The sequence below is a fragment of the Loxodonta africana genome, chromosome 3 (assembly GCF_030014295.1).
Source record: "Loxodonta africana isolate mLoxAfr1 chromosome 3, mLoxAfr1.hap2, whole genome shotgun sequence".
Taxonomy (NCBI): domain Eukaryota; kingdom Metazoa; phylum Chordata; class Mammalia; order Proboscidea; family Elephantidae; genus Loxodonta; species Loxodonta africana.
In genome coordinates this window covers 128,909,975-129,054,153 of record NC_087344.1, presented here as the reverse complement: position 1 = coordinate 129,054,153, position 144,179 = coordinate 128,909,975, and the positions used below count along the sequence as shown (strand labels likewise).

General features: G+C 39.6%; 1 protein-coding gene across 7 annotated transcripts; it reads left to right on the top strand.

Annotated features, from left to right (window-relative positions):
- The first annotated feature begins 74,722 nt into the window (after positions 1-74,722).
- On the top strand, positions 74,723-140,708 carry SSX2IP (SSX family member 2 interacting protein). Of its 7 annotated transcripts, none has more exons than XM_064282173.1 (15): positions 74,741-74,809; positions 91,094-91,288; positions 110,249-110,368; positions 110,947-111,116; positions 111,540-111,752; positions 112,867-112,977; positions 116,144-116,279; positions 121,105-121,180; positions 121,266-121,443; positions 124,017-124,167; positions 128,219-128,355; positions 128,764-128,934; positions 132,100-132,214; positions 132,683-132,851; positions 137,540-140,708. In XM_064282173.1, exons 3-15 carry the CDS (start codon positions 110,326-110,328, stop codon positions 137,712-137,714), a joined length of 1,845 nt encoding a protein of 614 aa, XP_064138243.1. In that variant the 5' UTR covers positions 74,741-74,809; positions 91,094-91,288; positions 110,249-110,325; the 3' UTR covers positions 137,715-140,708. The 7 variants fall into 7 exon arrangements, with proteins under 7 accessions (XP_064138241.1, XP_064138243.1, XP_064138244.1 ...); XM_064282174.1 differs by having other exon boundaries at positions 74,742-74,809; positions 132,686-132,851; XM_064282170.1 differs by having other exon boundaries at positions 74,743-74,809; positions 128,761-128,934.
- The last annotated feature ends 3,471 nt before the right edge of the window (positions 140,709-144,179 follow it).

Here is a 144,179-nt window from a genome sequence, read left to right as displayed (position 1 = left end):
TCCAGAGTTTCTACTCTGTCCTATATGCTGCTATGAGTCAGAATCAACTCTACAGCAGAGGGTTAATCCAGAATCTAATTGTGGGTTTTTATCAATTACTCCAACACCTATGGCTTCACGGTTTATTATCAGTTTTCATCTGGCCACATAGCATTAAAATATTTCTAGAATAGGAACACATCAACTGAAGCTCATCTGTGACTTATGTTATCACTCACCGTACATCGATTAACAGTTATTATCATGATAGGAGACCCCGGGTAGCACAAAGTTGTGGTGAAACCCATGTAAGATTGTTCACTACAGATTAGTAAGTAAGCACAAATTAACCCATACTTACCTTGCTTAATGGGTCATCCGCCCATGTCAGGGATTGTAAATTGGAGAAGAGGCTTTGATTCTGTAGGATTCTGTGCTGTGGAGTTGGGAGAGAGACAGGTAAGCACTGTGCTTTCCTTGCCTATTGGACAATCCGCCCCTGCTGCTAACTGAAAGGTTGGAAGTTCGAACCCACGCTGTGGCTCTGTGGGAGAAAGACCTGGCAATCTGTTCCTGTAAAGATTACAACCTAGAAAATCCTATAGGGCTGTTCTACTCTGTCACATGGGGTCACCAAGAGTCTCAGCCTGACTTGACGGCACCTAACAACAATAACATGTCTTTTTTAGGGTGGAGATAATATGATGGTCCCTGACAACTGCCTGTGCCATCAGGAGAAGGTGGCATCGGCCTTCCCTGGAGGAACCCCTAGGGGTGGTCTGGGGATTGCTGGGCATTGTCTGTGGGAAGCCTGGGAAGTGTCCCAGCTGGTTTTGATGTGAGGGGGAGTGGGGTGACTTTTAAATACCCTCTGTTCCTGCCGTTTGCCTAGCGTCACTCCCTGAGTTGTCTTCCTCCCCAGCCAATAAGTAAAATTGGAAAATATAAGACGTAATTTATAAAAACAGGCACTAGATTGAGGTTTGTGTCGGAAATCTCCTCCAAGGAGGCTCTCCTCAGGCCTCAGTAAAGCAATTTTGATGTAGGTTCACTTTGGGAATGAGTATTCTTCAGGTCCCCGAACTTCAGAGTTGGAGCAGGGGTCGGTAAACATTCTCTGTAAAGGGCCAGACAGTAGACATGCTTTGTGGGTCAAGAGACAAAAACTGAACAACTTTTCTTGCTGAAAGGCTAATAGGTGTTTTTACATTTTATAATTTGCATTCAAAAATGTAAAACCTACTCTTAACTTTCAGGCTGTACAAAAACATGCAGCAGTTCATATCTGGCCCACAGCCAGCCCATGGTTGTCAAACTCCTGACTCTGAAGCCACGCTTGACACTCAAAGTCACTGTATAGCATCCTCCCCCCCCCCAAAAAAGTAGTTTCCATTGAGTTGACTCCAACTCATGGTGACCCTGTGTGTGTCAGTGTAGACCTGTGCTCCACAGGGTTTGCAATGGCTGATGTTTTGGAAGTAGATAGCCAGGCATTTCTTCCCAGGTGCCTCTGGGTAGACTCAAACCTCCAGCCTTTTGGTTAGCAGGCAAGGAAGTTAACCATTTTCACCACCCAGGAACTTTACATCATCTCCATAAGTGATAAGTGCTTTAAACATTTTGCTTAAATATCACTAATTAATTGCAGTCGAGTCAATTCTGACTCATAGCAACCCTATAGGACAGAGTAGAACTGCCCTATAGGGTTTCCAAGGAGCAGCTGGTGGATTTGAACTGCTGAAGGGAAAATCACTACCTCTCAGTTGCCAAATCCACTTAGGAACAGCTAGCATTGTAGAAAACACTTCCTTGTAGTGAACTAGAAGTTGCCTCCTACATCTTATCGTGGAAGAATTACTTCAAGAGCTTATTTAAGTCATTTTAAGAACTGAGTTAAAAAAATTTTTTTTTAATTTGATGGATAGCTTTCTATAATATATTACCTATTCCCCTGCCTAGTAGTCATGTTGTAAACTTTTCTTAGTGTTAGAGTCATAATAAAAATAAATTATATACCAAAAAAACCCACAATAATATATACTATTATATTACAAAGAAACCCTCAGGAGCTACTGGTGTTTAGAGAGCTATTTGCTCCTACACTAAATGTTTCCAGACTTCAGTACTCCATGAATTCTTGTTTCAGTTTTTCTGCTAACCCCTTATTATAGGGATATCACCCATGTCTCTTCTCACTGCTGTCTCTGTGTCTACTGAAATGGGTTGCCTCCCTTTGCTAACGAAATGCTTCTAATCTTCTGTGGGAGTTCCTGGGTGGGGCAAATAGTTAACGTACTTGGCTGCTATTTGAAAGATTAGAGGTTTGAGTTCACCCAGAGGCACCTCAGAAAAAAGACCTGGCAATCTACTTCCAAAACACAGCCATCGAAAATGCTATGGAGCACAGTTCTACTCTGACACACATGGGGTCACCATGCGTCAGTGTCAACTCGGTGGCAACTAGCTAGCCAAGATAGAATAGTGCCAGGAGCCCAGGGGCCTTTAGTTACTTGACTCTAGTTCTCACATCAGTGAAGAATTTAAGCCACTTGTATCTCTCTCTCTTTCAATACTCGGTTTCTGAGTAAATTCTGAATGTGTAATTTTGCCAAAAGTCTTTACGAAGTTTGTGGTTTACTGATTATAAATTCCTTAAGGGCGGGGACTCTCTTTCTCAACATTGTAGCTGTAGATCCTGGTCCCCACATACAGTAAGAATTCAACAAATATTTCCGGAAGATGGAAGAATGAGAGATTTGAGGGTAGTACTAGATTGATTTGTTTCAGCATGTTTCAACTTTTGGTAGAAGTCTTTTTGTTTGTTTTACTAATGCTAAGATCAGGACATACATAATATGATTTTAGAAACCAAAAGAAATCAGTGCTCAGGGCTATAGTTTAATATAAATAGAGACAGGTAACTTCCATTGTGCCATTTCCACAGACTCAACAGTGATGCTCATCAAACCTGGATCTATGGGATTTATGTAAACGGGGATAGGCTGCGTTGGGTCTGCCTCTAGGCTAAGTTCAGGGTGGTCAACTGGCTGTGTGGAAGTGGTCTCTGTTTGTAGTTCCGGATGCTGGGAGTAACAGTGAGCTTTAACTAATTATACCTCACATCACCCCCAGGAGGTAGGTAACGATTATAGACGTGCTTGGCTGAAGTAACTCAGAATGTGTTAATAATCACTTAATAGAATCTTATCATGAGAAGCAAATTGCATTAAATGGGCAAATGAAGTTGACTGTGTGAAGCAGAGTTAGGAAATAAAATGCTATGGGGGGTTTTATATGGGAAAAATCCAATTAACACCTTTTAAAAAGAGTCGGCCCCGTGCCTTCTTCATATCCTTCACAGTGCCTATCACAGGGTTATGCCCAGGGAATAAATACTTTCTCAATCGATATGAAAGAAATGGTAGGTAAAAATGAAGCATGAGAAAGGCAACATGGGGGTGGGAAGGTGGATCAAGAAGCCGTCCAATATTATAATTACACTTAGAAGCAAAGAGCAAAATGATTTGATTGTGAATCCACTGTGACAAGCTTTAAAATAATGCCATGTCTCCATTCTTAAGCAAAATAACTGTCATGTAATAAATGCAAAATGCCAACTGGGTAGAGAGTGTGTGACGGGCATGGCCTCCTTTTATTCAAATCTGGGAGACCCTAGTGCTGAAAGAGCCAAGCCCTGGTGTTAAGGCAACAACAAGCTTGGTTAAGAGAACTGAAGGTGGGTGTAGGGTCTGTTGAGATACACAAAGAACCACTGTTGAAATTTTGTGTAAAACCCAAAGATAAGGAGACATCAGGGAAGCTACTGGGGGGGGGGTCTTATGACTCTGAAGGCAGGTGGATGGCGTAAAGGAAAGGGCTGGACTTTACTCAGGTGGGATGAGTCTTGGAACCATGGTGGGCAGCATCAGAGCTGCGCTTTTAGAGGAAACCAGAAGGTGAAAGAAAGAGGTGGGCAAAACCCAGAGAGTGTATCCAGGATACAGGGGGCACAGGAAAATTGGATTCTGGGGACAGGCCAAAGCAGTACCAGAGCAAGGAGGCACCTACCTTAGGCTCAAAATGCACCAAAGTCAAAGTAACAACAAACACTGCACTCTGGAATGAGGCCATGGTGTTGTAAAGTCAAGCTATACAACTAATATGTCTGTGTGTGTCTGTGTGTTATGTGTGTATTAAGTGTATGGAAAACTACACACCAAACTGCTCCAAGAGGACCCCGATGGGGAAGTAAGGAGAAAGGGGAATAAGGTGAGGGAACTTTCCATTTTTCCATATATGCTTCTGCATTTGATTTTTTTTTTTTTCTTTGCAAGGGACACATGAATTCAGATATAACGACTAAAACTTACTTTTTTTTTTTTTTTTCAAGTGGTGTGGAGTCATATACCACTAATAGAAGGAGCACGAGGACTTGGTGTTTGCCGGGAGAAATTGCTTCCTTTTATACTTGAAAGACAAGATGGGCTCTACAGCTTTTTGATAATGTTTGAGAGGGGGCTGGGATCTATTTTTTCCACAATGCAAAAATAATTTTTTTTTTTTTTTGCGGTAGGCTATAAATACGAAGAGCCTCTCTGTCTGTGGCCACCATCTGCCAGCATTTCCTTGACTTACACTTCCGTTTGCCTGCCGCGGTGCTGCCCTGTGCTGCGTGGCATCAGTAACTCGCCCTCACTCCCCTGATCCTGAGACCGAGGCGGGGCCCTGGCCGACGGCTTGTTCTGCTGCTGACTGTATCCTAAGATAGACAGACCTTGTGGGTGCGTTTTAGCATCATTCTGAGTACAGAACGTTCTATTTTCCTTGGGCCCTGACTTCCTGTCTTTTTGGGGTGACTAATGAGAGGAAACAGCAGTTGCGATGTGCAATCAGGGTCACTTTTCTCGCACTATGCACCAGCAGTGGCAGAGACAGGCCCGCTGACGGGCGCAGGGACAGCAGAGACTGAGCAGGCTTTTCCAGCGTTACCCCAAAACTGGAGTTGCCTGATGCAATTTCCAGGCCAATGCTGATCCTGTCCATAGAGGCTCGGTAGTAATAACCTAATGGGTTTTCAAAACCTTGTAAGGGCGCTCAGATGTGAATCACCAGCTCTCCCAGAATGCGGCACGTCTCTCAGCGGCACGTCTCTCAGCGGCACAGGTTCTGCTGGCTCCCTGGGGAATTTTAATAACATGTCATTTAACAAATTAGGAGGTGAAGCAAATTAAATACGGTAAAGCAAAGCAAAGCTTTAAAAACAAACTAGAAGCAAAGCAGTCCTTTTCAAAGCGTGCAGATTTGAAAATATAAGGTTTCCAAATGGTTAGTAAAAAAGGGAAAAGTTACCATAGCAACTCCTAAGGTCTGTCTAGCCAGCCTCCACATGCTTTCAAATGTTCTTCTCTGTGGGGGGAGAGAGGTGGGAGAGGGCATTTTTGAGATTTTTTTTTAAATAAAAGAAGTGAGTAAGAAACCGGCTTAGTGGGTTAAGACTCTCCTTCAAAGAGCCAAACAGCCCTCTGATGCCTGAGATTTCTGGAAAGGAACAGTTGCTGTGGGTAATGGTGACTGACCACTTGGTGGCGCTGTTATTCCACTGCTTGTTCTGCAGAGGCAGTTCGATCGCTGTGAAAGACATCTTCCTCTTCCAGGTAGGTACTTTGTTCTGTGAGCCTCCCTAGCAATCATTCACTCAAAATATATTTATGAAGTGTCCACCATGTGCCAGAAAACATGCGAGGCTCTAGGGATGGGCTAGTGAACCAAACAGTTTGTGGAGCTTATAGTCTAGCAAGACAACTAAGCAAATAAAATAAGTACATGATGTGGTAAGGTCTGTGAAGGAAAAGGGGAGGCTCCAGTGGGAATAATGATGCGCAGCTGACTTCCTACAAGACCTCTCTGATGGGTTATTAAGCTGAGACCTGAAGGATGAGAAGAAGCCAACCTCTTGAAGGCACAGAGGAAGAGTACAAACAGAATGGGGTGTGCATGGCTGGAGCCCCAAAAGAGAAGAGGCTGAGCAGGCAGGGGCCAGCTCATGAGAAGACTTTAGGTCACGGTAAGACCAGTTGAGATTTTATTCTTAGGCCAAAGGGGAAGCTCTGAAGAGTTTAAGCAGGAGACCAAGTTTATTCAATTCAAATAGTTTGCTTTTCACATTGTATGGTAATTCCCACTTTGTCATCTTTAGGTATAGTTAAACACTTTGAAAAAGCATATTCTGTATTATAATAATTCTTACAAAGCTATTGTTTTTATACTGCAAACTATAGGCTACAAAGCTTGACAATATCTTTCCTGGTGGGCAGAGTTTAAATGATGTGAGAGATGCAGATAAATATATGGTAAAAGAGCAGTAGACTGTGATGTGAGTTGGGAAACTAGGTTAGCTGCCTAGTGTTTTCCCATTAGTGGGTCAGGCATCAATGTTAGTTGCTTAGTGCTAAGTTGTCACTATCCCCTAACTTGTCTGACTGCCCCACTAGACTCTGAGATCCAGAGACAGGGACTGTCTTACCCATCTTAGAAACCACAGTGATTAGCATAGGAACACAGTTGTTGTTGTTGGTTACCATCCAGTTGGCTCCAACTTACGGTGGCCCCCATGTATAAATGAAATGTTGCCTGGCCCTGTACCTCCTTAATGATCATTGTTATCTTTGAGTCTATTGTTGTGGCCACTGTGTCAATCCATCTCATTGAGGGTTTCCTTTGCCTTTGCTGGAGAGCCACCATAGTCCAAAAAACTGACAGACAGGTAGTGGAGGAATACAGTAGACTCCGTAAGAGTTGGATGGAAAGATGGGAGGATGGACGGATGGACGTATGGACAGACGGACAGATGGACGGATGAGTGGATGGATAAGCAGGCATAAGGTAAGAGGTGTGGAAATACCTCTGCTGAGTAAGTTGGTCTTACGCAGAATTTCAGTTGTGCCTTCTCAAATGATAAATCATTTTCAACTTCCAGGTATAAGATAAACATTTCTCTGGCCTCTTTATGTATATACCAAGTATTGACGCAGCATCTACCTGTGCAAGGCACTGTGCTAGACACTGGGATACAAAGATGAGTAAGATATTATCCCCAAGCTAATAGTCAATAATGGAGATAAGGCCAAATCATAACTAATCTATAACTTAGAAAGTGCAACATATACAAAACAAGGTGTGGATTAAGTGCTGTAATGGTTGAGGAGAGGGAAAGAGGATGTATAATAGTAAGGGTCAAGAAAAATTTCATGAAGTTGACATTTGCATTTCATCTCACAGGATGGGAGGTTTCCTCGAGTGACAGAACTCTATGGGCTTCCTCTCAAAGCCAGGAGTGGTGACTTGTTCCTGAATATGCCTTGCTAAAGGAGAAGGAATGCAAAGCCCTGTCCTGTAGACCACTGTTGATGACCGTCTTCTGAAGATGGATCTGACCACGACATTCCCAAACCTCCCCAGCAATTTTTGTGGCTTCCTGTTAGTCTTGAGTTTGGGGACACTCTTCATTCTTCTACTGCAGTGTTTTCCCATTAGTGGGTTAGGCAATCAATGTAGAGGATGTGACTAGCATTTTAAAAAATGGAATAGATTAGAATGGAAACTCTAAAAGTACATTGCATATGATAAGGGTAAGTATCATTTTCTGAAACTTTATTTTTGAGTTAAGTATAATATGTAAAAGGTGACAGCCCTACTAGGTGATCCTTTTCTGAGAGGCTCCAGGAGACAAACTTCCTTGCCAGAAGGTATCCACCCCCATGGCAATTACAAACTTGTATAGAATTAAGGGAAGAGCTCCCAATTTGTACTTAGAGCGCCTCTAGGGCCCATAGATATGTAAATTCATGCCATCATTTAGTGGAATTAGAGTACATTTTTGTGCTAAACTTAAACTATTTTTTTAAAAAACTTTTTTTTTTTGGAGTACCACTAAAATATTCTCAATTCTTTATCTCCTGCATGTTTGTGCACACATCCTCCCGTGACTGACCAAAGGAACTATACGTCAACATGCTGGTCTGTGCCGCATCAGGCAAGAAAAGTCAAAGTACCAGGAAATGTTTGTGCCAGTTGTTATTTGGGTTCAATCGGTGCTACACAAACTGCAGAGCCTTTTAAAGAGCCTCCAGGTCATTTTGTTAGAATTGTTTGCAAATACGTGACATCTGCCACTGATAGATTTTTGTCAGATTCAATAAACCACTGCTTTCTACTTCACTAATATCTCATAGCACCTTTTGAATTATTGGTGTAATTTTGGGCATGCCTCAAATTCTCACCTCCAAATGTAGGTTGTGCAACCATGGTAGGATTAAATTTAGATAGAACTAAGTATTGTGTGTAAAACCTGGTGGCGTAGTGGTTAAGCACTACAGCTGCTAACCAAAAGGTCGGCAGTTCGAATCTGCCAGGTGCTCTTTGGAAACTCTACTGGGCAGTTCTACTCTGTCCTATAGGGTCGCTATGAGTCAGAATCGACTCGACGGCAATGTGTCAGTAATGTATGGCTTGTTATTAATTGATTAATTATTTCATTTAATTAATATTTACAAATGTCCAGTAAAAGCAAAGCACTTAGGTAAGATACCTGAGCACAATGATGAACAAAGCTGCTAACTGAAAGATTGAAGGTTTAAGTCCACCTGAAAACACTTTGGAAGAAAGGCCTGGCTATCTACTTTCAAAATTTCAGCAATTGAAAACCCTATGGAACAAGATTCTCTTCTCCTGTGTATGGGGTTGCCTTGAGTCAGAGTTAACTGCACAGCAACTGCTTTTTGGCTCTACCCTCTACAGAGGTCAAATCACACTGAGAATTCAGCAGCCAATGTGACGCTTTTCTCTTTTGAGGTGTAATTATGGAGAATAGTACATTTGGGGTTAAAAATGGACCTCATCCTTTCCTAAACAAATTCAGACATTTTAATTATCGCATGTGAATATCACAAAAAAACTGTATAGATCATATCATGTGGGTACTATAAAGTGGTCACTCCTCCTTTATATAAGATGCAAATTAATCTCAAGAGTTAATAAGCAAAAGTACATTATATGCTGTGTGTCATGGATTGAATTGTGTCCCCCAAAAATGCGTACATGAGTTTAGCTGGGCCATAATTCCTGGTATTGTGCGATTGTCCACCATTTTGTCGTCTGATATGATTTTCCTATGTGTTGTAAATCTTGCCTCTATGATGTTAATGAGAGGAGATGGACAGCAGTTGTGTTGATGAGGCAGGACTCAGTCTATGGGATTTGGATAGTGTATTGAACCAGTCTTTTGGAATATAAAAGAGAGAAGCAAGAAGAGAGATGGGGGACCTTCTACCACCAAGAAAGCAGTGACAGAAGTAGAGTGCGTCCTTTGGACCTTGGTTCCTGCCGGAGAAGCTACTAGTCCAAGGGAAGATTGGTAAGAAGGACCCTCCTCCAGAGCCAATAGAGAAAGAAAGCCTTTCCCTGGAGCTGACGCCCTGAATTTGGACTTTTAGCCTACTTTACTGTGAGGAAATAAATTTCTCTTTGTTAAAGTCATCCACCTGTGGTATTTCTGTTACAACAGCACTAGATAACTAACACACCGTGTGAAACAAAATAGGAGATTTGAGAATGCACGTAAACCTCACGCAAGTATGTGCAGAAATGGCTTCCTATCCCACTTCCCTCTGTAGTTCTTACATTGTTCCCACAATTTGCAGGCAACTTGCAACCTGTAAGATTCTATAGAGAAAGAGAATTTGTTTTTCCCTTATCCATGTTGGCTGGCAAGGAGTAGTAACTAACAAGTTGGTGACGTATAAGCAATTAGTCACTTCTCACACTTTCAGAATTTCTAGAAATATTATTAATCCCAGGTCTTCCAGCAATAATTTTCAGATGGTATAGCTGCAGTGCAGTGAATTACCTTACATTGCCTTTCTAGCCATTCAAGGTCTTGTGACTCCCACAAAATGATTGGATGGGACTATGCAAATAAGGTGCTTGTGGCCCACCAAGGGGATTGGGCAGCCTGAGAGCAATGCAAATAAGGTACATAGAACCCTTGCAGGGGTGGGACTATGCAAATAAGGTGTTTGTGGAACCCTTGTACAGGATTGGTCAGTTTCGCCATCCCTCTAGGCTTAAAAAGCAAATCCCAGAGCAGACAGGAGAATCTTACTACCACCAAGAAGAGCCAAGAGTGGAACATGCCTTTTGAACTCAGGCCCTATGCTGAGAACTCCCCAGAACCAGGAGACAGAGAGCTGTAATACCAGAGAAGGCACGAGACAGCAAGAAGCAGCAGCAAGCATGGCAGACAAACTGCAGCAGTAGACCAGGAGACCGAAGTGAGATGGCTGCTGTGGATTTCCCATGGAACGAGGAAACTTCAGTGCTCATGCCAACCTATGGAGCAAGAGAGTTAAGTGCCTTCAGGGGGGGCAGGCTTACAGGAGGAGTGGGGTGCCTCCAGGCACGAGATAAAAGAGCTTTGTAACAGCTGCCTGAGCAGGGTAGAGGCCAGGCTTAGGGCCTAGGCCTGAGAAAGGAGTCTGTCCTGAGGGGGCCGAGAGGAGCCTGTCCGCTGGAGCTCAAGTGCGAGGGCCCAGGCCCAAGCAGGGCCCGGTGGCAGAGGTCTGCCTGAGGAGATGGCTGGAGAAGAAGCCATCCTGATCAAAGAACTGTATCCTGAGTTGCACCTGTTACTTCACTAATAAACCCCATAACTGTGAATATGGTCTATGAGTTCTGTGTGGCTATTGCAATGATATTGACCCAGCAAAGAAGCAGAGAGTGCTGTGGGAGGGATAGCTGTTGTCAGACTGGTAAAAAGTTGGAGGGTGGAATTTGATCTCTACTTCATACGATTCAGCCTTGGGTTGCCGATCTTGATTCTCTCTCTTCCACCTTGTAAAGTTAGACGAGGAGGTCAGACACTGCCACCATCCCATTTTTATAGTAGCTTTTGCTCAATATCTCTACATGAAGAAAGGGAAGATGTGACCTTGTGTAGCTATAGGTACAGTGAGCCACAAGGTTTGTGTTGTAACTACTCAGTGTGGGTCAGAGTCCAACTAACAGTACGTGTCTAGGGCCAGAGGGCTGGAAAATCTGTAGAAACCAGACCAATCCACCACAGGCCAAGGCCACCTATGGTCCAAGACTCTTGGGTCTTTCTATACCAGAGTCAAAGAACAATTTAGTCCAAACCCATGATCTTGGCAAACTCTGGCACCACTGAGCTCAGTCACAGAGGACCCTCCCCCACCCAACTGCTGTCTGCTCACTATCCCCAGAGTTCTCAAGAGCAGAGTTGACCAAAAGATGACCCACTCTAGTCATTGTCTACAGTCACCATCTGGATTGTTCCAGGTGCATATCCGTGGGGTGTGTTAGAAGCCCACTGGTCTTAGTAGATAAGGTGACCTGACTCACTCATTCTACACCATTTTGCATCTAACCAAGAGCTGGGAAAAGTAAGGGGAAGGGAAAAGTGAGTGTGATATGTGGGGGAAGCCCGTGTTCTCCTGCTTGTCCTTGAATGAGTAGGATCACTTATACAAATTTCCTGAAAATGAAAACACAGATAGCTGAGCAGAGTTAACTTGCTTAACCTTATCTATAACCTTGACAAATTTCCAGGATACTTATGTCAGTAGAGTGCAAACATTTTTGTTACAAAATATAAGCAAGATGAACAAAAACTAGAGAAATAGAAGCTAGGTGGGGGTAAAACTACTGCATGTTTGCAGTGTGTGACAGGAGTTAATGTGTTATTTTCATTTAACTCTTCTTTGAAATTCAGCCTTTAAAAATCTACTATTGAAACTTAAGATGCTAATATGTTAATGTAGGACACAGTGACTATGGAAAGGGATAGGGCCAGGATAGCATTGAAATTTCAAGTTTTGGTGACTAGAGAAATTCATAAAGTTCCGATATTCTTTTATCATCTGGTGGGAAAGGAGGGGGGGTTTCTGTATAAGTGCCATAAGTGTACACTCATACTTTTTATTATCCCCTTCATGTTAGCATTGTAGTAGACAAAGAGTTGTTTGTGAGAAACAGCAGTCTTGTCGCTGCTCATTGTTTCTGCTTCTTAGGACAGTGTCGTGGCTTCTCAGAAATGGGGTAGGCCTGGTGCCTCCAGATGAAAGCCACTGACATTATCTGTGCTCCCCAGAGCAGGCTTCAGGGCCTCCCACCCACCTGTACCAGACTCCTTTAAGTTTCTTGTTAAACTAACAGATTCCCAGGCTCCATTCTAAACCTGCTGAATGAGACCTGAGGGGAGGCCAGTGGGCACCTGCACACTGCAGGAATAACAGGCATCATGGGTGATTCTTATTCCCAATGAAATTTGAAAACCATTGTGTGGTGCAAACCATAATCCTGGCTACAAATTAGACCAGTTGATAACAACTCATGGCAATGAACCAGAGCATCAAAATTTGTTAGAAGCTCTCCAAGTATAACTTGACTTAGTAGACATAGTCAGAACACACCACCCAACAGCAGCGCAGTACACATTCTTCTCCAATTAGCAAATAGCTAAAGCATTATTGAAGAAGAAGAACAAAGTAGGAGGCCTCACACTTCCTGATCTCAGAACTTACTATACAGCCATGGTAGTCAAAATAGTCTGGTACTGGTAACAATGACAGATACATAGATCAATGGAACAGAACTGAGAACCCAGAATTAAATACATCCAGCTATGGACAGCTGATCTTCGATAAACATTCAAAGTCCATTCAATAGGGAAGAGAATCTTTTTAACAAATGATGCTAGCAAAACTGGATATCCATTTGCAGAAAAATGAAACAGGATTCATAACTCACACTATATACAAAAACTAACTCAAAATGGATCAAAGACCTAAAAATTAAACCTAACATTATGAAGTTTTGAGAAGAACCCATAGGGATAATGTTAGGGGACCTAATTTATGGCATAAATACACTATCAAACATAAATAAAAATACACGAACAGAAGATAAACTAGATAACTGGGACCTCCCCAAAATTACATACTTAGGCTCATCAGAAGATTTTAGCAAAAGAATAAAAAGAGAACCTACAGACTGGGAAAAAAATTTTGGCAATGACAAATCTGACCAGGGTCTAATCTCTGAAATATATAGAAAACTTCAACACCTCAACAACAAAAATACTAACAATTCGGTCAAAAAATGGGCAGAGGACATGAACAGACACTTCACCAAAGAAGATATTCAGGTAGCTAAAAAACACATGAAGAGATGCAAATCAAAACTACAATGAGATACCATTTAACCCATGCAAAAATGGCACTGATTGAAAAAAAAAAGGAAAACAACAGATGGCGAGGCTGTGGGGAGACTGGAACTCTTATGCACTGCTGGTAGAACTGTAAAATGGTTCAACCACTATGGAAAATGGTATAGTGCTTCCTCAAAAAGCTAGAAATAGAAATGCCATGTGATCCAGCAATCCCACTCCTAGGTATGCGTCCTAGAGAAATAAGAGCAGTGGCATAAATAGACATAGCAGCATTATTCACAACAGCAAAAAGATGGAAACAACCTAAGTGTCCGTGAACATATAAATGGGTAAACACAATGTGGTACATACATACAATGGAATTCTACGAAGTGATAAAGAGTAATGATGAGTCCACAAAACGTCCTATAACACGAATGAATCTGGACGACAATATGCCGTGTGAAATAAGTCCATAACAAAAGGACAAATATTATATGATACCACTTTTATAAAAAGTCAAGAATAGGTTTACAGAAAGCAACATTCTTTGATAGTTACCAAGGGTGGGAGGGGGAGGGATGGAGAATAACTTACTAATAGTAGACATGTATTAATTCCGGTGAAGGGAAAGGCAATACACAATGGGGGAAGTCAGCGCAACATGACCAAGGTAATTGAAGACATTGAGAGGTACACAAGAATAACAGACAACTACAGTAAATGGTATAACATGTACAATTCTGTAACGACAGTAATAACCAAAAGCTTGTGAATGGTTACATAGGTACATATGCATGCTGTATAGCTAAGGGATGGTGTATGGAGTGTACAGGCGTATAGTTGTGGGCATTTGTGTATACATATTTGTATATGCTGCATATATATACACACAGGGAGCACAGGTATGGAAGCTTCTTAGATATATCCAAACATCTCATGGGACTGAGTTACTCGGCTTGAAGCTTAAGGGCCATAGTCTCGGGGGACATCTAGATCAATTGGCATAATATATTTCATAAAGATAAAGTTCTATATCCTAGTTTGGTGAATAGTGTCTGGAGTCTTAAAAGCTTCCAATCGGCCATCTAAGATACACCTGAGTACAGCCAGACTGCAACTTAGAAGCGAGGATAGCAAGACTTCTTTCCACGTACTCTGGACATGTTATCAGGAGGGACAAGTCCCTGGAGAAGGATGTCATGCTTGGTAAAGCAGAGGGTCAGTAAAAAAAGGAAGATCCTCGATGAGATAGATTGACACAGTGGCTGCAACAATGGGCCCAAACATAGCAATGATTGTGAGGATGGCACAGGACCAGGCAGTGTTTTGTTTTGTTGTATATAGGATTGCTGTGAGTCAGAACCAACTTGATCCCACCTAACAACAACAGCAAGGTATCTCCCACTGACCACAGCCTGGAAATGTTCTTCACTTTTAAGAACTCACGTGATTGCATTGGTCCCACTGGAATACTGCAGGATAATCTCCTCATCTCAAGGTCCGTAACCTCAATCACATCTGCGAAGTCCATTTTGGCATGTAAGGTAACATAGGGTAAGGTAACAGGTTCTAGGGTTCAGGAAGTAGACGTTTGGGCAGGCGGAGCATTATTCTACCCACCACACTATGCATCGTTTATTTGTTCTTCATCCAAAAATGATTCCCTTCTATGTCACAAAAAAAAATGTCACAAGCTATAGCCAAATCATAAAAGGCCCTTATATGTCAGGTTTGGAGCCCTGGTGGTGCAGTGGTTAAGAGCTCAGGCTGCTAACCAAAAGTTCAGCAGTTTAAATCCACCAGCCACTCCTTGGAAACCCTATAGGGCAGTTCTACCCCCTCTTATAGGGTCACTGTGTGTCGGAATCTACTCGAGAGCATGGTTTTTTTGTTTGTTTATATGTCAGGTTAAGGTGTGTTTGAGCTATCTTGTGGGTGACCAGGAGACACTGAAGGTTTTAAGTACTGAAGATTCTAAAAAGGGATTTCCTCTTTAGAAATCTCCTTGGCAGTATGAGCTAATCCTAAGGATCAACACGGGATGTTTGGTACTAAGACGGATACGCAGGCTTAGAGATTCTGACTTAGTTCCTGGGGGATTGTACAGGGACTTGTTTATGATCAGTCAGGTCAGCAATATGCCGCTAGAGAGGTTTGTTGAGAATACAGCAAGACTGGAGTTAGGGAGACCAGTGAGGTGACAGTGCCATTGGACCAGGTGAGGACTAATGAGAGCATAAGGTAAGGTAATGAATGGCCTGGGGAAGGGAGAGAAGTAGGTGGCTTTAGAGACCTTTAGCAGGAAGATTTGGCAGAACCGTTGGTGATCTTTTGGATGTCTCCCTGCATGGTGGAAAACGCATATGCCTTAGAATCAAACAGATGTGGATTCAAATCTGGGCCCCAATTGCCACCTACTAACAGGTGAACCTATTCAGAGAAATAATGTCTCTGAATCTCAGGCTCTTTGACTGTAAAAGGAAGGTAATAATACAAATTTTACAGGATTTGTGAGGGTTCTAAAAAAAAAGAAACCAAACCCGTTGCTGTTGGGTCAATTCCAGCTCCTAGCAACCCTACAGTACGGTGTAGAACTGATCCATAGGGTTTCCAAGGAATGGCTGGTGAATTCAAACTGTTGACCTCTTGGTTAGCAGCTGAGCTCTTAACCACTGCGCCACAAGGGCTCCAGCGTGTGAGGGCTAGCACTGATATCCAACATGCCTGAAACATAATACCCGAACACCCATTGCTGTCAAGTTGATTCCGACTCATAGCCACCCTGTAGGACAGAGTGGAACTGCCCCATAGGGTTTCCAATGAGCAACTGGTGGATTTAAACTGCTGACCTTTTGGTTAGCAGCCAAACCCATAACCACTGTGGCACCAGGACTCGTAGAACATAAAAACAAAAACAAAAAAACCAAGCCTGTTGCCATGGAGTTGATTCCGACACATAGTGACCCTATAGGACAGATTAGAACCACCCCCCTAGGATTTCCAAGGATTGGGTGGTGGATTTGAACTGCCAGCCTTTTGGTTAGCAGCCAAGCTCTTAATCACTACGCTACCAGGGCTTCAGAACATAATAGGCACTCAAAAACTGGTAGCTGCTGCTATTGTTGCTAGAGTCCCTGGGTGGCACAAATAGTTAAGTGCTTTGCTTCTAACCTAGAGGTTGATGGTTCAAGTCTACCCGAAGGTACCTTGCAAGAAAGGCCTGGTGATCTACTTCTGAAAAATTGGCCATTGAAAACCCTTGGGAGCACAGTTCTACTCTGACACACATGGGGACGCCATGAGTCAGGATTGACGGGGTGGCAAGTGGTTTTTACTACTATTGTTATGGTCGTGGTTGAAGTTATTATATGGATGTAAAGGGTGATGATGAGAGACAAGACAGAAGAGGGGATGATTCCCAGATTTGGGGCTTGGATAACTGAGAGGGTGGAAGGGCGTTTACCTAGAATCAGAACTTGAAAGAAGAACAAGCCAGGAATGAAAGGGCATGAGTTTCAATTTTGAGCAAACTGAGATGGGGATGAGAGTGGGACTTTTGAGTGGAGGGTCCAGAAAGCAGTAAGATATACAGGTTTGAAGTCAGGGGGGAAAAATCTGGGGAAGAGCTATAGCAGTTATTCCGTGAATCTGAAGACTTTTTTTAAAGGTGTCTTTGAACATCAGCAACAAAACTGTAGGAATCATAACTACTAATTCATCAAAGCCTTTTTACTGCTTAAATCACTTTGTGTATTGTAGTAACGCACAAGTAGTTACAATGTTCCTGTTGAAGTAATAATACCCTGACATTGAAAGGCGTGCTTAGGGAACCACAAGGTCCTAAACAAACATTCATTATGGGCCTCACAGAGCATTTTGGTTTATGATTTTACTAGTCTCCTGGAAGCAGGGTCATGAGGAGGTTAACAGACTGGGATATATTTACTTCTGGAATCATTGGCAGAAGTCCTAGTCTAGGTCTCTGCTTCCCGCTCCGTCACTTCATTCATTTTCTTGCTTTGTTAACCCTAGACTGGACCCTCCTCATGAAAGCACATCCTGCATCTTCGGTGTGCCCTCGTTGGGGTCTGCTAATGAGATTCTCCTTAGTGCTGAAGCCCTAAAGTGTCCAATTCCTTCTGTCCATGGATTATTACACTTGAGAAGGGGCCTGTGTGGTGTTTCTCACTAACATCTGCTGACCTTTGGACAAAGCACTCGTGCCTTGGGTGCGCTGAGTCTCCCAGACATGTTGATTCGTGGGACTTGTCTTTCATATTCAGGCCCTCCTTTCATCCTCAAAGCTACCATTGTCCATGCTGTATACCTGATCACCTAACAGATGATCTTATTTATTCCTCATTCCAACACCTCCATCCTCCACCAGAAGAGTCCAGGCCTGGGAGTCAGGATTCCTATGGAACAAGCCCCTGCCCTCCCACTTTCCAGCTGAGTGACCTGGAATGAGACACCTCCGTGAGGAGAATTGTGCTGATTCAGTGGGTTTTTTTGTTTTTGTTTTTGATACAAAATCCCCTTTTCAAGTGAAATCTTAAGTGGAAGCCCAAATTACAGAATGAGTAACAAAGTGAGGTGCTCTAGAAGATTGGGGATAGTAGTCCCAGGGCCTGTTCAGTACCCCAGGACCACCCAGTCTCTGAGGCATCCCTGGGCATCTTTACAGACTACAGTTGAAAGTTTCCTTGGAGTTTTCATGGTCTCCACTTCTGAAATTTCTATTCATTACATCACTCCACTCTTGAACATGTCAAGGGCTTTCTATGGGCTAAAGATAGTGTCTAAACTCATTAATCTCCCATTTAAGGCTCCTCACAGTCTGACTCAAATTGACTTTTCTGACTTTAAATTCTATTACATGCCCCCCCCAGCAACCTGCTGACCTAATGATTGTCCCTAAATCATACTTATATTTCTTATCTTTATACTCAACCTCTCTCCTTAACTTACATTTCTTATCTTTATACTCAACCACTCTCCTTAACATACATGCTGTATTAGTATTCTATTGCTGCTGTAACAAATTACCATATGTTTAGTGGCTTAAAATGACACAGAATTACTAATTTACCACTCTGGAGGTCAGAAGCCTGACACAGGTCTCACTAAATCTAAGTGTTGACAGGGTCTCTTTTCCTTCTGGAGGCTCTAGGGGGAAGATCTATTCCCAGGCCTTGTCCAGCTCCTAGAGTCTGCCACCTTCCTCCACTTTCAAAGCTAGCAATGTTGCATCTTCCCAAGTGCTTTTCCCCCATGATCACATCTGCCTCTGACTCTCTCCTTCTGCCTCACTCTTCCATTTTTTAGGATTCTTGTGATTACATTGGTGCAGTGGCGCAGTGGTTAAGAGCTCGGCTGCTAACCAAAAGGTCAGCAGTTTAAATCTAGCGACCATTCCTTGGAAACCCTATGGGGCAGTTCTACTTTGTCCTGTAGGGTTGCTGTGAGTTGAAATGGACTCAATAGCAATGGGTTTTAGTGATTACATTGGGCCAATCCAGGGTAATCTCCCCATCTCAAGATCACCTCTGTAAAATCTCTTTTACATGTAACCTAACATAGTCCCAGACTCTGGGGATTAAGACATGGGCATCTTTGGGGCCATTATTCTGCCTATCACACACTCCAGTACCCACTCATACAAGCCATGTGTATGAGTAGCTGACTTTACTGAAGGTTGCAGAAGATCACAACGGAGGAGGGATGCTTCACTGCCATCATGCAAACTACTTCAAATAGACCCTTAGACAGTATCCTTTGGCCATTTCACCACCAAGTCTCATTCCCTGGTCATTTCACCCCAGAGAGCATGCTAGCCTTGCACCACCCTCTTCTCACTCTTCTTACTCCTCTCTCCTTTGCCTCTCTACTGTCCTCCTCACCTCATCACCCAAGGACTGGAACCAAATCCATTGCTATCTAGTCAATTCCAACTCAAAGTGACCTTACAGGACAGAGTAGAATTGCCCCATAGGGTTTCCAAGGAGCAGCTGGTGGATTCAAACTGCCGGCCTTTTAGTTAACACCATACCTCTTAGTCACTGCACCACCAGGGTCTCACTGTGTTATGTGAAACAAACTTTCTCCAGCGCCTGTGTCCAAAGTAAAAGAACAAAACAGCCTGTTGCCAATGAGTTGACTCCGACTCATGGTGACCCTATGTGCGCCACTGAGTGGGTTTGAACCACCAACCTTTTGGTTAGCATTTGAGTTCAAATTATTTGTTCCACCCAGGGACTGTTCTTCCAAAGTCAGAACCCGTAAATGGATTCACCTGAAAAGTTGACAGCTAATTTAACGAGAGTCAGCTCCCTTAGAACGTGGTTATGGTTGTAAATCTCAATTTTTTTCCTCCATTGTGGTCAAATGATACCTGCTGACTCACCCACCAACATGGCGCCATTACCTATGTCAGTACTGTTCGCATATTTGCTTTTCTTTAAACAAACATGCCTGGAGAAAATGTCTCCATTTTATCACTGGCTGGAACAAAAGGAAGGAAATTTAAGTCGATGTTTTTCTTTCTTGTAATCTAAAAGAAACTGATGCTTATGCGACTGATGAATCTAAGTAAAAATATGGAATTTTTAAAAATTAGTGAGTCTATAAGTCACACCTCCATGGTAGTCAAGTACTAAGCCTCACTGTATGTTAGAACTTTAAGGTCAAAGACTGCATTTTATTCAACACCATGTCCTCAGCACCCTGTCCTTAGCATAGTATCTGCACATAACAGATCCTTAATAAAGTTTTATTGATATAGTTAATGGATACATAGTCAAAATCTTTTATAAATACTGACATATACAATTTTCCCTTCACCACTCCCTTACTAGTCTCCATTTTCTAACTCAAAAGAGAAGCCACCATCTTCTTAAACTTCAACGTATTAGAGGATGGACTCTGTTTCTTGCCTCCAGGTGAGAACTGGTGTTAAGGGAGCTGAGTAATATTACCGACAAAAACTCTCCACAGGGGATTTTGGAATGGAACATGGTGTAATGGAAGAAATGTTTTAAAGCTACAAATGAATATTAACATCTGTGCAAAACAAGCTTTCAGGCTGTGAGCCAATAGGATTTACAGCAGACTATTCATCTGTATTCTGTTCCTGAGCTAGAGAAATGTTTATTCTCGACAGTGAGTCACTCACAGACATGAGCTACAAAAAGCAGCAATCTGTGACACCACAAGAAACACAGGGGAGACAACTGAAAATTAATTCTCACTCTTGTAATTAAGTATAACATTTTGCATTTTGTTTCCTATGATTGGTGAATATAACCCTTTCCTCACCTATAGTTTTAAGCAAAATTTGAGGCTTGTCTTATATACTGGGGACCACCAGGAGAGGCTTTCTGTGGGAATGTGAGGGTGTTACACGCTTTTTATAGTAAAATGGGTAGTGAGCAGGAAGACCCTGCTCATTGTGGATGTGAAAGCAGTAATTTTGTATACGGAGAATGATAAAAAGTTTTCACTTCTAAGACACTGCAGCTTACTCATCATTATTCACGTTGACAGTGAGATGCCAGAGCATAGTTAGATCTCCAAACTTCATAAAGTAAATTTATTTCATACCTTTATAACTTGTGTCCATCTGAAGCAAAATGGACTAATTTTGAGCACCATCTTCAGTCCTTAAATTACTCTTCCATTCAGCAAAGACGGTGTGCGTCTCCAGCATTGCGGTTGGTGCGGTGATAGAGATGTTCTTGGTAAGGTGACCACACAGAGGAGTAGTAGGTAACACAGGGTGGAGGGCAGCATGCGGAGGGCATTAGCTTGGGGTGGTGGTCAGGTAGGGACACCAGCAGGAGGACTATTGAGCTGGGTCTTAAGAGATGAGTAGTGAAGAGGTGGGGGTGGGTGGCAATCTCATACACCAGGATCAGGAGAAGGGTGAGGAGAAGGAGCCAACAGAAAGGAAGAGGTAGACATTGCAAGGGAGAGATTGTTAGATGACAGCTCAGACAAGATTATGGAGAATTTGGGGGTCAAGACTCAGGACTGTTGATTGATAAAAAAATGGAAGAAAAAAAATTTTTTCTTAATCCTCTGAATCTACTCAAGATACCAAAAAGCATTACAATAAACAAAAATTCTCTACAAGAACCTGAGGAGGAGAAACAACCTAAATGCCATCAGCAGATGAATGGATAAACAAAATGTGGTGCCTACCTACAACGCAATATTACTCAGCCGTAAAGGGAAATGAAGTCATGATACATGTTACAACATGGATAAACCTTGAAAACCTCATGTTGAGTAAAATAGGTCAGTCATAAAAGGACAAATACCGTATGATCCCACTTATATGAAATAGGCAAATGTATAAAGACAAGAGTGGTTACCATGGGTGAAAGGGAGAGGGAAAAGGGAAGTTTTTGCTAAGGGGACACTGAGTTTCTATTAATGGTGGTAGAATAATTTGGAAATGGATAGTGGTGATGGTTGTCCAGCCCAATGAATGTAACTAATGTCACGGAATTGTACATGTAGAAAATATTGAATTGACAGATGCTTTGTTATATTTTTTTTTACCAAAATGAAACAATAATTTTTTTTTTTAAGAAGAAGAAGAACCTAGGGAGGGAACTGAGCAGAAGGGAAGGATATAAAAACATCAGGAACTCATGGGCCCCATGAGGAAGCAGTGCCTGGGATGCTTTGTTTACAGTGGGGAATGGCAGCAAAGTTGGAGAAACATTTTGAGAGAACTAGGCACTCAACCTACAAAAAAAGGGAAGGCATAGCTAAAAAACTCAACCTGAGCAAGGGCAAAATACAGGTGTGGTTCTGGAACCACTGGGCCTAGTACTGTCAGCAGCAGCAACTGCAGCTGCAGCAACAGCAATCATCAGGAAGACTCAGCCAGAGATATGGAGCTGGGGAAGCTGGACACATTATCTGGAGCCTCTGCCTCTGCCAATCCTATGTCCCAGGGTCTCAAGTTCCTGTGGGAATTCCCACAGCAGGAAAAGTCCTTGTCTCTATCCACTTCCTGTCCTCGGGGTCCCTAGTGCAAGGACCCCAGCAATAGGGTCTGGTGACCCCAGCTCCAGTCCCAGCCTCTGATTTTTATGTTGTAGACTGTAAATCAGAATCTGACATTTCCCAGGCCCTAGACTCCATCAGTGACTTCAACATTTACCTCCTCCCCATGGTGCCTCGGTTCCAAGGTGGTGCTTACTCCCTAGATGAGAATGTTTTTGTACCAAGATATAACTGAATTTATAGACCAATCTGTCCTCTAAAACAATATGCTGCTTTTGGGGGGAACCACGATGAATCCTTATGACAATTATGTATGTTTGTGAGATTCAACTGTGTTGTTATGTGAAGCTCTAGACTGCTAATATTCATTGTTGTTCAGTGTTCTATAGTGTGAATATACCACAATTCATTCTTTGGATGATGGTACACTGGGTTGTTTCAGTGTGGGACTCTTACACACAATGCAGCTGTGAGTATTTTTACACCTGCCATTTGACTTACTCATGTCAAATATTAGTGGTGTATCTGGGAGTAGAATTGCTGGTTCATAGGGTCTGTGTGTATTAAGCTTTGATAAATACCGTCAGGGTATTTTCTCGAGTGATTTCACCAATTTTACACTATCATGAGCTCCTGTAGCCTCACCAACATTCAGAATTGTGAGACTTGAAGTTTTTACCAATCTGCTGACTTCGTGGTTTACACTGTGGTTTTAATAGTCCCTGATGACTATTGAGGTTGAATACTTTTCATATGCTTATTGGTCATTAGGGTTTCTTTTTATGTGATGTGACTATTCATTTTTTTTTTTTTTGCCCATTTTTTCTAATTAATTTGAATGAATTCTTTATGTATTTTAGCTAGTAGTCCTTTATCTGTTTTGTGTTGCAAATATTTTTTCCCACTCTGTGGCTTGTTTTTCCATTCTTTGTGGTATCTTTTCATGAATAGAATCTCTTCATTTTAATGCAGTCTGTGTCAGCGCTTCTCAAACTATCTGTAGTGGACTCATTTTTGTTTGTTTTGTTTTTTTAATTTCCAATCAGACACAGAATGATATTTTTGGTGAAATATAAAGTAATAATAAATGAATATAAAAATTAAAAAAGCAAAGACATTAAAAATATTGATTTATAAGAGGACTAAACATTCATTTCCAAGAAGAAAAAGAAATAAAGGATGTAAATGTTCCCGAACCAGGTAAGTAGTTTCAAACTCCCTCATAATTACCTTTGTCTATACTCTAACCCCAAGACCCATGATCTGTGGCCTGGCAGCCACAGAGATGTGGCCAGAGGTAAAAACGAAACAAAACAAAACAAAAAACCATTGCTATGGAGTTGATTGCCACTCATAGTGACCCTATAGGACGGAGTAGAACTGCCCCATAGAGTTTCCAAGGCTGAGATTTTTACAGAAACAGACTGCCGTCTCTTTCTCCCGTGGAGTGGCTGGCGGGCTCAAATCACAGACCTTATTATTAGCAGTCAAGCTCTTTAACCACAACCAAAACCAAACCCGTTGCTGTCAAGTTGATTTCGACTCATGTCAGGGCTAAAGCCCGTCTATCATGACTCTTTCCCCCTCCTGCCCTGAGTTAGCCCTTCTGCTGTAGACTCCACATCAACAACAGCTCCTCCTGAGAGAAAGGAAGCAACCAGACAAGGAGGTCTTATCAGAATAGAAGATCCCATGTTTACTCTTTCTCCTCTTCCCTGATGGGCTCCTGGTGAGAAAAAAAAAAAAAGAGAGAGAGAGACAGAGAGAGTACATTTTTCAGGCAGTTGTGAAGGGTGAAATGGGAGTGGAGAGAAAATTACTGTCAAAGTGAAGCTGGTGTTGTCTATTCCCTCCACTCCCAAACAGGATTTAAGCACTGGCCTGGAGAATTGTAATGTATGAAGTCATTTCCCATAACCATGACAAATAACTGCTATAAGATTAACGTTATTTGGGCTGTAAAGTAAAATTCCAGAGTGAGCAAGAAGCTGTTTTTCATGGTTTAGGCAAAGAAGCTAAGGCCTAAGAGGCTATATAGCGTCATTCCAGCAACAGTAATTTTTTATAACTTTTTATTGTAACATAAAACACAAAATAAATAAATAAATAAAGGCAAAACAAATATATAGCTCAGTAAGTTATCATCAGTCAAACACCCTTGTAATCACCACCCAGGTCAAGAAATAGAACTTTGCCAGTCACTCCAGACTCAACACTCGCATGTACCCAGACTCAACCATAGTCGTAGCTTCTTCCCTTTCTCCAAAACTAACCACAATGTTTCCTTTTTACTAATAACTTCCTTCGGGTTAATGGTTTTTCACCCAAGTACACATCCGCAGACACTATAGTTTAATTTTGTCTGCTTTAAAATCTTTGATATGTTTCTTTTAATCTGTAATTCCGTCTTCCATCCCTTTCTTTTTCTTATGATTCTACTGAAGAACCTAAACTTTGACCTATAAAAGCTGTTGCAATCTTCACCCTGAATCAGAATCTCCTAGACCCGTACGTGTCGCCGGCGAGTCCATTCTGTCTCATAGCGACTGTACAGGACACAGTAGAACTGCCCCATAGCATTTCCAAGGAGAGCCTGGTGGATTAGAACTGCCAACCTTTTGGTTAGAAGCCATAGCACTTAACCACTGTGCCACCAGGGTTTCCAGAATCACCTAGAAGACTCATTAAAATACAGATTGCTGGACCTCACTCCTTGAGTTTCCAATGTAGTAAGTCAGGAAGGATGGGGCCTGAATATGTCCATTTCTAGCTAGTTCCCAGGTGGTGCATGTGTGGCTGGTCAGGACCAAACTTTGAGAATCGCTGACCTGTAGAGTTTTCCAGTCAGAAATTTGCTGATTGCATTCTCTTGGTGCATTTAGCATGTTCCACTGTCCTCTGTGTTCCTGTAGATCAGTTGCTGTGGGATCCAAAGGCTTGACCAGGCTCAGGTTCAATTCCTTTGGCAAGACTAGACTATAGGTAGTGTCTTAGTCGTCTAGTGCTGCTGTAACAGAAATACCATAAGTGGATGGCTTTAACAAAGAGAAATTTATTTTCTCGTAGAAGTTCAAATTCAGGGCATCAGCTCCAGGGGCCACACCCTGGGGAAGCTCCCTTTACATTGGATCAAGGATGTGACCTGGTAAGGGTGTTACAATCCCACCCTAATCCTCTTTAACATAAAACTACAATCACAAAATGGAGGACAACCACAGAATACTGGAAATCATGGCCTAACCAAATTGACACACACATTTTTTAGGGGTTATGATTCAATCCATGACAGGTGGTATTGTATTCTTTCACCCAGAGGCACATAAAGTCTGGATGTGGCACCCTTAAAAAAAGAGATGTTAATAGCTATTGATGTTCATTTGCTAGATCCATTAATTCATTAAGGGTTGAAAACATCGGCAATATTCAAATTATAGAACTTTACTGAAATAATTTTGTAGAGAGATGCTTCCTCATCTATTATTTGGTTACACAATGGTATAGTTCATATAATAAAGACAGAATAAATGTTTGATTCATTTATTTACCCGTTTTCAAGACAGTGACAAATTGGTATCCTGTTATCTTTCAAAGGTGACCAATTCTTGTTATATTTTTAAAAAAGCATTATGAACTCACAGAGTCAAATATATATTATGTGTTTCAATCTCTTGTAGTTATTATCATTATTGAAGCGCTAATTGCTCCATCTTTGGCTAGTGGGAGCCTCTTCAAGTTGGTTCTTGAGTCTTCTTGACATGACCCTACAGCCTTTGACAGTTTCCTTGCTATCTGTATTACAAGATATCCCAGGTTTGCTCGTAAATTTCCTGTGCCAGACTTGAAATTGGCCAGTTTGCTAAGAAGCCTTGGTTTCCTTTAGTATAGAATGGTATTTTAAGACCACAATCTGGGCACTGGGGGGTGGGGGGTGGGGTGGGGTGGAGGAGGCTTATGGTCTCTGGATTGGTCATTGGTCATTGTTTCTAAAATATATATATATATTTATATCTTTTAAATATAAAATATTGCATGTGTTCAGACTGACATTTTCCATTCAATTATCAAGACTACAAATTTCAAGACTCCTTCCATACTGAGAATCGGAGAATTCTGATTCTCAAGGACACAGGGGATGATAGGATTAGAATATCCCATAATTACTCATTTATTTTATCTCACCTTGCATGCACAGTAGTTTCAGAATAACAATCCTAACATTATCATTACCAATTATGATTATGGAAAGCAGTTTAATTTTTTTTATATCTTATTCCCATTCTCCTTCCTTTTTTTTTTTTTTTTTTTGGTTATGGCTGCTCTGTGTACATTGTCAGACCATATACCATTACATACAATTCTCTCTCCCTTTTAGCCCTCATTTTGTCTTAATTCTACAGGAAACTACATCTTCAGTGCTCACCACCAGGCATTACGTCTGTGTCACTCGAGTTATTTTGGCTGTCTGATGCATGTTCTCATTCCTCAAGAAGGGCTCAGGGGAATAAAAGTCCCTGGGTTTTTGCTTGTTGATAACAGCTTGTGCTTTTTATACTTGAAAGTCATTTTGCTAGATATAAATTTCTTGGCTCACATTTCCATTCTTTGAGTATCTTAAACATGTTATTTTTCTTACGGCATGAAGTGGTGTTGTCACAAAGTCTAAAGATAATATAATTTTCATTTCTTTATAAGTCACTTGATTTTTTTCCTAGATGTCCAAATAATTTTTTTTTTTTAAGTTCAGTAATTTCACTAGAACATTCCATGTTGTCATCTTGGGTTGATGTTCATAGGTATAACTGTGTGCTCTTTCATTATATAGTTTCAAATAAACTTTCCATTTCAGGGAATGTTTCTTTTCTCACATTCTTTTTTTTATTGTGCTTTAGGTGAAAGTTCACAGAGAAAATTAGCTTCTCATTCAAAAATTAAAACACAAATTGCTTCGTGATATTGCTGCAATCCCCACAATGTGCCAGCACTCTCCCCCTTTCCACCCTGGGCTCCTTACATCCACTTGTCCAGTTTTCTTGACCCTTCCTGCCTTCTTGTCTTTGCTTTTTGGCAGGTGTTGCCCATTCAGTCTCATAAGCTTGACTGATCTACGAAGAATATACCTCACACGTGTTATTATTTATTCTACAGGCCTGTCTAATCTTTAGCTGAAAGGTGGACTTCAGGAGTAGCTTCAGTTATGAGTTAGCAGAATATCTGGGGGCCATAGTCTCGGGGGTTTTCCATTCTCTGTCAGACCAATAAGTTTGGCCTTTTTGTGAATTTGAATTTTGTTCTACATTTTTTCCCTGCTCTGTCCAGGGACATCTATTGTTATCCCTATCAGAGCAGCCAGCAGTGGTAGCTGGGCACCATCTAGTTCTTCTGGGCTCAGGTTGGTGGAGGCTGTGGTTCGTATGGTCCTTTAGTCCTTTGGACTAATATTTTCCTTGTGTCTTTGGTTTTCTTCATTCTCCTTTGCTCCAAATGGGATGGAACTAATAGATGTATCTTACATGGCCATTGTAACAAATCTTTTTTCTTTTCTTCATTATTTCTGCTTTCTTGCCTTCACATTTTTCTCATTCACCTTCTATTTATTTTAAGACATTTTTTATTGTGTTTTTTTGCTCTCGTATTCTTCCAAGGTTAGACATCGTATCTAAATTTTTTCTTTTATTCCTAATTCTTTCTTGAGTTCTGTCATCTAATTTCTGTGTTTTACTAATTCTAATTTATGTTGTATCTCTGTCTTGTATTATTTTCTTAATGTATTTTAGCTTTTTTTGAAATAGTAGGTTGTAGTTTAGATTTACTTCAAAGGCACTGTCTTTCTTATGAGCTTCCTTTGTCTGTAGGCTGTAACACTGTTACTTATTCTCTGTTTACTTGTAACTTTGTATAGGATTTGACCTTGATTCCCTTGTGTTGCTCATTTTTATTTGAAATTAGTTCAAGTTCACTTTTCTAACATCACAGAATTCCATCTTCTGTTTTTTTTTTTGTTTGTTTGCTTGATCCTTTGTTTACTTTTATACGTAGAGTTAAAAAATATTATGGTCTGCTTTCTGGATTTTTAAAAAATTTTTATGGTGCTTTAAGTGAAAGTTTACAGATGAAGTTAATCTGTCATACAAATGTATGTATACACATTGCTGTATTCTCCTAGTTGCTCTCCCTTAATGAGACAGCACACTCCTCTCCACTCTCTATTTTCGTGTTCTTTTGGCCAGCTTCTGAACCCCTCTGCCCTCTCATCTTCCCTCCAATCAGGAGCTGCCCACATAGGCTCATGTGTCTACTTGATCCAAGAAGTTTACTCCTCACCAGTATCATTTTTATCCCATAGTCCAATCCAATCCCCGTCCGAAGAGTTGGCTTTGGGAATGGTTCCTGTCTTGGGCTAACAGAAGGTCTGTGGACTATGACCTCCGGGATCCTTCTAGTCTCAGTCAGACCATTAAGTCTGGTCTTTTTACAAGAAGTTGAGGTCTGTATCCTACTGCTCTCCTGCTCCCTCAAGGGTTTTCTGTTGTGTTCCCTGTCAGGGCAGTCATTGATTGTAGCCGGGCACCATCTAGTTCTTCTGGTCTCAGGCTGATGTAGCCTCTGGTTTATGTGGCCCTTTCTGCCTTTTGGGCTCAAATTACCTCATGTCTTTGGTGTTCTTCATTCTCCTTTGCTCCAGGTGGGTTGAGACCAATTGGTGCATTTTAGATGGCAGCTTGCTAGCATTTTAGACCCCAGATGGCATTCTCCAAAATGGGTTGCAGAATGTTAATAGATTTTATTATGCCAATTGACCTAGATGTCTCCTGAAACCATGGTCCCCAAACCCCCGCCCTGCTACCCTGGCCTTCGAAGCATTCAGTTTATTCAGGAAACTTCTTTGCTCTTGGTTTAGTCCAGTTGTGCTGACCTCTCCTGTATTGTGTGTTGTCTTTCCCTTCACCTAAAATAGTTCTTGTCTACTATCTAATTAGCGAATACCCGTCTGCCTCCCTCCTTACTCTCGTTACCGTCAAAGAATATTTTCTTCTCTGTTTAAGTTATTTCTCAAGTTCTTATAATAGTGGTCTCATACAATATTTGTCCTTTTGCAACTGACTAATTTCACTCAGCATAAAGCCTTCCAGATTCCTCCATGTTACGAAATGCTTCACAGATTCATCATTGTTCTTTATCAATGTGTAGTATTCCATTGTGTGAATATACCATAATTTATTTATCCATTCATCCATCGATGGGCACCTTGGTTGCTTCCATCTTTTTGCAATTGTAAACAGTGCTATATGCATATGGGTGTGCATATATCTGTTCATGCAAAGGCTCTTATTTCTCTAGGATATATTCCAAGGTGTGGGATTGCTGGATTGTATGGTAGTTCTATTTCTAGATTTTTAAGGAAGCGGCAAATCAATTTCCAAAGTAGCTGTACCATTTACATTCCCACCAGCAGTGTAAAAGTGTTCCAGTCTCTCCACAACCTCTCTAACATTTATTATTTTGTGTTTTTTGGATTAATGCCAGCCTTGTTGGAGTAAGATGAAATCTCATTGTAGTTTTGATCTGCATTTCCCTAATGGCTAATGATCATGAGCATTTCCTCATGTATCTGTTAGCTACCTGAATGTCATCTTTAGTGAAGTTCCTGTTCATATCCTTTGCCCATTTTTTAATTGGGTTATTTGTCTTTTTGCAGTTGAGTTTTTGCAGTATCATGTAGATTTTAGAGATCAGGCGCTGATCAGAAATGTCATAGCTAAAAACTTTCTCCCAGTCTGTAGGTAATCTTTTTACTCTTTTGGTGAAGTCTTTGGATGAGCATAGGTGTTTGATTTTTAGGAGCTTCCAGTTATCTAGTTTCTCTTCTGGTGTTTGTGCATTGTTAGTAATACTTTGTATACCATTTATACCATGTATTAGGGCTACTAGCATTGTCCCTATTTTTTCTTCCATGATCTTTATTGTTTTAGATTTTATATTTAAGTCTTTGATCCATTTTGAGTTAGTTCTTTTGCATGGTATGAGGTATGGGTCTTGTTTCATTTTTTTCCAGATGGATATCCAATTATGCCAGCACTATGTCTTCAAGAGACTACCTTTTCCCCATTTAACTGACTTTGGGCCTTTTGTCAAATATCAGCTGCTCATATGTGGATGAATTTATGTCTAGATTCTCAATTCTGTTCCACTGGTTCATGTAACTGTTGTTGTACCAGTACCAGGCTGTTTTGACTACTATGGCGGTATAATAGGTTCTAAAATCAGGTTGAGTGAGGCCTCCCAGTTTATTCTTTTTCAATAATGCTTTATTTATCCTGGCCCTCTTTCCCTTCCATATGAAGTTGGTGATTTGTTTCTCCATCTCATTAAAAAATGTCATTGGAATTTAGATCAGAATTGCATTATATCTATAGATGGCGTTTGGTAGGATAGACATTTTTACAATGTTAAGTCTTCTTATCCATGAGCAAGGTATGTTTTTCAACTTATGCAGGTCTTTTTTGGTTTCTTGCAGTAGTGTCTTGTAGTTTTCTTTGTACAGGTCTTTTACAACTTTGATAAGATTTATTCCTAAGTATTTTATCTTCTTGGGGGCTACTGTAAATGGTATTGATTTGTTGATTTCCTCTTTGATATTCTTTTTGTTGGCACAGAGGAATCCGACTGATTTTTGTATGTTTATCTCGTATCCTGATATTCTGCTGAACTCTTCTATTAGTTTCAGTAGTTTTCTTGAGGATTCTTTAGGGTTTTCTGTGTATAAGATCCTGTCATACGCAAATAGAGATACTTTTATTTCTTCCTTACCAATCTGGATGCCCTTTATTTCTTTATCTAGCCAAATTGCTCTGGCTAGCACCTCCAGCACAACGTTGAATAAGAGTGGTGATAAAGAGCATCCTTGCCTGGTTTCTGATCTCAAGCGGAACGCTTTCAGATTCTCTCCTTTTAGGATAATGTTGACTGTTGGCTTTCTATAAATGCCCTTTATTATGTTGAGGAATTTTCCTTCTATTCCTGTTTTGCTGAGAGTTTTTATCATGAATCGGTGTTGAATTTTGTCAAATGCCTTTTCTGCATCAATTGGTAAGATCGTGTGGTTCTTGTCTTTTGTTTTATTTATATGATGGATTCCATTAATTGTTTTTCTAATGTTGAATCATCCCTGCATACCTGGTATGAATCCCACTTGGTCATGGTGAATTATTTTTTTGATATATTGTTGAATTCTATTGACTAGAATTTTGTAGAGGATTTTTGCATCTAAATCCATGAGGTATATAGGTCTGTAATTTTCTTTTTTTGTGCTGTCCTTACCTGGTTTTGGTTTCAGGGATATGCTGACTCCATAGAATGAGTTTGGGAGTATGCTTTCTGGGATTTTTTGACTCTGTTTTCTTTCTCCACTTTTATCTGTCCCTTTTCTTTCCTTTATCTTCATTGTCCCTGATCTACTGGATTTTGATTCTGCTCCTAAAGCTTCTCCTCAGTATGGGGCCCAGTCCCTCTACTTCAAGTAATCTGAGAAACCACTGAAGAGTTTTGAGCAAAGAAGTGGCACAATGTGACTTATATTTTAACAGGATCATCCTGGCTGCTCTGTTGAACAAAGACTGCAGAACATGGAACATGCAAGAACGTAGAAGAACATGGAAGTAAACGGGCAGACCAGTTAGAAAGCAACTGCAATACTACTATTGACAAGTGTTACACACATGAAAACTGAAGCATAGAGAGTTAAATAACCTTCTCTAGGTCACACAGCTCATAAGTGGTAGAGATGGCATTCAAATCCAGGCATTTTAGACTCTAGGATCTGTGGTAAGCATGAGTCATTTGAGGCTGGTCAACATCTTTCAAACATCCTCTGCACATTTTGGTAGTTTTCCACATTATGAGTCCCAAAGCAACATTTCTCAAACTCTCTTGCTGCTAGAATACAGAGGCATATAACTTAGGCTTCACCAGTCAGATTCACCCAGGAGTAGGGTTGCCAGATGTAGTAAATAAAACAGGACACCCAGTTAGGTTTTTAAGGAAAAAAATCATATACATATATATAAATGAAACCCTGGTGGTATAGTGGTTAAGAGCTAAGGCTGCTAACCAAAAGGTTGGCAGTTCAAATTCACCAGGCACTTCTTGGAAACTCTGTGGGGCAGTTCTACTCTGTCCTATAGGGCCGCTGTGAGTTGAAATCAAGTCAACAGCAACTTTAAAAAAAATATATATATATATATATATATTTGAAATATAAATCACGTACCATAAAATTCACTCTTTTAAATTATACAATGCGGTGGTTTTTAGTATATTCATAAAATCATGTGACCACCAACATTATCTAATTCTAGAATATTTTCATCACCCCAAAAAGAAACTCGACAGCCTTTAACTCTCGCTCCCATTTTCTCCTCTCCATAGCCACTAACAACAATTAATCTGTTCTCTGTTCCTACGGATTTGCCTATTCTAGACATTTCATGTAAATGGAATCACACAACATATGACATTTGTGTCTGACTTTTTCACTTAGCATAATGTTTTCAAGGTTCATACATGTTGTAGTACTAATCAGTATTGCATTCCTTTTTATAGTTGAATACTGTGTCATTGTATGGGTTTACCACATTTAGTTTACCCATTCAACAGTTGATGGATATTTGAGTTGTCTCTATTTTTGGCTACTATGAATAATGCTACTGTGAACCTTCACTTGTAAGTTTTTGGGTGGAAACATGTTTTCAAATCTCCTAAGTTAAATTTAATTTCAGATAAACAATGAATAATTTTTTAGTGTAAATATGTCCCGAATATTCCATGTGACAAACTTACACAAAAATTATTTATTGTTTATCTGTTATTCAAATTTAACTGGGAATGTTATATTTTATCTGGCAAGTCTACCCAGGAGAGGTTTGGATGAGGAAGTGAGAAAGAAAGGTAAGGCAGTGCCCATGGCAAATTTGAACAAGTGTTTAAGGACAAAATAATACTGATTCTACACAACCTCTTCCAGAAAATAGAAGAGAACACTTCCCAACTCATTTTATAAGGTCAGCTCTATCCAAAGACATTACAAGCAAAGGAAAATATGAGTAAAGATCTCTCATAAACATAAAAACAAAAATTCTCAACACAAATGTTAGCAAATTTAATTCTGCAGTATATTAAAAGTAATAAAAAAAATAGATAAGAAAAACTAGATAACTGGGAGCTCCTAAAAATCAAACACCTATGCTCACCCAAAGACTTCACCAAAAGAGTAAAAAGACTACCTACAGACTGGGAAAAAGTTTTTAGCTATGACTTTTCTGATCAGCACCTGATCTCTAAAATCTACATGATACTGCAAAAACTCACCTGCCAAAAGACAAATAACCCATTTAAAAAATGGGCAAAAGATGAATAGACACACCACTAAAGAAGACATTCAGGTAGCTAACAGATATATGAGGAAATGTTCAAGATCATTAGCCATTAGAGAAATGCAGATCAAAACTACAGTGAGATTTCATTTTACTCCAACAAGGCTGGCATTCATCCAAAAAACACAAATAATGAATGTTGGAGAGGCTGTGGAGAGACTGGAACACTTCTAAACTGCTGGTGGGAATGTCAAATGGTACAACCACTTTGGAAATTGATTTGGTGCTTCCTTAAAAATCTAGAAATAGAACTACCATACAATCCAGCAATCCCACACCTTGGAATATATCCTAGAGAAATAAGAGCTTTTACATGAACAGATATATGCATACCTATGATCACTGCAAAAGTGTTTCCAATTGCAAAAAGATGGAAGCAACCAAGGTGCCCATCGATGGATGAATGGATAAATAAATTATGGTATATTCACACAAGGGAATACTATTCATTGATAAAGAACAGTGAGGAATCTGTGAAACATTTCATAACATGGAGGAACCTGAAAGGCATTATGCTGAGTGAAATTGGTCAGTTGCAAAAGGACAAATATTACATAAGACCACTATTAGAAGAACTTGAGAAATAGTTTAAACCGAGAAGAAAACACTCTTTTGTGGTTACGGGAGCGGGGAGGGAGGGAGGGTGGAAGAGGGGCATTCACTAATTAGATAGTAGATAAGAACTACTTTAGGTGAAGGAAAGACAACACACAATACAGGGGAGGTCAGCACAATTGGACTAAACCAAAAGCAATGAAGTTTCCTGAATAAACTGAATGCTTCAAAGACCAGGATAGCAGGGGCAGGTGTCTGGGGACCATGGTTTCAGGGGACATCTAAGTCAACTGGCATAATAAAATCTGTTAAGAAAACATTCTCCATTCCACTTTGAAGAGTTGCGTCTGGGGTCTTAAACACTAGCAAGCGGCCATCTAAGATGCATCAATTGGTCTCAACCCACCTGGATCAAAGGAGAATGAAGAACACCAAGGACACAAGGCGATTAGGAGCCCAGGAAACAGAAAGGGGCACAGGAACCAAAGACTACATCATCCTGAGACAAGAAGAACTAGATGGTGCCCGGCTACAACCAATGACTGCCCTGACAGGGAACACAACAGAGAATCCCTGATGGAGCAGGAGAGTAGTGGGATGCAGACCCCAAATTCTCATAAGACCAGACTTAATGGTCTGACTGAGACTTGAAGGACCCCAGTGGTCATGGCCCCCAGACCTTCTGTTGGCCCGGGACAGGAACCATTCCCAAAACCAACTCTTCAGATGTGGGTTGGACTGGACAATGGGTTGGAGAGGGATGCTGGTGAGGAGTGAGCTTCTTGGATCAGGTGGACACTTGAGACTATGTTGGCATCTCCTGCCTGGAGGGGAGATGAGAGGGTAGAGGGGGTTGGAAGCTGACGAAATGGACACGAAAAGAGAGAGTAGAGGGAGACAGCGGGCTGTCTCATTAGGGGGAGTGTAATTGGGAGTGTGTAGCAAGGGTTATATGGGTTTTTGTGTGAGAGACTGACTTGATTTGTAAACTTTCACTTAGAGCACAATAAAAATTATATTAAAAAAAATGATGTTGTAGACGAACATTTAATGACATGGGGTATATTACGTGAAGGACCAGGTTATAGAACATTATTTATAGTATGATTTCAATTACATAAAACAATGTAGAATTATAGCTACGACAGAAAAAAGTGCTGTTATGGATTTAATTTTGTCCTCCCAAAATATGTGTTGTAAACCCTAACCCCATACTTATGGTTGTAATCCCATTTGAGAATAGGGTTTTCTTTGTTATATTAATTAGGCCATAATCAGTGCAGGGTGTGTTTTAAGCCAATCACCTTTGAGATATAAAACAAGTAGATTAGGCACAGAGAAACAAGCAGAGATGGGGGAAGATAGAAGCCAAACCTCATGAAGATCGCCAGGGAACCAAGGAACAGAAGCTTAAAGAGACGAGGACGTTCTCTCCAGAGCCAACAGAGATAGAAAGCCTTCCCCTAGAGCTGGAGGCCAGAATTTGGACTTCTAGCCTCCTGAGCTGTGAGAAAATAAATTTCTGTTTGTTAAGCGCCCCCGCCCCCAAAAAGTAATAGACAATAACAAGAGCCTGGGTTCCTCAGACTCAGCCCTTCTCCCCCAACCAGGGCAGCCCCTGAGGCATCTCCTTGGAGTTCAACAGTGTCTAGGATGCATGGTTCAAAAAACCATTACTCTGGTGTCCAAATTTTGCCCTTAGGTTAACCTATAGAGAGTAGCATACTAAGACTGTACTATTTTGCTCCCTTGTAGAATGCTTTTTGCAGTTAGCTTACTTTAAGATACTTTATAATAAATAACTGAACGAAAAACCAGACCCATTGGTGTTGAATCCATTCCAACTCATAGCAACCCTATAGGAAAGGGTAGAACTGCTCCATAAGGTTTCTAAGGTTATAAATCTTTACAGAAGCAGATTGCCACATCTTTCTCCCATGAATGGCTGGTGGATTAAACCACCGACCTTTCAGTTAGCATCTGAGCACTTTAACCACTGCACCATCATTTATAATACATAAACCCCCCCCCAAAAAAAAACCAAACCCTGTGCCTTCGAGTTGATTCCGACTCATAGCAACCCTATAGGACAGAGTAGAACTGACCCATAGAGTTTCCAAGGAGTGCCTGGCGAATTCAAACTGCCGACCCTTTGGTTAGCAGCCGTAGCAATTAACTACTATGCCACCAGGGTTTCCAATAAATAAATGGTGGTGTGAAAATCATAAATGTACATATTTCAGTAGAGATATTGCCAAGGGTATTACCCATGAAGAAGTCCCCAGGTGGTGCAAATGGGTAAGCACTCAACTACTAGCTGAAAGGTTTGCAGCTTGAACCCACCCAGAGGTACCTTGGAAGGCAGGCCTGGTGATCTTCTTCCAAAAGGTTACAGCCCTGAAAACCCTATGGAGCAGACCTACTCTGCACACGTGGGGTTGCCATGAGTTGGAATTGACTCAGCGGCAACTAACAACAGCAAAAATTATTGATGACATTTCTTATCTGCGGAAGACTAGAAATTAAGAAACAGTGCTCTTCTCTGGAACATTTTTTTTCCCATTTGCTTTATCATATGGAACATTATGAATCCTGAAACAAATCCATGCAAACTCTTTAGTTACAAGTGAGGAAAATGAAGTACAGTTACAGGGAAGAATAGATCTATTGGTGAGGACGGTGTTGGAAACATCTGTATTTCAAGGTTAGCCATGGCGTAGCTCCTGTCATCTAGCCTCCATCGTTCTTAGCATGAGCTATGGTGTCTTCACTGGAATAGCCCCTACAGTGTGGTTTGAGCCTTGTTCCTGGCTGCATCATCCTCTAATACTGACCTTCTGAGCACCTAATATCCTTTGTTAAAGGGTATTTCTCATTAAACTAGCCAGAATCAGTTCTGTTGTCTGTTTCTAAGAAGCCTGTCTTATTCAGAATAAATAGCTATATGCAGATTACATGTGTAGCTACAAATACACATATAGCTATCTTTTTTTTTTTATAGATAAATAGGTAATAAAACCTCTTGAAGTTACAAGTGTGATTTATGTCTCTGAAAATATGATCCTGTCAGCCTCCAGTTTTATTTTCTTCTCCAAAGAGAAACAATCTCTTGTTCTTAAGATGAATAACTTCTAAAAATATCAAGAAGACTTGACTTATAATTGGGATAAGAAGGTGAAAACACAGGACTTTATAGGTTAAACTAAGAAGTTTATTTCCCTTAAAACCCAAAACCCCCAAGTGTCTTCAGTTTGTCCTACTGTGGGGGCTTGCGTGTTGCTGTGATGCTGGAAGCTATGCCACCAGTATTCAGATACCAGCAGGGTCACCCATGGAGGACAGGTTTCAGCTGAGCTTCCAGACTAAGACAGACTAGGAAGAAGGACCTGGCAGTGAAGAGGACTTGAAGCACTTAGAATGAAGATCAAAGACCACAGCCTTCGGTATGGATTGCACATCAACATAAAGAAAACAAAAATCCTCACAACTGGACCAATGAGCAACATCATGATAAACGGAGAAAAGATTGAAGTTGTCAAGGATTTCATTTTACTTGGATCCACAATCAATAGGCATGGAAGCAGCAGTCAAGAAATCAAAAGACATATTGCATTGGGTAAATCTGCTGCAAAGGACCTCTTTAAAGTGTTGAAGAGCAAAGATTGTCACCCTGAAGACTAAGGTGCGCCTGACCCAAGCCATGGTATTTTCGATTGCATCATATGCATGTGAAAGCTGGACAATGAATAAGGAAGACCGAAGAAGAAATGACGAATTGACGCCTTTGAAATGTGGTGTTGGCGAAGAATATTGAATATACCACAGACTGCCAAAAGAAAGAACAAATCTGTTTTCGAAGAAGTAAACCAGAATGCTCCTTAGAAGCAAGGGTGGTGAGACTGCATCTTACATACTTTGGACATGTTGTCAGGAGGGATCAGTCCCTGGAGAAGGACATCACGCTTGGCAGAGTACAGGGTCAGTGGAAAAGAGGAAGACCCTCAACGAGGTGGATTGACACGATGGCTGCAACAATGAGCTCAAGCATAACAACGGTTGTAAGGACGGCTCAGGACCGGGCAGTGTTTCGTTCTGTGTGCATAGGGTCGCTATGAGTCGGAACCGACTCGACAGCACCTAACAACAACAAAACCAAAAAACCAAACCCACTGCCGTTGAGTCAATTCTGACTCATAGCGACCCTATAGGACAGAGTAGAACTGCCCCGTAGAGTTTCCAAGGAGCACCTGGTGGATTTGAACTGCTGACCTTTTGGTTAGCAGCTGTAGCACTTAACCACTATGCCACCAGAGTTACCTTATTTCCCTTGGTCTAAACTAATTCTATGAAATTTCATAGCTTCTCTCAGCAAACTTTCAGCCTGCTGTTATGGATTGAATTGTGCCTTCCCCCAAAAATATGTTAGAGTCCTAACCCCTGCACCTGTGAATGTGATCTTGCTTGAAACGGTCTTAGAAGATATTATCAGTTAACATGAGGTCATACTAGAGTAGGATGGATGCTAATCTAATCTGAGTGGTGCTCTTATAAAAGAAGAGAAGAGACAGAGGGAGACAGATAGAGGGAAAAAGCCATGTGAAGACAGAGGCAGAAATGAAGTGATGCTGCAGCTGCAAGCCAAGGAACACCTGGGGCTACCAGAAGTTGGCAGAGACAAGAAAGGATCCCTCCCTGGAGCTTTGGGAGAAAACATAGCCCTGACAACACCGCGAATTTAGACTACTATCCTCCAGAACTGTGAGACAGTAAATTTCTGTTCTGATAAGCTGCCCAGTTTGTGGTATTTATTACAGATTACGGCAGCCCTAGGAAACTAATACAGTTGCTAACCACCAGTTGCTATAGAATCAGCTCCAACTCATGTGACCACACGTACGTCAGTGGCTGATCTTTTGGAAGTAGACTGCCAGAACTTTCTTCCAAAATATCCCTGGGTGGACTTGAACTTTCTGCCTTTTTGTTAGCAGCCAAACTTATTATCTATTTGCACCACCTACAGATTCCTATAACTGCTAAAGAATCGTGAAAATTCCATTGACTATAAAGTTTTCTTCTAATGTGGTATAGATAAAAATTTAAAATACAGCAATATCAATAAGGAGCAGAGCCAGGACAGGGCCTGACCCTGGCCTGACATCTTGGTAAAGACCCATCCATCAGGCTTGGGCCAGGCATGCAGGGTCTGCTCCTGACATCCTTGGCTAGGCTTTTTGAACCGTGGGAATAAGCACTGAGATGGTTAACACTACTCCCTAAAGCTAGCAGTTACTCATTGAGAGTCATTTTGGCCCAGGCAGTCATGAGTTCTATAAGTCCACCATGGAAGAAAGGGAGAGAAGAAAAGGGATCTAGTCATTTTCAAGTCACCATAGGCTGGAGAGAGATCTGCCACTTTCCTTACCCACAGGGCCCACTCAAGCCCATCTTGGCAAGGGCAGCTTGGACAACACAACCAAATGTGCCTGCTCCCCTCTTTGAACATTTCCGGCATTTCTAGCTGTCTTAGGGATGAACACTTAGTCCTCACCGCTCATGTGCCCATGGAAGGAAAGGAATTTCTACTTCACTCTCCAGGACCAAAGAATGCAGAAGGAACGCAGTCTACTTCCCTATGTCCTTCACTCCCTTCTGCTCTGGGAAGGAGAAAGACACTTATCTGATCAGTGAATTTGGAACTGAGCAAACCTGGCTTGATATCTTTTTCTTTTTCTTTTCTTCCAATTTTCCAGTCTCCAGAAGCTGTGTCTGTCAGTGTTCCTGTTTCTTATAAATTGCAGGGGCTTGTCCCTGTGGAAACCCTGGTGGTGTAGTGGTTAAGAGCTACAGCTGCCAACCAAAAGATGGGCAGTTCGAATCCACCAGGTGCTCCTTGGAAACCCTATGGGGCAGTTCTACTCTGTTCTATAGGGTTGCTATGAGTCAGAATCAACTTGACTGCAACAGGTTTGGGTTCTTTTTTTTTTTTTTTTTGGTCCCCGTGGCATAAAATTATGGTTGCATACCTATGTCAGTGATTTGTTGGAGAAATCTTAGAAAATGAGAGAGTATTAGTGAACTTGTTTTGCCACAAATCTAAAGCCATTTTTAGAGTCTCATTTGAACTTTGGCAGGACCTAATGCAATGGCAGATGTGGGGATGGAGGGATAGCAATTATCCTGTCCTCAACAGTGGATCAGCTTGACTTAGTATCTCTTAAGGCATGCTGTTTAAACTGGCTAATTAAAACAGGCCAGAGGGCACACTGTGGCATGCCAGAGTGTGTGGAAGGTAGGGGTGTCTGATAAATTCCATATCAGATGATGAGAGCAGAGCCTAGTGTTAACCTTCTGGTGGCCAGGATTTCTAAATTCCAGCCATGAAACTTGACTTCCTGTACATCACCAATGCTAAAGCAGTATTAGAAAACTGCCAACCAACTACACTGAGAAGATCCAGGAACTGTAAGTGATGAGAGAAAACAAGTGATGAGGCCATACCCATTATCAGGTGTGATGTGAATGTGGCTTTTGGTGCTCCCTTGGTTTACAAAGAACTTGAAAGACAAGGAAAGATGTCCATAGTGTGTATGTTGAAAAACTAGAATTCTGTGCTTTTTCTGGCCCTAGGAATAGATTCAAGAGAAAGAAGAAAGGCATAAAGACTAGTCCTCCTCCAATTAAGCCTGGAAATATTAAGAGAGTACTTTCCAATTATGAATTTAAACTGTAAAATCACTCTCATTAGAAGTTCATATTTACTGGTCAAAATGTGAAGAGCATGAAGCTGGACGAAGTTTTTTTTGTTGTTGTTCTTTCAGAGGAAGAACAGCCAAACTCAATAAATCTTGACATTGATTGAGCATTGTGCTCTTTTAAAGAACAGCATATATGGTATCGAATTGACAATAGCAACTTGAAAGGTTAGACAAGAAACTTAGGGGGCAGCAAATTCATGTTAATGGTAGAGAAATAATTTGGAAAAAGAGGGTGAGAATAGTTATGTGACTTGAAGAATGTAATCAGTGTCACTGGATTGTGCATGTATAAATTGTTGAATTGGTGTATGTTTTGCAGTGTATATTTTCAACCACAAAAGTAAAATAAAACACATTGTTTTAAAAAATAAATAAAGCTGGGCATTGGACTAATTAGAAAAATGAAAAACAAAATAATCTATTGCAAGTTAGTCCCTGGATTGGGGGCTATTATTAAAGCAGCTTTTATTATCTATACTTTGTGTGGTGTTACCTAAAAATTACCCAGTCTGACCTATAAATGAAGCCCTGGAACTCTATGGCAGAGTGCCTGAAATGGGAACGAGATGAAGACCCTGAGTCAGCAAACCCTCTCCTCTCTATCAGGCAGTCTGTGGTTGCCCCTGACGCAATCTAGGGCATGGCTCCCCAATCATTTCCAAACACCAAGGGAAATACTTTATTGGTCTTAGATGAAGGTGTTATTTTCCTTTTATCGTTTATTCTTTTTCCTATGTAAATTTGCACAGACACATTTTGTCACAAAAACTTGGTTTGAATAGAAGTGTATTCTGTAAAATAGGGATTATTCTTCTACTGTGACTGAGGTTTAAGTATTTGAGAAAGGGTATTTCTTCTGTTTTATATACTGAATCTTCAAAGTCAACAAACTCCAGAAAATAGTTCATCTGAATAGCCACTTTGTTTAGGCTTCATATGGAAATAGCTTTAGCCCATTAGCTACCCTGCAGATAATAAAGTTATGCTGTAACAAGAAGACCACAAAAAAAAAAAAAAAAAACTCTCAGCAACTTCTATAAGTGCATCTTTTTTAACCAATGACCTGATTCAACTGGCTATGAGCCCTGTAATTATCACTAATTAGTAGGAATTTAGCAAAGAAAGCTCCAACTTTTCATTTTGGTGAAGAAAATATATGATGTGTAAGGGAAAAAATTATAACATTAATTAGTTTCTTTCAAGGAGCGAGAAATTCTGGAAATGTGTGAGACTGTGAAGTACGGTGATTGTATGGCCTTTCAGTCCCTTAACTGTTAGATTACAGTCACTGCTTTTCCTCTTGGTCTTTAACTTGGGTTAAGAACTGCAAGTTCAAAGAGATGTTTGTTTTGAGAAGGGAGTTTCTAATGGGTCCAAAGTGTAATCCAGTCTGTGTGTATGCTGGTTTAGAAAGTGCCTTGGTAGGGGCGACATTTTCAGCTGTGGCAGCAAAATTTCTTTATCTTCGTTGAGCACTGGATTTGCTTTAGAATGATATTTTTAAAATTCATTAGACCAGTAATAATGCAGTGGCATTTAACCTGATACTCAGACGGCGATGTGTATTCTCATCACCGTGGTCCGTTTATATAGTTACACAAGGATAAAGGGCCTTTCATTCTGTTCTCTGCCTGATCAGCTGAAAGCTACTATTAATGTTTTTTTTAGTCACCCATGTCCCAACTGCACATTCCTTAGCCCATAATAACTCATGTTTCCGGCCAGAACCCTGGTCTAATGGTTTTTCACATTAATACCCACAGGCTGGTCAAGTTGGATTGGGGAGCAAAGCCCAAATACAGATTTAAGAAGGACCAAACTGCCTCACTCTCAGTGTGACTATTAGTTCCCAGCTCAGTGTCTGGCACGTGTTGGTGTTGTTAGTTGTCGTAGAGTTGATTCCGACTCATGGCCACCTCACTCCATAGGGTTTTCAAGGCTGTGACCTTTCAGAAGCAGATCGCCAGGCCTTACTTCTGAGGCACCCCCGAATGGGTTTGAACCACCAACCAGTTAGTAGTCTAGCACTTAACCATTTGCATCCCCCAGGGACTATATCTGGCACATAGGGGCTCACTAAATATTTACCGAATGCATCAGTGGATAAATGAGTGAAACTACTAGGGTGGCATGATTTCCAAATGTGCAGTGGGTTGGGATGATCCAGAACTAAAAGCACAAAATAAACTTTTACTAATTTCTATTTCATTTTTTAAAAAGGTTTTCCTGAAAACTTGAACATTTCATGTAAAATAAAAAGTGCAGCAATTGGTGAATACTAGCCAATCACATTTCTCTTAGTTTGAACAGCAAGCTTTTCTTAGTTCTACTGGAAACAATTTCATGTCTTTTTGGCAACTATCTGATCAGGAATCTCCTTTATACCTGTTATCCCTGCTTTTGAGATTACATCTGTTCTTTTGGGGGCTGAGTTGAAGGTGGGCCCTTGATATTATCGTCATTCTGGATGCTCTGAAACTTAAGACAGCCTGGCTTGAGATAGCCCGGCGGTCTTAACTAATTTATGGGAATTTGAATAAGGTTAGGTAACTCAGCTGTGTGCTTTTTTTCATTCGTGCATTGTTGGAATGGCAGACAGAAGAAGGAAATATTTATGGAGATTGTGGTTGATAGGTGCCATCGAGTCAATTTTTGACTCATAGTGACCCCCTGAGACAGAGCAGAGCTGCCCCTTATGGTTTTCTAGGCTGTCATCTTTATGGAAGCAGATCTCCATGACTTTCTTCAGTGGAGCTGCGGGGTAGGTTTAAACCACCAACCTTGAGGTTAGCAGCCAATTGCTTAACTGTTGCACCAGCAGGGCTTCTTTTATGGACATATTCCCCTATCAGTTCCTTTACCTATTTAGTGAGTTACCCTTTCTCTAGTCATTGCCTAGGAGAACAAATGTGATAGGAGAAAGCAGAAAAATAGATTTTCTTCCTAACTTTTGTATTATGAGAGGCACAGTAAAATTATACAGGGGATTATAGAAAACCCTATGGGACAATTCTACTCTGTCACACGGGGTTACTATGAGTCCGAATTGACTTGATAGCATCCAACAACAACAACAGCATAGCTGTATAACAAGAGCTCTGGAAGGTTTGGAGAGAAGGCAGCATCCAGGAAAAATTATATCGTGGGAAATAATTGTAGGCCAATCTTAGAGAAAGTCGCCCTGCACCCTGGGCTCAGCCTAGGCTGGAGAGCAGAGAAGGGAGATGCTAAAGGAGCAAAAACCCCATATAGGTTTATGAAGTTCAAAAGAAGATAAGAGACCTGTGTCTCGTCTCCCAGGTAAAGTCTAGATAAAGTAGGAAAACCCCAGGGAATCAATGGCCTTGGAGAGTCTCACAGATGCCCCACTGTGGTGGGAGCGGTGGTATGCTTCCTAAGAACCAAGCAAATTAGAGACCCACCAACTTGAAGGAGGCTTCAAGGCGAGAAAAAGAGCACAAAGGTGAATGGGTCATATGAGATGATGGATGTCTCAGCACATGGTAGCATGAACAGAAGACGTTGAGGATTAGATAGACTTCCCCATATCCTCCAACCCCAATGCTTTGGATCTACAGAAGCTTCTGCAACTTAGGTACAATTGCAGGTAACGATTTGGGAATATCCTAGAATTGGATGAATTTTTTTTTCTACCACTGTCGTAGAAGGTGAGATTGAAAAAAAGATCGTTTAGTTGTAGAAAAATAAGTCTTTGTTTCTTTATACACACGTAGGCTAAATTTTAGACTCGGGACACTTAATAAAATAGCGATGGTTAATGTCTGTTGGATGCTCATTGTTTACTGTAGTTTTACACAAATAACACACACACTATACTTTTTTGCAAACTGCACAAACCCCACGCGTTATTTTCATAAGCGTGCTATGCCAATATTTTTTACATGTTGCTGACTTCAATTTCATTTTTTTTTTTTCTGTCCAATGAATTTAATGTTACTGGGAAAAGCTAAATTTAGGGTAGGTATTTTCCTAAAAACAAGTGCAACCAATGGTGAACTGGATGGACCTGTGATGGAAACGGGACACCATGTTGAAACCAAAGAGTATGAATGCACGAAGAGCTAGAAATTGGTAAGAAAGAAATGATCCTAGGCCTAAAACTACAAGAACGAGATGTTGTTTACATTTTATTGCTTTCATAAATCTTAAACATAATTGTTGATAATCAATGTCTTTCAAATCAACAAATAAAAGTCAACAGAAAAAATCGTGCTTTCATCTTAAAATAGGCCATTTTAGTTTATTCATTCACTATCATCATCAGTGGTTCTCATTCTCACACAAAGGCCATTACTTTTCACGAATTTAGAAATCCAGGTGAAACTCGCTTTGAAATCTGGGATTCCTCTTTCATTTGCCAGAACCTTCACTTTGATCTGAATTGTGACAGTATAGATTGCTTGATTTTGTTCCCTTTGAGAAATAATCTACTCTTTCAAGTCTTTCACTCAGGCCATTTCACTTTGGGCCCATGATGTATGCGCCTACACAGATTGATTTTCTCCAGCTCTTTTTCTCCTTTCTCCTCTCCAAGGCCATTGCTTCCCTGGGGTTTTCCTACTTTATCTAGACTCTACCTGGGAGACAAGACACAGGTCTCTTCTTTCTCCAACCTCAACTCTCTCACTTGCCGCTCTGTTGCTTGTTTCTTCCACCCTCGAAACAACGTTCAATTTGAAGTCAGTAGTGTGGGACTTGCATTTAATTCCTGCCATGATCCTGAAGAGTTCTAACATTTAGATTTATAAACTGAAAAAATGTGCACAATATACCTGGTAACTGGCTAGTACTAGTAAAGAGATTGCAAAATTTACATGTGAGATGTACAAGGAGCAAGGGTCTTTTTATATGCTTGCAAACATATGACTAAACTGACTTATGATCATTGATCAAAGACATTAGTGCTAGTAAGACATAATTCAAACCAAAACCCATTGCCATCCAGTGGATTCCAACTCATGACACCCTATCGGGCAGGGTAGAACTGCCCCACAGGGTTTCCAAGAAGCTGCCTGGTGAATTGGAACTGCTGACTTTTTTTTGGTTAGCAGCCCAGCTCTTAACCACTGTGACACCAGGGCTCTAAGACATAAGAAGACCCAACACTGTGAGTCAGAACCAACTCTGTGGTAGTGGGTTTTGGTGGCACAGTGGTGAAGAGCTATGGCTGCTAACCAAAAGGTCAGCAGTTGGAATCTACCAGCCACTCCTTAAAAAGCCTATGGGGCAGTTCTACCCTGTCTATGGCGTCACTTTGAGTCAGAATCGACTCAACTGTAATGGATTTTTAATGGTTTCACTTAAGATGATCTGATCTGGTTTTCCCATTCAACTGTTGAGCCAAGAGCAACAGTTTTGCTTTGTTTACTCCTCCAATTAAAAATCAGAGCTGGAAGATGACTGTGATAATTAGGTCAATGCAGATTGAATCAAGATTCCTATTGATAGCTGTTCGATGTCGTTTACCCCAGGGCAGGCTTCAGTTTGTTTATGCTTTCAGTTGATAGCATGTAATTTATGGACAACCAATCAGTAGTTGCAAGGATCCCACTGATGACTCAAAAATGATTATCAACTTAACAGGAACAAATGTACAGTCCCAATTGCTTATTTTCTGATTACCAGGGTACTTTTTTTTTTTACCAAACTTGATCCATGATTTTGTGACCCAGGCCTTTACCTTTATTAACAAATATGATCAAAAGTAACATTTTCAGACTATTGAATGAGGGTGAGGCCGAAATTCACTTCTGGAAATGCCATGAGACATGCGCCATATGTACATGGGCACGCTATGCCAAAACTTTTTACATAATTTTGTCATTTCTACAAGTTATATGTGCATGTGTGCATTATTTACATGGGCACGCTTTTTGCGAAAAATACGGTACTGCACAAGGCATTGTTTTAAGTGTTTTATGTTTATTGACTCATTTAGAGAGGAGCTTCTCTGCTTTTGAACTCTGTTTTGACTTTTACAGTATTCTATTTAAGAACATCTAAAAGTACTATGGTATACTTCTAGTAAGAACAAATTTTATTATTCAGAGCCTGCTAGTTTTTTTTTAAAAAGTAATTATTACGAATAATTTAAAACACATACAAAAGTAGCAAGGGTAGTATAAAGAACCCCAATGTACCCATTTGCCAACCTTAATCGTTATAGACTCATAATCAATCACATTTCATATTTTAAATTAAATTCTAGACATCATATAATTTCATCTAAAAATATTCAGTACAGATTTCTAAAAAAAATAAGGCTTAATTTTGTCAAATATCCAGTGTTCAGATTTCCCTAATTATCTCATACATTTTTTTTTTTTTACCCTCATGTATTCAAGTCAAGATCTAAACTGGGTCCGTACATTGCATTTGATTGATGTGTCTCTTAACTCCATTTTATCCTATAGGTTTCTTCTTTTTTTTTTTTCTTGCATTTTGTTTATTGGAGAATCCAGGTCATTTGTCCTGTAGAGTTTCCCACATTCTGGATTTCGCTGATCTTCGTTGTGTCACTTAACATGTTTCTCTGGCCATTAAAATGCCTGTGTTGTTGTTATCTACCGTGAAGTCACCCTGGACTCATGAGTACTCCAACTCATGGTGACCAAATGAAACCCTGCCCATTTATGATCCATCCCCAGATCCAACCACTGTGATTCACAGGGTTTTCATTGACTGATATTTGTAGGTCACCAGGCCTTTCTTCCTGGTCTTAGTTTGGGAACTCTGCTGAAACTCGTTCAGCATCATAGAAATACAGAAACCTCCACTGACAGATGGGTGGTGGCTGTGCATGAGGCTAGGAATTAAACCTGGGTCTCCTGCATCGAAGGCGAGAATTCTACCACTGAACCACTACCTCACATAATTTCTGTACTTACTGCTAATCTTTATTTTCGTTATTTTTCTGTTTTCTCCATCCTTTCCTCTACACATATGTCTACAATATCATCGAGCCCTGACTAAAAACAAAACAAAACAACTACAAAGCTTTGGTGGTAGGAGAAAATCACATTTATTTTCACTGACAATAACGTTTTCCCCTGCACAATTATTCTGGTGAATGAGCACCCCCCTTCTACCTCCACTCTGCAGTCTAACCAGACATTTATTTACAGACAACTCACCACTTCTTTCAAAAATCTTAAACAAAGATAAACATTAACACACGTAAAGCATTAATTTGTCTTGGCTTCTGAGTCCTTCTCCTGTGCTTCCAATTTCTTTTTGTTTACCAGACAATGACTGGTGCCCTGGGGTCTGCAATATGCTAATCTGTTCCCATTCACCATGGGATTGAGGTCATCCCTCAGGGAATAGGTTTTCATCTGATTAGACATATTGAATGGCTGATTTATTTCCATTCAGACCTTGAAGAAAAGACAGACTAGTGGAGTCTCCCTTGGGAGAAGGTGGGACTAATTCTAGTCAGCATTTGATATACTCACAGCTGAGAACTCTTGACAAAGAGTGGGGGAGGGAAGGTGCTCTGTTGTATTCAAAGCAGGTAGTTGCAGTTTAAAATCAGATAAACCATCCACAGACCAGAATACTGTAGTTCAAGTGCATGAACCCTGAAAAGTTGTTGTTTAGATTTGGCCTTCTGGGTGATAGAAGCATGGACTTATATCCAATTATTTGGCCTCAAAACTTTCTCGTCCTCAATACTCTTTAAAGCCTCTCCAAATTCTGTTACATAAGGTTAGTGTATGTATATACAAGACAGCTGAATATATTTTAAAACTGACTTTGCCATAAATAATTCCCAGTTGCATGTAGCTTCAAATATATTTTATTTTTTTTTTTTTTGAAGAGTAAAGTTATTTTTATTGCATCTGAGTTCCAGTATATAACATACGAATTTGCAAGCAGAAAAAAGACTTAGAGAAATGAAAACCCAGAACCATAATACTGGGAAAAGCATGTACTGTGTTTGAAAGTCAACTTTTGAAGAAGAATATAGATGTACTCAGAAGCAGAAACTGGTGAACATCACTGGATCCAGGGGCTTACTACCCAATAAACAAAGTAAGCACATGCTTAGGGCATCAACGAAACAGAGGCACCAGTTGTCCAAAGCAAAGACATATAGATGCCAAGCAGATAGAACACAAGCAAAAGCAAGTGCCGCAGTGGAAGGGAACTGGCAGGGCACTAAATGAAATTGATACCAGCTCCAGGGTGTGAGAATGTGCCGGCTGGAAATGAAGTTCACACAGGGTCACAAGGGTGCCCACGCACAAGGTTGTTTAAGCTATGAGGCCCCTATCACTTCAACACCTTTGTTGACATCTGTGTCGTACAATCCCATCCAGTGTAATTGAAATGTCTTATCTTGGTGGGTCTCTTAGGAGTATACTATTTCTTTCCAATAATCAAGAGGTAGGAGTGGTCTGTTTAGTTTAACTCTTGTTACATTCACCCACTAAAATTTTTATAATCCAGTTCATCTCTGAATGAATGATTTCTTTTATAAGGATCAGCACAAAGCTGGTTCCTACGAGGCAGAGGTTTAATATGTCCCAAATGTTCAACTTTTCCAAACTGCTGTACAACTCCATTATCTCTAACATCAACTACTCCTCCTCCCTTCGGTACTCTCCCTCCTGGGGTTCTGTAATTCACTACAACGTCTCACAGAACTCACAAACCATCAAGGAAATGGCTCAAGCAGTTATGGAGGCTGGCAAGTCCCAAATCCATTGTTCAGGTGTCAGGCTGGAGGCTTCTTCCGGCTCATGTGGTTGCAGAGGCTGACGAATCCAAATTGACAGGCTGCTGGTTCACAAGGCTGCAGAAGCTAGTGAATCAGGTCAGAAGATAGGCTCCTGGCTCAAGTTCTAAGAACTGGAGGTCAGATGATGACCAACCAGATGCAGCAACCAGAGCCAGAGCGGGAACTTTCCCAGAGCATACAGACCATACCCTCAAGGAAACTCCCCTTACTTGAGCAAGGCAGTGCAAGGGTGTGACTTGAATAAGGATAGTAAGGTTGGTAACTGGGGTAAGGGTGGTGACTTGAGTCACATCCTCTAGTAAGGCAGTGACTCAAGATACATCCCACCCTAATACTACCTCATTAACAATGGATAATTCACTCCCAAATGGGACCATAACCTCAGGCATAGAGGCTAGGATTGATAAAACATCACAAAATGGAGGATAAATACATCAGATCACAAAATGGAGGACAATTACATCAGACCACAAAATGGAGGATGGCTGCATTGTTATGTAACTGCCAAATCACATCATTACATAACTACCAAACCACTGAAAATCATGGTCCAGTCAAGTTGACACATAACCTTAACTATCACAGGTTCCATACATGTTATTTGCATTAGCAGCAAGCTGTCCGATCCCCTTAATGGGGCACAAGCACCTTATTTACATTGTCCCACCAAATCATTGTGTGGAAGTCACAAAGACTATGGCTATAAGGACTATATTAAGTAATTCACTGCACCACAATCTCATTCTGCTAAAATGGCACATGCCACTTTTGTGTTCAATCAGTAATATTATAAATTACATCATGGATAGCTAAGACACACACATACACATATGTATACCTATATATATAACTCACATATCCCACTCGAATGTGTGAGTAAACAGAGGAGGGGTCACCACATGCATTAATCTGGCCCTGACTGGATCCATTATAAAGACAGGGATAACAGAAGGCTGCCGTTCAGTCACAAATCCATGTGGAAAGACGCGATTCGCTCTTTAACTGAAAATAAACAGGTTCTCAGTCTTTAAAGATTTGAGAAGAATGGAAACTAAACTACTGGGGTGTTATGGATTGAATTTCATCTCCCCAAAATATATGTTGTAAATCCTAACCTCCATGCTTGTGGTTATAATCCTGTTTGGGAATGGGTTTTCTTTGTTATGTTAATGAGGCAGGATTAGCATAGTGTGTATATTGAGTCAATCTATTCTGAGACATAAAAGAGAGTAAACACAAGCTAGTAAGCAGGGATGGGGGAAGAGAAATGCCAAGCCACCTGAAGATTCCCCAGGAGCAGAAGCTAAAAGAGACAAGGCAGAGCCGACAGAGAGAAAAAGCCTTCTCCTAGAGCTGGCACCCTGAATTCAGACTTCTAGCCTCCCAAACTGTGAAAAAATTAATTTCTGTTTGTTAAAGCCACATACTTGTGGTATTTCTGTTATAGCAGCACTAGATAACTAAGAATTTGGTACTGAGAAGTGAGAGTGTTTCTCTAACAAATACCTACGATGTGGACGTGGTTTTGGAACTAGGTAATGGGTGAAGGCTGGAAGAGTTTTAAGGTGCCTAGTTTTTTTTTTTTAGTAGTAAAAGCCTAGATTGTCTTGAAGGGACTGTTGGTAGAATTATGGACATCAAAGGCAATTCTATTGAGGGCTCAGAAGGAAGTGAAGAGAGCCACAGAGAATGTCTGTATCACCTCAGAGAATACCATGGCTTTGAACCAGTTTGTTCCAGTTCAAACCTCTGCTGAGAATTTGCATTTCTAACAAGTTTCCAGAAAGTTATGCATAAGAATCACCTGGGGATTTCATTAAAATGTAGATTCTGATTTGGTGTATCTGGGGTGGAAATCAAATTCTCAGCAGAGAACTTGTTAGAAATGCAAATTCTTAGTAGTGGTTTGAACCAGAACGAACCAGTTTGAAGCCCTGAAGTATACATATGGCACCAGCAAAAGAATGTTGCTAAAAATGTGGATGGTATGTGTGCTTCTGGTGAGGCTTTGAAAGAAAATGATGAATGTGTGATTGCACAATAGAAGAAGGGTGATGCTTTTTATGCAGTGGAAAAGAATTTGTCTGAATTATGTTCAACTGCTTGGTGGAAGGTAGAACTTGTAGGTAGTGAACTTGGATATCTGGCTGAGGAGATTTCTAAGCAAGATCTCAAAAGCGCCACGTGATTTTTCCTTGCTGCTTATAGTAAAAAACAAGAGAAAAGAGATAGACTTAAAAATGAACTGTGCGAAACGAAAACAAAACATAAAGATTTGGAAAATTCTGTTGTACAAACTAAGGACATGTGTCCTAGAATTTTCACCAAGGATATGGCTACACAATCTTTTGTTAAGGAGATTAAGTCTGTGACTAATAAAAAAAATGGATCTAACCAATTACTACAGCAGAAAACCCATCGGCTTAGAGTAAAGGGGACAGAGAAAGAACTAAAGCGGAGAATGCTGTCTGCCTTTTCGAATTCTACATCTGTTGTCCTCCAAGAAAAGAAAAGAACCATTCTGGGAGCAGCTCGGAGATCAGCAGAACTATTGGAAGGAGCACAGGAAGCAGAGCTGCCTGGATCTCAAAGGGTGGGGCCGCAGCCTCTGGGGTGTCAAAGGTCAGAGCTACAGGCTCCTAATTTTCAAAGAGTCATATCTTCACCAGCTTCAGTTCAGGAGTGTGGGGCTGCCATTCAGTTTGGCCAAGAGGATGAGGCCACTGCCCAAAGCTGATGGGGTGGGACTGCCATGCCCAAAGGGCAGAAAAATGGGGCCTCCCAGGGCCAAGGGCATGGGGTTACCACGCAGATAAACTAGGAGATGGGGCCACCCAAAACCAAGGGAGGACAATCGCCGTCCCAGTGGGCATGGAAGGTGGAGCTGAAGCCCAGGCCTGAGGGACCCCCACCCAGAATCCAGACAGCATGGCTAACAGCCAGCATCTGGAGGGCAGGGACATTGCCTAGATGGTTTCAGAGAACAGAAGATTATTTTCGAGCCTTAACAGCTAATGTAAACTGTTCTTTCTCTCCATTTTTTCCAGTATGTAATGGAAATATATACCATGTACCTGTCCCACCATTGTACTTTGGAGATAGATAACTTGTAGCTTAGATTTCACAGGTTCTCAGATGAAGGGGGATTCCAGGATGGAATATGCCTAACGTTTCACCCATATTGGATTTAGTTGATTTAGAAGATGAGATTTTGGACTTGGAGTTGATTTAAGACTTTTGGGATGATGTGAGCTGGTGAATGTGTCTTGCCTACGGCAAGGACATGAAATTTTGGGACGTGAAGGGTAGAATGTTATGCACTGAATTTTGTCCTCCTAAAATATGTGTTCTAAGTCCTAACCTCTATGCCTGTGGTTATAATCCCATTGGGGAATGGGTTGCCCTTATGTTAATGGACAAGATTAGTGTAGGATGCACCTTGAGTTAATCTCTTTTGAGATATAAAAGAGATTAAATGCAAGCTAGGAAGCAGAGATGGGGGAATAGAGATGCCAAGCCATATGAAGATCACCCAAGAACAGGAGGTAAAAGAGACAAGGACCCTCCTCCAGAACCAACAGACAGAAAGCCTTCCCCTAGAGCTGGCACCCTGAATTCAGACTTCTAGCCTCCTAAACTGTGAGAAAATAAATTGCGGTTTGTTAAGGCCACCCACTTGGGCTATATCTGTAATAGCAGCATTAGATAACTAAGACATGGGGGCAAGCGAGCATAATAATACTTTTCTTTATAGCCTTTGTAGCTTACAAAATGTTCTACCTTATATTTTCTTGGAGTCCCTGGGTGGTGCAAATGGTTAACAGCTACTAACCGAAAGTTTGGCTGTTCAAGTTCACCCAGAGGTACCTGAGAAGAAAGGCCTGGCAATCTACTTCTGGAAAATCAGCCATTGAAAACTCCATAGAGCCCAGTTCTACTCTGACACACATGGGGTTGCCATGAGTTGGAGTCCACTTAACAGCAACTAGTTTTGGTTATATTTTCTCATTTTAACTTCATGACAACTTTGCGGAGTGTGGTATCTCTATTTTAAAGAGGAAGGAAGTGAGGTAAGGAGACATTAAGTGACTCACCCCAAATCATGTAGTCAGTAAATAACAGGACTTGAAACCAGGTCTTTGGATGCTATATGGATGCTGCCCCCACCTCCTACCCCAACCACATGGTCTTTGTCTGCATGTGTCCAGGATCGCCTCTCCTATACCCTTCCCATTGAGCTCTGAGTTGCCTTGTCTGGTTACTGTAAGGACAGGAAATGGCTTTCTCCTTACTTCTCTTGGAGGCACTGCTTGATATCTACAAGCTGACTTACAGGCTATCCTTGGGCAAGTTGCTTCTCCTCATTAGGCTTCATTTTCTGCATCTTTTAGATTTCTTCTACCTGTTACATCCTCTATTTTTTTTTTATTAGAAACATAACTTAAACTTTAAAGCATAATAAAATAATAGCTACCATTTCTTGAACACAATTAGGAGTTAAGCACTGAACTGGGCCTTTTAAATGGACTGTTGCTAACTTAGTTCATCCCAGCTATACTACTTTTACTTTATGGTAAGACTCCTGAGCCCCAGAGAAGCTAAGCAGCTCTGCCAAGGTCAAGGTTCTCAGCTTCTCTCCCCCAACCACTGCAGTAGCCTCCTCATTGGTCTCCCTGCTTCTACTTTTGTATCACTACTCCACTTTCCACACAACATTTAGACTGACCTTGTGAAAACTTAAATCAGATCAAGTCACTGCCCTGATGTCTTCTCCCCCACAACTTTCCTTCTTCACACTTTGTAGTACTCAGAGTAACGGCCTGGTCTAATTCCCAGAACCTGTGAAATTGTAAGCTTACATGGCAGAACAGACTTTGAGGATGTGATTAAGGATCCTGAGGTGGGAGAATTACCCAGATGGACCCAGTGTAATCACTGTTGTTGTCAATGGGTGTGTTCAAGTTGATCCAATTCTTAGAGACCCCACGTGACAGAGTAGGATGCCCCATAGGGTTTTCCTGACTGTATGTAATCTTTATGAAAGCGAATCATCAGGTCTTTCTCCAGTGAGGCTACTGAGTGGGTTTGAACCACCAGCCTTTCATTTAGCAGACAAACACTTAACTGTTGCTCCACCAGGGCCCCCTCATGTAATCATAAGGGTCTTTATCAGAGGGAGGCAGTGGGGTAAGAGTCAATTAGAGATTTGAAGATGCTACACTGCTGGCTTTGAAGGTGGAGGAAAGAGCCATGAGCCAAGGAATCCTGTTAGAAGCAGAAAAGGGCAAGGAAACTGATGCTTCTGAGGTCCCCTGGAGGGAACACGGCCCTGCTGACACGGAAATTTCAGCCTAGAGAAACCCATTTCAGACTTTTGACCTCCAGAACTGTAAAATAACAAATCTGTGTTGTTTAAGACACTAAGTTTGTGGTCTTTTGTTACAACAGCAATAGGAAATGAATACATACTCCTACAATGGTCTTCTCCTGTGCCTCAAACGTGTCAACCTTATTCTGGTTTCAGGTTGTTTAAGCTTGCTGTTCCTTGCATGCAATGCTCTGCCTCAGGACCTTAGAAAGACCACTGCATCCTGCCCAGCACTCTCTGTCACACACCTGTTTTACTTACTTCATACTCTTATTGTTTGACGTTGCCTCATTTATTGATTAATTGGTTGATTTTCTTTTTGACTTGCCCTATAAGAATATAGGAATATAAGCTCCATGAGAGGAGGATCTTACCTATCTTGTTCATCATTGCTATATCCCCAATGCCTATAACAGTGTCTGCTACATTGTATCCCTCTGCCTTACTATAGGCAGAGAGTAAATGATTTTGACAGAAAGAAAGAAAGAACGGAAGTAGCAGAACAGATACACAAACTCAAATTTATTTACTCCTAAACATTTATAAGATGGGCCCTACTGCAAAACCACCTCTTCTGACCCAGTAGATGGTTTCTTCAAGAACCTTGCCAGAAATTGGAAATGAGCCAGAGGTTAAATACATTCAGAGAAATAATAATCTTTTCATGTCTTTCTCCTCACTGTCAACATTTTGTTAGTTGTCGCAGAAGAATTCTAGGAGCCAGAAAAGAACGGATCCATTTTAAAGGTCTTTGTGGACTATGACATTTTAAGACTTTTATAATATATAGAACTCCTTTACTGTATATATAATAAATTCAATACTTATATTCTATTTCCATGGAAAACTTGAACATTCATTTAACTCCTTTCCAAGACGAAAATTCAAATGATTTCTTACAAATGGAGACTTGCCTTTTTTACCCCCTTGTATATTAGCAGTAATATTAATACCATGTGTCTACATAGGTACCATGTTCCTTTCTCCAGGGAATCCAGTACTTTAGGGACTTCAGTGAATCATCCTAGAGTATCTCAGCAAGCTAGAAAATGTCAATGGGGAGTTATGCTGGATGGCTTTGTGGACCCTGGGCAGGAGCCTGCAGACACTTCCCAATCCTGGCACCACAGTGGTTGGTCTGAGGGTAAGCCTGGGGGAGAGGACAAAAGGAGTGGCTCCAGGTAATTCTCCTTTATATCACCCTCACTACTCATTTTCCTGGAGACCCTGAGTGGTACAAGTGGTTAAAGCACTTGGCTGCTAGCCGGGAGTTTGGTAGTTCAAGTCCACACAGAGGTGCCTTGGAAGATAGGCCTGGTGGTCTATTTCCAAAAAATCAACCATTCAAAACAGTATGGAGCACAATTGGAAATGACTTGCAACAACTAATTACTCATTTCCCAGGGAAAGGAGTGCTGTTTCTTTCTCATTCTCTCCATCAAAAGTCCCACAGCTGATCTCATTTGATCATATGTTTGTCCCTTAGCCAATCACTGTGGCCAGGTGAATGTATGCAGTACCCTGATTAGTCAAGTCTGAGTCTCATGCCTATCTCCAAATTTAGGGTTGAAGTCACCCCCACCTATCTGCTTCAAGGAGAGCTGGGGAGAGGGGAAAGTTGCTTCCCTGAGGAAAATCAGAATGTTCTTACCATAGTGTGAATAGACGCTGGGAAGGCAAAAGCAGTATATGCCCTTTACCGTTCCCCTTTGCTAAAGGTGGAGCTCCAGGCACCAAGACTCTTGGATGGGGAGATATTTTTGAATTGCTTTTTTTGGATCCACAGCTAACACCATGTTACCACCAGCCTACTTCACTAGCATTAAAGAGCCATCTGGTCTGGGTTTGACTATTCTATGTTGCTTGCAGTTCTAGCTTAAATCCCTTGGCTTGTAAAATCAGATAGCAGCATTTAAATCTGCTGAATTCTGAAAATGTTGGCAGTATAAATAGTTCATCATATTTTAGAAATGCAAACAGCAGTTATGAAAACTTTTGACTTTCAAAATCTCCTGCAGAGTTTGTGGATTTTCCTGTGTGTATGTATGTGTGTTTTGTTTGTTCATGGTTGACAAAAAGAGGACATTTTATTATTGATGGGATAATTACTCTTACACTAAATAAATGATACAGAAAAACTGTCTAGGCAGATGAAAAACTCAAATACTTTTTTTTTTTAATAGTACAATACTGGCTCCCAGTGACTCTCTCAGAGGCGGTTACAGCCCTTTGTTGACGATGACCACTAATGCAAGTCTTACCCAGAGCACGCAGGAAAATGTGAATGATCATTTGCTCTCTGTTCATGCTACATTTACATTTGGAATTTAAATGTAGAATAGCACACCTTCCCACCATACCTTCTCTTGAATTTTTTAGGCCATAATCATTCCACTCAGAGAATGTTTCTGTGTTGACTGACCCCTCCCTTCCACGTACCTCCACTAATGGACCCATGGTGGGGAGGGGATAACAGTAGTCACATTTTTGCAAAGAATGTACATCCTTTGTACAGCGTAGCTTAAGGCAGACCCAGAGGAGTTCAACATCGCCATATCAATTGAGAGCAAGAGAGGACATTGATCAGATGGGCCTGATGAATTTGCAGGGCAATGATCTCAAAAGCCCTCAGAGGAAAGAGGCATGGCTACACTCAGAGGACTGTAGCAGGATGGGGTGACTTCCCTGGGTGCCCGTGGTTGGGGTACACAGAGTAAAGGATGCCTGCCACCACCACTCCGCCCTCAAGGCAACACCACAGTAGAAACATGAATGACAATGACAAAGCCCACACATACAGCTCAAGCCCAAGTGTCAGCAGGGGATTGTTAATACTCTAAAGAGCTGAACTCATCCCATGTCTAATGTGAGTGAGAGTCACCCAAAATCACATCCCAGCCCCATTCTGTCAGCCCAGTCTCACACATCCCACAAGAAAAGAAGAGGGGCGAGGAGAGGAATGATCTGCTTACCAGACCCTCTCTTGGAATTGGGGCCTATTCTCAGAGCCTAAAGATGATCCCATAAGTACAGGGCATGGAGCTCCTTGGGGCATCTGGTTGACTCCACACACAGGGTAGCAGGCTGAAGATCATCTCAACAGGGGAGGGGACCCTCTGTGTTCTGGTCCAGGCTTGGGTAACACTTCTGGGCCTGGCCAGTTCCAGCCACAGAGGTGGACTTAGAAAATTTCAAGAAGACATGTCAAAGCACAGGGCTCCCTGAGGTCCAGGGACCAGAGTAGGGGCCTCACTTGCCAGGGTGTAAATGTAGTACCACAGAGGGCCTGAATAACATTGTTTGAAACCCTAGATTCATTCATGCCTGAGGCCAGATCTACCACTATTATCCCCATTTTCATGATCCAATAAATTCCCATTTTTGCTTAAATTTGAGTTGAGTTTCTGACCCTTACAACAGAAAGAATTCTAATTAATGCAAACAAAACTACTCCCTGTTGCTATCAGCCTTCAATGTCTACAATGCTAGCTCCCTCTTTTTCACTTAATTACCTTGCATTCACTCGTTTAAGTTATAATTCAAATCTTGGGAAGAATACACAAGAAAATGGAGGTCCTGGTTGTTCCTAGGAAGGGAAATTGGGTAGTTTGGTAGGGGTAGGAGGGAAACCTTTCATTTCATGCCCTTTTGTATATTTTGAATTTTATACAGGAATGTATTACCCAGTTGGGTTCCTTGGGTGGTGCAAATGGTTAAGTACTCAACTACTAGCTGAAAGGTTGGCAGTTCAAAACCACCTAGAGGCACCTTTGAAGACAGAACTGGACATCTGCTCCCGAAATGCCACAGCCTTGAAAACCCTATGGAGTACACATGGGATCACCATGAGTCAAAATCAACTCAACGGCAACTAACATGATTAAAAAAGAAAGAAAGAAAGAAAAAACACGATTACCCACTTTGAAAAGTAATAAAATAAATAAATAATTTGGAATTTAAAAAGCATCAAATGAGCAAAAAAAGAATGCACTCAAGTGTTTTTCCCCTGTGAACTTTTCCCTGACTTAACCCTTCCCTCCTCTGAGCCATCACTGTACCTTCCACATCCCTCTATTATAGCATTTCTACAATATACGTGCATACTATACAATGTACAACTTCGTACTGCACTCATTGGAAAACAAGCAAAAAGTCCTAATCTCCTACTAGACTGGAAGCCCTTGAGGGAAGGGGCTTTGCTTCATATGCCCCTTGAACACGCCTTTTGAATCTCCAGCACCTCGCACAGTACTTGGTGGGTAGGAGGTGCTCAGTAAAGTTTTGTTGAATTAATGAATAGAACTCTGCAGAAGAGAAACAAAAGAGATATATGTAATCTCACTTATTTTACAGATGAAGAAAATGAGGTCCAGAGAAGTAATTTATTAAGGATTTCACGATTAATTAGTAAAAAAGCAGAGTTAAAATGAGAATCCAGGCTTACTAGTGTCCAATGTTAGCACTACAGTAAACTGTAAGACTTTTTTCATTCTAAAAAATAACAGATGTGTTGTGGATTATATCTACTAATTTTGACCCCAGGGCCTGGATTTTCCAATTTCCGATTAACTGCCAGTTTAACCACCAAAGGAAACTTTCACTTACCAAGTCACAGGCCTTAAATGTGTGCCAGAAAAACATATATCTTATGCAGCTTATGTTGTTGTTGGGTGCTGTTGAATCAATTCCAACTCATAGCAACCCTATAGGACAGAGTAGAACTACCCCATAGGGGTTCCTAGGCTGTAAGCTTTATGGGAGTAGATCATCACGGAACTGCTGGTAGGTTCAAAACGCAGGCCATTTGGTTAACAGCTGAGGCTTAACCATTGTTCCACCTGGCCTCCTTAACAATATAAACACAGACTATACCTACTTAGGAGTCCTGGTGGTGCGATAGTTAAGCACTTGGCTGCTAACAGAAAGGTCTGCATTTCGAACCTACCAGTGGTTCTGTGGGAGAAAAGACCTGGCGATCTGCTCCCATAAAGCTTACAGCCTAGGAAACCCTGTGAGGTAGTTCTACTCTGTCCTGTAGGGTCACTATGAGTCGGAAATCAGCTCCTTGGCCATGGGTTTGGGTTTTTTTTTCTTAAAGAAGCCACAGGAAAATCTTGTGACACTTTCCTTTATCTTAAAAGTTGTGTTTTGTGTTATTATTTTCCTAAGACACAAACAATGTGGTGGACATAGCTGCACATGGTGTCTTTAGTGATGAAAGGATAGCAGAGGGAAAAGTGCTTGAGTCAACTCTAAGTGGTATATGGTATTCAGTTCCCACTTGGGAGCACTTGCTGCATGCCCAGGCCATACAGAGCAGTAACCAAGGGATTTTATTGTACGCAGTAGCCATATTTTGATGCGTAAAGTGGTTGCATTAATGATTAACTGAACCAGGTTTTAAGTACCGTAGGAAGATTTTCTGTGGCTTCTAAGACCAGTGGTCTTCAAACTTTTTTGTTCACAAACCCCCTGAGAAAATTTTGAAAAACCTTTTGTCACTCCCACAGTTTTACATTACCACCTATATTTTCTCATCATAAATTTGCAAAGAACGTAATTTCCAGCATGTTGTATTTAATCATATTTTTTTAAAAAGCTGTTAGCTCAGTCTTTAAAATTTATCCTGAAGAATCTAAATTACACAGATATTTGTTACCCAACATTATTCAAATTAAATATACATAAACTAGGTCTTCTTTGACAGTCAAAATTTACATGGTTCCTTTTTCTTCTTGAACTCGTATTTTCACTCCATTTCCCCCACAGAATGTCATCTTATTGCATATTTTCATGCTTGAAAATCTTTTATTGACCATTACATTATGCTTCACAACAGATATTATACATTTACATCATTTAATTTTTTCTGTGACCCTAAGGCTCTAGGTATGAAACAATGTCTTCTGGGCGGAGTTATTACTATAATTATTAGTAGTACACAATTGATCAAGCGGTAGCTACATTACAAAGTAATAAATGTTTTTCAGCATTAAAAAATACAGTTTTATGGAGAGTGCATCTGTTAATGAAATGGTAGAAGCCTTTTCTTTTCCAGTGTATCTGTGGATGAGACAGAGGTCTGCCCCAATTCTATTCATGTGCTTGATACTGTCTTTATAGATAGAAATAAGTAGACGGGAAAGGGAGGAATTTGTTATGGCAGTATTATTCAATTCTTTTTCAGTGCCTTTCAATTATATGCCCCAAATCACATAGCGATCTAGCATTTAAATACTTTCTAATGATGTATCAGGTGGCAAATTTTTTCATCAGTCATCACAGTCATTCCCTTTCTCAACACCAACATTGGCTTCTAGTTGTCTGAGTTTTGTGCACCTGGGGACAATGTACCATAGTAAGATGTGGGATCTGTGAGAAGAATGACTTTCCTTTGTCAAGTGGGGAAATGGCAATTGTGAAAGGGAAGTAAAAGAGAGACCACAAGCATGTTTTCAGGCAGATCAGTTTTAGGAAAGTATAGAAATGAAAGTCGAGCATCTCGAATTGGTTCTTTAAAACTATCCATGTGCTGTACCATTCAGAAAGTCTTTGTGTACCCCCAGGGCTGGGCTCACCCCAGTTTGAAGATTTCTATTTACTAATCAGCAGGCATGTGAATAAAAATGATTGGGGAGAAATGATTAGGAAGTCCTAAACAGACTGCTGGGGGCAGTTGTTGTTCAGTAGTAGAATTCTCACTTTCCATCCTCTGCGTAGACAAGGAGCAACACGGGGCTTAGTGGCCAAAAGACCATGCACGCCCCACCCAAGAGGATCAGAGAGCTTTTCTGTCCTCAAGGCCTCAGGGGGGCAGGGATTGATGCCTGAAATTCTACATCCCAACCCCTCCCATGCCCAAATATGGAGATCTGGATGCTGAGTCATTCTTCTGGATGCTGAATCATTCTTTATAAGAAGTTAGCGCTGTGGGACTTCTCGCTTTCCAAAGGGGCTCAGTTGGAACTGTGGGCTGGAGAATATCTTCCCTTCTGGTGATGCTCAGATCCAGGGTTAGGTAAGGACATGATTCCCTTGGTTTGTGCATGCACCAAGATCTTGGTTTGTGCATGTGCAAAGATCTAGTGCTGGGAACAAACTGTGGTTAGAAGCCGAGGTTTGCAAGTACTGCGGAGCTGGAAACAAGGAGGGAGGGAGCTGAGGTGGACTATGATGCTGAGCAGATTTCAGGGGAGCTTCCAGACTAAGACAGACTAGGAAGAAAGGCCCAGCTATCTACTTCTGAAAATCAACCCATGAAAACCCTTTGGTTCACAATGGTCCAATCTGCAACTGATCATGGGGTGGCACAGGACCAGGCATGGGGTCATCTGGACAGCAGCTAACAACAAGAGCAAACAGATTGCTATTGAGCAGAATAAGGTGGTGGTTAAAAGAGGAGCTCTGAAAACCCTAGGTCTGAACTTTACTAGCTCTGTCATCTTGGGCAAGTGCTTAACTCCTCATCTGGAAAAAAAGATAGTAGTAATACCTACCTCATGGGGTTGTCGAGAAGATTAAATTAACATGTACAGCTCTTAGAACAGTGCTTGAGGAGCAGTAGTCCCTTAGTAAATCCTCAATATTATACAAGGAAATAATCATGACATAAAACAAGGTCAGTAACTCCAAAATAAGTTAAAGTTTGATGTCCATTTTGCTCAATACCGAAGCTAACTGGTTTAGTTTGTAAATTTGAAACGCAAGGGACAAGTTTACACAGAAAGTCTGTGATACAGCTAAGATTCTTGCCCAGAGTTTGCACTCTTAACAACCATGCCTCTTGAAAAGCAAATGAAACAAAAATAAATGAAATAGAAAGTGTATGATTTGTAAACTCGTTCTTTCTAGAGTGAAGGGTTGCATGTTAGGAAAAATTTATAATATGCTGATCTCTAGAGTGGTAAGAACCATTTGATGTGTTCTTTCCCTACCTTTTATAAGCACAGAAATTTCCATTTAGGACATTCTCCCCTGCCCCCCCAACACTTACTACTAAATATATCATCCAACTTTCCGGTGCTTAGAGGCTTGGGGATTTTACCTTGCTGCTATTACTGGAGCTTCAGGAAGATGGTGTTCAACAGTTTTATCCTTATTAAATGAAAATTTGGACAGAGTTTTTTTCCCCCCCAATATTTTTTTTCTCCAGTATTTCCAATTGTCCCTACCCTCACCGCATGCTAAATATGGGTTTTATGTTTGACAGCCTATAAAATAAGTTGAAAAACACAAAAAAGAGCCTGAAAACTCTCATCTGAATAACACCAACTTCAGGAACAGCTGCTAAGATAAAATAAATCCAAGACAGCCCAGCAACCAGAATGGAATTGCTTTTCTCTTTAAAGGAACAGGCACATATTATTTTAAGGCAAACTGTTATTTTAAATCAATCACGTACTTTAATTTATATCAGCGTTTTTCAAATCCGAAATTTTATGTGGGTATCTCTTTCTCAGTGCATAAGACCAAAAACCAAACCAAACCCATTCGTTGCCATTGAGCTGATTCTAGCTCATAGCAACCCTATAGGACAGAGTAGAACTGTCCCATGGTTTTCCAAAGAGTGCCTGGTGCATTCGAACTGCAGACCTTTTGGTTAGCAGCCATAGCTCTTAATCAATACACCACCAGGGTTTCCCCTGAGCACATAGAGGATTTTCTTCCACTATACTTAAATTCGAGCAATTATTTGATGATATCACTGCTTGGGGTTTACAAAGCATCAAATAAAATCTTTCAGGAACCAAGCCTCCAGATTTCTTCTTCACTGAGAATGCAGAAAGAGAAACTAGGTCTACTGAAATATAAGAAAGAAACTAAATGGAAATATGTAAATAAGATAAAAATGATTTGCCAATTGCAGAATAAAAACCTATTAACTGTTAACATTGTTGATTGCAACACCTGAGCCTCCTACAGTATGATTCATATTACAGAAAAATGTTCATTAAAATGGTTGCACTGAAGTCTATTTTAAATGTTGATAGGTAAAACTCCCTCAAAGAAGGAAGTCCAGCATATTAAAATATGATCTTATGGAATGGATAAATGATAGAGATTATTTTTTCTACAGAGGCATCAGTCATCATTCAAAAAGATTTATCATAGTTTTCTTTTAAACACATAGCTTCACTAGTATATTTAGAAGAAGCCCTGGTGGTGCAGTGGTTAAGCACTCGGCTGCTAACCAAAAGGTCAGTAGTTCAAACCCACCAGCCAATCCCCGGGAGAAAGATGTGGCAGTCTGCTCCTATAAAGAAACCCTTGGAAATCCTATGGGGCAGTTCTACTCTGTCCTATAGGGTCGCTCTGAGTCAGAGTCAGAGCCGATTTGATGGTGGGTGGTGGGTTGGGGTAATAGTATACCTAGAATATGATTTGATGTATAAACACATTATTTACACATGACTTTTACTGAAAAGGAAACCCTGGTGACGTAGTAAAGTGCTACGGCTGCTAACCAAAAGGTCAGCAGTTCGAATGCACCAGGTGTTACTTGGAAACCATGGGGCAGTTCTACTCTGTCCTATAGGGTCGCTATGAGTTGGAATGGACTCAACGGCAACGGGTTTGTTTTTTGGGTTTTTTTTTTCCTGAAAATATCTTTTACATAAAGCAAGTCCTAGCAAGAAAACATAATGCTCAGGCCTGAATAGAGTAGCAATAAATCATTTTGTGAAAAGTTGTATTTATCAATATGCTTTCATTTTTTCACACCTAAATTAATAAAACAGAAAATATAATTCAGAAAAATGTCAGCATTACAGATACATATTTATAATACAGCCCCACATTTTCCTGCTTCCCATTAATTTTTCTGTTGGATCAGTGCTTTGTAATAACTCCTGTATTTCATTTCTCAATAACTTTTTTGTTCGTTTGGCTATCTCTACTTGTAGCACTTGAGTATATTTGTACCAATAAAATGAAATATTGCAACCTTCTGTCACTTCATAAGAGTTCCACTTATAGTGTATTATCAGATAAGATACTTTGGGCTGCAAGTAACAGACAACCTAACTTATAGTAACTTAGACCATATCTTAGTCATCTAGTGTTGCTATAACAGAAATACCACAAGTGGATGGCTTTAAAAAGTTTATTTTCTCACAGTCCCCTCCCCAGTACCCCCAGCGCCGTCACTCATAGCGACCCTATAGGACAGAGTAGAACTGCCCCGTAGAGTTTCCAAGGAGCGCCTGGTGGATTCGAACTGCTGACCCCTGGGTTAGCAGCTGTAGCACTTAACCACTACGTCACCAGGGTTTCCTTCTCACAGTCCAGTAGGCTACAAGTCCGAATTCAGGGCGCCACCTCCAGGGGAAGGCTTTCTGTCTCTGTCATTTCTGGAGGAAGGTCCTTGTCCTCAGTCTTCCCTTTGTCTGAGGGCACCTCAGTGCAGGAACCTCAGGTCCAAAGGACGCACTCTGCTCCTGGCACTGCTTTCTTGCTGGTATGAAGTTCCCAACTCACTGCTAGCTTCCCTTTCCTTTTATCTCTTGAAAGATAAAAGGTGGTGCAGGCCACACCCTAGGGAAACTCCCTTTACATTGGATCAGAGATGTGACTTGGTAAGGGTGTTACCATCCCTGCTCTAATCCTCTTTAACATAAAATTACAATAAAAAAAATGGAGGACAACCATTGAATACTGGGAATCATTGCCTAACCAAGTTAATACACACATTTTTGGGGGGACATAATTTAATCCATGACAGACCACAAAGCATTTATTGTTTGCTTAATAGAATGCCCAAATGAAGGAGGTTTTAGATTGGTTTGGCAGCTCAGTGATGCCAACATGGACCCAGGAGGCTGAACCAGAATTTCAGCCCAGGCAGTCTGACTCAAGAGCCTCTGGTACATTTGGCCACTGCACTCTACTTCTACCCTACAATACTCACACTGTTGTTATTCTGCATTCTGAGTTCCTGTGGTGAGTAGCCCCCTATTCTAATTCACCTATTCATCTAACTCATCTATTCTTCTGTAGTTTTTAAATAGACTTCAGTGTACCTGAAAAACATTTTGGGTCACTTATAGTCCCCCACTTTTTTGGAAGGTCCTTTGTTGGCTAAGCAAGGTTACGGATTTAAATTTATAAGTTGAGAAGGGTTGTTGTGAGCCACCATCAAGTCAGCTCCTGATTCGTGGCGACCGCATGTGTTACAGAGTAGAGCTGCTCCATAGGGTTTTCTTGGCTGTAATCTTTACAGAAGCACTTCACCACGGCTTCCTTCCGCAGTGCTGCTGGGTGGATTTGAACTGCCAACCTTTAGGTTAGCAGCCAATTGCAAACTGCTTGTGCCACTCAGGCTTCTCAGTATGCTGAGATAATCTGCTTTGCCCGAGAAAGGTTTAGAGGCGACTGGAGTAAGCAAGGCTAGCTTACTGCTTGTGCATATGTGTATTGGAAAACGGGATTGAATAAAAACAAGGTGGCTGGAGGAGAGACCTGGGAGGAGACACGTATGATGGTGATTTTTTAAAAGTAAAAAACGTTATGTGCTATGATGAGACCCTTTAATTTTCAATAAAACTATTAAAATCATATTACAGTTTCATGACTAGTTATTAAAGAAGATGAGTTTGTGTCAGGACTTGAATTAACATGATCGAAATGCTTTATCAGGATTCAGAAAAGTTCTCCTGAACGGGCAAAATGATTGCCTGTCAAATGTGTATGTGTGTGCATCTGTGCACACTGCATTTACTAAAGGAGGTGTGCTTTTCTCCTGGAAATACAGGGTTTGGGTACTACTCTCGTTGTTACATAACAACCTTTTGGTGACAGCACCTTATGAACTGAGTGATTTACATAGTTGTACTTTTTATAAGTATTGCATGCACATTTTAGAATTAATAAATCAATTTTGGGACAAACAGAGCAAGAGACTAAAGTGTTAGAGCTTGGTAAAATTCATCAGATGTTCTTGTTCAAAAAACAGTCCTTCTAAAAGAAAATAGTAGGGCAGAAGACTCATTGAGCAGATCAGACAAAGATCTAAGGCACTAAAAATGGAACACCTGGAAATTGATCAGGCGTTTCTCTCTGCTATTCTCTATGTTTGTGTAAGTTTGTATGGAAGGGGCAGAAGGCTGTGGGGGGAGAAGGCTGGGGAGGGGAGAAAGCTGGGAGGTGGGGGGACAAGAAAGCGAGAGCTAGTTGTTTTTCTGGGAATTTTCACCTGGGTGGAGGTGGGAAGAAAAGGGAACCGCAGTGGTCTATTTTTTCTGCAAACTCAGCCAGCGCTTTGCAAGCGGCACAGCACTGTTGTTTCAAGCCGGACTACTACTGGGCTAAATCCAAAGGGATTGGCTAGAAATGAACCATCTTTGGAAATGCAGCATGATGCAGAGATTCATTCCGACAGCCCCACTAAGTTTAGGGCCACCTTTTAGAAGTCAGGGAGCAGAGCTGGCAACTTCTAGTCTCTGGGCTTTTTAAACTTGTAGGACAACTGCCAGGCTTGCAGAGTGAAGGCTGCTCTAAGACCCTACTCCACTTCTCTCTTTCCATGGAATATTCCCTGACCCTCGGGGAAGACACTGAAGTCTTGTGGCCCTTGGAGTCTGTCCCACACTATTTTGCAGTTAATTGCACAGTCTTAAACTGCTCTTGTGAATTAATTGAGGCCAAGGATATAAAAGTGCCTAGCACAGTATCCAGCAAAAGACTTCATTTACCCACTCAGCCTTCCTTGGAAAGGGAGACCTGGCCAAAACACAGAACTAATGAAAACAGAGCTAGTAAGCAGAGGTGACTCAGCCCATGACCTCATCTGTTATAGCATACAGGCCCTAACAAGAAATGTTCTCCATTTGATACAGAAATTGTTGCTGCTATTGCAATAAGCCAGATGGTATGAATTACAGCAGAACCCCTTATAATTTGGCCCATTATTATCCAGATTTGAATATACATGCTAGTAGAAGCTGTGTGGCCTGAATGCTTGCTGGTATATTTATTTAAAACACTCATTTCTGAGAAATATATATAAATAGATAAATTTAAATATATATGAATAGAGGGTGGATTATTAACCTCAATATATACATTAATGCCAGAGCTGATTTATTTCAGAAAACAATGAACATATTTTAATATCACAATACATAAATTCATACATAATGGAAGTTAATAAAATGAAAAGTAAATATTCCTTCCCTCCTACCCACCTCTCTTCCAACCTCACTATTAACAGTTTGGTAAGCAATCCTCCAATATAGGCATGGAGGAGCTAGACAGACCATAAGCAAGGAAGCATAACAAGATAACTGAGGGAGGTGGTTTCCAAGCCTGAAAAGGCTGCTTTATCTGTGGAGGTGGAATCCAAAGGATGCAAAACAATCAGGGTCTTGAACTCTTGTGGGAAGAGCCTTCCAGGTAGACTGAAGGGCAAGGACAAAGGCTGAAAGGGCATCTTTGGCTGGCACTTTGTATGCCAAGGTGAGAGTTCAAAGAAGTGGATGGGGGCCAGACCATGCCATGCAGGACTGGCAGGAAGTTCAATTTTATGCTAAATGAAATGAGAGGTCATTGAAGGGTCTTAAACTGGGAACCCATTGCTGTCCAATTGATTCCGACTCATAGCCACTCCACAGGACAGAGTAGAACTGCCCAATAGGGTTTCCAAGGAGTGGCTGGTGGATTTGAACTGCTGACCTTTTGGTGAGCAACCAAATGCTTAACCACTTGCACCCCCAGGGAAGGGAGGGTCTAATTTTTATTTCTGAAAGATAATTCTGACATCTGTGTGGAGAAGATACGATACCGAGGCAAGAATGGATGGCGGGAGACAGGTCAGAAGAGATTCATTCACACAGAGTTTAAAATTTTCTGTGTGTGTGTGTGAATACATACATAATTTACAAAAATGGTGACATATAGTACCTATTTCTCACCTTGTTACTGGGGTATGCTTTTAGAATTCCTCTTTGAAATTATGTTCGGTTTACTGTCTGTCCATGCTAGAAAATCAAACACATCTTGTTTTTTGACATCCTCCTCCCTGCTCAAATGCAGTAACTTAATGGCTGTAGAATCTGTTGATCAGATTTGGCTCTAAATGACTTTTGCATTGTTCCAAAAAGCAGGTTTGTTCTCAAAGAAAGAGTTATTTTCAACAAATTCAGTGCCTATCAATATGCCTTTTGAACAGCATCGTTGGAAAATTCATACAACCTGACAAGGCAATTACTTTGAAATGAAATACATTCATGTGAAGTTACAAATTCATTTACTCACCAAATAATTATTGAGCACCAACTAACAAGTACTAGGCACTGTTTTAGGCACTAGGGATGTATCAGTGAACAATGCAAACAAAAATCTCTGTTCCTGCTGGGCTTACATTCCATTTGGAGGGAAAGAGAAAAACAAAACAATAAAAAAGTAATTTATATATTATGGTTGAAGATGATATAGGAGCAAGGTAAGAGAGATTTGGAAAGCTGGAGGGGGGGGTTTCAATTTTAAATAATGTCAGATTGGGCCTAATGAAAAAGGTGACATTTAAACTGCTATCGTTTACCTGAAAGGGGAGAGGAAAGTAATATAGATCTTAAGGAGGAGAACTTCAAACAGAAGAAATAGCCAGTGCAAAGGCCCTGAGGCAGGAATGTGCCTGGCAAAAGAGAGGAACAGTGAGATGGCTAGTTGTTAGTCAAGTCAGTAAGGGAGAAAGTAGTAGAACATGAGGTCAAAGAGGTAAGGAGGTTGAGGGCAGATCATAAAAACCATGTAGCCATGGTAAGAATTTGGGCTTTAACCGTGAGTGAGGGAAGCCAAAGCAGAGAAGTGATATGATCTGATTTGTTTTAAAATTACTGTTATGTAATGGAATACTATGCAATGATAAAGAACAATGATGAATCTGCTGCGAAGCATCTCACAACATGGATGAACTGGGAGGGCATTATGTTAAGTGAAATAAGTTGGTCACAAAAGGACAAATACTGTATAAGACCACTATTATAACCACTATTATAAAAACTCATGAAAAGGCTTACACACAGAAAGAAACAAATCTTTGATGGTTACAAGGGAGGGGATGGGGATGGAAAAACACTAAATAGACAATAGATAACTGGTAACTCTGGTGAAGGACAAGACAGTACACAATACTGGGGAAGCCAACACAACCTGTCCAAGGCAAGGTCATGGAAGCTCCATTAAAAAAAAAAAAACAAAAACCATTGCCATCGATTCTGACTCATAGCAACCCTATAAGACAGAGTAGAACTGCCCCACAGGGTTTCCAAGGAGCGCCTGGTGGATTCCAACTGCCGACCTTTTGGTTAGCAGCCATAGCTCTTAACCACTACACCACCAGGGTTTCCAGGAAGCTCCACAGATACATTCAAACTCCCTGAGTGATCAGATTACTGGGCTGAGGGCTGTGGGGACCATGGTCTCGAGGAACATCTAGCTAAAGCGGCATAGCATAGTTTGTAAAGAAAATGTTCTTACATTCCACTTTAGAGAGTAGCGTCTGGGGTCTTAAAGCTTGTGAGTAGCCATCTAAAATACTCCACGGGTCCCAGCCTGTCCGGAGCAGGGGAGAATGAAGAAAACCAAAGACATAAGGGAAAGATTAGTCCAAATGATTGATGGACCACAAGTACCACAGGCTCCATCAGACTGAGTCCAGCACAACTAGGTGGTGCCTGGCTACCACCATTGACTGCTCTGACAGGGATCACAATAGAGGATCCTGGGGAGAGCTGCAGAAAAATGTAGAACAAAATTCTAACTCACACACACACACAAAAAGATCAGACTTACTGGTATGAGACTGAAGAAACCCTGAGAGCATGGCCCCCTGGACACTCTTTTAGCTCAGCACTGAAGTCACTCCTGATGTTCACCCTTCAGCCAAAGATTAGACAGGCCCATAAAACAAAATGAGTCTAAAGGGACATAACAGCCCAGGGGCAAGGACTAGGAGGCAGGAGGGGACAGGAAAGCTAATAAGGGACCCAAGTTCGAGAAGGGGAGAGTGTTGAGATGCTGTGAGGTTGCTAACCAATGTCACATATGTGTACTAATTGTTTAATGAGAAGCTAGTTTGTCCTGTAAAACTTCATTTAAAGTACAATAAAAAAAAATAAAAAAAATATAAAATTACTGTTATGGATTAAATTGTGTCCCCTCAAAAATATGTGTGGTAAATCCTAACCTCTATAAAAAAAAACAAAAAACACCTCTATACCAGTGGTTATAATCCCATTTGAGAACTGGTTGTCTTTGTTACGTTAATGAGGCAGGATTAGTGTAGGGTATGTTTTGTGCCAATCTCTTAAAAACATAAAAGGATTAAGATCAAGGAAAGAGAGATGGGGGAAAAAGGGATGTCAAGCCACACGTAGATCACCCAGGAGCAGAAGTTCAAAGAGACAAAGACCTTCCTCCAGAGCCCAGAGAGACACAAAGGCTTCCCCTAGAGCTGGCATTCTGAATTCAGACTTCTAGCCTCCTAAATTGTGAGAAACTAAATTTCTGTTTGTTAAAGCCACCTATTTATGGTATTTGTTACAGGCACGCTACATAACTAAGAGTTACGTTGCACACTGTGATATGATGAGAATAGACTTTAGAGGAGCAAGGCTGGAAGTTTTCATGTGTTTTGAAAAAAACAACACTTCATAGCCACACCCTCCTACTTTTGCTAAAAGTGAGGAAAGCAGCAAAAGAAGGCATTTGTTTCTAGATTGTATCTTGCCCCTTTATCTTTCCTTACCACAGCAAAGTTCTATCAAGTCGAGTTTCTTTTAGTCCAAAGCGTCTTTTGACTATTTTCAGGCCACAGCAAAATTATTTCTTATCCTTTGGTATTATAATAAAATCCACTCTGTCAGTCAGGATCTTCGTGGCTGCAAGTAACTGTATGACCCAAAGCGGCTTAAGCAATAGGTCATTTACTCTCTCACATAATGAGCAGTCTGGAGGTATGCAGACAAGGGTACTTTATTCAGCCATCCAGTGATGTCTGGGGTCTTGGTTGCCTTTTGTTTTTCCTGTTTTCCTCTCATCCTTGCAGGATGCCTTCATAGCTCCAAACCTCCTGCTCAGTGGAGACTAGGCAAGGCCAAGAACTAAGTGAAAGACTTCACTTTATGGCTCTCAGGGATAATACCCTTTTCCTGAATCTCCCCACCCTCACTTCTCACTCCCCATTATGTACTGACCACAACTGAGTCACATGCTCAGCTCCTAAACCTAAACCAAAAAAATTTTTTTTTCAAATAGAGAGAGACAAAGTATCAAGACAGGTTTAGATTAGTGGTTCTCAAAGCGTGGTTTAAGGAACCATGGGGGGTCCCCAAAACATTTTCAGGGAGTCTGTGAGGTCAAAACTAGTTTTATTACAATACCAAAAAAAAAAAAAAAGTTGCCATGGAGTCGATTCCAACTCATGGCAACTTCCTGTGTGTTGGACTAGACCTGTGCTCCAGAAGGTTTTCAATGGCTCATTTTTTGGAAGTAGATCACCAGGCCTTTCTTCCCAGGTGCCCCTGGGTGGACTCAAACCATTAACCTTTTGGTTGGCAGCTGAGTATTTATGAATACACTAAGATATTATTTGCTGTTCTTATTCTCATTCTCTCCGGAGTGTACAGCAGAGTTTTCCAGAGGCTACCTGAAATAATGCCATGGAGTGCATGTAGGAGCAGATGAGAATCCAGAGGCGTTCTATTTAGCCAGGCATTAAAGATATTTGCAAATATTTAAATGCTACTCTCATTACTAATTTTTTTGGAAAAGTTATTTTTAATAAAATTTGCTATTTGTTAGTAAGTTTGTTACTCTCGTTATTTTAAATATTGTAAAATTTCTCAGTTCTAATTTCAGTAGCTATATCCCACATAAACAAAAGTTCTTCGGAGGTCCTCAATAATTTTAAGGGATACTGAAACCAAAAGTTTGAGAACCCCTGGTTTATTCAGACAGATCTTCATCCCTAGGGCTCGGAGGAAGCTAATCTTTCTGGGGTTCACCTGAACTGCCCCAAACCTTCTTAAAATCTGACTCTGTTAGTGGGTAAGTCACAAAGCAGGTGTGTGTGTCAGATGCTGCTTATTGAATTAATAGATCTCAATTCTTCTAGCTAGGGAGATCTTGACTGAAGCCCCTGGGAGGTGAAATGGTCAAAATGAAACCTTAAGTGCTATTTCAAAGATGGGAAAGGGGTGGGTTCTTCTGGGGTGGACAGTTGAAATTGCAAAACTCTTCTTGGGAGCAGAGGTAACCCCTCCCTCCCATCAGTGCTCTAGGTTAAGGAGCAAGGTAATAATTTTCTCTCCGCTCGCCCTCCCCACAAGCTCTGTGTAAACCGTCCTTAAGAGTAATGAACTTTCCACCGGCTAATCTGCTATCATTCACAACGCTCAACATCATCTACCCTAGCTGCCTGATCGCTTAGGTCAAAGGCAAAGAGGATTTCTTTGGGCCTTGAAGTTGTCACCAAGGTGTGCTCGTTTCTTGCCTTGCCCTTTCCTCCAGGATTAGGGATATGCAGATACCCTCTTCTAGCCTCAGTTCTTTCGTGTTTCTTGTTCTTGTCTTATACTATTTTGGTTTCAAAGTGCTCTCAAGAGCCTCCTTAAAATACAAAACCTATTTTTTTCCCCTCTAGATAAAAATCTTCTGGCTTCACTAAAAAAAAAAAAAAAATCCATAGAAGTGTATCTTTGTATTTTTTAGTCAACCTCTTATGCCTGCGACTTCCCCATGTGATCTCTTCTTTCTCCTGCCTTTTTCCTTCCCTGGAGAATTTTAGGCTCCATCGACTCGACGGCAGTGGGTTTGGTTTTTTTTTATGGAACGGAGGAGGGGCCGACTCGACTCTGCCAACGAGCGCAGCAGTCATATATTTTCTTTGCACATATTTTGCTGAGTGGGTGGGACGTTTTGCATAAACTTCTAGTTCAAGAGTGCCATTTCTTACATTCTTTTCTTTGCGCGCTGTCTTCCGCTTTGGTCAATTTCTTGGGCCTAATTTTACACATAACTTTCTCGCTTTTAGGTTGTTTGCATCCATGATTCCCGACGCTTAAACCTTCCTTCCCTTGGGCCGGACCTAATTCTGGGTGCCGGCTGTTGTTTGGTTTAGTTCTTCACTTTTGCAAACTCACGTGGCGCTTCTGGAAGCTTGCATTTTTGCTTCTAGGATGGGTGCTGGGGTTCACTCGGGCTCCGAAAGCGTGCTTTCAAGCAGCCACGGCCTCTTCCCCCACAGAGCCCCTGGCCCCGAGCTGGGGGCGGGGAACAGGGACGGCCGGGTGAATCCCAGGGCGTAACAGGTGCCGCAGCCGCAGCTGCGCCCGCATCCTGCGCCGGCCCTAGGGATAAGGTTTTCTTTTTCTCTGGGTTTTTTTGGAGGTGGGGAGGAGACTCCGGAGGCCCCCACAGGACCAATGCAAGCCGCGGTTGTTCATCGCCTAGCAACTGGCGGAGCCAATGGGAGGCAGCTCGGCCTGCGGCGACGGCGGCAAGGGGGCGGGGTGGGAACCTTGCAAACCTGCCGAGGCCGGGAGGCGGCCGCGAGGGGCGGAGCGGAGCGGCCCAGGGGCGGGGAAGGCGGGAGCCCGAGGCGGAGGAGGGGCGCCAGCCCAAGGCGGTGCGTCCCGAGGCGGCTGTTCTGGCCCTCGGGGCTGTGGGAGCCGGCCTAGGACGCCGAGCGGCGACTCCCCGCCGCTCCCGGGGGCCGTGACGGTGAGCAGCCTATGGCCTCTGCTCCGCGGCGGGGATTGTGACGCGCCGGCCCGAAAAGGGGCGGGCGGCGCCGGCGGGGCGGGGGGCGGGCGGGTGCGGCGCGGAGGTGAGAGCCGGCACCTGGCTCGGCGCCCCGCGGCTCCGCGAGAGGCTCCGCGCGGCCGTTGGTGCCGTTGGAGGGTGCGAGTGAGCGTTGCCCAGCCGCGCCTGGCGGAGGAGGTGGGAGGTAGGTAGCGGCTCCCGCTGGTGATCGCAGCGCTGCGCTCTCAGGAGGGCTCCGGCCCGGGGCCGCGGCCAGGGAGTCCAAAACCCTCTCCGAGATGGAAAAAGGGTGGCGCCTGGAGTGGGATGACGAACGGCGCGGAGACGTGGGGGGAGGAGGGGATGGTCGATTTGGGGCTACAGTGCCTGCTTACTAGAGGCTGTGGGCAATGCGGGGCTAGGGATTTGTTAATGGGAGCCGCAGTAGGCAGTCGTTAAAGTGAGTTACTGGATGGTCCGTGGCTATTGCAGGGGAAGAGAACCCCGAACCCTGATAATGGTCTACTTAAAAGTCTGGGGGAAGAACTTACATCATCTGTCTGCAGGCATGGGGGAAAACATTTTGATGTAGAATTTTGTAGTAAAGTACAGTAAACCGGATTGTAAGCTCTCTGCACCTTTTTGAGCCTAGCTTATCGCTCGGTTATGCAAGTCACTTGGGCCCAAGAAATGGAATCTGCTACATGATTTTGTCTCAGTGTGTGTAATAAGGGCATCTTTAGATTACTACGTTTTAAGGATTGTGAATGCTAAGGTGTAATTTCTAAGAGTGATAATACAGTTCTTGTTAAATCTGGGAAAATTGAGGTTTCCCTTTTTTGGACCCCATAACGGGTTGAGGATGAGAAGAATCGTTCCTCAAAGGGTGGTTTAGAAGTGCAAGGGTGGGGGCTTCCCAAACAATTTCGATTAGGGTCTAGGCCTGGAGTTGGCCGTGAATGATGCATGCAGTGGAGCCCTTCATGGTTCAAGAGGGATTGGTATACTGTTGAGATAGATAGAAGAAAATTTTGGCAGCTTTATAATTTGATTCCGATCTGGAAAGGAAGGTATGACTTGACACATTTAGGAAACTGAATAAAATTTGAGAAGAATTAGAGATCTGGAGAGAAAAAAAACAAATGCCTTTAGAGTTTGCTTACCAAAACCAAAAACCAATCCGGCTGCCGTTGAGTCAGTTCTGACTCATAGTGACCCTATAGAGTTAGCTTAGGCCAACCCAAACCCATCAAACCCGCTGCTGTCAGTGGATTCCAACTCACAGCTACCCTATAGGACGGAGTAGAGCTGCCCCATAGGGTTTCCAAGGCTGTAAATCTTTGGAGAAGCAGACTGCCGCATCTTTCTACCATGGAGCAGCTGGTGGATTGAAACCACTGACCTTTTGGTTAGCAGTGGAGTGCTTTAACCACTGTGCCACCAGGGCTGCAGAAGAAGTTAAGAGGTAGATTTATGAACTTGGATTCAGCCAACAAAACAGTCCATCAAATCTCTTGTGCTAGAGCAGACATAATGTACATCCTAGGAAGCTTAGGTTATTCATTCAAACTAAAATAAGAAAAGCTGGTAACTAATTTGACACTCTTCTTCCTGTTGTCTATAAGTTTCTCAAACAAAATAGTTCTTTGAGAAGAAAGTTAGAAACTGGTAGTTAAAATGAAGGCTCTTTAGTGACTTGCTGGGCATCTTGAGCCAAGTCATTTTATACCCTTCCTTCCCTTTTCTTTCCCCATCTGTACAATGAAGATAATAAAACCTGGGATTAAGTAACATGAGTAAAGCTGCTTGAAGGTAACTGCAGAGACTTAGATATTCCGGGACGAACTATGAAGATCTCTTTGTAACACGGTTGCACCTTGTGACAAGACTTGTTAAAGCACGTTATGTTCCAAACATGCTGAGGGTGTATATTAGAAAAATAGAATGTTAACTGTTCAGGTGATTTGCCAAAGGCCTCAAGGCCAGCACAAAGTCAGGATTATATACTGCGCCTTCCTAAAACCCGACAGAGCCTGCTCTTTGGCCAAAACTAGTATGACATGGGTTTTATAAAAGTAGAGAGTTGAGTACCTTCTATGTAGTATGCATCTAGGGGTAAAAGGATGAAAAAGACATTGTCCCAGAATAGCGTGGTTGGAATTCATTTCACATACTTAAAGTGGAGCAGTTCCAAAGCTTTTTGTGATTTTTTTTCTGTATCTTTCACAATAGTTGTAAATTTGCCTATAAACCCGTTGCGGTCGAGTCGATTACAACTCATAGCGAGCCCATAGGACAGAGCAGAACTGCTCCATAGAGTTTCCACAGAGCGCCTTGTGGATTCGAACTGCCGACCTTTTGGTTAGCAGCCGTAGTTCTTAACCACTACACCACCAGGGTTTCCACTGTGCCAGTAGGGTTTCCAAAATATTGGTTAGATTGTTTGCTCGTGGCACAAAAAGTTTTTTATACTCTTTGAATATGTTCTGTGGCTTTGGAGATCATGATTTGCTGGTAATGAAGGTGCAAGTTACCTTGAATTCAGGAACTTATGGAATAAGATAGAATTTAGAGAAGTGAACCATTCATTACAGCTAATGGAAAACAATCTAAAATTTTATTTTGATAGTGGGCCAGTATTACTATTTTATATAATACCAGATTTATTAAATTACACTTTACTAAGTTATTCTCAGTGAACATTTGCTGAACATGTAATTAAGCTGCTGCTTGCTAGATCTGAGGATAAAAAGATGAATAATGTTATCTTGTAAATTTAGGAAATTTACAGCATAATAAGGGAGAGAGCAAACATGAAAAATAGTTCAAATTCTCTTTCTTTTTCTAAAGCCTTCCCATATGGCATCCATGTCTTGACAGGGAGGAGGGGGAGTTCTTAGAGCATTTACAGTTGGAGCATTACAGGTGGTTTGGTGGTAGAGTTGGAGCAGAGTTCGATGGGTTAGTGATAAGGTTGGAGAACAGGACTGTGAACTTTGACTGGGAAGTGATAGGGAACCCTGGAAAGGTTTTATTCGGGGGAATAATAATTGATTTTTATTTTAGGTAGGAGTCTCTGGGTAGTGCAAATGATTTGCACTCGGTTACCAACTGAAAGGTTGGCAAGATGAATCCACCCAGAGGCACCCTGTAGGAAAGGCCTGGCAGTCTACTTCCAAAAGTTCATAGCTATTGAAAACCCTATGGAGCACAGTTCTCCTCTGACACTTAGAGGATTGTCATGAGTTGGAGCCAGCTGGGTGGCAATGGGTTTGTTGATAGTTCTTCTAGTTTTACTTTAGGTGAATATTTCCATCAAAATTAGTAATTGAGTGATCCAAAAGAGCCCCGAATGTAGAGAATCCAAGTAATATCTGAGAGACAGCAGCCCTACACAGGAATTAAAGACTTAAATATTTTATTGTAGCCCCCACAGATTTCGGGAGAGCAGAAATAATTATTCATATGACAAACTTTATTGAGTATCTTCTACTTTTAAAACTGAAGGAGGAGCCATAAGCTACAGCTCCATTTTCAAGCAACCTGCAATTCAGTAGGAGAAATAACACAGTTATAATGCAACGCAGAATCTTAAGTATCATTGAATGCATAAAAATGTCAAACTCTTAACAATGTAGAATTCTGAGATGAGAGAAGACATAAAATGTCTTTCAAATAAGTTCTTAAATAGAAATTAAGCTTGCAACCAGTTAAACAGAACATACTTGACTATAATAATAATCTACAGTTTCCCTCCATTAACTCTTGCTTCAAACATTTCCCTCCCTCCCTCTTATTCTCTGGAGTAAAGTTTTGGATCTGACACCCATAGGGCAAGTTACCTATGTGTGCCGTAGTCGTTTCATTTGTAAATTGTTGCTGTGTGCCTATGAGTTGATTCCGATTCATAGCAACCCCAATGTGACAGAGAAGAAGTGCCCCATAGGGTTTCCTTGACTGTAATTTTACGGAAGCAGATAGCCAAGTTTTTCTCTCACAGAGTCACTGGGTGGGTTCAAACTGCCAGCCTTTCAGTTAGCAGCTGAGTGCGTAACTGTTGCACCACCAGGGCTCTTTTGTAAATTAGGGGTGATAACACCTACTTCATAGGATTGCAGTGATTAAATGAGAAGATATGTACCCAGAACAGTGCCTGGAAAAATAGTTACGTTTATTGAGTACTTATTATTATTTCTATTTGATATAAAAATGCTGTAACTGAAAGGACTCATATACAGCTTTTTTTAATCACTGGCAGATCCATCCATGTGCATCTAATAAACTTACATTCAGAGACACTACCTACATTGTTAGACGAAGCTTGGAGAACAAGTGATCTTTGTTTATTAAAAAAAAAAAAAAAAAATTTTTTTTTTTTTATCTTCTGTTATTTGCTGGTCACCTTTCTGCCATCTGATTTTCATTTTTACCCCTCAGCTTTGTCAGTAAAGTCACTACTCATCAAATCGAACATGTATCTATCCAAATTGACTGTTCTGCGGCATTTGCTGCTGTTCATCACCTCCTCTTTAAAGTTTTGTTTTTTCTAGGGCCCCTCACCCCCACCTGTTTCTGTCTTCAGCTTCTCCATTTTGGTCTCCTTTGTTTACCTGTTACATGTTGATGCTCTCCAGAGCTCTTTCTGGGATTTTTTTCCTATATGAATTCAACTACTATGTGTACACTGATGACTCCTAAATCTGCCCTGATGGCTTTTGATCTCCAGGCCCTAGAGTTTATTCCCATTTGTCTCATAAAGGCACTTCTGAACCAAGTAAGTTCTACACTGAGTTCATTATCACCACACACTTAGCCAAATCCAGCTTTATTAACCTTACTCCTCTGCTCTCTTTGTCTAAATGATGACACTATTATCTATCTAGTACCAGAGACAGGTTTTGATGTAAAAGACTAAATGCCTACCTTATGTATACTAGTCACCTTGTCTGTCAGTCCCACTTCTGAAATATTTCTCATCTGCCCTTCACGATCCTAGTTGTCACTGCCTAAGTTAGCCAGCCCCTGACCCTTAATTACCTAGTTTGCTATATCTTTCTTGAAGCATTTTTTTCAGATTATAAAAGTAATGTATGCTTTTTGTACAAAAAATACTGGGAAATAAAAAGCAAAAATAATTTTTAAGAAATCACTTGGTATAATTCCTGTCATACAGCAAGCACTGAAAAAATATACATGCCAGGGCTATTGAAAATGGAGCTTATCTTGGAAACATTGTTTGGAGGAAATTGTTAGAAGAATATTGTTTAAAAGAATTTTAGCACCCAATAAGATTTTAAAATCATATATATAGTCCAGTGAGTGGCCAGTACAGATATCTATAATCCAGGATTAGTACCAGCTGATATTGGTGTTAAACAAACCAAACCAAACCCATTGCCGTCGAGTTGATTCCAACTCATAGCGACCCTGTAGGAAGAGTAAAACTGACCTATAGGGTATCCAAGGAGCAGCTGGGGGATTTGAACTGCTGACCTTTTGGTTAGCAGCCAAGCTCTAACCACTGTACCACCAAGGCTCCGATGTTGGTGTTAGGTACCAAAAAGATTTTTACCTGAGGGTCAGTAGTCTAGGTTATGAAGCTGAGTCTTGAGTTTGTCCGGTTTTGGGCAAATAATCATAATCAGGATGTCCATGCTTTTCTAGCTAAAAGATGGCACTCTCAACAGTATTCTTGCTATTCTGTACCCAAGTTTAGGAATATCATTCCATGTAGAATCTAGAATGTAAAAGCAAGAAGTAGTCTCAGAAATCGTCAAGAAGTGCGGTTATCAATAAATATAGCCATTATCATTTTTTTTATTTTATATTGAGGAAATGGGCTTAGAATTTACATCATTTGCTCAGAGTACTTGTCAAGAGGAGGCCAGGGGCTTTGAGGCTTTGGAATCATAAATAGCTGATCTTTATTCTTAGCTTACAGGTTAAATTGCTGGGTTTTTATTTCTACCTTGCAGGTTTGTAACTGTAGGCAAGTTAACCTTTGTGAGCCTCATTTTCTTGCATCCACAATATAGTGTTATATCTACTCCCTCCTAAGGCCATTAAATTAAAAAAGGCCATTGGTAAGGATTAAATGATAACAGCTTTTCTCCTGCAGAGCGACCAGGTGAGTTACAACGGCCATCCCTTCAGTTAGTAGCCAAGTGCTTAACTTTGGTGCCACCAGGGTGCGGTAATATAAAGCTAGGACCTTGACAGCAACCTCTGTATAACCGTATTGGTCTCTGCATCCCATTCCACTTCCCTTACCTTGAGATAACTGTTTACTGAAACTTGTATTCATTTCCTTGCTGTCTTTTTTGGGGGAACTAGATAGATAATAGCGTCATTTAGATAAAGAGAGCAGAGGAATAAGGTTAATAAAGCTGGTTGTGGTTAAGTGTGATAATGAGTTCAGTGTAGAGCTTACTGAAAGGATCTTACTGCATCTTTAAGTTTTCCATACCTACAATTAAAAACTGTACGTTACCTGCTCTGTCTTCCAGGATTTAACCTTTTTCATTTATAATGCTGAGATTCATCCACTTAATACTATATTACTGAGATTTCATCCATATTGTGTCACTGAAGTTTTCTGATTGCTGCATAATATTCCGTTTTGTGAATATGCGACAGTTTACCTATTCTGTTGATGAGTGTTTGGGTTGCTTGTGCTAATTTTCTTGTTCTTGTGCTGATTTTCTGTTGGGAAGAGTGCTTGTGTTTGTATACGCATCTCCTGATGTACATACTTAAGAGTTACTCTTGAGTTTATATCTAAGAGTGGACTTGGCTGAGTTGTAGAATATATGAATAGGATGTAAGTATAAATGTTCAACTGCCCTAAACCAAACCCGTTGGCATCAAGCTGATTCTGAATCATAGCGACCTTATAGGACAGAGTAGACCTGCCCTATAAGGTTTCCAAGGAACGACTGGGGGATTCGAACTGCCCACCTTCTGGTTACCAGCCAAGCTGTTAACCACTGTGCTACCAGGGCTCCTCAACTGCCATACTGCTTGTTTTTTTCAAAAGTTCCCCTCCAAGGTTTAGTAAGTTTGCTTAGCCATGCATTCCCTAGGACTATTTATTTTGTTTGATTTCCATTTTTCAATATTTATTTACTACTTGGTAACACTTCTGCATTATTCTTGGAATTCATGTGTGTTCAGTTGGTAACAGTGTCTCTCCCCTCGTGTATTCCCTCCTCTATCACAATAAAGGCAGTAGGGTGGCATGGTTAAACATGCCGGACTACCAGGCTTTGCATCTTGGCTTTGTCACATTCTAACTGTGTGACCTTGGGCAAGAAAACTCTCTTGGGCCTCGGTTTCCTCATATATCATAGGGGAAAAACAATTGTTTTATTTAGTTGCTGAGAGATTGAAAGAGTTACTATATCTAAAGTGCTTAAAATTGTTCCAAGTAAAAGGTATATGCTTACCTTTGTTTTTATTCTATTCTATTAAAATTTGATAGTCTCATTTGCTGAGCATTTGGTTGTGAAGACTGTGCATATTCTGCTATAAAAATGGGAAGAAATAAATTTGATATACAGAGCTGTACTCAGTTCTGTATTAGGTCCCATGAGAAATGTACATATCGTAGGTAATAGAACTGAAAAATCTTTAAAGGTCACTTAGTTTGACCTCCTAATTTTACACATGTATAAACTGAAACCTGAAAAAATTATCATTGGTTCAAAGTCATTCAGTAAATGATGGACTAGTTCTGAGACCCATAGCGCCAGCTCTCAATCTGGTGTTCTTCCAATACCCTGTGCAGCTCCTCTGACATGATGGTGGCCTGAAAAAACTAACAGTGTAATTGGAGAATCAAGACCAAAACAGATGACAACATTAGCCGTAAAAAGTCAATGTATAGTCAAATATTAGATGGTGTGGCATAGACTCTAAGTACATGCCTTACATAACTTCATGAGCTGTGGCCTGGAATCAGAGAAATGTACCTTATTAGTTGCTTGATTCATAGAAGGTTAATATAATATAGTAAGGACGTTCTTTTTTAAAAATATTTTTTTTCTTATGTATTTTTCAACATTTTATTGTGGTTTGGATGAAAGTTTACAAAGCAAATTAGCTTCCCCTTCAACAATTTATGCACATTTTGTTTTGTGACATTAGTTGCAGTCTCCTCAGTGTGACAGCACTCTACCCATTTCCTCCCTGGGTTCCCCATTTCCATTTGCCCATCTTTTCTGCCTCTTCCTGTACTTGGAAATTTGTTTCGAGGCAAATGTTGCCGTTTTGGTCTCATGGTTGATTGTTCTGAGGAGCACATCCCTCATGGGTGTTATTATTTACTGTATAGGCCTGTCTGTTGTTTGGCTGAAAGGTGGTTGCCATTAGTGGGCTCAGTTCCAGGTTTGAAGGGTGTCTAAGGTTCCACTAGTGTCTATCAGACATAGTAAGTCTGGTCTTTTTTATGATTTGAATTTTGTTCTAAATTTTTTTCCCACTCTGCCAGGACCTTCTGTTGTGATCCCGATCAGAGTAGTAGGTAGTGGTAGCCAGGCACCATTTAGTTCTTCTGGTCTCAGGCTAGTGGAGGTTGTGGTTCACGTGGCCCATTAGCCCTTTGAACTAATTGCTTCCTTGAGTCTTTGATTTTCTTCACTCTTTGCTCCAGAAGGGAAGAGACCAATAGTTGTATATAGATGGCCACTTGCAAGCTTTAGGACCCAGGTTGCTACTCCCCAAAGTAGGATGTAGAACGTTGTCTTTATGGACTGTGTTATGCAGTTGATTTAGATGTCCCTTGAGATTATGATCCTAAGCCCTCAAGCCCAGTGATTCGGTCCCTCAGAGGGTTTGGTTGTAGCTAAGGAGTATTCATAACTTTGCCCAGCTGTGTGCTCTACTATATACATGGGTGTATTTGCAGCCCGTACAAATACGTATGTAGATATATCCCCTGCCAACCCTATGTATACCCCCATAAGCCATCCCACGTCTGTTCAGCTTACATATCTACCTACCTGTGTATCCACTTGTAAATTATTATTACTGTTATTGCAGGGTTGTGTAAATAATAATATTTGCTGTTGTTGCCTTTTACTCTTGCGTAGCCCCAAGTGTCTTCCTTTACGTTGGTCATGTTGTGCTGACATTCCTCTTACTGTGTATTGCCTTTCCCTTCACCCAAATTAATACGTGTCCACTGTCTAGTTAGTGATTTTCCTACCCTCCTCCTCTCATCTCTGGTAACCATCAGAGAATGTTTCTTTCTGTGTGTAAACCTTTTCTTAACTTTTTATAATAGTGGTATCGTACAGTGTTTGTCCTTTTTGTGATTGACTTATTTCACTCAGCATATAAAACAATCTTAATAGTTACAAATAAAAGTGATTCTTCTTTCTTCTTAGTTCCTACCGAGTCTGAATTGTTAATTGAGCCAGAGGGAGAGTCCCCATTTGCTAGGTCTGCCAATAGTCTGTCTTTGCTTTTCACAACAGTGAGTGGAAAAGTCTGTCTTCTGTATTTCTGATCCCAGATGGACTAGATTCCCATAGACATTCCCACAGATGAGCTCTGATATGTAGGGCATTGGTATGAAGACTGAGGAGCCCTGGGCACAGTGGTTAAAGCGATCAGCTGCTAACCGAAAGGTTGATGGTTCGAAACCACCAGCGGCCCTGTGGGAGAAAGATGCGGCAGTCTGCTTCTCTAGAGATTGACAGCCTTGGACGCCCTTTGGGGTCGCTATGCGTCAGAATCGACTTGGGTTTGGTTTTGATATTGAAATAGTTGTTAAGACTGGCCCTATCTTACATGGGTTAGGTATGAGAAGTATAATTGATTGGTGGAAAAAGTTTGTCATTTGTCCAAGTTGAGGTTTCATTGTAGGGTGGGGGAACCACTGTCTGGGATTGAGATAAAAAGTGCTTTCACACACATCTCATTTACCTTTTCGTAAATCCATTGCTTCTAAATATTTTACAAAAGAATGCATGCTCCTAAAACATTCAAGCTATATAGAGGTGTGTGTATTATGCAAGAAGTGAAAGCCCTGATCTTCCATCCCTCCCTATCCCCAGTCATCTCATTCCCCAGGGATGTCATTGGCAAGAGTTTGTAACTTTTCCAGACCTTTCTTCTAAATGTATATAGTTTTATTTAACAATAACAGCAACAAAAAATGATGATCATACCATTCTTACTAATTGGTGACATGTTTTTTAACGTATACATGCAGATATACTTCTTGCTTTAATAAGTCCAGAGTCGCTCTTCTGGCTAACCAGGTGTATTGGTTTTTAACTGTTTCCTTATTGATGAATATTTACGTTGTTTTCAGTTTCTTGCCATTACAAATAATGCTGCAATCTACAGTGTCCTTTTATGTTATGCTTGGTCACGTGTATGATGGAATGTGTGATAATGGATGTTTAGAAGTTTAACTGATTAGAGGAAAAATTTAAGCATTTCAAATTTTTGTATAGTGCTAAATTGCCCTCCAAAACTACAAACTACTGACCTCCAGTAAAGTTCTGTTTCCTTTACGTAATCGATTACCTAAGTAACTCTAGCATGTTTGTATATTTTCCAACCAGTTTTTGTCCAGCAGGGCTGCTTGCCTTGGTACATTAAGGTATTGTAAATTAATTGGTTAATCTAGAAATACATATTTTGTATTTTACATCACTCATGCCATTCTACCATTAGTTCTGGTGTTTGAGAGTGTTGCTATTCACTCCCATTGCCTCTACTGATGAGCATAATTGTCTTTTAAAAACATGGATTTCTTTTCTGAATATATGGAAAACATATTCACTATAGAAAATTTAGGTGACCCAAAAAAAAAAAAAGTAATTACTACCCGTAATATCTTTTTCTTTTTTGGGAGGAGGAGGTTGAAAGAACATAAAGAAAGGAGTGAAAGTCCTGCCCCTGCCTCCTCTTCCTATTCCCAGGTTGGTCTTTCCTTCAGAGTTTTTCTGTTTTTTATACAAACTTCTGTCTTTATAGAGCAGAATTTTACCTATATGTAGGTGTATACTCACATTAGTTTTTCTTTTTTAAGACCAAATGACATCATGTTAGACAATTGCTCTGTAACTTTTTGTTTCTAAATAAAATGGTATGGAAATCTTTCCTAGACAGTGAAACAGTAACAGTAGCCAGCATTTGTTGAGCGTTTACTGTGTACCCAAGACCCTGTTTTAAGCGCTTTACATGCATAAACGTGTTTAAACATATAATAATCCTACATTTCCCTTTTACAGATAAGAAAAATGAGGTACAGAGAAGATTTACGTTCAGGGTCACTTAGTTTGTAGGTGATGGAGCTGGGGTTTGAATCCAGGTACTCAGACCTTGGATTGTGTGCTTCTAACCATTATACCATACTGTTTTTCATACTGCAGCAGCAATTGGTTCAAGAATATATGAGAAATTTGCAGAATCCTGGAGACTTAAAGCACAGCATGTAGCACCGAGTTACTAAGAAGGTAGCTTTCTAATGGCAAGCTTTGACCAGGAGCTTTACTGAGATTTGTATTCCTCAACCCAAAGAGATGCAGATGAAATATTTTACTATAATTTGTATCTTCACACTATTTTATGAGTCTTTGTTCAACTGGGAGATAGAATTAAAAATCCTGTCTTTATAGGAGTGGTGGTAGGAGATACTGTTTGCTAAGACTCTTCGTCCACTGACGCAGAGACGTGTGACGGTTAAGAGAATAGGCTCTGACCTCGTAGACATATACAGAACACTCCACCCAATGGCAACCAAGTATACTTTCTTTTCGAGTGCACATGGAACATTCTCTAGAATAGACCACACATTAGGTCATAAAGCAAGCCTTAGCAGAATCGAAAACATCGAAATATTACAAAGCATCTTCTCTGACCATAAGGCCATAAAAGTGGAAATCAGTAACAGAAAAAGCAGGGAAAAGAAATCAAACACTTGGAAACTGAACAATACCCTGCTCAAAAAAGACTGGATTATAGAAGACATTAAGGATGGAATAAAGAAATTCAGAGAATCCAATGAGAAAGAAAACATTTCCTATCAGAACCTTTGGGACACAGCAAAAGCAGTGCTTAGAGGCCAATTTATATCAATCAATGCACACATCCAAAAAGAAGAAAGGGCCAAAATCAAAGAATTATCCTTACAACTTGAACAAATAGAAAGAGAGCAACACAGGAAACCCATAGGCACCAGAAGAAAACAAATAATAAAAATTAGAGCTGAACTAAATGAAAAAGAAAACAGAAAAACAATTGAAAGAATTAACAAGACCAAAAGCTGGCTTTTTGAAAAAATCAACAAAATTGATAAACTACTGGCCAAACTGACAAAAGAAAAACAGGAGAGGAAGCAAATAACCCGAATAAGAAATGAGAGGGGTGATATTACAACAGACCCAACTGAAATTAAAAGAATCATATCAGATTACTATGAAAAACTATACTCAAGCAAATTTGAAAACCTAAAAGAAATGGATGAATTCCTAGAAACACACTACCTACCTAAACTAACACAAACAGAGGTAGAACAACTAAATAGACCCATAACAAAAGAAGAGATTGAAAAGGTAATCAAAAAACTCCCAACAAAAAAAAAGCCCTGGTCCGGATGGCTTCACTGCAGAGTTCTACAAAACTTTCAGAGAAGAGTTAACACCACTGTGACTAAAGTTATTTCAGAGCATAGAAAAGGATGAAATACTACCAAACTCATTCTATGAAGCCACCATATCCCTGATACCAAAACCAGGTAAAGACACCACAAGAAAAGAAAACTATAGACCTATATGCCTCATGAATGTAGATGCAAAAATCCTCAACAAAATTCTAGCCAATAGAATTCAGCAACATATCAAAAAAATAATTCACCATGACCAAGTGGGATTCATACCAGTTATGCAGGGGTGGTTCCACGTTAGAAAAACAATTAATGTAATCCACCACATAAATAAAACAAAAGACAAGAATCACATGATTTTATCAATTGATGCAGAAAAGGCATTTGACAATGTTCAACACTCATTCAGGATAAAAGCTCTCAGCAAAATAGGAATAGAAGGAAAATTCCTCAACGTAATAAAGGGCATTTATACAAAGCCAACAGCCAACATCACCCTAAATGGAGAGAGCCTGAAAACATTCCCATTGTGTTTGGGAACCAGACAAGGATGCCCTTTATCACCACTCTTATTCAGCATTGTTCTGGAAGTCCTAGCTAGAGCAGTTAGGCTAGATAAAGAAATAAAGGGCATCCAGATTGGCAAGGAAGAAGTAAAAGTATCTCTATTTGCAGATGACATGATCTTATACACAGAAAACCCTAAGGAATTCTCCAGAAAACTACTGAAACTAATAGAGGAGTTGAGCAGAGTATTGGGATACAAGATATACAAAAATCAGTTGGATTCCTCTACACCAACAAAAAGGACATCGAAGAGGAAATCACCAAATCAATTGCATTTACAGTAGCCCCCAAGAAGGTAAAATACTTAGGAATAAATCTTACCAGAGATGTAAAAGACATACAAAGAAAACTACAGTACACTTCTGCAAGAAACCAAAAGAGACTTACATAAGTGGAAGAACATACCTTGCTCATGGATAGGAAGATTTAACATTATAAAAATGTCTATTCTACCAAAAGCGATCTATATATTTAATGCAATTCCAATCCAAATCCCAAGGACATTCTTTAATGAGATGGAGAAACAAATCACCAATTTCATGTGGAAGGGAAAGAGGTCCCGGATAAATAAGGCATTACTGAAAAAGAAGAACAAAGTGGGAGGCCTTACTTTACCTGATTTTAGAACCATTTATACCACCACAGTAGTCAAAACAGCCTGGTACTGGTACAACAACAGATACATGGACCAATGGAACAGAATTGAGAATCCAGACATAAATCCATCCACGTATGAGCAGTTGATATTTGACAAAGGCCCCAAAACAGTTAAATGGGGAAAAGACAGCCTTTTTTAACAAATGGTGCTGGCATAACTGGATATCCATCTGCAAAAAAATGAAACAAGACCCATACCTCACTCCATGCACAAAAACTAGCTCAAAATGGATCAAAGACCTAAATATAAAATCTAAAATGATAAAGATCGTGGAAGAAAAAATAGGGACAATGTTAGGAGCCCTAATACATGGCATATACAGTATACAAAACATTACTAACAATGCAGAAGAAAAACTAGATAACTGGGAGCTCCTAAAAATCAAATACCTATGCTCATCCAAAGACTTCGCCAAAAGAGTAAAAAGACTACCTACAGACTGGGAAAAAGTTTTTAGCTATGACATTTCTAATCGGCGCCTGATCCCTAAAATCTATATGATACTGCAGAAACTCAGTATCATAACCCAATTAAAAAATGGGCAAAACATATGAATAGACACTTCACTAAAGAAGACATTCAGGTAGCTAACAGATATATGAGGAAATGTTCATCATCATTAGCCATTAGAGAAATGCAGATCAAAACTACAATGAGATTTCATCTCACTCCAACAAGGCTGGCATTAATCCAAAAAACACAAAATAATAAATGTTGGAGAGGCTGTGGAGAGATTGGAACACTTCTACACTGCTGGTGGGAATGTCAAATGGTACAACCACTTTGGAAATCGATTTGGCGCTTCCTTAAAAAGCTAGAAATAGAACTACCATATGATCCAGGAATCCCACTCCTTGGAATATATCCTAGAGAAATAAGAGCCTTTACACGAACAGATACATGCACACCCATGTTTACTGCAGTACTGTTTACAATAGCAAACAGATGGAAGCAACCAAGGTGCCCATCAGTGGATGAGTGGATAAATAAATTATGGTATATTCACACAATGGAATACTATGCATTGATAAAGAACAGTGAGGAATCTGTGAAACATTTCCTAACATGGAGGAACCTGGAAGGTGTTATGCTGAGTGAAATTAGTTTCAAAAGGACAAATATTGTATAAGACCACTATTATAAGAACTTGAGAAATAGGTTAAACTGAGAAGAAAACATTCTTTTGTGGTTACGGGAGGGGGGGTTGGAGGGGGCACTCACTAATTAGATAGTAGATAAGAACTACTTTAGGTGAAGGGAAAGACAGCACACAGTACAGGGGAGGTCAGCACAATTGGACTAAACCAAAAGCAAAGACGTTTCCTGAATAAACTACTTCGAAGGTCAGCGTAGCAGGGGCAGGGATCTGGGGACCATGGCTTCAGGGAACATCTAAGTCAATTGGCATAATAAAATCTATTAAGAAAACATTCTGCATCCCACTTTGAAGAGTGGCGTCTGGGGTCTTAAATGCTAGCAAGCAGCCACCTAAGGTGCATCAATAGGTCTCAACCCACCTGGATCAAAGGAGAATGAAGAACACCAAGGACACAGGGTGATTACGAGCCCAAGAGACAGAAAGGGCCACATGAACCAGAGACTACATCATCCTGAGACAAGAAGAACTAGATGGTGCCCAGATACAACCAATGACTGCCCTGACATGGAAAACAAGAGAGAACCCCTGATGGAGCAAGAGAGTAGTGGGATGCAGACCCCAAATTCTCATAAGACCAGACTTAATGGTCTGACTGAGACTAGAAGGACCCCAGTGGTCATGGCCCCCAGACCTTCTATTGGCCCAGGACAGGGACCATTCCCGAAGCCAACTCTTCAGACAGGGATTGGACTGGACAATGGGTTAGAGAGCGATGCTGGTGAGGAATGAGCTTCTTGGATCAGGTGAACACTTGAGACTATGTTGGCATCTCCTGTCTGGAGGGGCGATGAGAGGGTGGAGGGGGTTAGAAGATGGCGAAATGGACACGAGAAAAGAGTGGAGGGAGAGAGTGGGCTTTCTCATTGGGGGAGAGTAATTGGGAGTGTGTAGCAAGGTGTATATGGGTTTTTGTGTGAGAATGACTTGATTTGTAAACTTTCACTTAAAGCACAATAAAAATTAATAAAAAAAAAAAGAATAGGCTCTGGAGTTCAAGGTTCGCCGATTATGGGGGGTGAGGAAAGGTGGGGGTGGTTGGAATCCTGACTCTGCTGCTTATTATTAGCTCTATGACTGGGCAAATTACTTGTCTGTGCCTCGATTGTAAAGGAGAAATAATAATATTATAATATATAGGGTTGTCAGGATTGATTTAATAATAGATATAAAGCATTTAGAACATCACCTGACGTGTTCGTTAAAAAATCTTCTGTGTCCTAGGCATACTCAGCTTAGTTATTCACCTGTTATTAAATACAGCAACCCTAAGAAAAACCAAAAAAGCCAAACCCAGTGCCGTTGAGTGGATTCCGACTCATAGCCACCCTATAGGACAGGGTAGAACTGCCCTATAGAGTTTCCAAGGAGACCCTGGTGGATTCGAACTGCTGATCTCTTGGTTAGCAGCCATAGCACTTAACCACCACACCACCGGGATTTCTGCAACCGTAAGAGGTAGGTATTATCATCCTTGTTTTACTGATAAGGGAACCAGCTTGTAGAGATGACCCTGTGATAACAGAATTAATCTGTCTGTCCCACGCCTCTAAGGCTTGCGTTATTTCCACTGTTCTCCCCACCCACCTATAAATCCTCCTAATAGCCACAAATTCAAAAAGAAGAAGGCAAATTAGAGTATTGTTAGGGTAATACTAAATTTTGAGTTTCAGCCATCCAGGTATATATTAAAACTTAATTTATGAAGAAAAATTTAGGTGAAAAATACCTGTATTGTTAAACCACTTACTACATGGTATTAGTTTTTAATATTTTGCATTTTTGGTGAAAACTTACACAACAAATTAGGTTCTCATTTAACAATTTCTGTACATAGTGTCAGGATGTTGATCACAGTTTTCACAATGTATCAGCATTCTCATTTCCATTCTGGTTGCTCTGTTTCCCTTAATCTAACTTCCTTGACCCCACTTACCTTCTTGTGTTTGGTCTAGGGAAAATGTTTACCAGTTGTTTCATCCAGAAGACTATTTAGAGGGGCCCAGTACTCACAGGTGATATTATTTATTTTATGGTCTTATCTGTCACCACCCTGAAATGTGACCTCTGGCATTGGTTTAAGTTCCAAGTTTAAAGGGTATCTCAGGGTGATAATCTCAGGGATTCGTCTAGTCCCTATGGGGGCTCATCGGTCAGTGAATCTGGCCTTTTTTTTCAGGAACTTGAGTTTTGTTCTACGTTTTTCTCCCATTCTATCTGGACCATTTATTGAGTCTCTGGCCAAAACGGCAGGTAGAGGTAGCAGGGCATCATCTGGTTCTCCTGGTCTCAAAATACATGAGGCCATTGTGTAGACTGTAAGTTCTGGTGACTAGTTTCTTCGAGTCTTTGATTTTCTTCTTTCTCTTTTGCTCTGGGTGAGTAGAGACTAGTAGTTTTATCTTAGATGGCAGCTCACAAGCTTTTAAGACCCTAGACGCTGCTCACCAAGCTGGGATATAGAACATTGTCTTAATAGACTGTATTTTGCCCATTGATGGAGTTGCCCCACAAGACTATGGTTCTAAGCCTTCAAAGCCAGTAAACCAATTCTCTGAGGTGTTTGGTTTTGTCAAGTAAGCATGCATAACTGTGCCCCCAGGTGCTTTATTTTATATTTGAAGCTATATGCAGCATACGTAAACATGTATACACATATGCCTACAGCTACACGTGTACATGTACTTCCATATATTCATATGCCTTCCTGTACATATGTATTCTTACATATCTCTGTAACCATACACATTTTGTAGTTGTTATTGCTGTTGTTGTAAGACCGTAAATCCTCCAATGAATTTTGACAGTTTCCACACAAATTGTTCATTGACATTAGTTATATTTATCACAGTTTGTCAGCATTCCCTTTGTGTCATACCCTTCTATTTGTGCTCAAACACTAGTCTTTACTATGGTTGTCCTGTGTTCACTAGTTCCCACTCGGGGCCATTTTCCCATCACCAACGGTAACAAGTCTCTAAGTTGTAAAGCGTATTCCCTCCCCCCCCTTCTCTCTGGTAACCACCAGTGAGCACTGGTTTCTCTATATCTGCCGTCGTTTTCTTATGAAAGAAGGGTCATACAATATTTGCCTTATATGCTTGACTTATTTCACTTAGCATTATGCCCTCCAGGTCCATCTATGTTATAATATGTTTAGCAGGCTCATTGTTGTTCTTTATAGTTGCATAGTATTCGATTAAAAGCCCTGGTGGCGCAGTGGGTAAGTGCTTGGCTGCTAGTCGAAAAGTCAGCGGTTCAAACCTACGAGTCGCTCCGCAGAAGAAAGATGTGGCAGTCTTGCTTCTGTAAAGATGTACAGCCTTGGAAACCCTATGGAGCAGTTCTACTCTGCCCTGTAGGATCACTGTGAGTTGGAATTGATTGGACAGCAACAGGTTTGGTTTTTTGGTTAGTATTGCATTGTATGTATGTACCACAGTTTGCTTATCCATTCTTCCATTGATGGGTACTTCAGTTGTTTCCATTGTTTTGCTATCATGAATAAAACTGCAATGAACATAGGAATGCATTTACCTGTTCCTGTTAGTACTTTTAAGTCTCTAGGGTATGGTATGTCCCTAGGAGTGGGATTGCTGGATCAGAACACAGTTCTATTTCTAGGTTTTTGAGGAAATGTCTTCCCACTTTCCATTGTGGTTGTACCATTTTACAGTCCCACCAGCAGTGGATAACGGCTCCAGTGTCCCCATATCCTTGCAAACATTTGTTTTCTGTTTTTTTAATCAATGCCATTTTAGTAGGAGTGAGATGGTATCTCGTAGTATTTTTTAATAGTACTGTAGATGAAGGTTTAGAGAGGAAATTAGTTTCTTATTAAACAATGCATATATATTGGTTTTGGACATTGGTTGCCGCCCCCATGACATGTCAACACTCTCCCTGTTTCGACCTTGTGTTCCCCATTACCAGCTTTCCCATCCCCTCCTGCCTTTTCATCCTTGCGCCTGGGCTGGTGTGCCCATTTAGTCTCATTTTGTTTTACGGGCCTGTCTAATCTTTGGCTGAAGGGTGAACCTCAGGAGTGACTTCATTACTGAGCCGAAAGGGTGTCCAGGGACCATACTCTCAGGGTTTCACCAGTCTCTGTTAGGGCAGTAAGTCTGGTCTTTCTTTCTGAGTTAGAATTTTGTTCTACATTTTTCTCCAGCTCTATCCAGAACCTTCTGTTGTGATCCCTGTCAGAGCAGTCAGTGATGGTAGCCAGGCACCATGTAGTTGTACTGGACTCAGTCTGGTGGAGGCTGTGGTACTTGTGGTCCATTAGTCCTTTGGACTAATCTTTTGCTTGTGTCTTTGGTTTTTTTCATTCTCCCTTGCTCCAGATGGGATAAGACTAGTGGAGTGTCTTAGACGGCCACTCAGAAGGTTTTAAGGCCCCAGACACTACTCACCAAAGTAGGATATAGAACATTTTCTTTATAAACTATGTTATACCAATTCAGCTACATGTTCCCCAAGACCATGGTCTCTAGCCCTCAGCCCAGTAATTCAGTCCCTTAGGGAGTTTGGATGTGTCTGTAGAGCTTCCATGATCTCGCCTTGGTCAAATTGTGCTGGTTTCCCCAGCACTGTGTACTGTCTTACCCTTCACCAAAGTTACCATTTTATTGTAGTTTTGATTTGTATCTCTGTAATGGCTAATGATCATGAGCATCTTTTCATGTGTTTGTTGGATGCTTGGGGATCAGTGGTGAAGCTTCTGTTCATATCGTTTGCCCATTTTACAAATGGGTTGTCTTTTTGTTGTTGTGTTTGTTGGATGCTTGGGGATCAGTGGTGAAGCTTCTGTTCATATCGTTTGCCAATTTTACAATTGGGTTGTCTTTTTGTTGTTGTTGAAGTTTTCTATAAATTTTGGTGCTTAGACCCTTATCTGTTATGTCATTTCTGAAAATTATTTCCCAGTCTGTAGGTTCTCTTTTTAGACTTTTAATAATGTCTTTTGATGAGCAGAAGTTTTTAATTTTTATGAGGTTCCATTTATCTATTTTGTCTTCTTCTATTCATGTATTTGTTGTAATATTTGTTATCCTATTTTTATAAAAGATTAGGTCCCATAGTTTTCTCCCGGGAATTTTATGGTTTTAGGTTTAAAGTTTAGGTCTTTGATAAATTTTGAGTTACTTTTTTTGATTGGTGTGACGTATGGGTCCCGTTTCAGTTTTCTGCGGGTGGATACCCAGTTTCGCCAGCACCATTTAAAGACACTGTCTCTGCCCCACTGAATGGACTTTGACCCTTTGTCGAAAATCAGTTGTCCGTAGATGTTTGAGTTCTGAGTTCTCAGTTGTATTCCATTGGTGTGTGTGTCTGTCGATGAACCAGTTCCAGGTTGTTTCAGTTACAGTGGCTGTATAGTATGTTTTGATGTCAGGAAGTGTGAGGCCTCTTACTTTGTTCTTTTTCTTCATATCGCTTTGGCTGTTCGAGGTTTCTTTCCCTCCTGTATGAGATTGGTCACTAGTTTTTCCATTTCAATAAATAATGTGATTTGTATTGGGATTGCATCCTATCTGTAGATCATATTAGGTAGAATGGACATTTTCCCTATATTAAGCCTTCCAATCCATGAGTACAGGATGTTTTTCCATTTTTGTAGGTCTTTCTTAGTCTGTTTTTCTATTTTCAGTTTCATTTGTTTCTGCCCTGATCTGTATTATTTCTTTTTTTTCTTGTTGCTTTTTGGTTTCTTCCTTTTCTATTTGTTCAAGTTGTTGGTTTAAGGTAATGATTTTGGATCTTCTCTTTTAATGTAGTTATTGATTGCTAAAAATTTCCCTCTGTGTACTGCTTTTGCTTTGTCTCATAGGTTTTAATATGTTGTGTTTTCATTTTTGTTTAATTCTAGAAATTTTTTAATTTCATCTTTGATTTCTTCTATGACCCAATAGATTTTAAGTAGTGTATTATTTATTTATTTAGTTTCCATGTGTTTATTTTTTCCTTATTTAACCTGTTGTTGATTTCTACTGTTAATGGCCTGAGAAGATGCTCTGTATGATTTCAGTCTTTCTTAATTTGTTGAGACTTGTGTTGTGACCTAGCGTATGGTCTCTTCTGGAAAATGATCATGTATGGAGGAGAAGAATGTGTATCGTTCTGCTGTTGGGTGGAGTGTTGTATATGTGTCTGTTGGGTCTGATTGGCTTCTGGTTTTATTAAATTCTCAATCTTTTGTGATTTTCTTTTTAGATGTTCTGTCTGTAATAGAAAGTGGTGTGTTGAAGTCCCTTACTAATATTGTGGAGTTATCTATTTCTCCTTTCATGTTAGTTAGCATTTATTTCATGTATTTCGGTGCATTGCTGTTAGGTGCATATATATTTATAATTGTTATGTCTTGTTGAATTGACCCTTTTATTATTATGTGATGTCTTTATCTCTTGTAACTGATTTTGATTTAGAGTCTATTTTATCTTATATCAGTGTGGCCACCACTGCTCAGTTTTGTTTACTGGTTGCATGGAATATTCTTCTCCTTTTATTTCAGTCTGTGTGTGTCCTTTTGTCTAAGGTATATTTCTTGTAGACAGCAAAAGGATAGATCATTTAGACTATTTACATTTAAGGTTATTACCAAAAAGTGTCTACCTCACTCGTTTTGTTCTTTGTTTTTTGAGTATTTCATGTCTTCTTTGTTACTGATAAATGCTTGTTATTATACTTGTTTATATCAGATTGATGTTTCTGTTTGTATTTGGGTACTTTCTTGTGATGAGCCTTGTTAACTTTCTTTTCTTCTGAATGTTTCTTCTTGGTGAGTTCTTATACCACTTATGTTACATTACATGATTTTAAATCACTAGAACATGTAGCATAAGAATAGCTGTTAACATACAGCTCTAACTTAATACATCTATTCCTGACACATTCGTCTCTACCCTCAGTTCTGATGGTGTGTCTCCATTAATATCAGTAAACAACCTATATTCGAGAGGTTTAGTTTGTACTTAATTCTTAATGCTCTTGCCTTACCATTTGGAGTACTCCCTTGACTAATACTTGCAAAGCTGGTCTGGTAGCAGCAAATTCCCAGAGCTTCTGTTTGTTTGGAAATGTCTTGATTATACCCTCATTTTTGAATGACATCTTTGCTGGGTAATAAAGTATTCTTGGTTGGCAATTGTTTTGGTTCAGTATTTTATATATGTTGCTCCATTGTCTTCTGGCCTCAAGAGTTTCTAGGGAGAAATCCACACTGATTCTTATGAAAGATCTGCGGTATGTTAAATTACGTTTTTTTCTGGCTGCTTTCAGAATTCTCTCCTTTGATATTCAGGAATTTTATTAGGATATGTTGCTGACTTAATCTTTTTGTGTCTCTTCTGATTGGGGTTCATGTAGCTGCTTGAATTTCAGGCTTGATTCTCTCGTGAGGTCTGGGAAATTCTCTCTGATTATCTCTTGGAAAATTCTTTCTGTGCCTTTATTGTTGTCATGGTGCTCTGTGATTCCGATAATTCTCATGTTAGATTTCTAAATTGAATCCCACAATTCCTTTTGGGTTTGTTTGCTTTTCTTTGTTCTTTTCTCTTGTTTCTCTTGAGACTTGATAAATTTAGTTATTTTATCTTCTAGTTCACTTATTCTATCTTCTCTCTGACTCTGTTGTTGAGTGTTTCTCATTTTCTAATTCAGATGTTGTATTCTTCAGGTTTAGTAGTTCTCTGTGGGTTTTTTGTTTGTTTTCAGTTTCCTTGTTAATGCTCTCATTTTGTTCCTCCATTTCCTTCCTGAACTCCACTAGTTTTCTGTGTTTTTTGCTTTCTTTAAACATATTTAGCACCATAGTCTGACAAGTACCAATTTTTTGCATTATATTGGCCTCCATAGGAGAGATTGCCTCTCCTTCATGCTTTCCTTTTGATTGTTCCTTCTTCTCTTGTGATTGGTATGTTTTACTAGCTTTTGCTGAACTAGAGCCGTTTTGTTATCTTTTCTTTAAAATTTCTATTCTGTTTATTGTGGGAAAATTTTCTGCTTGCATGCCTTGGTGGTCCTACTGCAAGCCGAAAGGCCAGGGCCCATACCCACCAGCGACTCCATGGGAGAAAGATGCGGCAGACCGTCCCCTCCAAAAGTCACAGGTCCGGAAACTCCATGAGGAAACTCATCTCAGTCCCACAGGCTAGCTATTAGAATGACTTACTGGCAGCAGATTTGTTATTATCTACTGAGAACCACTAGCTAACTGTCTTATCCTTAGTTTTTTTTTTTTTTCCTGGTGGTGTTTCAGGAGACCTGGATGCTTGATCTCTGGAATTCAATACACATGCACGGGATGTGGGGTTTGCTGGATGCATTGGGTTCGCCGATGTGAGTTATGGGAAATGACTTAAATATGGCAACGGTGAAGGCCTCTTTTTGTCTTTTCCTCACTGGCATCCCTGTTCAAGTACACCCTCCACCAGCACTGACCCGCTGGGGTCAGTTTCCAGTGTGCTTGTCAGTCTGGATTGTTACCCTTACCCTGCTGCTCTTGCAGCTCTTTCTGGTGCTAGTGCCATTCATTTCGGGCCTCAGCAAGGTTCAGCAGTACTCTAATATAGCATTACAGTCTTCTTTGAACACCTCCCACTTGGCAGAGCCCATGAACTCCCACGACCAATTTGAATTGCCTTAAAAAAAATCCAGCTAGAGCGTCATCAGATAAACTCCTTTTCTGTTTTCCCTGTTTGGGATATTACCCAGTCCCGTCCCAAAATGGCTGCTCTGAGTGAGTGGTTCAGCGTTAGTGGGTAGGATCTCTGTTTCTGTGCTGACTGTGTTCTTCCTCTTCCCCACTTCTGGGCTTACCCTGATTCTGCAGTTCTTCAGCTGCTGTCTGGAATTCCTAGATCTCTGTCTGTGTTTATCTGTTGTTCAGTGAGTTAGTTGCTGGGGGAGTAGATAGGAGCGTCTGCTTACTTCTCCATCTTGGTCTGTCTCTTCATTTATATTTTAAATTCATAAAAAGTAGATTTTCTTAGAGGTTGATTTTAGTGTTTTCGTACTCATTTTCACACTGTTTTATTTAGGGTAACAGAAGTATTTGTAATGGAATTCAAAGCTGTAGCCTCCTTTGGAACAAAATTACAGTAAATTGTGTTAATGTTTTAAATAATCATAGTATGTTTAGATTTTGTGAGTAATAACGTCTGTTTAAAGTATGCTAATAATTGAGCTCTTAAGTTTTATAACTAAATCTGTATAAGATAGGGCTAATGTTTAGGACTTGGTTTTAACAATTTTGATTTTTTAACCCAACAGTTTTGTAACTGACTTTCTGAAATTATAGCAGATAGTTTAGTTAGCTATTTGTTGAAAATCCTGTGCAATATTTAGAAGCCCAGATGGTATGATGCTACTAAGTTCCTGTATAATGAAAAGGTATTGTTTTCTGACACTTGATTGAAGTTTATTTTAGAATTCTGATTAGGTAGGCAATTGCTTTCTCAAGTTTGGATTTCAAGTGAACTTTAAAAGAACACTTAAACTTGTGTACAGGTAGTCTCCGACTTACGATGGGGTACCGGTCCTACGACTCAGTCATAAAAGTCAGTTCTGATGTGAGTAGAATACCTCTTTTTTCCCCCATTATTATTGCCTTTTATTATCAGTGTCTTTATAAATCCAGTCTTTGTCTTTGGGTGTTCCCGTGAGAGTGATGAATCAACAGATTATACACTGCAACATTGTATGTAGCATGTATTACTAATGATATGATGAAAAAACAAAAAAAACAGATAGTCATAAGTGCAACTCGTCATAACTCAAATACTTCACATTGTAAGCCAAGGACTACTTGTACTGTGTGAAGGAACTCTTGTAATCAAGATCTTAAACTTATGTTTCTCCTGAGCTCTTTCACTTGGTAGATGTGTGAGGAAAGATCTGGGGCGGGGGAGGGGGGGTGAAGAGGATAAGAGAGTCAAGAATCTAGTAATAACATGTCTGAAGGAATGACTCATGTCCTTTACATCTTTTTCCATTGCTGCTTGAATGAATATATCATCAATTTTCTGAGCACTCATTGATTATCCCCTTAATGGAGGGAATACGGAAATGTAAGATGCCTGGTACTTAAGAGTCTAGCTGGGGAAGATGAAACAAACTAGTAAGTATATGGAGAGCTTAGAGAACAGAGTATCGTGGGCAGGAGTATTTGGAGAAGGCTTTGTGGAGGGGGGAAACCCTGGTGGCGTAGTCCTCAAGTACTACAGCTGCTAACCAAGAGGTCGGCAGTTCAGATCCACCAGGCGCTCCTTGGAAATGCTATGGGGCAGTTTTTCTCTGTCCTCTAGAGTCACTATGAGTTGGAATCGACTCGACAGCAGTGGGTTTGGTTTGGTTTTTGGTGGAGGGGATGATGGTAGTTGAGCTGTACTTTGCGACGGTGTTTTGAGGTAGATGAAAGAAGACAGCACAGAGACTGAAGTGAGTGTGCCATATGTGGGACTCAGTTTATTTTATAAACATTTACTGAGTACATGCTGTGTTTCAGAAACATTTGAATTACAAAGATAAATATGTTCCCTATCCTCTGGGAGTTCATAGACTAGTGGGGAAGGCATCCACCTATAATAACACGTAGTGATTTATTGTAGTACTGAATGGTATCGTTGTGATAAATCTGATTAGTTGCATTTATAGGGTATGGTATCACTTTTAGCTGTGTTTCAGCAGGACGCATGTAAATTATGGAGTCAGGAAGTTTTAGAAGGGACTCAGATTTTTATATACATTCGTATCTATATGTATACACACACGTATGTATGTGTATGATGTGTATATATATGTATATATATAAACACTTCTTTATCTGTTGCCACACAACAGATTACCCCCAAATTTAGCAGCTTAAAACAAGTATTTGTTTTTTTTATTTTTATTGTGCTTTAAGTGAAAGTTTACAAATCAAGTCAGTCTCTCACACAAAAGCCCATATACACCTTGCTACATACTCCCAATTGCTCTCCCCCGAGACAACCTGATCCCTCCCTCCTCTTTCTCTTTTCGTGTCCATTTCGCCAGCTTCTAACCCCCTCTGCCCTCTCATCTCCCCTCCAGGGAGGAGATGCCCACATAGTCTCAAGTGTCCACCTGATCCAAGAAGCTCACTCCTCACCAGCATCCCTCTCCAACCCATTGTCCAGTCCAATCCCTGTCTGAAGAGTTGGTTTTGGGAATGGTTCCTGTCCTGGGCCAACAGAAGGTCTGGGGGCCATGACCACCAGGGTCCTTCTAGTCTCAGACCGTTAAGCCTGGTCTTTTTATAAGAATTTGGGGTCTGCATCCCACTGCTCTCCTGCTCCATCAGAGGTTCTCTGTTTTGTTCCCTGTCAGGGTAGTCACTGATTGTAGCTGGGCACCATCTAGCTCTTCTGGTCTCAGGCTGATGTAGTTTCTGGTTTATGTGGCCCTTTCTGTCTCTTGGGCTCATAATTACCTTGTGTCCTTGGTGTTCTTCATTCTCCTTTGATCCAGGTGGGTTGAGACCAATTGATGCATCTTAGGTGGCTGCTTGCTACCGTTTAAGACCCCAGATGCCTCATTCCAAGGTGGGATGCAGTATGTTTTCTTAATAGATTTTATTATGCCAGTTGACTTAGATGTCCCCTGAAACCATGGTCCCCAAAGCTCCGCCCCTGCTATGCTGGCCTTCGAAGCATTCAGTTTCTTCTGGAAACTTCTTTGCTTTTCGTTTAGTCCAATTGTGCTGACCTCCCCTGCATTGTGTGTTGTCTTTCTTGTTACCTAAAGTAGTTCTTATCTACTGTCTAATTAGTGAATACCCCTCTCCTACCCTCCCTCCCTTCCCCCTCTGGTAACCATCAAAGAATATTTTCTTCTCAGTTTAAACTATTTCTCAAGTTCTTATAATCGTGGTCTTACACAATATTTGTCCTTTTGCATCTGACTAATTTCAGTCAGCATAATGCCTTCCAGGTTCCTCCATGTTATGAAATGTTTCACAGATTTCATCACCGTTCTTTATTGCTGCGTAGTATTCCATTGTGTGAATATACCATAATTTATTTATCCATTCATCCGTTGATAGGCAGTTTGGTTGCTTCCATCTTTTTGCAATTGTAAACAGTGCTATATGCATATGGGTGTGCATATATCTGTTCATGTAAAGGCTCTTATTTCTCTAGGACGTGTTCTAAGGAGTGGGATTGCTGGATTGTATGGTAGTTCTATTTCTAGCTTTTAAAGGAAGCGGCAAATCAATTTCCAAAGTGGTTGTACCATTTTACATTCCCACCAGCAGTGTATAAGTGTTCCAGTCTCTCCACAGCCTCTCCAGCATTTATTGTTTTGTGTTTTTTGGATTAATGCCAGCCTTGTTGAAGTGAGATGAAATCTCATGGTAGTTTTGACCTGGATTTCTCTAATGGCTAATGATTGTGAGCACTTCCTCATGTATCTGTTAGCTACCTGAATGTCTTCTTTAGTGAAGTGTCTATTCATATGTTTTGCCCATTTTTTAATTGGGTTATTTGTCTTTTGCAGTTGAATTTTTGTACTATCATGTAGATTTTAGAGATCAGGTGCTGATCAGAAATGTCATAGCTGAAAACTTTTTCCCAGTAATGTTTTTGCTCTTTTGGCGAAATCTTTGGATGAGCATAGGTATTTGATTTTTAGGAGCTCCCAGTTATCTAGTTTTTCTTCTGCATTGTTAGTAATGTTTTGTATACTGTATATGCCATGTATTAGGGCTCCTAACATTGTCCCTATTTTTTCTTCCACGATCTTTATCATTTTAGATTTTATATTTAGGTCTTTGATCCATTTTGAGCTAGTTTTTGTGCATGGAGTGAGGTATGGGTCTTGTTTCATTTTTTTGCAGATGGATATCCAGTTATGCCAGCACCATTTGTTAAAAAGGCCATCTTTTCCCCATTTAACTGTTTTGGGGCCTTTGTCAAATATCAACTGCTTATATGTGGATGGATTTATGTCTGGATTCTCAATTCTGTTCCATTGGTCCATGCATCTGTTGTTGTACCAGTACCAGGCTTTTTTGAGTACTGTGGTGGTATAAATGGTTCTAAAATCAGGTAAAGTAAGGCCTCCCACTTTGTTCTTCTTTTTCAGTAATGCTTTACTTATCCGAGGCCTCTTGCCCTTCCGTATGAAATTGGTGATTTGTTTCTCCATCTTATTAAAGAATGTCCTTGGAATTTAGATTGGAAGTGCGTTAAATGTATAGATCGCTTTTGGTAGAATAGACATTTTTATAATGTTAAGTCTTCCTATCCATGAGCAAGGTATGTTTTTCCACTTATGTAGGTCTCTTTTGGTTTCTTGCAGAAGTGTTTTGTAGTTTTCTTTGTATAAGTCTTTTACATCTCTGGTAAGATTTATTCCTAAGTATTTTATCTTCTTGGGGGCTACTGTAAATGCTATTGATTTGTTGATTTCCTCTTCGATGTTCTTTTTGTTGGTGTAGAGGAATCCAACTGATTTTTGTATGTTTATCTTGTATCCCAATACTCTGCTGAACTCTTCTATTAGTTTCAGTAATTTTCTTGAAGATTCCTTAGGGTTTTCTGTGTATAAGATCATGTCAAAATGACAAGTATTTATTATCTTACAATTTTTGTGGGTCAGGAATCTGGATGCCTCTGGCTCACAGTCTCTCACAAGGCTGCCATCAAAGTGTTGGCTAGGGCTACAGTCATATCAAGTCTTGACTGGGGGATGATCAACTTTCAGACTCTCTCATATGACTCTTGGCAGGTGTAAGGTCCTCGCTGACTGTTGGTCAGAAATAGTTGCTTGCTGCATTGGCCTCTCATAGGGCTTCACACAACATGGCAGATTGCTTTCGCCAGTGTAAGAGATCTGAGAAAGAACGCGAGTGAGAGATTACAGCCCTAAGATAGAAGCCACAGCCTTTTTATAACAGAATTTTGGAAGTGAAATCTCATCACTTCTGCTGTATTCTGTCATACACCAGGAGGCGGGAATAATTGGAGGCCATCTTAGAGACTGTTACTCCAAAGCTGTACATATGGTTGATGTATATTGAGAACCCCTGAGTCCTTGGGGTTGAAGGAAGAAGATATACTAGCCAGGGAACTTTTTTTTTTTTTAATTAATCTTTATTGTGCTTTAAGTGAAAGTTTACAAATCAAGTCAGTCTCTCATACAAAAATTTATGTATACCTTGCTCTATGCTCCTAGTTGCTCTCCCCCTAATGAGACAGCACACCTCCTTCCCTCCACATTATCTTCTCGTATACATTCGGGCAGCCTCTGGGCCCGTCTGCCCTCTTATCTCCCCTCCAGACAGGAGATGGCAACGTAGTCTCATGTCTACTTGATCCAAGAAGCTCGTTCTTCACAAGTATCATTTTCCATCCCATATTCCAGTCAAATCCCTGTCTGAACAGTTGGCTTTGGGCATAGTTCCTGTCTTGGGCTAACAGAAGGCCTGGGGACCATGGCCTCCGGGGTCATCCTACTCCTGGTCTGACCATTAAGTCTGGTCTTTTTACTAGAATTTGGGACCTGCATCCCACTGCTCTCCTGCTGCCTCAGGGGTTCTCTGTTGTGTTCCTTGTCAGGGCAGTCATCGGTTGTGGCTGGGCACCATTTAGTTCTTCTGGTCTCAGGCTGATGTAGTCTCTGGTTTATGTGGTCCTTTCTGTCTTTTGGGCTCATAATTACTTTGTGTCTTTGGTGTTCTTTATTCTCCTTTGCTCCAGGTGCGTTGAGATCAATTGATGCTTCTTAGATGGCTTCTTGCTAGCGTTTAAGACCCCAGATGCCACTCTCCAAAGTAGGATGCAGAATGTTTTCTTGATAGATTTTACTATGCCAATTGACTTAGATGTTCACCAGAGAACTTTTTAAATAAAAAAACAGGTGTAATTAACCTGAATCACATATGTTTTTGCGAAATGTCTAAATTGTCTTAAATAATATTTAGAATAGAAAATAGTAAAATGGGTTATCTTTATTAAACTTGCCGTGAACTGATCTCATAAATAATTTTTATGCCTTTCGAAAGCAAAGCGTTTATATATGAGAAAGAGGCTATTGTTTGTGGCCTAGCAAAGAAGAATTTTACAGGTGTGTCTTAATTTGAGTAGGAGATAAGTGCGTTTAAGAATTGCGTATTCTTTTTTTATTATGCTTTAAGTGAGAGTTTACAAATCAAGTCAGTTTGTCATACAAAAATTTATATACACCTTGCTATATACTAGTAGTTGCTCACCCCCTGATGAGACAACACACGCCTTCTCTCCACCATGTATTCCCTGTGTCCATTCAGCCAGCTTCTTTTCCCCTCTGCTTTCTCTTCTTGCCTCCAGAGCTGCCCACATAGTCTCTCATGTGTCTGCTTGAGCCAAGAAGCCCTCTCCTCACCTGTATCATTTTCTGTCTTGTTGTTGAGTCCAATCCCTGTCTAAAGAGTTGGCTTTGAGAATGGTTCCAGTATTCAGCTAACAGAAGGTCCAGACCATGATCTCCAGGGTCCTTCTAGTCTCAGTCAGACCATTAAGTCTGGTCTTTTTATGAGAATTTGAGGTCTGCATCCCACTGCTCTCCTGCTGTATCAGGGATTCTGTGTTGTGTTCCCTGTCAGGTCAGTCAGTGGTTGTAGCTGGGCACCATCTAATTCTTCTGGTCTCAGGCTGATAATAGCCCCTGATTAGTGTGGCCATTTCTTTCTCTTGGGATCATAATTACCTTGTGTCTGGAGTTCTTCATTCTCCTCTGTTCTAGGTGGATTGAGACCAATTGATGCGTCTTAGTTGGCCGCTTGGTAGCGTTTAAGACCCCAGATGCCACTCACCAAAGTGGGATGCAAAATGTTTTCTTAATAGATTTTATTATGCGAATTGACCTAGATGTCCCCTGAAACCATGGTCCCCAAACCCCTGCCCCTGCTATGCTGGCCTTTGGAGTGTTCAGTTTATTCAGGGAACTTCAGACCTCTCCTGTATTGTTTGTTGTTTTTCCCTTCACCTAAAAATAGTTCTTGTCTGCTGTCTAAATAGTGAATACCCCCTCCGTCCTTCCTTCTCCACTCGTAACCATCAAAGAATATTTTCTTCTCTGTTTAAACTATTTCTTGAGTTCTTATAATAATGGTCCCATACAATATTTGTCCTTTTGCAACTGAGTAATTTCACTCAGCATAATGCCTTCCAGATTCCTCCATGTTATGAAATGTTTCACAGATTCATCATTGTTCTTTATCGATTCGTAGCATTCCATCGTATGAATATACCATAATTTATGCATTCATGCTTTGATGCGCACCTTGGTTGCTTCCATCTTTTTGCCATTGTAAACGGTACTACAGCGAACTTGGGTGTATATATATCTGTTCATATAAAGGCTCTTACTTCTCAAGGATATATTCCAAGTAGTGGGATTGCTGGATCATATGGTAGTTCTATTTCTAGCTTTTTAAGGAAGCGCCAAATCGATTTCCAAAGTGGTGTACCATTTTACATTCCCACCAGCAGTGTATAAGTATTCTAGTCTCTGCACAGCCTCTCCAAATTTATTATTTTCTGTTTTTTTGAATTAATGCCAGCCTTGTTGGAGTGAGATGGAATCTCATTGTAGTTTTGACCTGGATTTCTCTAATGGCTAATGATTGTGAGCATTTCCTCATGTATCTGTTAGCTACCCGAATGTCTTATTTAATGAAGTGCCTGTTCATATCTGTTGCCCATTTTTTGATTGGGTTGTTTGTCTTTGTGTAGTTGAGTTTTTGCAGCATCATGTAGATTTTAGAGATCAGGTGATCATTGGAAATGTCATAGCTAAAAACTTTTTCCCAGTCTGTAGGTAATGTTCTTATTCTTTTGGTGAAGTCTTTGGATGAGCATAGGTGTTTGATTTTTAGGAGCTCCCAGTTACCTAGTTTCTCTTCTCGTGTTTGTGCATTGTTAGTAATGTTTTGTGTACTGTTTATGCCATGTATTGGGGCTACTAAGAATTGCATATTCTTAATGGAATCATTTAAAGTGAATTGTGGAAACTCAATCTTTAAAGGAAACTTGATGAAAATCTTTTTTTTTTTTTTTTAAATATTCTGTTTTTTAACTGCTGTAAATACAAATTTGAGTGTAAAATTTTGAAAGGCAGATGATGATATGGTGAAAAGAGCACAGTGTTTTGAAGACATGAGGTTTGTGTCCCAACTTGACAACCAATTCAGATTGTGATCTTGAGTAATCTGGTTGACCTTCCTAAGCCCTACCTTCCTGTATAGAAAAAAAAAAAAAGTATGAAAAAAATGCTTTTACGTGAAGAATGATGGATTTATGAAACTTAGGATCTTTGTTTTCTTTCAGAAAGTATACTAAGTTCAAGTGTCTCACTACTTTCTGTCCAGATTCTAACCTAGAAAACACTACTAGATGATTCTCAAGCCTTACATGATCATTTTATCTACACAAGACCAGAGTACCCTTGCCCATACTATGCCTGAAATATATGGCATTGATACTTCAGCAGCATAAAATTGGTGACAAGGCATTTCTTTAAAAATAGTAAGATAACATTTTTACTGAAATTATTGTAATTTTACCACAACTAGAATTTCTGTTATAAAGACTCATTGATTGGAATCTACATTGGGAAATATTTGGAACAAGGACGCTTATTTGATGGCTATGTAGATGTTATCCACTGGGGGAAACAAAATGACGTCGCTATGATGTTAAGAAAAGGAGAAAGAAAATTCTTATTTATATATTACAGTTTTTTTTCCTTCTTTATTTCAAGATTGTTCCCCAGTAATCTTAGATGAATGAAATGGCTTCTACAAGGTGTTAAATTATTTATTCTTTAACAAGGTGTTAAATTATTTATTCTTCAAGTTTTGCTCATAAAACTCATTCATGAATTTGACCTATCTTGGAATTTGGACTACTGCCCTAACCAATATGGAGAATTTTGTATAGAGAAACAGTTTTGAGCTTTACAGATTATTTGAACCAAACCGTGATCACTGTTAGCTTTTTTTCTGCTTCCATCTTCTAATGGAGCTATAATAACAAAACAGTGCTGGTGAAATCAGGTTTGTCCTTCTATGACTTGTCATGGGTAATCATGTCCACTGTATAAAGGCTATTCAGAGTGACAGTGCATTTTGTTGTAGATTTTAGGATTCTGTCATTTATGCCAAATAGTCAAGTGTATGTGTGTAACATCATACCATGTAATACAACACATAACATAACCTACATTACTCTATATTGTATGCTGCTATATGACCAATGAATCATTCTTAATTTCTCTTTGGCCCACATTCCAATCCATCTGCGAATCCTAAAGTTTCTGTCTCCAGAATAAATCTAGAATTCATCCACCTATCTCTGCTTGCACTGCAAGGGCTGTAGTATAAGCCTGATCGTCTTGCCTGGACACTGCAGCGTCTGCCTGATTCTTGCAGCCTCCGCTATTGCCCACCTGCAGTCTGTTCACAGAGTAACCAGAGTGATCTTTTTAAAAGCAAAACGGAGAGAAGGTTGCTTTCTTGCTGAAATTCTTCAGTAGCCTTTCCTTGCGATTTAGAGAAAATTCCAAATGCCTGCTCGCTAGCCTTGCTCACTGTACTTCAGACACACTGCCTTCTTTATGTTTTTTAAACTTAACCAAGTTCATTTCCATTTTTGGGTCTTTGGACTTGTTGTCTCTCCCTGGGCTACTCTAGTCCCTTGATCACCTTGTGGCTGACTATCATTCAAGTCTCAGCTCAGTAGCCTTCTCTGACTAACGTAGACACTCCACCCAGCACTCCCAGATTTTTTATTTTCTTTATAGCTTTCATCACTCTCGAAATGTTTTATTTACTATGTAAATTAAACTTAATTTATTGCGTACTTCTTTGTTTTCTGTTTCTACCCCCACCAGAATAGGATTTTCTTGAGAGCGGCGCCTTCCTTGTGCCTAGAAAAGTGTGCCTGGCACATAGTAGGAACACAGTTAAAATTGAATGAGTGAAAATTTTCATCTGACTTTAACATTCTATTGTGAATATTTTCCCTCAATTTTAAATACTCCAGAACGGGGATTGTGAACTCTTGATCCACAGTCCAGATCTAGCCTAAAGACACATTTTATTTATTGTTGTTTGAGGTATAATTTACATACAGTCAAGAGCCGGAGATCTTAGGTGCACAACTGGATGAATTGTGCTTAGGTGAATGCCCATGTCCCAGAACATTCCTAGCACTCCACAAGGCTCTCTTGTATCACCCTCAGTCACTTCCCCTCCCTAGGATAACTTGCATAGTTTATGTTAAAAAAATTTTTTTTCATTGGCTTCTGACATTTAAAAATTGGGGGGACTTCACATAAAAACACAGAATTCTAACATCTCTTAAAAAGTTAAAAAGTCTTGTAACACAGACCTGCTTTCTCTTCTGGCTACAGTTTATTGCAGCCGAGAAGCAGCTGTCCCATGTGTTGGCATGTGTTCCCGGTTTGTCTGCAGTCTTCACCCCTCCTCCTCCTTTCCCTGACCTTGAAATCAATTGCCAGTTGCCATTTATAATTTCATTTGAATTGTTTTTCTTAAGTAGAAGAAATATTTCTCTCTTCTAGTATGTCTCTAGAAAAGTGAAAACACAAATGATAGACCAAAAAGGTTAGGTGTTTCTTACACTTAGTCCACTTCATTCGTTTATATTTTGGCCTCTTAGGTACCTGTTAGCCACCCAAGTTCGCACAATTGTGTTTAAAGATTGCACAGTATTCTCCTGTATAAATGTATCATTTATTTAACCAATCCCCTACTGTGGAACTTACAAGTTACGTCCACTTTTTTGCTGTTTTAAGGAGCAACTTGTAGATGAATCTTTGTACACATCATTAATTTATTAGGATAAAATTTTAGAAGTGGAAACTTACGAATTTCATTTTTAAGGCTTTTGATATATATTGCCAAATTGCTGGTAGTACAATTCCCTACATCTATGCCAATGGTAGGAATTGTAATTTGAAGGAAATTTTTTTGCAAATATGGTTAGTAAAAACAAACAAAAATGGAAATGGTAGCCAAGATGAGGCTTTTCATCTTCTCATCTACATAAATAAGAATAGCACTTTATTTTAAAGGATATACTATAGAAATATTTATTACTTAGTACAGTGCTGTACCTTAGATTTATATTGATTGAGTCAAACAGTGTGCCTTGTATATAAAGTAATGTGAATACCTCAGTAAAACTTGGGAAGCGTTTAATCTCGATATCATCTGTGTGTGTGTCTATTATTGAGGTCTCCTGTATCTCTGTATCTGTGCATAAGGGTAAATATTTTAAAATCTTTCAGTTTGGAAGCACATACAGCTAACTTCACACGTTGGTTCTATATTTGCTTTCATATTTTTAATTATGTTAGTTGCTATTATTCTATAATTTGCTTTTTAAGGAGATGCCTACATAGAAGAGTGACAGCAGCTGAACCAAATGCTTCACTGCTGAACTAGTTCCTCAGGTATCCTTGCTATGGGAGATTGGATGACTGTTACAGATCCAGGTCTGTCTTCAGGTAACTGAATCTAAAATACGTGTAAAGTAAAGCAGTCACGTGAAGATGAATTTCCAATTAAACTATAAAATAATTACAAATACCAAAAATGTTACTAGAGAGACATTGTTGTAAAATACCTGATTTTCATCTTCAGCTATTGTCAATAATAGCTAAGAAATTGTGCCATAATTAATAAAATAATAGGTTATTTGATGGTATTATTTTTGAGAGAATTTGAATGCATTTGAAATATATTCAGTGGCTACTTCGAGACATTTCTCCGATTTACTTCTTTAATCTCAAACTTTAAGTGGCATAGATGATTAGCTTTTGTCTTTTATTCTTATAAACCTAAAGTACTGTTGGAAAGAAAGTTGAGGTAGTATTTTATAACAACATGCTACTAAGAACACCACTTTATAGTTATATCTTTTTGGAAGAAAGTATATAATTTTCATATAAAAATATCTTTGTCCTTATTTTAAAATACTTGTGTATATATATATAATTCAAAGTCTTTGGTAATGTGGATTATGCTGGCTTTGTGTGCATTTTTATAAATTATGTATATAAATGTCTTTTACTGATTCTTTCAGAAAGCAAAAATCTCTCTCAATATACCTCAGAAACGAAGATGTCTCCATCAAGTTTATACTCACATCAAGTGCTATGTTCTTCAATACCTTTATCAAAAAATGTGCACAGTTTTTTTAGTGCCTTCTGCACAGAAGAGAATATTGAGCAAAGCATTTCATATCTTGATCAGGTAACTTTTTTTTGTGAGAAGGAGTAGAGTAAATCATGTTATATAATAGAATATATCATAGTTATGTAAAAACAGTTGTTAAGCACAAGTATATTGTGATATATTGGCCTGAGACTTTTATTAGATTTGAAGAAAACCTTGGTGGTGATCTAGTCTAGTTAGAAAGGCAACTTTTTTGTTTGGAGCTACTTGGCCTCTCCCACCCCAGCAGCTCCTTCACTGAGAGTCCAGCCCTCATCTTATTGATGCAGAAACCTAAGTGCTTTGCTCCATCCTGGTCACAGGTGATTGCAGAAAGAGACGAAAAGAGCCCAGTTTGCTTAACTCTTTGTTCTTTGGGATACTTATTATTTTCTTAATTATCTTAATAGTTTTTATTTTTTGTTCAGTAATCAACTTTAGAAAAACATTTTCTCCTACCAGGAATTGACTACTTTTGGTTTTCCTTCATTATATGAAGAATCCGAAGGTAAAGAGGAAAAGAGAGAGTTAAATATAGTTGCTGTTTTAAATTGTATGAATGAACTACTTGTACTTCAACGGAAGAACCTTCTAGCTCAGGAAAATGTAGAAACACAGAATCTGAAACTGGGAAGTGATATGGACCATCTACAGAGCTGCTATGCAAAACTTAAGGTAGAAATTGTGCATTTGTCTGCATTTGAGCGCCATTAAGTAATTTGATTCTGTAAATTTTCAGTGACTTTATCAAACAAACTTTAGGGGTAATTTTCTTAAGTTTCAGGGTTTTTCCAACTGGTAAATCGAAGTCACCTTAGGTTAATTTGTACAGATCAGTCATACTTCCTGCTTCCTGATATCTATATTGAAGACATTGATTTTATGAACTATTTAGTGACTTGCTGAACCTGTAGAAGGTTAGATTAGGAATAAGAATTTCCCCACCCCACCCAATCTTAATAAAGTAGATACTTAAGTTAAAACAGTCTTATTGTGAGAGGTTGCATCAGTCAATTCCCCAAAAAATATATTCTTAAGGTCATCGATGCCAAAGGAGCTCAAGCTCAATAATGAAAGTATTTGGGATAACTTTTACAAGTCCTGGGGCTCCAGAGGAGACCATGACCAGAAGAATGCTATAGTAAACTTGCTCGTTTCTCTGAACTGAAGAAATAGAGCCATTGACCAGCTAGGCTACCTTCAAATACAGAACACTTGTTGATGGCTTCTGCTATGCTTTCTTTCTTATTTTTCTACTTTCTGTTTTCCTTTTCTTATTATTACTATGTATTTACTTGAGAAGGAGAGAGAGCGACCTTCAAAATTATACTAGGGACTTATATTATCATTGTGTATTATTCAAGTGGTAATATAATCAACAATTTGGTATTTAAATTTAAATAAATTTTATAACTGTTTAGTATTGAGCTTCATAATAATTGCTTTAAATAAACATTTTGTATGAAGCTAAAACTTATTTTTAGAGTCCCCTGGGCGGGGCAGATGGCTAAGTGCTCAACTACTATCCGAAATGTTGGTGGTTCAAACCCACCTAGAGGCAGGCCTGGCAATCTGCTTCTGAAAGATCACAGTCTTGAAAACCCTGTGGAGCGGTTTTACCCTGCGCACACGGGATCGCCTCAAGTCAGAATCAACTAGTCGGCAATTAATAATATAAACATTTTTAGATAACGCTAACATATATAACTTCTTTTTACTGATGTTTCAAGAATTCATTTGCTTGGACTCCTATGTTAATTTTAATCAAGATTGTGTATGAATGTTTTAGGAACAGCTGGAAACCTCCAGGAGGGAAATGATTGGACTTCAGGAAAGAGACAGACAGTTACAGTGCAAGAACAGGAATTTGCATCAGCTCCTTAAAAATGAGAAGGATGAGGTGAGTTGTCAGTTATTGTAGGTCAAGTTTAAGTGCGTTTTGTTTTTAATCTGAGGAAACCGTAAGAGCCACTTCACTTGAAAACAAGACAGAACCATTTATTCATCCTCCATTGAATGGGTATGGTAAGCGCCTGTCTCTATCTACAATATTGTATCATATATCATATATAACTAAGAGGTTAGAAATCCTCCTAGTCCCACCCCTTATCCCAGGTGGAACCGTTCAGCTTAGTATATTAGTTCGTAGCTTTTAACAACCAGTGTCCTGTACCTTCCATTCTAGACTCTCATTCCCTGCCACTTTTTCTCGGGTACAGGTTGATTTAAATGTAGATCTTCTATGCTCTGCCATACATGTACGTATGGCCTGACCCTTCTTGCACTATTTTAAATATTGACATTGTTTATCCAGTCAATCAGTTACTTGACTAAATGAGTTGTTTTTCTAAAAGCACATTAAAAATTTCATTTCCAGGGTGAAAGATGTCATAATTCTAATTTCTGCTTTGTTGGTTACTTAGTATACAGGCCTAGAGAGTTGATAACATTTTAAATTATTTAAATTTATTTTTTATTATGTTTTTGGTAAAAGTTTACACAGCAAATTAGATTCCCATTTAACAATTTCTATACAGATTTTTCAGTGACATTGGTTACATTTTCCAGTGTGTCAGCATTCTCATTATTTCCATTCTGCTTGTTCTTTTTTCATTAATCTAGCTTCCCTGCCCTCCTTACCTTCTCATCTTTGCTTTAGGGTATATGTTGACTGTTTGGTCTCATACAGAGGATTATTTAAAGAGCACAGTACTCATGGGTGATATTATTTATGAGCCAATCTGTTATTTGGCTGAAAGGTGACCTCCAGGAGTGGTTTTTGTTCCAGGTTTAAAGGATATCTCACAGGGAAATAGTCTTGGGGGTTCCTCTAGTCTCCATCCGTCCAGTAAGTCTGACCTTCTTTAGGAATTGGAGTTTTGTTCTACATTTTCTCCTATTTTGTCCAGGATCGTCTTTTTTTTTTTTAAGGCTTTTTTTATTGTACTGTAGATGAAGGTTTACAGAACAAACTAGTTTCTCATTAACAGCTAGTACGCATATTGTTTTATGACATTGGTTAAAAACACCTCGACATGTCAGCACTCTCCCTTCTCGACCTTGGGTTCCCTATTACCAGCTTTCCTGTCCCCTCCTGCCTTCTAGTCCTTGCCCCTGGGCTAGTGTGCACCTTTAGTCTCATTTTGTTTTGTGGGCTTCTGTCTAATGTTTGGCTGAAGACTCAACCTTGGGAGTGACTTCATTACTGAGCTAAAAGGGTGTTGGGGCCATACTCTTAGGGTTTCTCCAGTCTCTGTCAGGCCAGTAAGTCTGGTCTTTTTTTGTAAGTATTTTGTTCTGCATTATTCTCCAGCTCTGTCCCGGACCCTCTATTGTGATCCCTGTCAGAGCAGCCAGTGGTGCTAGCTGGGCACCATTTAGTTGTGCTGGACTCAGTCAGGTGGAGGCTGTAGTAGTTATGGTCTGTTAGTCCTTTGGGCTAATCCTTCCCTTGTATCTTTAGTTTTCTTCATTCTTCTTTGCTCCTGAAGGGGTGAGACCAATGGAGTATCTTAGATTCAGGACCATCTATTTTGCCTCTGGTCAGAACGGTGGGTAGTGATAGCTGGGCACCATCTAGTTCTTCTGGTGTCAGGATAGATGAGGCCATAGTTCATGTGGGCTATTAATCCTATAGACTAGTTTGAGCCTTTGGTTTCTTTCTCTTTTGCTCTGGATGAGTACTGACCAATAGTTTTATCTTAAATTAGTTTATGTAAGAGGAAACTATGATTATTTTTTTTGCTCTGAAGTATGATCTTTGACCCTGTGATAACTGTAAAAATATAGTGCTTTAGTGTTACATAAGTTGCTTTTACTCTAATTAAAGACTTTTAGGGTAGCATATCTCTTTAAGGATGCTTTTAATAATTTAGATTGTTTTACTGTATTTGATTATTTGTAATATATTTAGTAAGTGGATAAATTAAGTTTCTTAACAAAGTTACATAGATTATTTCTTTGAGTTATTTCACAGAAAATTTTGACCCAGCCTATCAAATATACTTGTTAGGTGCTGTTGAGTTGGTTCCGACTCATAGCAACCCCATGTACAACAGAACAAAACGCTGCCCGATGCTGTGCCATCCTCACAATCGTTGCTATTTTCAGCCCATTATTGCAGCCACTGTGTCAGCCTACCTTGTTTAGGGTCTTTCCCTTTTTTGCTGACCCTCTGTATTTAAGTGATTGAATACAGTTCTCTTTGGCAGAGATTAAGTTAATCATGTTAATCTTTGGCAGAGCTTAAGAAAGTCTATGTAGACTAGAATGCCTAAGAAGCTATAGTAGATATAAACATTGAACTACAGCGCCTGGTACATAGAGGCAAACAGCAAATGTTTTAACTGGCTTCTTTTTGCTGTTTGGACTTACTCGAAGTTGAGAGCTGTTTTTGATCAGAGAAAAATGAGCCTTTTGACCTCCTGCCATGTGCCACTAGCTAATTCACCTTGATCCAGACTGAGAGAAACAAAGTGATTGCTAGTCAGTAGTATAAGGATGTCACTAATAACTGATCTGGTGAATTGTCTTTGTTTCATATGAAGCTTTAACCACTGCAGTACCTCTGTATTAACTCTGTAAGAGTTTATGGTCTCTAAATTGTCAAAGTTTATATGTAGGATAAAGAGCATATAGAAGATATTTTAGAAAGTTAGCATCTCTATAAATTTCAGAATTAAATACAAACTTTGTGATTCCTTTAGTGTTTTTTTTTTTAAGTGACTTCTAGTGCTCATGAGAAGAAAGAATAACCCTAGAAATTTTAAACCTAATACGTAAAACAAAAAAAACAAACCCACTGCTGTTGAGTCAATTCCAACTCATAGCGACCCTATAGAACAGAGTAGAACTGCCCCATAGAGTTTCCAAGGAGCGCCTGGTGGATTCAAACTACAGACCTTTTGATTAGCAGCCATAGCTCTTAACTACTATGCCACCAGGGTTTCTAAACCTAATATATGGGGAGGTAAATACTAGAACGTCTTTACTTTTTGAATCTGCAAACTTCAAAGTGGGTTTATTAACCCCAAAGGGACCCATTTAATAGAAAATGCTTTTTTCAGGTACAAAAATTACAAAATATCATTGCAAGTCGAGCTACTCAATATAATCATGATATGAAGAGAAAAGAACGTGAATATAATAAACTAAAGGAACGTCTACATCAACTTGTTATGAACAAGAAGGATAAAAAAATAGGTAAGAAGTGGTTGGCCAAGATACGGGGATAAATAAGCTAATGGTATGCTAAAAAATTGAGCGTAATAATCATGAAGTGTCATTTTCATTCTTTATACAAATTTTAGGTGGTATGTGCCCATATAAAGTAGAAATTGAGAGAACTGGCTAATGAAAAACAAGCAGTTTTGCTTTGCTTCATCAGTTGCATAGAAGGATTAAGTTTCACATTGCATATTTTTTCAGCGTAACAGGTGTAGGATTAATCCATAGAGGAAGACTAAGCCAGAAAACATATTAATCTTCCATAGCAAAGATCCAATAAAATTAATATTAAAAATCAGGAGAAGCATAATTTTACAGTGTTAACTTCTTAAAATTATCTGTCAGATCAAATCGTTGATGTCAGTTTGACTTTCTTTAAATCTGTTTAGCTGTGAATATTTGAAACAACTACATAAATACAGCTTTGCTGGCCTGGTAAAAGGCAGGGAAGGAAGACTGTATTTATTTATTGAAGGGTTGTCTCCAAGTAGATTATAGGCTCTTCTCTAATGTACAGCATAAAGTGATACCCCAGAACTCTTTCCTGAACTGAATTTGGACTTTCATACAACAGCTAATGAGCACATGTTTTGAGCTGCCACCAGGAGTACAGTGTCAACTGCGTCATCATCATTCTGCACACCGGAGATGTTGCAGTTATTTGAATATTTTTAAAATTATCAAAAAGTAGAAAAATGAAGATGCAACCTTCCAACACAGTAAAGTCCAGGGCCAGGTGACTTCATTGGTGAATTCTGCCGAACATTTAAAGAATTAACACCAGCTCTTCTTAAAATGGGTATTAATTTAAAGAATGAGATAAAAAACTTGTATACTGAAAACTATAAAACATTACTGAAAGAAATTAATGAGGACTCAAGGAAGACTTAATATTATTAAGGTGTCAGTACTACTTAAAGCAATATACAGATTCAATGCAATCCCTATGAAAATCCCAGCAGCCTTTTGGGGCAGAAACGGAAAAGCCGATCCTCAAATTCATATGGAATTGCAAGGGACCGCAATGACCAAAACATTTTGGAAAGGATCAAAGTAGGAGGACTTCAAATTTCAAAATGTACTGCAAAGCTACAGATAACAAAACAGTGTTGTATCAGTATAAGGATAGACATAAAGACCAATGGAATAGAATTAAGAGTCCAGAAACAAACCCATGTATCTCTAGCCAATTGATTTTCAACAGGGTGCCAAGTTCATTCAATGAGAAAAGAATAGACTCTTCAAGAAATGGGGCTTGGACAACTGGATTTCCACATGCAAAAGAATAAAGCCAGATATCTACCTAACTCTGTATATGAAAATCAACTCAGAATGCATCAAGGACCTAAATATAAGCACTAAAGCTGTAAAACTCTAAGAAGAAAACATAGGGGTAAATCTTCAGGACCTTGTATTTTACAGGGGATGCTTAGATATGGCACCAAAAGCATGAACAACAAAGGAAATAATAGATAAGTTGGACTGTGTCAGAATTAAAAATTTTTGTGTATTAAAGGACATTATTAAGAAAGTGAAAAGACAGGCTGGAGAATAGGAGAACATATTTGGAAGTCATATCTGATAAGGGTTTAATATTCAGAATATATAAAGAAATTCTACAGCTCAGCAGCAATTAAAAAAATGGGCAAAGAACTTGAAATAGACATTTGTCTTAGTTATCTTGTGCTGTTGTAACAGAAATACAAGTGGATGGCTTTAACAAAGAGTTTATTCTCTCACAGTCTGGTAGGTTGTAAGTCCAAATTCAGGGCATTGGCTCCAGGGGAAGGCTTTCTTTGTCGGCTCTGGGGGAAGGTCTTTGTCCTCAATCTTCCCCTGGTCAAGGAGCTTCTCAAGGTGCAGGGGCCCTGTGTCCAAAGAATACACTCTGCTCCTGGTGCCGCTCTCTTGGTGGTATGATGTCGCCAACTCTGCTGCTTGCTTCCCTTTCCTTTTATCTCTAAAAGGTGGTGGAGGCCACACCCCAGGGAAATTCTCTCCACATTGGATCAGGGAGGTGACCTGAATAAGGGTGGTGTTACAATCCCACCCTAATCCTCTTAACATAAAACAACAGTCACAAAAGGGAGGACAACCACACAGTACTGGGAATCATGGCCTAACCAAGTTGATACACGCATTTTTGGTGGCACATAATTCAATCCGTGGCAGCATTTCACCAAAGAAGATTTACAAATGGCCAAATAAGCACATGAAAAGATGCTCAACATCAGTAGTCATTAGGGAAATGCGAATCAAAACCACAATGAGATACGATTTCATACCCACTAGGATAAAAAAAAAGTATTGGGAAGCGGGTGGAGGAATTTAAACCCTCATCTTTTACCGGTGAGAGTGTAAAATGATGTGGCCACTGTGGAAAACAGTTTGATGGTTCCTCAAATTTTAAACATAGAGTTCCATATGACCCAATAATTCTACTTCTAGGTATGTGTACCCAAAATGACTTAAAGCAGGAACCCAAACGGATGCTTAAATAATATTGTTCATTGCAGCACTATTCACAATAGCCAAAAGGTGGAAACTACCCAAATGTCCATCAGCAAACGAATGAATAAGCAAGGACAACAGTGGAATATTATTCAGCCTTAAAGAAAAATGAAGTTTTTATGTATGCTAAAAACATGGATCAACACTGAAAATATGCTAAGTGAAAAACCCAGACATAAAAGGATAAATAGTAGAGTAGGCAAATATTCCAGAAAACAGAGACAGAAAGTAGATGAGTGGTTACCATGGGCTGCAGGGAAGGAGGAATGGGGAATTACTGCTTGACAGGTACAGACTTCTGTTTGAAAAACTTTAGAAATAGTAGTGCAAAAAAAAAAAAGAAGGTGTAATAATAAGCAATTAAGACAAAATTTAGAAGTCTGCATTCTGAGGTAATAAATCTTAAATTTCACTTGGACACTCATTGGCTTTTTAGATTATTCCTTCATTATTGAAGGAAAGAATGAAATTAAAGAGCAGGGGAAATGCTGGAAGTATAAAACACAATACCTAGTTAGAGGAATTTATTAACAATTTAACTCTGGCAGTGGAGCCCTTGTTCCATGGGTCTCGGTATTTCCTGATCCAAACCCAACTGAAAGTGACAGCTGCTAATGTTTTTATCAGCTCTAAATGACAACTTAAAAACCCAAAACCAAACCCACTGCCGTTGAGTCAATTCCAACTCATAACAACCCTATAGGACAGAGTAGAATTGCCCTGTAGAGTTTCCAAGAGGTGCCTGGCAGATTCGAACTGCTGACCTTTTGGTTAGCAGCTGTAGCGCTTAACTACTGCACCACCAGGGTTTCCAAAAGACAACTTCGGCTCATCTTATTTCGTTTTCATGTCAACTGTTTTCATCTCCACCTGGGATAGTAACCCAGTGCCATCGAGTCGATTCGAACTCATAGCGACCGTATAGTAGGGATAGTAGGAATGTTATTACTGTCCATGGCCTTGACTCCTTTGATGATGATAACAGCCTGGCAAACTTTTTCTGTAAAGGCCCAAATAGTAGATATTTTCAGCTTTGTAGGTTCTACAGCCTCATCTCTGCCATTGTTGCACAAAAGCAGCCAGAGACAATATGTAAACAAATGGGTGTGGCTGTGTTCCAGTAAAACTTTGTAAAATTCAGACGGCCAGCCCACAGGCCATTGTTTGCCAATCAGTGCCCATGGAAATAGCGGTCAAGAAATCAAATGACATATTCCATTGGGGAAATCTTCTGCCAGAAACCTCTTTAAAGTGTTAAAAAGCAAAGACATCACTTTCAGGACTAAGGTGCACCTGACCCATGCCATGATATCTTCAATTGCCTTATATGCCTGTGAAAGCTGGACAATGAAAAAGAATGACCGAAGAGGAACAGATGGATTTGAATTGTGGTGTTGCCAAAGAATACTGAATATATCATGGACTGCCAGAAGAAAGAACAAAACTGTCTTGGAGGAAGTACAGCTAGAATGCTCCTTAGACGCAAAGATGATGAGACTTCATCTTGCTTACTTTGGACATGTCATCCAGAGGGAACAATCCCTGAAGAAAGATGTCATGCTTGGTAAGGTGGAGGGTCAGCAAAAAAGAAAGACCCTCAGTGAGATGGAATGACACAATGGCTGCAACAATGGGCTCAAACATAGGAGTGATTGTGAGGATGGTGTAGGTCAGGGCAACATTTCATTCTGTTATACGTGAGGTCGCTGTGAGTTGGAGCCTAATTGATAACCTCAGCCCCGTGGTGGCACAGTGGTTAAGTGATACCACTGCTAAACAACAGGTCGGCAGTTCAAATCCACTAGCCACTCCTTGGAAATCCTATGGGACAGTTCTACTCTGTCCTGTAGGGCTGCTATGGGTCAGAATCACCTCGACAACAACAGGTTTAGTTTTTTTAACAACAATGACAGTAAAATTAATAATGATTAATTTTAAAAAGAAGTAATATTATAAATAATAATTTATAATAATAAAGTTAACATTTATTAAGTACTTATTGTGTGCCAGGTACTGTGTTAAGTGCTTGGTTATTCATTATTCTTTTAATCTTCACAACTGTTGGGTAGATGCTTTTGTTACTTCCATGGTATCAATGAAGAAAAAGGCTTAGCCGTTAAATAACTTGCCAATATCTCAGGGCTTACAAGTGGTGGAGCTGAAACTTGAAATCAGGGCTAATCAAGTCCAAATCCTAACCTGTATACCAGGTTGGCTTGTGTCCTTAATGTTTAGAGTATATTAAGGTTTTAAACATTTAAACGTGTATGTTTTGTGTCCTTGTTTGTAGCTATGGATATTTTAAATTATGTGGGAAGAGCTGATGGAAAGAGAGGCTCCTGGAGAACTGGTAAAACTGAAGCCAGGTAAAGTCTGATTAAATTCAATTGATAAATTTAACTAGACTTTTTCTTCTGTACTGCATTTTCATACTGACAGTTTCTTTCTTAGGAATGAAGATGAAATGTATAAAATTCTCTTGAATGATTATGAATATCGTCAGAAACAAATCCTGATGGAAAATGCTGAACTTAAGAAGGTTCTTCAGCAAATGAAAAAGGAAATGATTTCTCTTCTTTCTCCCCAAAAGCAGAAACCTAGAGAAAGAGCTGATGATAGTACAGGAGCTGTAAGTGGCTATTTTCTATCTAATACAGTCTTCAGATTGCTAACTTAGAATAATTAAAGCACTGGTTAGGTATTCTCAGTGGGGCACTATGGGTATTTTGAACAGGATACTCACTGCTTTGCTACCACTAGTCGTTGTGATAACCAAAAAAAGTCCCTGTATGTTTCCAGCTCATGTTCTTAACCATTGTGCTGAATAGCTTCTAAATAGTTCACAGTGTGGTATACTTAAGTGTAGGCTGCACTTTTCAATGAGTGAAACTTTGTTATCTTTGGCAACCAAATAATCATTCAGTCCATATATTTGTTTAATGTTTATTATGTTTTAGTGCCTGGAAAGAAAAAGCTAAAAAGGTTTTTACTTTTTCCCTCAAGAAGCTCTTTTTAGGGGAAGCAGGTATATAGAGAAATAATTATAACGTGTTAAATGTTATGATAAAAAAAAAAAAAACCCGTTCCTGTTGAGTCGATCCTGACTCAGCATCCTGATAGGACAGAGTAGAACAGCACCGTAGGCTGGTGGATTCCGGTGCAGACCTTTATAGTTAGCAGCAGTAGCTCACCATAGCTCTTAACCACTGTGCCACCAGGGCTCCAAAAGTGTTATAATAGGGTGATATAATGTGTTAAAACAATTATGGGAATCAAGGAAGGCATCTCAGACAAAGTGACATTTGAGCTGGCTCTTTAAAATAAGTAGGTGTTTTCAAGGTAGAAAGCATTCAGTGTAGAGGGAGTAATGTGTACAGAGGTCTGAAAAACAAAGTGGAGGAAAGTTCTACCTAATTGCCTTACGTGTAAGCTTAAATTCTGTGTTCAAGCAAATTCACATTAGTGATTAAAATCAAAATAACAGAGTTTATGAAAAATGGTAGCTACCAACCAGTCACCCGAGCTTGTTTGTTCAACCTGTATTTGAGGATTATTTATTTTGTGGTGTCACAAATCAGCCCAAACCAATAAGCACATCCCACCCCCTACCATCTTTCTATCTTTTGCTTTTTACTTCTTGACAAAGTTAAGAAAAACGTTATCTGAGTGTTCTTTTAAACTCTCCAATTTGGGGCCTGCTTTACCTCTCATATTATTCTTTTCTCTCAAAGTCTGCCCCTTCTAGTCAGTTCTTAAGATTTCACTGTTACCTCTCCAAGGTTAGAATAGTTTCTGTTAACTCCTGTGGCTGCTTTAGTTTCTTCACCCAATTCTTACCAACCTCTCATTACCAGCTTTCAGTCAGCAAAAAAAGATCTTTATCAGGTGATTAATTTTTTTTCCTTGGAAACCCTGATGCTGTAGTAGTTAAGAGCTATTCCTGCTAGCCAAAAGGTTGGCAGTTCGAATCCACCAGGTGCTCCTCGGAAACTATGGGGCAGTTCTACTCTGTCCTATAGGGTCGCTGTGAGTCGGAATTGACTCGACGGCAACAGGTTTGGTTTTTGGTTTTCCTATTACTTAGCCACTGGGTAGTTTCCTGTGTGATTCCTTATAACTCAGATGTTTAAATTTGGAGAAGCAGTAATTTCTTAAACATATTTTTCTAGCTCCTTTTTCTTCTAAAATTTTAAGTAATTCAACCATTCCATTCTTTTAAAGAAATATTTGGAGCATTATAACGAGGAATACAGTGTAACCTTGGGATGTGTGGGTAGCATCCAGGTTTTGTTTATTTGCATGCTTACTTTTTTCTTACTTATAGTCAAAATATATACCCAAAATTTAGGTTAAATGAACTTTTTTTTTTTTTTCTCTTTTTCATTTTTGTGATTTTAGAGCTTTCAATCTAGGAAATGTGCAGTAGTCATTGTTAATTTTTTTTTACCAACAGAATGTTCAAATTAGTGAAGTATATCTATCCATCTTCCTGAAGGTTATTCCAGATTAAGACCATATTATATAGATGCAGGTTATTATGACAGATACACATTTTGTATTATTTTCTTATGTTGCTTGGATTCTGTATGATTATATGTTAGTCAAGCTTGCTATATTTCCTATGATTTCATGCTTTAGTTGAACACAAAAATATCTCTGGTTGTATAAGAAAAATTTTATGAGGAAAAGAGGATTAACAGTTGCCTTTACTTTGGAGATTATTCCACAATCTTATTTGTTTAAGCAGCCTAGAATTGGAGAAAGGTTGATCTAACTTCAAATCTCAGTTCTGCTTTTTGGCTGTGTGACCTTGGGCAAGTTACTCTACTTCTCTGAAAGTCAGTTTCCCCACTTTGTAACATGATTCTGAGGATTAGATAGCATGTGAACTCATCTAACACAGCATTACACAGACTGTGAATATCTCTTCCTCAGACAGCTCCATGACTCTTGTCACTAACTGTATTTAGATTCAGATTCAGGCTTGAAGAGAACCTGGATTAGGGAATTTCTGTCTTCACTAGCAATTGTTTTTTTTTCCCGAGATATTTATGTTAGGTACGGGGTCATAAATGCTTAAGATAAAGCACAGGAATGATTTTGATAAGTCTCTGGCAAGTGATCTGATTTACTGCGGCCTATTATATTTTATATCTAAAGCCATCTTAAGATACTGGTCTTTTCATTTCCCACCACTTGTAGGGTATTTCTGATGTTGAAGATGATGCTGGGGAACTGAATAGAGAGAGTATTTGGGACCTTTCCTGTGAAACTGTGAGAGAGCAGCTTACAAACAGCATCAGAAAACAGTGGAGAATTTTGAAAAGTCATGTAGAAAAACTTGATAACCAAGGTAACTACTGCTTAAATGCATTTAATGTGAATTGTGACACTTAATAAGTTACTTCCCAGTCACTTGAAAAGCCACAAAATTTTGGTGATATTTGACAAAGGCCCAGTGTCAGTTAATTGGGGGAAAAGATAGTCTCTTTAACAAATGGTGCCGGCATAACTGGATATCCATCTGCAAAAAAATGAAACAGGACTCACACCTCACACCATGCACAAAAACTAACTCCACAAATGGATCAAAGACCAGAACATAAAGCCTAAAACAATAAAGATCATGGAAGAGAAAATAGGGACAGCGTTAGGAGCCCTAATGCATAGCATAAACAGAATACAAAACATTACTAAAAATGCCAAAGAAGAACCAGATAACTGGAGCTCCTAAAAATCAAACACTTACGCTCATCCAAAGACTTCACCAAAAGAGTAAAAAGACCACCTACAGACTGGGAAAAATTTTTCAGCTACAACATCTCCGACCAGCACCTGATCTCTAAAATCTGCATGATTCTGCTAAAACTCAACCACAAAAAGACAAACAACTCAAATAAAAAATGGGCAGAGGATATGGGCAGACACTTCACTAAAGAAGACATTCAGGTGGCTAACAGATACATGAGGAAATGTTCTCGATCATTAGCCATTAGAGAAATGCAAATCAGAACTACAATGAGGTTCTATCGCACTCCAACAAGGCTGGCATTGATCCAAAAAAACACAAAACAATAAATGTTGGAGAGGCTGTGGAGAGATTGGAACACTTTTACACTGCTGGTGGGAATGTAAAATGGTACAACCACTTTGGAAATCGATTTGGTGCTAGCTTAAAAAGGTAGAAATAGAACTACCGTACGACCCAGCTATCCCACTCCTCGGAATATATCCTAGAGAAGTAAGAGCCTTTACACGAACAGATATATGCACACCCATATTTATTGCAGCACTGTTTACAATCGCAAAAAGATGGAAGCAACCAAGGTGCCCATCAAAGGATGAATGGATAAATTATGGTATATTCACACAATGGAATACCACACATCAATAAAGAACAGTGATGAATTTGTGAAACATTTCATAACATGGAGGAACCTGGAAGACATTATGCTGAGTGAAATTAGTCAGTTGCAAAAGGACGAATATTGTATAAGACTACTATTATAAGATCTTGAGAAATAGTTTAAACTGAGAAGAGCACGTTCTTTTGTGGTTACGAGAAGGGGGAGGGAGGGACGGGGGGAGAGGGTTATTTACTAATTAGATAGTAGGTAAGAACTACTTTAGGTGAAGGGAAGGACAACACTGAATACAGTGGAGGTCAGCACAACTGGACTAAACCAAAAGCAGAGAAGTTTCCTGAATAAACTGAATGCTTCGAAGGTTAGCGAAGCAGGGGTAGGGTTTGGGAACCATGGTTTCAGGGGATATCTAAGTCAATTGGCTTAATAAAATCTATTAAGAAAACATTCTGCATCGTACCTTGAAGAGTGGCGTCTGGGGTCTTAAATGCTAGCAAGCAGCCGTCTAAGATGGATCAATAAGCCTCAGCCCACCTGGATCAAAGGAGAATGAAGAACACCAAGGGCCCAAGGTAATAAAGAGCCCAGGAGACAGAAAGTGCTCATGAACCTGAGACCAGAAGATCTAGATGGTGCCTGGCCACAACCGATGACTTCCCAGACAGGGAACACAGCAGAGGACCCCTGAGGGAACAGGGGAACAGTGGGATGCAGACCCCAAATTCTCATAAAAAGACCAAACTTAATGGTCTGACTGAGACTAAAAGGACCCCAGTGGTCATGGCCCCCAGACCTTCTGTTGGCCCAGGACAGGAGCCATTCCAGAAGCCAACTTGCCGGATATGCATTGGACTGAACAATGGGTAGGAGAAGGATGCTGGCGAGGAGTGAGCTACTTACATCAGGTGGACACTTGAGACTATGTTGGCACCTCCTGCCTGGAGGGCAGATGGGAGAGTAGAGGGGCTTAGAAGCTGGCAAAATGGACACAAAAAGAGAGAGTGGAAGGAGGGGGAACGGGCTGTCTCATTGAGGGGAGAGTAATTGGGAGTATATAGCAAGGTGTATATAAGTTTTTATGTGAGAGACTGACTTGATTTGTAAACTTTCACTTAAAGCACGATAAAAATTACCAAAAAAAGAAAGAAAAGCCACATTTTGGGTCAGACCTGAAGTACTTTAGCTTGGTTTGGTGGTTTGAAAAGCAAGATTTTCTTTGAGATTTGAATCTCACTGAAGTTTAACATGAGGTTTGAGCCTCACTGAGAAAAATGCACTTTGCTTTCAAAGTGACTCTTTTTTTGAAAAGACGACACCCTGTATCCATCTGCTCTGAGTGCATATACAATTGAATAAAAGTGAAATGATTCTCTTTTCTTAAATCTTTAAAGAAATATTAATGAACCACATTCTCCACCAGACTAGGTCCAGCATAACTAGATGGTGCCCAGCTACCACCACTGACTTCTCTGACAGGGATCACAATAGAGAGCCCCAGACAGAACCGGAGAAAAATGTAGAACAAAATTCTAACTCACAAAAAAAGATCAGACTTACTGGTCTGACAGAGACTGGAGAAACCCCGAGAGTATGGCCCCCGGACACCTTTTTAACTGAGTACTGAGGTCACTCCTGAGGTTCACCCTCCAGCCAAAGATAGGCCAATAAAACAAAACAAGACTAAATGGGCACACCAGCCCAGGGGCAAAGATCAGAAGGCAGGAAGGGACAGGAAAGCTGGTAATGGGGAACCCAAGGTCGAGAAGGGGAGAGAGTTAACATGTCATGGGGTTGGCAACCAGTGTCACAAAACAGTATGTGTATTGTTTAATGAGAAATTAATTTGCTCTGTAAACCTGCATCTAAAGTACAATGGAAAAAAAAAAAATCAAGCTTGGGGAAAAAAAGAAATATTGATCAGTTTATTTTACCTTAAAAAAATACTTTTTACTTTTTTTTACTACCTTTTACTCATATTCCTAGATACTTCCATATTTTCTTAGGTTCCCAACAGTTAATTCATTTATAAATTATTTTCAAAATAATAGGTGTTCATCGCAAAATACCAATTCAAAGGAGAATATAAAATTGAACATTCAGGCCTCCATTTTCTATACAGAACAGTTTGGCATACATTCTTCTAGACTTTATGCATATGCAAATATTTATTAAAATACATAAAAATAAAAATTAAGTATTATATAGATGTATTTTTCATAGTATACTTTTTTCACTTAACAGTGTATTATTGTGGCTACAATTCCCTGTCATTATAGATAGATCAAAATTGATGATTATATCCATAATATTTTATATTTGTTACATAAAGTTTGTATGCTTTTAGATCAGGAAAATTAAGATTTCTACTCAGTAAATAAAGCCGATTTGAAGAAAACTTATTCTAAATTACCAAAATCACAAATGCAGTGTTAATTGTCTTTAGTAATAAGAGAACGATCAGCAGAATTATTATACTACCAAAATTAATTTATATGAGATTTTGTTAACTACAGTCGTTACCGTCTATTACTAAATAGCAAGTATGTTTGGAGTTCTTGTTTGTTGAATTTAATACCAGGGAGCAAAACTAATAGCACGGCACTGGTCTTTGATAAAGCGTCAACAATAATGTAGTTTATGAATTTGCGGATTATTTTTGTCTTCTGTGAATATAGCCAGGTTGTCCATTTTTAATTAGGACGTCATCTTGATTAAATGTGGATTACAGATTAAATGTTGGTGATATAGTTCTTTTAGTAAGAATATCGTTTAGTTCCAGAACAGTATGAATTTATAGTTGTAGAGGATGCTTTATAGTTGATTTGCTTTAAAATTTCCAGTGGTAAGATAATGTAAATTTAATTTTATTGTAGCTTATGAAATTTTAAAAGACCAAAGAAAATAATTACTTTTTACAAAACCTTTGCAATTCCAGAAAAAGAAAATTCTAAGAGCCTTGATTTTTAAATAATATGTTTAGAAGCACCATAAACTAAATAGTGGCTGTAAATCTGTGTCTAATTACTGGGTTTGTGGTAGTTTCAAAGGTACACTTAGAAGGTTTTCACGATGAAGATGTAATTTCACGACAAGACCACGAACAAGAAACTGAAAAACTCGAATTAGAAATTCAACAGTGTAAAGAAATGATTAAAACTCAGCAGCAACTTTTACAGGTAAATGTGAGTTGAGTTACCTTTTAAAGCTGTTCTCCTCTATGAAAGGCCAGATTTTTCTGTATCTTACTAGATTTTTAGTTCTCTATTTTATAAGATCTTTTTATTTATTTATTTATAAGATCTATAGTTTTTTTTTTTTATATATAGTTTTGGGTATTTTTTCCCCCATCTAAACTAAATCCTTCCCTTCATGCTAACACCACATGCCATTCCTTGAATAGTGGGTGCTTTGTCAATTGGGGCGGTAGCATTTGGGAAATGAGGAGCCTCAGTTAACTTTCTGATTCTTCATGATTTCTGTCCTTTCCCTAAAGTTTGACCCTGCCTTTGCATGTTTTTATTTCAGTTTGTTGGGCTGTTGCAGCAGCCCTTTAGAACTTACGATGTTTTTAAATTTAATAGCAGCAGCTTGCCACTGCATGTGATGATGATACCACTTCTCTGCTACGAGACTGTTATTTGTTGGAAGAAAAGGAACGCCTCAAAGAAGAGTGGTCTTTATTTAAAGAGCAGAAAAAGAATTTTGAGAGAGAAAGACGAAGCTTTACAGAAGCCGCTATTCGCCTGGGATTGGAGGTATTTTAAGCATAAAATTTCTTTTTAGAGCTTTTGAAAATTCTGTGTATGCTTCAGTAGAATGCTTCTCAGTTTTGCTTTTCATTGTTTACTATCTAATTTTTTTTTTCTGTAGTAGTTTTACCAATGATGTCAAAAATAACTTGCAATGGAAGGGAGACTGAGAAAGAACATGAGCTATTATAGAAGGATGTCTTTTTGCTTTTCTCAGATTTAGGAAAAACGAAATTTTTTCTTTAAAAAATATAAACGTTTTATTACGCTTTTCAGATTGGATTTCAACTGGTAAGTATTCAGCTTTGCAAAAGAGATCTCTTTTGGGCATCTCTTTATCCGCTGTCAATAGGTGTCATGTCAGAAGACCAAACCAAAAAAACCAAATGCATTGCCGTTGAGTCAATTCCGGCTCAAAGCAACCCTGTCGGATAGAGTAAAATTGTCCCATAGGGTTTCCAGAAGCAGCTGGTGGATTCGGGCTGCCAGCCTTTGCGTTAGCAGCCAAGTGCTTAACCACTGCGCTACCAAGGCTCCAGAAGACAATGTAACCAAAAGTATGTTTGTGGTTAGAAATAAAACAGTCAAGGAAATACAGTAAAAAATATAGCTGCCTCTCCATCTTCAGTCTCTTTCCAGGGTTGTACGCATTGACGGTTGACAGTTAACGGTTGGGGTTGTTGTATATTCACTTCTGCAGCTTGCCTTTTTTTACTCAGCAGTGCATACCATACATATTTCTCCTTCAAAAATTATAGGAGTAATGCCTGAATAAGATTTTTTTTTTAATTCCATGTAAAAAGCTATAAAGTGAGAAAATCTCCTTCCCCCCATCCTCAGATTCATTCTGCAGAGGTAACCACTGTTGAAGTTGTTAAGTTTGTAATTCTTCTGGCATGCACTGTTTTAACTTAAGTATATTCAAGCTTTTTCTCTTGATATATCTGTTGATTCTCCACTAAGAAAGATAAGGAATTTAGCATCCTTATAGTTCTTCCCACCTACCCCCTTCCTTTCCACATCTCCTGATTTCTTAATAATATTGTTACTTTTGCTCTTGTAACCATTTGTACTTTAGATGAATAACATGCTTAATGGTTCCATTTCATGTTTGTTCAACTTCTCAGGCAGTATCAGTTTATTCCTGCAATGAAAGATGAGAAAATACTTGAACTGGAACTCTTTGTTCCACTTCTCTTGCCCTTTTACTTTCCAGTTTTTGTTTTTGCTATTATTTTTCATTTTTAAAAGTTACCACATTTATATTCTGTAATGTCTGTAATCTGGGTATAAGTACTTTGTCTAAGGTCGAGACTTAAAAATTGAAAACCAGGAAACAACATTGATAACATCATGGTTATGTAAACATTATTTGTCCTGTAACCAAGTATGTTTATTTGGATACATAGAAGAGAAAATACTCTGTATTATTTGGACTTTCCACCTGGAAAAAATCTTCCATGTATCAATATCTTGTGGACTGTACTTTCTTTGTAGCTTCCTTTATGAGTAACTGAATCATATTCATCTGCCATTTTTCTTACATCTCATGTTATCCTCTTTCTTAGGTTTTGTTTTTATTGTGCTATATTACCGTCTTGAGTAGCTTTTTTTTTTTTTTTTTAATAAATAATGCATGAGTGTTAAATATTCAGAATTCTGGACTGTGCAAAAATATATTCACACTTGATTGGTTTGGCTAGATGTAGTATTAAGATTGAGACTTTTCCCTCAGTACTTTGAAAGAATTACTTTTTTTTTTTCCTAACGTTTGATTTTGCTAATAAGAAGCCTGATTGATATAAAACCTACATTACTTTGCAGATACCCTGTGTTTTGTTTTTTCCGTCTCTCGGAAAGCTCTGGGAGTTTTTTTGTTGTTGTTCTTAAAGTTCTAAAATTTTACCAGAATACATCTAAAATATGAAGATAGCTCCCTTTAGCCTGAAGATGCTGTGTTTTGTCAGTTTAGGGATATTTCGTTCTATTCTTTGTTTTTTCTTTCTTTGACCCCTCTCTTGTATTCTTGAGCTGCTGTTAGACAAAAGTTTGGCTACCTGAATCTGTCTGTAGCTTGTCTAAATTCTGGAGTATTTTCTCAACTGTGGCTTGTGGATCAGTGGCCTGGTCTTCAGCGAGATCAGTTTTATTATTCATCCGCTTAAGTTTTTATTTCAGAATTCTTCTTTTTAAATTTCCAATAATGTCCATATTCTTTGCTTTTTTTGAAGAGCATTGTATTATCTTACAGATGCTCATAACTGTCTGATAACATGTTACAAAGCTTTTAAAAGATTTCTTCCATCTCTTGAATTATTTCTGTTATTCATGGTCAGTTCTCTATCTCAACCTCTTTCTGTTATGCTGTTGGTTTCTTTCAAATGTTTAGTGATTGATGATTCTGTATTAATATTCATGAATGAAATGTTGGTTATTTTAGGTACTTACATATTGTTTCCTTCACAGTTAGGAAAGTCTATTTCATCAGTAACTGTCTTCCTAAGGAAACAGAAACAATTGACACTACTGTTGTCTCCCACCTGATGGGAACACAGGTTCTGAACTCGTTTCCCCCACTGCTCCAGGAGATACCCTTGGTGCTTTGATATCACTTCCAGTTTTCTGGTGCCCCTCCCTGCATGAAGCTCTATCTGCCCCTGGCCACCAGGGTCAGTGAGGGGTGAGAAGGGAGGATGAGAGACCTGACGGGTGGGGGAATATTTAGGTTAGAACCATCAGCAGTCCAGAAGGGAGAGATGTGGTATAATGTACATACGCCCTCGTGTGGTTTAGTGGTGGGGCCACTAGTACTCCTAGATGGCCAGAGACTGAGAGGGTCCTTGATGATGTAGGTGACTTCTCTCTTGTTTATTATTTTATATTTATAATGTTCTATATGTTTAAAAATTATATTAATATTCTGTTCCTTTTTTACATTTATTCAAAATTGATGTGAAAATAGTGATGAGTTTTATTAGATAAAACGAGTGAATTTTATATTTATATTCACATGTATACAATTTCCTCAAATGAAATTTTACTAGATTATTTGAGAAATATAACTGGATAGCCAGAGAGCAAACATAGATAACTAAAAAAAACATGTGAACTGGCATGTTATGTGAATGTTAAGACACTGATCAATATTTCTTGGTTTGCTTGTTATGGTAGAGAAAGGCATTTGAAGAAGAAAGAGCCAGTTGGTTAAAGCAACAGTTTTTAAATATGACTACCTTTGACCACCAGAATTCAGAAAATGTGAAACTTTTCAGTGCCTTCTCAGGAAGTGAGTACTTCAAAAACTCTTTTATCTGAACATGTACACAGATAAAATACTAGAAATTGTTAATATAAAACTTTGGAGGTCACTAATAAGCACTCTTCAACTGGAATTTAAAATCAACCATAATATTTTATTTTATTATAATCAAAGTGGGCATGATGGGGGGTGATGCATGCCAGAAAGAGCTTTTATTGTGAATGTAAGTATATAAAGTATTTTTTATAACTCAAAATCTAAAATATTTTTAAAATTAGATCCTTCTAAATGTTTATGGAATATGCATGACAGAGATTGCAACATTAAATAAAATAAAAAAAAGATTTTTTTTTTTTGGACTAAAATTATAGGGCTGGAATGGCTAGTCAAGCTAACTTGACTCAGAACTGTAAATGAGCCATTCTAGTTAGTTATCTTTATTATATTTAATACTTCACTAAGTGTACTGCGTTTTCCTTCTTCCATTTTTTCCAGCAGGTTCTGATCGGGACAATCTTACAGTACACTCAAGGCCACGGCAAAAGAAGCCTCACAGTGTATCTAACGGGTCTCAAGTTTGCACATCTAAACTTACTAAATCTCTTCCCGCTTCTCCTTCTACTTCAGACTTTTGCCAGACACGTTCCTGTGTATCTGAACATAGGTATTGATCGATAGGTGATCTTTTCATGTATCTTTAAAAATTGCTAGAGTTGCACTGCTAAGGAAAAACTGGCATGTTTATAGTATTAGCAATGGTAGAGACTTTGGAGAAGAATCTAGTAGATTGATCCATTCATTCTACAAATATTTATTGGGTATCCATTATAGGAATCATACTTAAAAAAAAAAAAGCCCGTTGCCATTGAGTCATTTCCGACTCATAGAGGCCATATAGGACAGAGTAGAACTGCCCCATACAGTTTCCAAGGAGCTGCTGGTGGATTCGAACTGCCGTCCTTTTGGTTAGCAGCCTAACACTTAACCACTGTACCACCAGGGCTCCCGGCGTTATACTAGGTACTAGGAATACAATAGTGAAGAAGATAGATGTGGTCCCTGCTGCCTTGGGCTAAATTATATAATGTGTGTGCTTGTGTTTCATACTTTCATTTTTACAACTTAAAATTAAGTCTTATTTACAGGATTTACGTAATATTTTAAGTACTTTAATTATATTCAATAGAAAGATACTGTTTTAATATTATGTAAAGTACACACTTTAAAATTTCTTCTGATCTGCCCCTTTTATTTGAGGCTGAAGGGCAAAGAACTGAGAGCAAGCTTCCTCATCCTGAGCTTACAGTAAAGAAGAATCTGCCCAAGGATGACAGTGTAAAAAAAAAGTTGCTCCTTGCCCCCAGGAGGCCCATAAATTACTATGAACTGTTGCATTTTGGTCTTCTGTCTCAAGTTGTTAAATCATTTTTTGATGGGAGAACATTTTATCGTGCTTTACATGAAAGTTTATGTAGTATATTAGATTTTAGTTCAGTAATTCATACACAGATTGTTCTGTGACATTGGTTGTAATCCCCCACAATATGTCAGTACACCCCCCACTTCCACCCTGGGTTCTCCATTTCCATTTTTCCGGTTTCCCTGCCCCTACCTGCCTTTTCATCTTTGCTTTTGGGCTAATGCTGCCGTTTGGGTCTCATGTAGTTGATTATTCTACAGAGTAACTTCCTCACAAGTGTTATTGTTTATTTTATGTTGTTGTTGTTGGTAGGTGTCTGTGTACAACAGTACAAAGCACTGCCCAGGCCTGTGCCATCCTCATAATTGTTGTTATGCTTGAGCCCACTGTTGCAGCCACTGTGTAATTCCATCTCATTGAGGGTCTTCCTCTTTTTCGCTGACCCTGTACCAAGCATGGTGTCCTTCCCCAGGGACTCATCCCTCCTGAGAACATGTCCAAAGTATGTGAGACAAAGTCTCACCATCCTTGCTTCTAAGGAGGATTCTGGCTGTACTTCCAAGACAGGTTTATTCTTCTGGCAATCCATGGTATATTCAGTATTCTTCACCAGCACCATAATTCAAAGGTGTCAATTCTTCTTTGGTCTTCCTTGCTCAATGTCCAGCTCACACATGCACATGAGGCAATTGAAAACACTGTGGCTTGGGTCAAGTGCACCTTAGTCCTTAAAGCAACATCTTTGCTTTTTAACACTTTAAAGAGGTCTTTTGCAGCAGATTTGCCCAATGCAATGCAGCGTGTGATTTCTTGACTGCTGCTTCCATGGGCATTGATTGTAAATCCAAGTAAAATGAAATCTTATAGCCTGTTATTTGGCTGAAAGGTGATCTCCAGAATTGGCTTCAGTTCCACATTAGAAGGGTGTCTTAGGGCTTTAGTCTCAGTTATTCTCGTCTCTATCAGACCAGTAAGTGTAGTCTTTTTTATGAATTTGAATTTTGTTCTATGTTTTTCTCCCACTCTAAGTGGGACCTTCTATTGTGTTCCTGGTCAGAGCTGTCAGTCGTCATAGCCGGGCACCATCTAGTTCTTCTGGTCTCAGTCTAGTAGAGGTTGTGGTTCACGTGAACCATTAGTCCTTTGGGACTGATTCCTTCCGTGAGTCTTTGGTTTTCTTCACTCTCCTTTGCTCCGGACAGGAAGAGATCAATAGTTGTATCATAGATGGCTGCTCACAAGCTTTTAAAACCCCAGATGCTACTCAGTAGGATGTAAGACATTATCTTTATGAACTATGTTATAGCAATTGACCTATATGTCCCCCAAGACAAGTTGTTAAATCATTTTTTAAGATAAAAAATGTCTATACTTCAGAATCTATCCAAGATTAATTTTGAACTAAGCAGAAGCAGAACATTCCCAGTGAAACAGAGCAGTAGAAAAGAGCAAAGGGTAAGTTAGAAAGTGTGGTTGGTGGTAATCTCTTCCTCATTTTGACACAAACTGCGGAAATCATTTCATTCATAGAATATTTTAGTCTATATCTGTAGGTCAAATACTGTTCCAAGGGTAATGGAAAACCATCAAGGAGTTTTAAGCAGAAGAGTGAAAAAAAAATCACAAATTTTCAAAAGATTACTCTGTTTATTTTGTGGAAAACAGATTGTTAGGGGGTCAGTAATATAAGCCAGAGATCCAGTTAGGAGATAGTATTGGAGTTGAGGTAAGAGATGATGGTCATTAGAACTAGAGTTATAACATGAAGAGAAATGTCTGGATTTGGGATAGTTTTGAACTTAGAGCCAGTAGATTGGCTGATGGATTAAATGTGGGAAGTAAAAGTTAGCTTACTTTACAGTCAAAAGATAATGTAAACTCAGAGTATTATATAGAATGTTATTGAAATCTCCCAAATTTGACCAATCAGAACTTTCTGTATAAATATAGGTACAAATTCTAGTCACCATTTATAAATAATGCATTCTATATCTAAGATAGAGCATAACATAGTTGCCCCAATTACTTTTATGTATTTTAAATTTTTACTTTTTTATGTAATTATTTTTAGTTATGAAATATTTGGCATAAATATTCTTTGAACACATTATTATGGATTTAATAAAGATAAAAAATCTGTAACAATGTATAGTGCCTACATCATAGGGTACCATGAGGATCAACTTAATACATGTAAAGGACTTAAAACAGTACCTGGTCCATTGTAAATATTTGGTACAGACTAAAATTAAAAATATATGCAAACATAAATAGACTACGAAATGCTTTTCTGTTTCGTGTATTATGAGGGCTATATTAAACAACATCAGTGGCATTGAAACAGAATTTTGGAGCTTTAAACACTGTTAAGCTATACACAGTTACTGGCCTCTGACGAGAGAGCAAACAGTTATGTAACTGTAACTAGTTATCAGTAAAGAAGCTGGGCAGCTTGACATGGTTACTTGAAATTTTTAATTATTTGGTGTATTTGGATTCCTTGCTCCTGGTGCACCTGGATAATAAGATTGTAGCAGAATAATTAGGAGTATTTTATAGCTTTTTTCTAAAACCGTATCCTCATTGCTCTTTATACAATGGGATTCTATTTGAAGACCGTGCCTTGGGTTCCACGCAGGGTAACTTGTATACTGAATTGCTCAGCAGGACTTAGCTGATGATTGCCGCCATCTGAGGTGGCGCTGAGGTACAGGACTTCTGAGGGCTGAGTTAGAAGCAGGTTGTTTTCAGTAAGTATTAGTTCATAAGTGTAAGCAAATTTGTTCGTTAGGTTTGGGTTTTGACTTTTAAAATTAAAAGCAACTTTTTTTCCCCCTAGGATTGCCAGATTTTTAGAATTAAAAGCAACCTTTTTTTTTTTTTTTTTTAGGATTGCCACATTGTGAGGTCGAGTTAGTGAACCAAAATCACAAAGAAGATACATTCAGAAAAAATGTTTTTGTGAAGAAAATTACATAAGATATTCAGTTGCTAAAAATGTATTATTCAGTGACTCAACTCCATAGATTCCAAGATAATCTTTTAAGCAGATTTCTTTGCTTTGAAGCTGGCTGCAGAGCATGCTTATCAGATTGTGTCCCTGAAGATGGGAGCTGTGTCTGTGCTCAGATGTTAAGTGTGTTACTGCCTAAAACCCAAACCGAAACCCTTTGCTATCGAGTCAATTCCAACTCATAGTTACCCTATAGAACAGAGTAGAACTGCCCCACGGGGTTTCCAAGGAATGGAATCGAACTGCCTACCTTTTGGTTACCAGCTGAACTCTTAACCACTGCACCACCAGGGTTCCTGGCACTTAGTGAAATTGAGCGCTATTGTAAATGCTTAATATGTATTAACTCATGTAATTCCCACCACAACCCTATGAGATAGGTAGTAGTAGTCATCTTATTTTACAGCGGAGGAAGCTGAAGAACAGAAAGGTTTAACTTGCCAAAAGTAACTGAATAAGCGTTCAGGCTGGGATATGAACATAAGCTGTCTGGCTTCAGAGTCTGGGCTGTCAACCACTTTTGTAGTCACTCATTAAATATCTGTATGGATGAATGGATGGATAGATAAAAACATGCATGAACAAATGGACAAGTAAAGAAGGAAACCATGAAGAGATTGGAAAGTAGTGGTAGAAAGGTGGGAATCTGGGGAATATTAGTTTTCAAAACCCACATGTCCTATATCTACCTTAGACTTTAGTTGGACAGCATGCTTCAGAGTAGGCTAAAGAGTTAAAGAGTTAAATGGATTGATTGATGGGTCGAATTTGAAACACTTCTCTTTAATATCCTTGACTGGTGTGTCATGAAAATTTACTTAGTACAAGTCAAAAAACTGATCAGACTTTAGACATTTAGACAGATCCGAAGTATAAAATTAAGAGGAGATAATAAGATCTACTTTTCTTTTCCCAACAGTTTAAGCAATGTACTGAATATAACTCCTGAAGAAACTAAACCACATCAGGTTGGAAGAGAATGTCTAAATCAGACGTGGAGCTTGGCGTCCAGACCTGGGTCACAGGAGGGTGGCTGCAGTGGATGCTCCTTGGCCTGCACAAATTCTCATGTGGATAAAGATGACTTACCTTAGGCATGTGGACCGGAATTTTCTTCATTCATATGTTCATAAACTCTTACATCTAAGCTGAAACAGGGTGTGTCATAAAGTCAGTCATCTCTAATAATTTAAGAAAGCTGGTCTGAGTTGTTTGTTTGGACTTCCCTGTCCTCCCCCAAAGAGCTTAAATGTTAAATCTATTTAAAAGGATATAAAAGCTTTGGATATGTATTTTTAGTAACAGAAGCAGCATCTGGTTCTGTGAATAAAGGAATGTATAGATGTTTGGATGAAAACAAAAGCACTAGAATGAGTTTCCTCTTATAGGTATTAAAAATAGCACTTTTAGGAAACTGATTATTGTAAATGTTTAATTTTTGTCTCAAATATAGTTGGCATTGGAAGTTTAGCCCTTTCTTGAATGTATACTGTAGATTTTTAACAAAGCAAGTTCTATATTTATTATGTTTAGTGTGATTTGAAATTACCTCTTTCATATGTTTTAAATAAAGTGAAATTTATGTATTTTTAGTATATAGATATACACAATTATGTTAAGAGATTTTAAGATTTAAAAATTTTGCATATCCATAATTATAGTATTTCATGCAAATAAAATTTTTTTAGTGATATTCTGTTTACAGATGTATTAGGGCCGTTGCCATATTACATTTAAGAATTTTTTGAATGCACCTGGGCAATAAATGTTCAAAAATTATTCCATGAAGCCAAGTACTTTAGATAACATTATAACATTATATTTTAGACATTTTTTACAGCATTAGATTTTTATTTGATAGATGTAGGGTATTATAATTTTAAAAAGGATTATGATTATAAAGTAATAGGGGCATAATAACAAAAGAACTTTTGGGGAAACAATTTAGGAATATTGGTTTAAGATATTTGGATGATAGAAGATATGAAGATATTTAAGATATTTGGATGGTCATATTTTCTTTATCAGATGGGTACCAGTACAGTAACATATGTACCAGCTAGGGCTTTGTATAGTGACCAATAATTTTTTAATAATTTTTCCAAGGTGTTTACCACTAATGGTAGTGGAAATATGATAATGTAAAAGCATCTGATTTTATAATCCAGATATTATGATACTCTGGAAAAACTTGTGTCAGTTCATTCTCAGAGCAGTCTTAAGCTCTTGTCTCTTGAATGTTTCTGATTGCATGTTTCTTCGTGAAAAGTATGTTGTTGCTATTAACAGTAAAAATAATAAATATAGGTGCAGGCTTTTTTCCAGCATTCTCATCACGAAGTTTTTAAGTGCCTAACCCTACTTGTCCCTGTACATAGACACCTACACAGATCCAGTCCTTGCTTGATATTGTAGTTCAGGCCGATGTGCAGTTCAGCCACTTACATACACTCACCCTCTTGTGGCTATTCCATTTAAATCCATCATATTAGGAGGGAAAAAGCCTATTTTCATCATCCATTCACTATCTATCACTCTTTGGAGTCGGGTAGCAGCAGCAGGACTGATAGGACATCATTAAGAGTATCTCATATGGCATTAATGACACTGTTCGAACAGTGACCACATTTGTTGTCTCAAAGAGTAGGCTCTTGAACAAAAAGTTAGTCAATCACTGCCTTCAGCTTGATGCATGATCCCTTGTTTACTGTTTAAAATATTAGAAATGTTACAAAATTTCATAGATATTACTACATTCCAAAGGAAGGAACACCTGGGGTATAGTTTTTCCTTTGCTACTGAACAAAAAAGTAAAGGCAATCAGAAATTAAAAAAAAAAAAAAAGATACATCTGTCAAGATCAATCTCTTTCTGCGGATTTTCCATGATGCCCTTTGCCAGAATTAAGCATTCTAATTTTTAAATCTTTTACTTTGGGGAATATTATATTTCTAGAAAGCAGCATCTATTTTTTGTTCTCACTTTAAAGCTGGCTGGATTCTCATATTGGAAAGGAAAATTCCTTGAGATTTACTTTAAAATCTAAGGTACGAAAGAAGTAAAACAGCAGTCGGGGTCATTGTACTTTCAATGCTGTTGTTAGTCTGCTAGAAGTTACATGTTATACCTAACAGCTTCACTTTTGTTTTGCTGTACATTCCAACTCCAAAAAGATCCCCAAACATCCCTAAGCCTCCCAAAATGTTGGAATGGTTTTCACGCTGGAAAACACCTGACTCCACACTTAAAACTCCTAGGGTTTTGTTTCCTTCCGTTTCAGGGTATTTGCAATGTTCTTATCAATAGAACTGTGCTGCAGTCCTACTTAGCCATGACTAGATGGTGGTGCCATAATGTATTTCAGCGCGAAAGTCGTTCTAATAATCTGAAACAGATGTTTTCTTGTTTATCAATATGTAAATCTGATATTTTGTACCTGCAGGTTCGTTTTTACATGACATCCATTTTGAATTTTCAAAGCCTAAAAATGACAAAACTTGAGATAAAATTTTTATTTCCTACTTTTAAGTTTTGTATCTGTAATATATTATGATGAGAAACTTAATAGAAGAATCAATGATACCAGAAAGTCATGACTAAAATTTAAGTTTACAAATAAGTTTTATTTTCTTATAGAAACAGCATATTAAGTGATTAGATTTATAAGACAGTCCACAGCAAATTGTTTACCTCATGGTATAATTGAGATACTATAGCTCAGAAAGAGGTCTGTATTTCATAGCTTACCTGCATGTTTCATAGGTTTGTGGTAACATGGGTTTTTTGGGGAAAAAACATTTCCTGGTGCATGATGAGAAGGAGAGCACCCTGGGACCCAGTCTTGACCCTCTCTGGTAAGGTGTTTGAAAGCCCCGGCACCCCCAGGGGAGGGGAGACAGAAGCTTTGCAGTGTGTGTGTGTGCTCCAAACACTTGTGAGTTAGCAAAGTCCTTATGTGATTGCTCTGTTGTAAAAATCTTCAAAGAACGTTGCCTGGTTAATGTTAATCATGTTCTTATTTCTAAAATGGATTTAAAGTATGGGTCATGGAAATTTAGTAAATACACTTTTTCATGTGTTTTTCTGAACTTTCTTTCAACCTTTTGGTCATTTTTAAAGGGCCTACTCTGTGTCAGGGGTAACAACATTCTAGTTACTGAGGATGGAAGACAAAAAAGCACATTCCCTGCCATTGAGAACGTCCAGGTCAAGTGGAAGAGCAGCTATAAAACCTAAATTGTAATAAACTACGGTGAATGCTATTCCAACATTCAGTCTGTTAATAAAACTTGGAGTGATGGTTCTGCTCCAGGACCACATATCCATTTCATAACAGTGATGTGGCTAGGCTTCCAGTTAAAAGTCTTGGCATCGTTTTCTGTGGGATGTACTGTATGGTAATGTTACCAGTTTATTTTGCTGTTTTTTTGTGTTGTACAGTCAAAATATCCTTGACCTCCAAAGCGGTATAGGATTTCCTCTCCCATGAGAACATTTATCATTACCTAGTAGAAAAACCATCTGTGAAAATGTAGGTGAGGATAATGAGAGGTTATTTTAGTCCTTTTTCTAAATACAGTGTCTTTTCAGGTGTATGCAAATTAAAGTGGAGTGGATATGGATTAAATTATTCATAGGAAACCTTGACTGGTTGAGATTTAAAAACAAAAATTTGTTAAACATTTGTTTACAAGTAACTGATTTCAGAGGCTTCATGAGGGACTGTAATGCTAGTAACACATACAACCCTAGTAAAGATTCACCTCAATATTCATGTTTAAGATTCAGAAATAGTTGTACCTAGCGTAATGCCTAACACATTGTAAGTACATCATATTTGTTAATCAGAAATATAAAATACTATGAAACTTAGCACATTTCTTCATTAGTGTGAATAAACTATAAATTTTAGGTTAGAATCCTTAAGCTTTTTCAAGAATAGGAACTGTATTTTATGACTGTTGGGGGTTTTGGTTTTGCATTGCCAACCCTACCAGCTTGGTTCTTTGCACAGAGTGTTTGGATAGAGTAAGTAACAAACAATCACAATGGCTGAAAACAAAAGTTTAATACTTGCTTATGAAATGTCCAGTGTGGGTGAATTAGGCATTCTGCCTCCATCTTTAGCTATGGCTTCTGGAACACATGGCCCTAATGTTGCGAAATTGGGGGGAGAGCAGGCTAGTGGATGGTGCAGACCTGGAAGAGACATTCCTCCCCACCTACATGGCTCTGGCCAGAGCCTAGGCCCATGGCCCCCCCCTAACTGCAGACAAGGCTAGGAGGGAGAGAACCTGGAGCTGCTTGCTGAACACTGCCAGTCAGCCTGCCACATGGTGTCATTGACGCTTGATATTTTGTCCTGTCAGTTATTTTAAAAAGTAGTAAAACTTATCACTGTGTGCAAGGAATTTATTGTTGATGATTAAAGCTTCTGTTCTTGGAAGGAATGTATTTAAAGCTTCTCTTACAAGCCTAACCTTTTCATAATAAGTTTCAAAATGTTCAAATGATAGTTTTACACATGTAGTTATTAAAATATATCACAGTGTACAGAATGCACACTTTTTTTTAATAACCCTGCGAGAGAGTATTACTCTTCGCAGTAAAGAGTTGGTAATGGACTCAGATGTTAAGTGACAAGCCCAAGGTCACATAGCTAAGAAGCCATAAAACTGGGTCTTAAACCCGCCCCCCCCCCAAAAACCAAGATCTGCCTAAATTCCCAACTCCGTACTGTACTGCTACACTTCCTTCTGGTATGACGTAAGTGAAATTGTTCAATTCTTAGCCCACTAACTACCACCTTACAATCTATACCAAAGGTATTGATCATTTATTTGGTCTGTGTGCAAGGCTCACACTTTTGTGAATGGTTGGCCCTGGTAATCCTATTCAGGGCTGGACCTCCACCTTTTTAAGATTAAGGTATTAAGGATCTAATTGGAATAGCTAATTCATTAGCAAATTAACAAGACCATTGAGTAATTCCAAGCGGACCGTCACCTCCTCCCTCCCACCTGAACAGCCTGCTTTTCCTCCCTGCACGTACAGACCGCACTGCTGCCTTTTTACTATTGGCTACGTTAGTGTGTGCCATGTCCCTCTGCACCATTCACAGCGACTGGAAGTATTGTTTTGTCCAAAGGTCCAGTTTCTTTTTGCAAATATTTCATTATGAGAAATAAAGAGGTGGCATTGAATAATGTGTATACCATTACACGACTAGAGAAAGAATAGTTACTTGCAAGACAGAAGTTTTCTAGTTCCCCTGCTGCATCTGCCTTTAGATACTCAGTTTCCTTGTTTCTGACCTAGGCAGTTTCATTCCTGGTTACAGTGCTGCGTAAAGCAAACCATACTCCAGCCCAGCACCTTGGTTAGAAAAAGAACCTTTTGCATATTCCCTAAAACCCTTAGACTGATATCCTAGAACCAGCCCTTTGTATCAGATTCTATTATGTGTGATACTAAACTGAGGACTAGTTGGTATCCCTAGGTTCAGACTCTTGCTAGTTCTTAGCCGTAACAGCCTGTCTTCTGTTAAGCCAACTAGTCGTCTGTTAACCCTAGTTATTACTTGATTATAATGTTGTAAAGGGAGCCCCTGAGTGGCGCAAATGGTTAAGCACTTGACTACCAACTGAAAGCTAGGCGGTTTGAACCTGCCCAGAGGCACCTCAGAAGAAAGGCCTGGTGGTCTGCTTCCAAAAGGTCACAGCCTTGAAAACCCTCTGGAGTGTAGTTCTACTCTGACACACACGAGGTTGCTATCAGTTGGAATCAACTCCACGGTAACTGATTGACAAATTGCACTGCATATCTTGAGCTTTTTTCTTGTGCAATTCTCAGCCCAGAACTGACTCCTCAGAATAACCTTTTGTCCTAATTTTTGATAAGTGAAGAGGGTCAATCATACGCATTTATTTTGTCACCCAGGCTGTAATGCCTGTGTGGAATACAATCATTACAGTATGTTACTTAGCCTCTTTTAGCCTTTTCTTCACTAATTCATGTTGGGCTTTTTTGTTAATTTACTCCTTCTAAGCAAAGAAGTGTTAAATAATAGAATATTATAGATTATTTTATCTCAGCGATACCAAACTTTTCCAAACATGTAAATACAGTTCTCTAGATTCTAAGTTTAATGCTCCAAAGAAAAATAGAAATCCAACAACTCGCCACACAAAGCCTTGGCACATATCTTCATTCTAAAGATCTTAAAGAAATAGAGAGTTTTAACTGGAATTTGAAAATTCAGCCTTCATCCTTCTGAAGCACTATTGCTTATTTTTTATCAAGGGCAAAGATCTGAGGAAACTACTTGTAAGTGCTTTAAATTCTTTTATAAGAAACAAAGACTGGTTAGTCACAGAGGAAGACCCTGGCCTTGGCAGCGAGATATTAGAAAGGGGTGTATGTTCCCGGAGACAGTTACTCATGGCCTGGCTTCCGTGAAAAACCTGGAGGCACATTCCTGTTGATCTGTTTTTCTGGACTTGGGGACCTCCTGTTTTGCAGACCCCAAAACACTCCTTAACTGGGATTCAGTAATTATA

Coding starts and splice junctions, on each gene's coding strand:
- SSX2IP (XM_064282171.1), top strand. CDS start 110,326: ATGGGAGATTGGATGACTGTTACAGATCCAGGTCTGTCTTCAG. Junction 121,444..124,016: donor CTGATGATAGTACAGGAGCT/GTAAGTGGCTAT, acceptor CACCACTTGTAG/GGTATTTCTGATGTTGAAGA. Junction 124,168..128,218: donor AGAAAAACTTGATAACCAAG/GTAACTACTGCT, acceptor GGTTTGTGGTAG/TTTCAAAGGTACACTTAGAA.